General features: G+C 35.9%; 3 protein-coding genes across 3 annotated transcripts; 1 reads left to right on the top strand and 2 right to left on the bottom strand.

Moving 5' to 3' along the window:
• Window positions 1-38025: 38025 nt before the first annotated feature.
• LOC121367960 (ataxin-10-like) lies at window positions 38026-60768 on the bottom strand. The gene is made up of 9 exons (XM_041492430.1): window positions 60618-60768; window positions 47667-48023; window positions 46714-46950; window positions 45419-45496; window positions 44400-44673; window positions 42882-42990; window positions 41218-41384; window positions 39897-39960; window positions 38026-38595 (listed from the first exon to the last, which is right to left on the bottom strand). Exons 1-9 carry the CDS (start codon window positions 60731-60733, stop codon window positions 38402-38404), a joined length of 1596 nt encoding a protein of 531 aa, XP_041348364.1. The 5' UTR covers window positions 60734-60768; the 3' UTR covers window positions 38026-38401.
• Window positions 60769-60855: 87 nt separating this feature from the next.
• On the top strand, window positions 60856-77328 carry LOC121367959 (3-hydroxyacyl-CoA dehydrogenase type-2-like). The gene is made up of 5 exons (XM_041492429.1): window positions 60856-60922; window positions 65208-65372; window positions 66310-66474; window positions 73089-73326; window positions 74418-77328. The coding sequence occupies exons 1-5, from the start codon at window positions 60899-60901 to the stop codon at window positions 74606-74608; spliced, it is 783 nt and encodes a 260-aa protein (XP_041348363.1). The 5' UTR covers window positions 60856-60898; the 3' UTR covers window positions 74609-77328.
• Window positions 77329-83707: 6379 nt separating this feature from the next.
• On the bottom strand, window positions 83708-143141 carry LOC121368620 (fibulin-2-like). Its single transcript, XM_041493359.1, has 24 exons — window positions 142739-143141; window positions 135821-135922; window positions 134623-134716; window positions 133384-133451; window positions 132783-132901; window positions 131928-132003; window positions 130378-130817; window positions 129593-129720; window positions 124590-124814; window positions 123383-123754; window positions 110158-110411; window positions 109439-109580; window positions 103164-103286; window positions 102450-102644; window positions 101628-101759; window positions 97807-97947; window positions 96580-96768; window positions 95732-95869; window positions 94656-94781; window positions 92448-92573; window positions 91281-91400; window positions 90278-90421; window positions 89131-89272; window positions 83708-86647 (listed from the first exon to the last, which is right to left on the bottom strand). The coding sequence occupies exons 1-24, from the start codon at window positions 142760-142762 to the stop codon at window positions 86254-86256; spliced, it is 4014 nt and encodes a 1337-aa protein (XP_041349293.1). The 5' UTR covers window positions 142763-143141; the 3' UTR covers window positions 83708-86253.
• Window positions 143142-144179: the final 1038 nt, after the last annotated feature.

The raw sequence follows: 144179 nt of genomic DNA, 5'->3' as shown, positions 1-144179 counted from the left end.
GTTAGCCCTCTGAGGGTCTACCACTCAACCTACATCCAACAGAAACCCTACAGACAACAAATCGGTTAGCCCTCTGAGGGTCTACCACTCAACCTACATCCAATAGAAACCCTACAGACAACAAATCGGTTAGCCCTCTGAGGGTCTACCACTCAACCTACATCCAATAGAAACCCTACAGACAACAAATCGGTTAGCCCTCTGAGGGTCTACCACTCAACCTACATCCAACAGAAACCCTACAGACAACAAATCGGTTAGCCCTCTGAGGGTCTACCACTCAACCTACATCCAACAGAAACCCTACAGACAACAAATCGGTTAGCCCTCTGAGGGTCTACCACTCAACCTACATCCAATAGAAACCCTACAGACAACAAATCGGTTAGCCCTCTGAGGGTCTACCACTCAACCTACATCCAACAGAAACCCTACAGACAACAAATCGGTTAGCCCTCTGAGGGTCTACCACTCAACCTACATCCAACAGAAACCCTACAGACAACAAATCGGTTAGCCCTCTGAGGGTCTACCACTCAACCTACATCCAATAGAAACCCTACAGACAACAAATCGGTTAGCCCTCTGAGGGTCTACCACTCAACCTACATCCAACAGAAACCCTACAGACAACAAATCGGTTAGCCCTCTGAGGGTCTACCACTCAACCTACATCCAACAGAAACCCTACAGACAACAAATCGGTTAGCCCTCTGAGGGTCTACCACTCAACCTACATCCAATAGAAACCCTACAGACAACAAATCGGTTAGCCCTCTGAGGGTCTACCACTCAACCTACATCCAATAGAAACCCTACAGACAACAAATCGGTTAGCCCTCTGAGGGTCTACCACTCAACCTACATCCAATAGAAACCCTACAGACAACAAATCGGTTAGCCCTCTGAGGGTCTACCACTCAACCTACATCCAACAGAAACCCTACAGACAACAAATCGGTTAGCCCTCTGAGGGTCTACCACTCAACCTACATCCAATAGAAACCCTACAGACAACAAATCGGTTAGCCCTCTGAGGGTCTACCACTCAACCTACATCCAATAGAAACCCTACAGACAACAAATCGGTTAGCCCTCTGAGGGTCTACCACTCAACCTACATCCAACAGAAACCCTACAGACAACAAATCGGTTAGCCCTCTGAGGGTCTACCACTCAACCTACATCCAACAGAAACCCTACAGACAACAAATCGGTTAGCCCTCTGAGGGTCTACCACTCAACCTACATCCAATAGAAACCCTACAGACAACAAATCGGTTAGCCCTCTGAGGGTCTACCACTCAACCTACATCCAATAGAAACCCTACAGACAACAAATCGGTTAGCCCTCTGAGGGTCTACCACTCAACCTACATCCAATAGAAACCCTACAGACAACAAATCGGTTAGCCCTCTGAGGGTCTACCACTCAACCTACATCCAATAGATACCCTACAGACAACAAATCGGTTAGCCCTCTGAGGGTCTACCACTCAACCTACATCCAACAGAAACCCTACAGACAACAAATCGGTTAGCCCTCTGAGGGTCTACCACTCAACCTACATCCAACAGAAACCCTACAGACAACAAATCGGTTAGCCCTCTGAGGGTCTACCACTCAACCTACATCCAATAGAAACCCTACAGACAACAAATCGGTTAGCCCTCTGAGGGTCTACCACTCAACCTACATCCAATAGAAACCCTACAGACAACAAATCGGTTAGCCCTCTGAGGGTCTACCACTCAACCTACATCCAACAGAAACCCTACAGACAACAAATCGGTTAGCCCTCTGAGGGTCTACCACTCAACCTACATCCAATAGAAACCCTACAGACAACAAATCGGTTAGCCCTCTGAGGGTCTACCACTCAACCTACATCCAATAGAAACCCTACAGACAACAAATCGGTTAGCCCTCTGAGGGTCTACCACTCAACCTACATCCAACAGAAACCCTACAGACAACAAATCGGTTAGCCCTCTGAGGGTCTACCACTCAACCTACATCCAACAGAAACCCTACAGACAACAAATCGGTTAGCCCTCTGAGGGTCTACCACTCAACCTACATCCAACAGAAACCCTACAGACAACAAATCGGTTAGCCCTCTGAGGGTCTACCACTCAACCTACATCCAATAGAAACCCTACAGACAACAAATCGGTTAGCCCTCTGAGGGTCTACCACTCAACCTACATCCAATAGAAACCCTACAGACAACAAATCGGTTAGCCCTCTGAGGGTCTACCACTCAACCTACATCCAATAGAAACCCTACAGACAACAAATCGGTTAGCCCTCTGAGGGTCTACCACTCAACCTACATCCAATAGAAACCCTACAGACAACAAATCGGTTAGCCCTCTGAGGGTCTACCACTCAACCTACATCCAATAGAAACCCTACAGACAACAAATCGGTTAGCCCTCTGAGGGTCTACCACTCAACCTACATCCAATAGAAACCCTACAGACAACAAATCGGTTAGCCCTCTGAGGGTCTACCACTCAACCTACATCCAATAGAAACCCTACAGACAACAAATCGGTTAGCCCTCTGAGGGTCTATCACTCAACCTACATCCAATAGAAACCCTACAGACAACAAATCGGTTAGCCCTCTGAGGGTCTACCACTCAACCTACATCCAATAGAAACCCTACAGACAACAAATCGGTTAGCCCTCTCAGAGTCTACCACTCAACCTACATCCAATAGAAACCCTACAGACAACAAATCGGTTAGCCCTCTGAGGGTCTACCACTCAACCTACATCCAATAGAAACCCTACAGACAACAAAACGGTTAGCCCTCTGAGGGTCTACCACTCAACCTACATCCAACAGAAACCCTACAGACAACAAAACGGTTAGCCCTCTGAGGGTCTACCACTCAACCTACATCCAACAGAAACCCTACAGACAACAAAACGGTTAGCCCTCTGAGGGTCTACCACTCAACCTACATCCAATAGAAACCCTACAGACAACAAAACGGTTAGCCCTCTGAGGGTCTACCACTCAACCTACATCCAATAGAAACCCTACAGACAACAAAACGGTTAGCCCTCTGAGGGTCTACCACTCAACCTACATCCAACAGAAACCCTACAGACAACAAATCGGTTAGCCCTCTGAGGGTCTACCACTCAACCTACATCCAACAGAAACCCTACAGACAACAAACGGTTAGCCCTCTGAGGGTCTACCACTCAACCTACATCCAACAGAAACCCTACAGACAACAAATCGGTTAGCCCTCTGAGGGTCTACCACTCAACCTACATCCAATAGAAACCCTACAGACAACAAAACGGTTAGCCCTCTGAGGGTCTACCACTCAACCTACATCCAATAGAAACCCTACAGACAACAAATCGGTTAGCCCTCTGAGGGTCTACCACTCAACCTACATCCAATAGAAACCCTACAGACAACAAATCGGTTAGCCCTCTGAGGGTCTACCACTCAACCTACATCCAATAGAAACCCTACAGACAACAAATCGGTTAGCCCTCTGAGGGTCTACCACTCAACCTACAGCCAATAGAAACCCTACAGACAACAAATCGGTTAGCCCTCTGAGGGTCTACCACTCAACCTACAGCCAACAGAAACCCTACAGACAACAAATCGGTTAGCCCTCTGAGGGTCTACCACTCAACCTACATCCAATAGAAACCCTACAGACAACAAATCGGTTAGCCCTCTGAGGGTCTACCACTCAACCTACATCCAATAGAAACCCTACAGACAACAAATCGGTTAGCCCTCTATACCACTGAGGTACATTTTAAAAAACAAAAACAGTTTAAACGGCATACACCAAAACTATCAACACACAATATGTAAGTCAACTACAACCATGTTATGAGGGTGTCTATGACGCACAGACTGGAGTTATTTACAAATAAATACGATTGTAACAACTGATAAAATGGTTTTGCAGACGGCAGGCCGATTGTTTGCGACTTTTGGCTAAATAAGCCGCTGATACGTATCAAAAGTTTTAGCTTTCTTGCTATCACCAGGTAAAATCGCATGTCTTTTTTTTTCCTTCCTTATTTTTTCTTTTTTCTTTTTCTTTTTTTCATTTTTTTCTATTGATATACGCGACCTCGCCCTGCCCTGTCTCCCTGTCTAATCATCGTCAATGCCTGTCGTCTGCTACTTTCGATTTTGATTGACAGGTGTGGAAGCTGCCAGCAGACGACAACCAGATAATAAAGACTTTGTGATATATATTCAGGCCGGGGACATGCGGGTACATAAACAACGAGGTGATTGATAAGATATCTCGAATATTTCACGGATATTTTCCTGAATTTATGTCATATAAAGACGTCCAATGTAATTGATAGGAGGCGAGTACTTATTAGCGTTATCTCATTGGCACCTGTGTCCGTTCAACCAGACTTGTCGCTAAATGTGTAAATAAGAGGTTGCTTTGTATATATGCAATAGTAAAACGTTTCTGATCTTAAAGGGACATTCCTGAGTTTTATGCAATTTTTAAGATGTTATCGACTAACAGAGGCTTTTGAACGATTGTAATTGTATATCAAATATATTTTTCTGCATAAAATATTAGTGGCTGTATATTGTATATTAAACGTATTTCTGATCGTTCTACTACTTGTACTAGGCTAAATTTCATTTTATATATTATTTGAAGACAAAATCCAGTTTGGGCTTCTTACAAATATTAAGACGGCCAGAAACACATTGAATATACAGACACTGATATTCTAAACAAGAAAATATATTTAATATGTAAGTTTAATCGTAGAAATATTTTATTTTTCGGAAACATCTTACAATGCAGAAAACTCAGGAATGTCCTTTTAAAAATGTATGTATTCTCATAAAATTGAAATTATAGTAATATTGTGTTTTTTCTGGTGGTGTTTGTTGTTTTGGGGTTAGGGTTTGGGGAGTAAAAAATTAAGTTTTTGTCTTGTCTATTTTTTTTTTTTTTTTTATATTTTTTTTTTTTTATTCTTTCTTATTTTTATTTTTTTTGTAACCAGCCTCCCTGGTGCATTACAATGTTTTCAGATCAGCTAATATGATATTATAGTATCATCTGTCATGTTTGAAATGTCGAGGTTGACAGCAAAAGAAGTTGAACGACACTATGAGGCGCTGCCATATCAGAAAGAAATGAGGTGGTAGGAAATGCTTTATTTAACGACGCACTCAACACATTTTATTTACGGTTATATGACGTCAGACATATGGTTAAGGACCACAAAGCTATTGAGAGAGGAAACCCGCTGTCGCCACTTTATGGGCTACTCATTTCGATTAGCAGCAAGGGATCTTTTATATGCACCATCCCACAGACAGGATAATGCATACCACGGCCTTTGATATACCAGTCGTGGTGCACTGGCTGGAGCGAGAAATAGCCCAATGGGCCCACTGACGGGGGTCGATCCCAGACCGACTGCGCATCAGGCGAGGGTTTACCACTGGGCTACGTCACGCCCCGGAAATGAGATGAAAGTCAAAGAAAAGAAACGAAAGAGAGAATGGATTAAAAAATTACATTACATGAGTTTGCAGTTGTAAACCATTGGCATTGCCTTCTAACCTATGAGCTATTGTTCTTTACAGCCAGTGTTCCACAACTGATAACAAAAGGCCGTGGTATGTACTGTCCTGATCATGAGATGGTGCACATAAAATATCTCTTACTGCTAAAGAAAATGATAGCCCATGGAGTGACTGCAGTGGGTTTCCTCTCGCGTTATCTGTGTGGTTCTTACAGTGGCGTAGCGAGGGGTTCGCGGGGGTCATGCCATAAGCAAACTTTTTTTCTTCTTTTTTTAAATATTAAGTTTTATAAAATCATGCATACATACATACATACATACATACATACATAGTGTGGGTTAGCCCCTCAATAGTGCCCCCCCCCCAATCTAAATCCTGGCTACGCCAGTCGGTTCTTAATCATATGCCTGACGTCACATAACCGTAATTAAACATGTTGTGTGCGTCGTCAAGTAAAACATTTCTTTCTTACTTCAGTAACCTATGTTACTATTTAACGACACTTTTGTAAGAAAATGTTTTAATATTAGAGAGACTGAGACAGAGAGAGGAATAAAATACATATTTTGCAGCATTTATTTTCACATTGTACTGAGAAAACCTTCAGTTAGTATGAAAATGTGCAATTATAAAATAAATTTAGATCCTGTGATTTAAATATAGCTTATCTTGTGTTTCCAACACTTGTTATTCGTATGAAAACCACGATTATGCAACTTCAAAACTGACTGAATTTCCTTTCGTTAAAACGTGTATATATATATATATATATATATATATATATATATATATATATATATATATATATATATATATATATATATGGTACGTATATGTATATGTATATGTATGGTACATATATGTATATATATATGTATGGTACATATATGTATATGTATGGTACGTATATGTATATGTATATGTATGGTACATATATGTATATGTATGGTACGTATATGTATATGTATGTATGGTACGTATATGTATATGTATATGTATGGTACATATATGTATATGTATGGTACGTATATGTATATGTATGGTACGTATATGTTTATGTATATGTATGGTATGTATAAGTATGGTACGAATATGTATATGCATGGTACGTATATGTATATGTATGGTACGTATATGTATGGTATGTATATGTATGGTATATATGTATATGTATGGTACCTATATTTATGGTACCTATATGTATATGTATGGTACGTATATGTATATGTATGGTACGTATATGTACATTGTATATGTATGGTATATATGTATATGTCTGGTACGTATATGTATGGTACCTATATGTATATGTATGGTACCTATATGTATGGTACCTATATGTATATGTATGGTACGTATATGTACATTGTATATGTATGGTGTATATGTATATGTCTGGTACGTATATGTATGGTACCTATATGTATATGTATGGTACGTATATGTACATTGTATATGTATGGTATATATGTATATGTCTGGTACGTATATGTATGGTACCTATATGTACCTCTATATAACGGCCACCCAAAAGGGCATGACAAAATTGTCCGTTATAGACAGGTGACCCTTATATACAGGTTCAAAATTAGAACCCATATATTAAAACATATCACAACTGTCGCATTTTTAAACTATTCCCACACTAGCTTGTTTATGTCATCATTGCCTGTTGCTTTCTTCTGCCTTTTTCTTTCGGCTGAAACATTATTGTCAAAATCGGCCAGAACATCAATTTTCCTTTTTAAAATAGAATTAATCTGAGAACGTCCTACACCAAAATGATCGGCGATCTTTCGAGCACTTAAAGTGCCTTTCTCAGATTTGTTAATAACGTCGATTCTCTGTTAAAGCAGTACGAATTTTCGGTGGCATTTTGCATGCAAACGTATTCGTTAATACATTTCGCAAACATTGACATTGACTTGCAGAAGATATATTGACGGAAAATAAACCCAAAGCTACAGACATGGCTATATAAACACATTTAATTTATAATTTTGAAGATGATTGAAAAAGTAGACATAACCAGGGACAAAAAATAAACGAAAACACGTCTTAACGACGATCATCTTGTGACCGTTATAGCAGGTTCAACCTGTGATTTTGGGTGAAAAATAGTGACCGCTGGTCGTTATGGACAGGTGACCGTTATGTACAGGTCAAATAAGGAAGGAAATGCATTGGGGGGATTTATAGTGGCCGTTATAGGGAGGTGACCGTTATGTACAGGTGGCCGTTAGACCAGGTTCGACTGTATATGTATGGTACGTATATGTACATTGTATATGTATGGTATATATGTATATGTGTGGTACGTATATGTCTGGTACGTATATGTACATTGCATATGTATGGTACATATATGTATATGTCTGGTACCTATATGTATATGTATGGTATGTATATGTACATTGTATATGTATGGTATATATGTATATGTATGGTATGTATATGTCTGGTACGTATATGTATGATACATATATGTATGGTATATATGTATATGTCTGGTATGTATATGTATGGTACCTATATGTATATGTATGGTACGTATATGTACATTGTATATGTATGGTGTATATGTATATGTCTGGTACGTATATGTATGGTACCTATATGTATATGTATGGTACGTATATGTACATTGTATATGTATGGTATATATGTATATGTCTGGTACGTATATGTATGGTACCTCTATGTATATGTATGGTACGTATATGTACATTGTATATGTATGGTATATATGTATATGTATGGTACGTATATGTATGATACATATATGTATGGTATATATGTATATGTCTGGTATGTATATGTATGGTACCTATATGTATATGTATGGTACGTATATGTACATTGTATATGTATGGTATATATGTATATGTCTGGTACGTATATGTCTGGTACGTATATGCATTGTTGTCAAAGGATGAACTATAGAAATTATAGGTGATAAAATATACACTCGGATAGGAAACAATAAAGGTTTTTTGTTTTTGTTTTTTGCGTCGTTTGAACGAGGTGACCTCTGGGAAGCAAAAAAAAAAGTTAAAAAAATACTCATTTGACTATAGGTATGATGAATTCAGGGTATGGTTTCGTGATGGCAGTTTCTCGTCTTTTTAACGATAACCATGTTGTTTGCAACGTTATAACGTATAATTTTACCACCAATCTAATGGCGTCTGTCAACGCGTCAAAAATAAAAACGAGAAGCTCTAATTGTGCCTTCGGGGGGAAAATGGGGCCCCTGTTGAGGGGCAGGTGAGCTTTTCGCCATTTTGTGAAAATTATTTCGCTATGTCGTATCAGGATGTTCGAGACGGGAGCGCCTGGGGAGGCCGTCTCGCAGTTTCGGAGTATTTACCTGGCTGAAACATAATAGTAGTAGTAGTTTAATAAACAGGTAAAAAAAAGATCTCGGTTTATTATTGTTGATCGTGTTGATCATGTTGATCCAGTTTGTTGTTTTCGGCCGACAGAAAAGTGTTAAAGGAAGGAAATGTTTTATTTAACGACGCACTCAACACATTTTATTTACGGTTATATTTCGTTGGACATATGGTTAAAAGAAGGAAGGAAATGGTTTATTTAACGACGCACTCAACACATTTTATTTACGGTTATATTTCGTTGGACATATGGTTAAAAGAAGGAAGGAAATAGTTTATTTAACGACGCACTAAACACATTTTATTTACGGTTATATTTCGTTGGACATATGGTTAAAAGAAGGAAGGAAATGGTTTATTTAACGACGCACTCAACACATTTTATTTACGGTTATATGGCATTTGACATATGGTTAAGGACCACACAGATATTGGGAGAGGAAACCCGCTGTCGCCACTTCATGGTCTACGCTTTCGATTAGCAGCAAGGGATCTTTTATATGCACCATCCCATTGTCAGGATAACACATACCACGGTATTTTATATTCTAGTCGTGGTGCACTGGCTGGAGCGAGAAATAGCCCAATGGGCCCACCGACGGGGATCAGTCCCAGACCGACTGCGCATCAAGCGAGCGCTTTACACTGGGTTACGTCCCGCCCCTCAAAAATGCTTAGTTATCACCCGTATGTAAAAGCACAGTTGTTGTCATTTAGTAATAAAAATAACAAATAACTTCAAACAACTGGGTTATAAAAATTATATAGAGGTCAACCTGCTTTAATATGAAAAGGCATTTATGTGTTTTCTATTTATTTCTCACTGAAGACGAAAGAAAGAAAGAAATGTGTTATTTAACGACGCACTCAACACATTTTATTTACGGTTATATGGCGTCAGACATATCGTTAAGGACCACACATGGGCTACTCTTTCCGATTAGCAGCAAGGGGTCTTTTATTTGCGCTTCCCACAGGCAGGATAGCACAAACCATGGCCTTTGAACCATGGATCAGTGGTCGGTGCAAGTGGTTTACACCTACCCATTGAGCCTTGCGGTGCATTTCACTCCGGGTTTAGAGTCGGTATCTGGATTGAAAATCCCATGCCTCGACTGGGATCCGAACCCAGTACCTACCAGCCTGTAGACCGATGGCCTAACCACGACGCCACCGAGGTCGGTTCTTTGAAGACGAAGTCCTGTTTCCTAAACTAAGCTGCTACACAAAGTAATATTCATTTTAACTTAATTTTCGTGCCTATGTTCAATTAAGATTCAAGCATGCTGTCATGGGTACACATCTCAGCTATCTGAAATGTTTTTATTAAAGTGATTAATAAGAAAGAAGACGATGTCTTGGCCCTACTCCTCCCATTGAGCCGTTAACACACTCTGGCTGGATGCAGGTTTCGGGATGCGAACCCGGTACCTACCAGCCTCAAGTCCGACGGCTCAGCCACTACGTCACCAAGGTCGATCGCTGATTCTGTACTAATCGAAATTGCCTCTGTTCAAGGCAGACGACACAACAACCGCCACCCTATAGACGCGGCGACGAAGGCTGGGAAATGCGCGCTAGGCAGCCTTTCTTGCCCTGTCAAGACGATTGTATGGATCCGGGTCATCTTTCCCAGCCCTACATCGATATACATAGAGCAAATTGTTGCTTCCACGCCAAGACAGTCAGTTAAATGTCCCGTGAATGTTATTCAATTAATTTAGTAATTCGATACGGTCTTGCTAACTATCTCGCTCTATGAAAACATGTTAGCCTTTCAGATGAAACATTCGCCTCACCTCTTTCTCACTGGATTAATTGCCGTGGAAGACGAGTGATGAACGCAAGTGCCTCCAGCCAGAAGAACCTTTGTGTGCCCTTGGTTTGCCGGTGGAACCCACACGTTACATGCAACTTTTCAACATGGAGCGCTTTTGCGTGTTTATTATAATTATTATTAAAGAGGCATAATCAGTTGTACACCAAGTCCACCGTCACCAACACCACCACAACCACAACTAAAATCCATCGCCCTTCCCACATCCACCACAACCACAAACCATCAAACACCATATACACACAGACAGATACCATATCTTGTTTGAGTAAAAGTCTAGAAAATTCAGTCTGTGTCCACATTTGATGTGGCTGAACCTTACCTTTCGTAATGATGAATACCAGTATAAATGGCGCAGTGGTCATCGTGACACCATCATATTTAATGCTGGTAGGTACTGGGCTCGCTCCCTAATACCGGTTACAGACCAGACCGAGAAAACTTCTAGCAGTGCCGTTACTAGCATAAAACTTTTTTTTATCAGTATAGTGTGTGGGAAAGACAGAAAGAGCGGAAACAAAACATTATGCGTATTTAACAGCTACATACCGATGCATGGACGAACAGACAGATCGGTCGACATGCAGGGTATCATTGTATGTATTGTAGTTTGTGTAAAGCCCGGCATAGTTATTGTTTTCAAAATATTACCATCTTCGATATACTGAATCCTGTTTGTTTCTGAAGCGTTATCAGAAGCGCGTTCATGAGGGAGAGCGCTCGCAGACTAGAGATCACTTTAGTATACTAGTATGCAGTATGGAATATGTGTGCACATCATATAATGGAATTGATCACAGACTCTTACCCTTCTAAAGATGAAAACAAAAAGACAGAGTTGCTTGCCATTCTGAACACTGGTGCTGTGTGCGTTAAAAATACTGCTCGAGTTGCTTGCCCTTCTGAAGATACAACTGATATGTATGTTAAAAAGACTGTTAGAGTTGCTTGCCCTTCTGAATATACCACGGATAAGTATGTTAAAAAGACTGTTAGAGTTGCTTGCCCTTCTGAATACACCACTGATAAGTATGTTAAAAAGACTGTTAGAGTTGCTTGCCCTTTTGAATACACCACTTATCTGTGTGTTAAAAAGACTGCTAGAGTTGCGTGCCCTTCTGAACACACAACTGATAGGTGTATTAAAAAGACTGCTAGAGTCGATTGCCCTTCCGAATACACAATTGATCTCTATGTTAAAAAGACTTCTAGAGTTGCTTGCCCTTGTGAATACACAACTGATCTGAATGTTAAATCGGCCTTGGTGGCTCAGTGATTAAGTCATCAGACTACAGGCTGGTAGGTTCAGGATTCGCAGTGAGTTCTTAAGGGCTAGGTAGGTGTAAGGCCACTACACCCTCTTCTCTCTCAATAACCACTAACCATTAGCAACTAACCCACTGTCCTGGACAGACAGCCCAGATAGCTGAGGTGTGTGCCCAGAATAGCGTGCTTGAACTTTAATTGGATATAAGGTCTCACTACACAGATGTCATCTGCCATTGAAACCCATGTTAAATTGCCCAACTTTTGCTATATGACCGCATCTGGCTGTTGTACCGGTCCGAACAGGTGGTTCATTAACCGATTCACTCCAGCTGTCACTTGCACTATATACCCATGTCCCAAAAGGTCGATGCACAATATTACAAAATAACATGGGCAAAATACAGCCAGAAGGCTTACCATTAAACATATATATTGTTTTAATTCTTCACCATTTCCTAGAAGTGAATATGTGAACCATAACATGTGTCACAATTAGGAACTATAGTGGACCGCGATCAATGAACTCTCACCCGGAAGTGATCTGTGTAGTGAGACCTAAGCAAGAAAATAAGTTGCAATGAATGATGTATGTTAAAAAGACTGCTAGAGTTGCTTGCCCTTATGAATACACAACTGATCTGTATGTTAAAAAGACTGCTAGAGTTCCTTGCCTTTCTGAACACCTTATAGGCTCTATAGGCTAAAATGACTATGCTAGAGTTGCTTGAGGACGCGATGGGAGCTGGGAGCTGGATGTCTGCTGTTCACCGAACCATCCCCTCGCATCCAAGGATAGAAAATACTTCACCTGCAATTTTACGGCCCAAAAATTTGATTAGGAATGATCTAACAGATAGTGACAGTTTAAAACGAACTCGCTGTTGTGTGACCAGCCTATAGCACTTTCGTTCCGTACCCTTCACCACTGACGCCTTTATCCCTTCTAATGTCCCGAACGGAGTGAACATGATACAGACCAACAACAGACAAGACAAATTATTCGCGCCTTTATAAAAACTTCCACTTAACACATTCATTCCGGAGTCAAATACTCGCGCCGCGACTTGGATGTGTCACCTGGCTATTCACACTAAAGGGGTATCTTTCAATCTGTTCCCTAACCTCGAGGTAGGTTCAACAAAAATCTGTAGCCGGAATGAAGAAGAAGAAGAAAAAAAAAGGGGGGGTCTTCACTTTATTAAAGACGCTTTAGAAGACGTCTTTTATGTACACGAGCTGCTTATTGATGCTTAATCCGTCCCGCTTAATCGGCAACAAACGCCGTCACTGTGGATCTGTTTAGACTACCCCGTGTAACTATAGTATGTACCGGTATGCGAGTTTCGTTTCATGTCTATCTATATTACATGTTAACTGAAAGGTCCCCTTTGATGTCTCTCTCATGCTTCTTCATAAAATACTAGATTACATACAATACTGTGAGAACGAATCCCAAGCAGCTGGCTTTCAATTATTGAAAGACAACCGAGCATCAAGGCTGGACTTTTTCTTATTTAATTTGGACAGTATTTCACGTTGTGTGTAAGAAGTGAATTACATTGACACTAGGATCAAAAGTCGGTCTAAATGAGTTAAGGGAGCGGGAGGGATTACGTCTTTTAATGGTCTAATCCTGCTTACCGTTTAATCGTGGTTGAATACACCTCAGCATATTGTTTAAGCAGCGGTTATTGAGTTTCAACGGACTGAGAAAGGTGACACGTGACTTAGAATTTGGAAGGAAACGCAGACTAGATTATTTTATTAATTGATGAAGGGTCGTCTGTGTGCACTTTCCCACAGACACGATAGCTCGTGTACACCAGACTTCAAATCTGTCATGGACAGAATTCTCTGACGAAGTCAGAGGTTGCGCCCACGACAGGCGTGCTTGAACAGTTCTCTGATGGAAGCATGCCAAAAATTATCCACCCACACCCACAGACTTCAATGTGGCACTTTATGGACATTGGAAGGTCGGGTCACTGATAGGGGTCGATCCAACAATCTATGGTATCCCAAGAAGACACTTTAAATCGCACACACGTTTAGCACATATGAAACAAAACTGCAAGCTAGAATTTAACCCTCTAGTGCCCGGCGTAGCATATCTGCTACACGAACTAAATTACTCTATAAAGTCAACATATATATTATTTTAAATATTTTCTCCATCAAAAATGAAATTAATTATATTAAATGTATTAAATTCAATTTCATACAGTTTGCTAGCTTTACTTGTCAGTTTGCCATTACCATCCTTATATGGTAGTCCCCATGTTACCGGTGTCTTCCTAAACTGGGTAGACTTCAACAACTGAAGAAACACATATTGAGATAAAAATTAATGTGGATATTATGTTAAATAATGTCACCGAGTGTAGAAGAATATAATGTTATACTTTCTTTAACATAAATAATTCATGTTGTTTTTTGTGTAATACACATGGAACTTGTCATGTAGCATTTATGTAACACAAGGCTATCAGGGAAACAAATGGGTTCAGCTAAAAAAAAATGTACAGTGTTCTACTTAGTACTTTGGAAATGCATTGCAAATGTTTTAAATGCATTAACCTGTAAATACAGGGGCGGATCTATGATTTTATGAAGGAGTGGAGGGGGTATGTTAGTATTAAATATTAAAGGCATACTGTCACGGATTTAAGGAACTTATTTCTCTAAAAATGGATAATAAATAAAAATTACATTAATTGTTGGAAACCAAATCTAGCTATTGCATCACCTTAACTGAACCATGATGGGGTGAAATCCATGTCATCCCTCTCGGCAATTTTAGTTTTTGAATTATGGACCATTGCCTTAATTCAATTATTTTTACAAAATGTCATTAATAAATGGAGCATGGTGGTTATGAAGATGGTTGCATAAGGTACATTTAAAGACAAATCAAATTATCTTATTTCAGGTAATTATTTGTTAGACAATTAAATAGGTCAGTGGTCTGTGACAATATGCCTTTAACTAGGCAAAATATTGGTGGTGTTTAGTTAGTAAAGTGGAACAGTGTTGAGTCAACCCTAAAAATCAGCCCTTAAATCGAATTTTGTTTTTATTGTGACTTGTTATATAAAGGCTATATAAAATTGATATATATATATAGATATATATATATATATATATATATATATATATATATTGATATTGATATTGTGCTACATCAAGTGCATGGAGTGCAACATGCAATTGTGTCTCAATAAGGAGAGAAACTGTTTTGCCTATTTCTATCTCTACTGACAAATGTTAATAACAGTGTTGTTATCATTTTTTGCAGTTTCATAATTGTTTGTTTAAAATTAATTACATATGTTATTTTAATATACCTCTTTGAGTTTATAGAATATTGAACTATCAGGAACGGATCCAGAGTTTATCCAGAGTTTTCAAAATGGATGGACATTTTGCCGTTTCATGGCAATAAAAGGCATTCAGATATGTTTCATGGATGGCAAAAAGTATCAGTCACAGTATTAGAGGATAAGTTGAAGGTTGAGATAAAGGAAACTTTGTCCGTATTTTCTGGGGGTGCAACACCCCCCCCCCCCCCCCCTCCACGCTCCCGTTAGGAACGACCCTGAAATATGGAGATCTAAAGCATCCCTCTGATTCCACCTCTGACCATAACTGTTATTTTGTTGATAATAATGATATATTTACTAAAGTTATATAACATGTAGCATATCTGCTACATTTGCCTCAAATGCCCAGTGTAGCATATCTGCTACATTTTGAAAAGTACATCAAAACTGACGAAAATTCAAATATCAACATGGCATTGTTAAAGTTCCATTAAAAGTTGTACTTTGAGTGAATATAATAATTTTTTGTATTTATTTTGGGTAGTTGGGCACAAGAGGGTTAAGGAAGGAAGGAAGGAAGGAAATGTTTTATTTAACGACGCACTCAACACATTTTATTTACGATTTATGGCGTCAGACATATGGTTAAGGACCACACAAATATACAGAGAGGAAACTCGCTGTCGCCACTTCATGGGCTACTCTTTTTGATTAGCAGCAAGGGATCTTTTATATGCACCATCCCACAGACAGGATAGTACATACCACGGCCTTTGTTACACCAGTTGTGGAGTACTGGCTAGAAAGAGAAATAGCCCAATGGGTCCACCGACGGGAATCGATCCCAGACCGACCGCGCATCAAGCGAACGCTTTACCACTGGGCTACGTAGCGCCCCTAGAATTTAACTATCTCAACATCATTAGCTTTGGCTGCTTATGTCTTGGCAATGACAAATTCCATTTGGTGATTTTAGAAAATAAACATGCACGATCTGTCCTTATGAGGGAATTATAAACTACTTCCGATTCAGGAAATGAAAAAAAAAGAATAAAAAAAAAAAAAAAAAGTTTAAATTATAGCATTAAATTAAATGAGATTATAAATTTGTCAAAACGTTTTTAAACTATAATTTCGATGTATATAAAATAGGATATAATAATTATCTATGAGTAAAATTATTATGTCGGTATGAACATTTAAAGGAAAACTCACATAACAGTATTTATTATATATTTAATTTCATTTATCGATTGTCTTAACCTTGCGGCATTATCTAAAAGCAGATTAAATGGTAATTTTAAGAATAAATACTATTTAAAATGTAACATTAATCAAAAACTGTTAAGTTGAACATGCTCAGTGCGCCCGGCTTAATGCACTAGTTACGTAAGCAAATTTCCTATTGCAATTCATTACCCTGCTTGCAATCTGTGTTAAACAGTACTTATTTGGTGAAAGAATGTTTTTCAAAGAATGTTAATAGCTTTTTAAAACGAACACATAAAACTTATAAACACATATGATGTGAAGATAATCCCCAAACAAGTAGATCGTAAAATTGTCAGTACCTGCTGTGCAATATTTTAAATCCTAGACAGTAATCGAAGCTTTTTTTTATTATTATTAAAGGGACATACCTATGTTTCAACCCGTGAAAATTAACACTAAGTTTAGTTAATCTACAAACCTGTAACACATTTGGATAAAGTTACAACTGAGTGAAACATGAGTCTGTGACTTTGAAATGGTGAAACATCCTTTAAAAATAGACTAAAACTCGACTGCATAACTGTTACTTCTCAGAAGCACGTGCGTTTTTAAAAATATGAGAAATGCATTTTGTGATATTAAAAACACCAGGATGACCAAAAACACTTCGAATGTACGGAAATTTATAATCTAAACAATAAAATCTCAGTAAAGTATGATTTAAGCTATCAAAACCGGTTATAATAGTAAAATATATCCGTTAGTGTTTAAAAACTAGGGTCTGTCCCTTTAAGGCCATGCATCTTTCTACAGTATACACTGTGGTAAAATTCACTGAAGACCGAAACTATGTTTACGGAGTATTTCGTATCTATTCCAAGCACACAAAAAAATGTTTTATTTCTTATAGTCCTTCCAATCAGGGAACGTCATTTTCTGATTATGGTATTTACTACGTAAATTCACGTTTATATGCAAAACTAGGCCACTAACACCACGATTAAAAACATCCGAAATACATTTAAATAATTTTCTTTGTCTTTACCTTGAGATATATTCAATAACTACTATAGCTGCGTGAATTAGCTGCCAAACCACGATTAAAAACATTCGAAATATACATCAATATTTGTCTTTTGTATTTACCTTAGATTTATATTCCGTAATTACGTAATGTGCGTGAAATAGATGTCAAATACAAGCTAACCATAAACGTGAAGTTAAGATATTTCATGAATTTGGTTCCAGGTTTTCAAGGACGTGTAGTCTTTATATATATGTGTGGGGGGGGGGGGGGGGGGGAGACTTGGCCCAATGGTAAAGCGCTTGCTTGATGTGCGGTCGTTTTGGGATCGATCCCCGTCAGTGGGCCCATTGGGCTACTTCTCGTTCTAGCCAGTGCATCACGACTGTTATATCAAAGGCCGTGGTATGTGCTATCCTGTCTGTGGGATGGTGCATATAAAAGAGCCCTTACTACTTAATGAAAAACTGTAGCTGGTTTCCTCTCTAAGGCTATATGTAAAAATTACCAAATGTTTGACATCCATTAGCCGATGATTAATAAATCAATGTGCTCTAGTGGTGTCGTTAAACAAAACTAATTTTTAAAATGCTTATATTTCATAATAATATTATTTTTAAAGGTCATGGCTTCTTTATATATATTTTTAATGCATGCATATATTTAGGCTACATAAAGGGCATATTTGAAGTGTTCTTTACAGACAAGCATTTACCCAAGGTGACCTTTGATACAGATTTTAATGCATTTTCAGATTGAGACAAAAAAATTAAATTAAAAAAAACCAGACACTGTTATTTGCATTGTGTCTTCACAAGGCATATTCCTATTAAATAACTGTTCAGATTTGACTGCATGATAAAACGGGATCAGAGTAGTAATAAACTGTGAATTGTGACCATAGAACATTGGCTAATGGCGTAAATGTTCCCATGTCACAAAGCCAATAATCCTTATACCATTAAGAACGTCGACAATTGCTGCTATTTTCTACACGACTAATAACAGGCCAATACCCTACGGTTTTGAAAAGTGCATGATACCTGGCGCACGTGCACATGCACAGGTATAAATCAGGTGCGGATCTAGAAAGGAAGCCAAGATCCGGGTTCGGGGGATAGGTCCGATGGAGTCATTCCACTTTAGCCTCTTTGTTTTTTTAAACCTGAACGACAAAACCGTTATCCATAGTCAAACACATATCTCTGCACAAAACAGAGTCGAATGGGCATTTGGTAATTTGGTGATTGATTCCATGCATCTGTATCTAGTGCCCCTGCGTGTGCTGTAACCTCACCGTGGTGCAGGGGTGTAACATTCTCTTTGAGAATGGCCAATACAGCACAAAATTGAAGTTTTGAGTAAAATTCAGTATCCGTAAAATTCTGTGATGTTTGTGTTTTTGCACAGTTCTTTACACTGTTTTTGTTTGAGTCTTGAATTTTTATATTGATGTTGATCATCACTTTATTTATTTGCATTACCATAGTTTGACACCCAATAGCCGATGTATTTTTCGTGCTGGGGTGTCGTTAAACATTCATTCATTCACTGTATCTAGTGTCTCGTCTACATTGTATATGAGGACAGCCACTCTCGATGAGCTCCTTTATTGGACAATACATCCTTCCTGCACCGCTCCAAGACGAGTGCTACCCACAGAGCGGGCCCCGTCGGTGGCCCACTGGGCTATTTCTCGTTCCAGCCAGTGCTCCACAACTGGTGTATCAAAGGCCGTGGTATGTACTATCCTGTCTGTGGCATGGTGCATATAAAAAGATCCCTTGCTGCTAATCAAAAAGAGTAGCCCATGAAATGACGACAGCGGGTTTCCTCTCTCAATATCTGTGTGGTATTTAACCATATGTCTGACGCTAAATAACCGTAAATAAAATGTGTTGAGTGCGTCGTTAAATAGCACATTTCCTTCCTTCCTTCCCTGAGCGGGATTTAGCTCAGTCGATTGAGTGTTCGACTGAGGTGCTTGCGTCGCAGGATCGAACCACTTTGGTGAATACATTCAACTGATTGGTTTATTTTTCGTTCCAACCAGTGCACCACAACTGGTATGTTTTTTCCTGTATGTGAAAAAGTGCAAATAAAAGACTTCTTGCTGCTAATGGAAAACAATGTAGCGGGTTTCCTCTGATGACCACGAGTCAGAATTATCAAATGTTTGACATCCAGTAGTTGATGAGTAATTAATCAGTGTGCTCTAGTGGTGTCGTTAAACAAAACAAAACTTGTTTTTATTACTGCCACCATATCATTTCATCTAAAACAACAACATCATGTTTTTCTCTGACGTTACGTATTTGTTGAATGGACCCTACTCGGGATTCCACGCCTCTGTCCCCTTTGGCGCTTGACTTAAATTAATGTTCGATTATAAAATGTACTTTGAAGGTTCATTTCAAAATTCATCGATCAGCAACTGAAGAAGAAAATTATAGGGGTACGGGCCAACCTTTTAGTTCGTTAGGAATGCCACCGTGTTCTATATACCCTTCAAAAAAGTAGGGGAACCTGAAATATTAATGTTAATATCAACTATTAGACCGAACATACGTTTTGACCACAGAAATCTTAGTAAAGAACATTCAGGTCTGTTTATCAAGACACCGAAACACATTCCATAGTTTGCACGTGCATCACGCAGTTGCCCCGTACACGTGCGTGGGGTGTCATTCTCGATTTTGCCAATTTCCAGGAAGGTCAATTAATCACTTTGGAACATTATATTTGTCAGTCTTTTTCATTCTGTTGATCATACAGTTGTTTTCAGTCATTTTTATTGTTTGAATTTGCGATTTACTGATAAAAAAAATGTCAGCTTTCAAATTTTACTTCTGACCCCAGTTGTCCTTCATGATCTTTGGTGGTCATAAAACCTACTGTAATACTGAACTACCGGTTGTAATGTTTACCCAGTTAATTCACAATTCCCCACAGCTAATATACCTTACAATTTTGTCAATTGTAAATTCTTATTAGAGTTCCCCTACTTTTTTGAAGAGTATATTTTGAATTATGTGTTTGGAAAAAGTACAATATGAAATGAACTCTTTTTTTTAATTATAATATCCTGCACACACACACACACACACACACACACACACACACACGTCCCACTCACCCTGTGCAGGAGAAAATCTTCGAATTCGGGGGAAAGTTTTGGGAGACATGTTTGGCAAAATGAACTGAACTGAAACCTTCTCGCCATGTATTTCCATCATTGTATTCACAATATTAGTTGTAATGCATGGCGATTCGTTTTGCCAGTCTGTTTAATTGTAATGCTAATGAATCTTCGTTTAATTCTGGCAAAACATCAGCCTACTCCCTACAAAAAAAAAAAAAAATGGGAGCCTATGTATGCCTATTTGTAATTCTTTAAGAAGTCACACTTATACTCTTCAAAATCATTTAAGGCAGGTCAGGTCAGGTCATAGGTTTTACGTCCACGTTCAGAACAAGCTGTTGTAGCGCACGCCTGTCAGGGGCACAGGTGTCGACTTTCGCTGACTCCTCCGTCCAGGACAGGAAAAGGGTTAGGTGGAGGTGGAGGGGAGAGAATGAGGCAATTTTGGTGCACTTTAATTTTGAATATCACGTAGGATTAAGTCAAAAAGGAAACATATTGCGCAAATTTCTTGAAGTAGTTTTGGCGCGTTTTGGAACGGTACATCGAAAGAGAAACGGGGCCTAACGCTTAATTTGGATTTAGCTTGCCGAAAGTAGCTCATGTTGGAACCTAACCTATTGGTGGCCTCATTTAAGACAGTAAACATTGCCTTTCATTAAAGGGACATTCCTGAGTTTGCTGCAATTTTTAAGATGTTATTGACTAACAGAGACTTTTTAACGATTGTAATTACATATCAAATATATTTTTTTGCAATAAATATTAGTGGCTGTATATTAAACGTGTTTTTGATCGTTCTAATATTTGTACCAGGTTAAAGACAAAATCCAGTTTGAGCTTCTTACAAATATTAAAATGGCCAGAACACATTGAATATACAGACATTGATATTCTAAACAATAAAATATATTTAATATGTAAGTTTAATCGTAGAAATATTTTATTAGACGGAAACATCTTACAATGCAGCAAACTCAGGAATGTCCCTTTAAGCAGCATTCTTGAGGGCCATTGTTTGGAGTTAAAGAATTCACAGTTATTTGCCTTAAGAGGCTGCTTGCATAGGGGAGGTCATTTTTAATGTCCCTTTATGTGCTCGCTTAACACAGGGTTATCTGTACCAAAAAAAAACCTTACAACATTCTTTCCTAAATCCCAATAACCGAATATAATAACATACAACATATACAGACAATATACGCTGCTTACAACAATGTTGGATTTCTGTCCTCGAAGTATATTTATAAACCTGCTAATGAAACGGTAGTCATTTTCCCTGTCTACTGCTATTTATTGTCTGGTCAAGCAGCAACTTCACCCATTGGAGGACGTACAGTGTTCAAGGGGGTCTCCATAAACCAACTGTCACGCGACTCAAAGGGTTAAACGAAACATATCCCACCTTCAGTGACCTTCCGTTGTGCCGCTGTAAATAATATTCCGGCTATATGCACATTGGAAAGCATTGGAAATGACACTTATGCGTTAACAATAGACATGACTTGATTCATATCGATTGTCCAACACTGGATCAAAAGGATTTTTTATTATGTTAATGGGCTGTTGGATGAAGTGGGTTTTGTCTCGGTACCCCCTTCACTTCGTGCAAAAGAAGAAAAAAGTATCTGGAATAGTATAGCAATGGAGAAGGAACCCCACATAGACATTTTTGGTCGTGTTGGTAGCTAGTGGAGGAGAAAACGCGATTAGATTGTTCAGTTTATATATTAATTACCTGTGCTAGAGTAAATAAGACTCTTAAAGGGGGGTGTCAATTATTAAGTGTACAAGTGACACTAGGTCACACAGGAATGCCGATGGGAATATCGTTGGGTGTTCCTTTAACGATTGAAGTAAGCCGAACAACTCTTCCCATGACCTCAGCAGACACGTGTTTTATTCGTTCCGACTTGTGATTCAGAATTCGTATACCAAAGGCTATAACATGCATAATAAAAAATATATATTAAAAAATACTAACGAGAAGGCAGTATGGGTTTCTGTCCTTGTCCTATCGTCGATATATTGAAAGCTAATTCGACGTTTATTTATCAACAAATATATTCGACTTTTATTTAAAGACACATATATATATATATATATATATATATATATATATATATATATATATATATATATATATATATATATATATATATATATATTAATTAATTAATTTATTTATTTATTTATTTAATTTTATTTATCTATCTATTTGTTTATTTATTTATTAAACAACTACAACGAGGATTTATTAGGCAACTTAATGTTTGGCTATGTGTATGGCTGATTGGTGAATACTGAATGTGGGTATTTGAAAATTTAGTTTGAATTTTTAGCAACTGCACATGCAGAAACCGTTTCCTTTAATTTACTGTATATGTTTGGGAGGAAATTCACTGAAAATCATTATTGAAAATAACTTAAAAATTAACTTAATTATTTTCATTAATGCAACTAATTATTTTTATAAATGTTTTCATTCAGGTATAACAGATGTTGGTTTTATTAATGTCATGTTTTAAACCAACACTCCCCAATTTCTGAAGTAGACATACATAATTTTTGGGGGGTTTACATAAAATTATTTTTACCTACGAAAAACACCAGTACGACTAAAAAAAAAAGAATAATAAAAAAAAAAAAGTTGGGCTTACCAAAATTTATAATATAAACAAGAAGTTGTAAGTAATTTAAAAAAAACAAAAACATAACCATGTTAAAGGTAAAAAACAACAACAACAACAAACAAACACGTAATTTCCGAAAATACTTTTCACACAGGCGAAGAACTAAAGGTTATTGACTTTTACTTATGACTAGCAATCTATAAACGGGATACAGAAAACAAATCCATTCTTAGCTATTTGTTATAGGCTATGCAGTTTTATATGACCAATGGTTTATAAATAGCTTGTTAAAAATAAATCACTTTCATTGTCACAATCTGTTGTAGAAACAGCTAATTAGCTTTGGTATTTGTCACCGAAGGAAAAAAGGAGAGAGAGAGACATACCTAGCATGTCTTTTATCAACGTGTTGTCGACAACATGCAAACGCGTTGTAAAGGTCGGATAGCGAGAAGTAAATAAAGCCTAGGGTTTTTATATTCCTACAATACTTGAGTTATTACTGGAGTTAGCCAGACGTTTGAAGTCGAGTGGCTGAAGTGCATTTCTCACTCTCTCAGAACAAGGGGTCAATAGTTGTTAAAAAGAGTTTTTCACTGCCACAGTGTGTATTGACTATTGTATACCGCTGTATGAAATAAATAAAGTTTCTTTTGTTTAGCGACACTACTAGAGCACTTTGATTAATTAATCTTCATATTTGGTCATTCTAACAAATAGTGAGTGCTCAGTGCATTTCTCTCTCTCTGAGAACAAAAAGTCAATAGTTGTTTATTCATTCATTCATTCATTATGTTTTTAACATGCTTCTATACCACTAAGGTTTCGAGCATGACCCATACCCCCCCCCCCCCCCCCCCCCCCCCCCCCGGCTCGGTCTCTGGATGCCAGTGACCCAGTCCGGGGAGATAAATTATTTAGGACAATTTTGATTTTAAACCAATCAGGGAAGGGGACTTTATATAATTTACTTTTTGTTGCGTCTTTTCTAACATATAAATTTATATTAAAATTCAATATAATAAATAATTTTGGACGCCTTTTTGGAGCGGGTTTTTCAAAAAGTAAACAAAAATTAAGAGAGCTCATTAACCCTTCATTTTCAGTGTAGGTATCTAGGAGGTTGGGCCTAGGCCACAGGAAATTTGCCCAACAGCAGGAAAATTTCAATAGATACACCGATCATATCGGGAACTTCAGTGTGGCCGAAGCCGGGGGAGGGCGGCCCGAGGGCGGCGGGCAGGCCCCCAGACACACCTAACTCCCCCTAAGGCCGAAACCGCCTACGCCTATGGCCTAACCTATTTCCGGTAGCATGCCCCCCCCCCCCCCCCCCGCATCCCACCCCCAGCCAACCCAACCGTCGTGCCCTCCATTCTCGGTGTTCCACAGTTAGGTAGGCGGGGTCACTAGGAGAGTGACCCCCTCTATAAATGACTGTCTAGCGGTTGTGTCCGGCTAGCCTGGCAGAGCAAAACGTATTCGGATGATCTTGAAGTCCAGAGGCGCCTCTCTGTAATCATGAGAAACTAAAGGTTATATCATTCATCAGTGGTTGTGACTCTTTTCTTTGGAACACTAGTGGAGGGACACCTGGTATATAACCAGGTTCCGACCACTAGTATAGGAGCAGTTTCCCGCCCTATTAAGTTCCTAGTTGTTTAGAAGAGTTTTTCACTGTCACAGTGTGTAATGACTATTGTATACCGCTGTATGAAATAAATAAAATTTGTTTTGTTTAACAACACCGCTAGAGCACTTTGATTAATTAGTCTTCGTATTTGGTAATTCTGACACAACAGTAAGTGTTCGGCGCAATTCTCTCTCTCAGAACAAAGGGTCAATGGTTGTTAAAAGAGTTTTTCACTGCCACAGTGTGTATTGACTATTGTATACCGCTGTGTGAATAAAGTTTGTTTTGTTTACCGACACCACAAGAGCACTTTGATTAATTAATCAATCTTCGGGTTTTGGTAATTCTGACACAATAGTGAGAGCTCAGTTCATTTCTCATTCTCTCTCTCTCTCTCTCTCTCTCTCTCTCTCTCTCTCTCTCTCTCTCTCTCTCTCTCTCTCTCTCTCTCTCTCTCTCTCTCTCTCTCTCTCTCTCTCTCTCTCTCTCTCTCTCTCTGTCTGTCTGTCTCTCTGAGAACAAAGAGTCAATAGTTGTTTAGAAGAGTTGTTCACTGCCACAGTCTGTATTGACTTTTGTATACCGCTGTGTGAATAATGTGATTAAAATTAGCTCTACTGGTCTACCAGTAGATCTAACAGCACTGCGTGGACTCCCATGTCCAGGTGACATTTCATCTATAAATAACAATTTAAATATCGACCAAATACACTTTGCCTTTTATAGCGTTATTCGGGAGGATACAAATTCTAAAAATATCGGGCGAGACTATTTATGCAATAGGCGAACTTGTTGGTCTATTTCAACATTAAAAATCAGGGGGAAAAGTGCAGTAATAAACTCTGGATTGTATACTAGTTTAAACAGATTTTATGGCTATGCCATCACGGTTTTTCTTAATCGTCTTGAAACGAATTTTATATAAAATTTTATATCGAAATAAGTTTCTGGCATACTTCCGTAATTCACCCGAATGATTTCGTATATCCTAGGCATAATCCCGAATGTTTTCAAATTCTTTTTAAAGCACCGACATGATTTTGCAAGTAAGGTTTTGATTGGTCGAATGAAAGATCAACTGGACATGAGCTCCAACGGGGTGCTGTTAGATTCACAGGTAATAATAATTAACCAGTGGAGCTAATTTTAATTAGATTGCAGTGTGAATAAAGTTTGTTTTGTTTAACACCACAAGAACACTTTGATTAATTAATCTTCGGGTTTTGGTAATTCTGACCCTAGTCTTCAGAGAAAACCCGTAATAGTGAGTGTTCAGTTCATTTCACTCTCTCAAAACAAAAGGTTACATGTTAAAAAGATTTTTTTGTTTTTTTTGCTGCCAGTGTGTATTGTATATACCGATGTATGAAATAAATAAAGTTTGTTTTGTTTAGCGACACCACTAGAGCACTTTGATTTATTAATATTCGGCATCAATTGATTGGTTATTGTGAAACGTAGTCTTTAGAAGAAACACGTTAGCTTTTTCCATTAGTAGCAGGATATCTTTTATATAAATTTCGCTACATACCACAGCCTTTGATATAATAAGATTAAGGCACTCGGCTGACGTGGGATGGGGTGGGGGGGAACTAGTCGGTCGGCCGAATAGCATCGATCCATACCACTGTTTAAAGGCAGTTGGCGAAAACCATTGATAAGACAGTATACATACACCCGAGGTGGTATATTTGCAGAAAACAACAACAGCAAAACAAAATTAATATCACCAACAAAAACAAAATCACAAACAAAACAAACCCACTACAAACAATGAAAACATCCCACAACAAACTTTGAACGAGGACTTTAGGGTTGGTTTTTGTTGTCTTTTTTCCCTCATGACTTTGTTTTGTGAAAAGTAAAATCACAGACTACAAACACAACATCGTGTAAAAACATGTCAAGGACGGTGTAGCAACCTTTGGGTCGGTCTTTTATTAGTTAATAGTATGTCCAATGATTCGTAAACTCTTTGAAAAAACATAAGGAGAAGTTATGGCTTAAAGACGATATATAGACCAAATTAATAACAGTCTTCGAGATATGACATTAAAAGAAAGTGGAGTCAATACAATTTGGGCATATTGATGTTAGAAATATGATATAAGAAAGTAATGGAGTTCATGAAACAGCATACATGTATTGATGTCAGTTATGACGTAAGAAAGTAGTGAGGTCTATGAAATATGACACATTGTGTTAGAGATATGACATTAAAAGAACGTGGAGTGTATAAAATTCTGGCATATTGATATTAAAAATATGACATAAGAAAGTAATGGAGTCTATGAAACATAGCATACATGTATTGATGTCAGTTATGACGTAAGCAAGTAGTGAGGTCTATGGAACGTGACATATTGCAGACGTGGATCTAGAGTTTTTTGGAGAGGATAGCGCCGGTTATGGTAAGAGGTACTTGAACGTGATTCTTGTTTTTTCTTTAACGTCGACAAAAAAACGTGATTGCCCTCCGGCGCCCAAAACGTGGATACGCTTCTGTATTGATGTTAAAAATATGACACAAAACAGTAGTGGAATCTATCAAACATGACTAATCGATGTTAGTTATGACGTAAGAAGTGGCGGATTTAAGCGGGGAGGGGGGAGGGGGGAGGGGCTTGTGTATGTATATATATATATATATATATATATATATATATATATATTAAAGTGCCTATATCCAATTAAGGTTCAAGCACGTCTCTCTTCCGAGCACAATCTCTGACTTAGCCAGTGACTGGATCCGGGACAGAAGGTCGGGGAGGGGGTTGAATTGGAAATGGACAGAATTTTGAAATAGCAACTGGTGAAAAAGAATTTTTAAATTAAAATAGTTATATAATTTGGAACATTCGAGTTAGAAGGACAATCCAAAAATAAATGAGAGAAAGAAGAGAGGATCGGACTATTTAATAATGTCGAAAAAAAAGTAGGCTAATTTTGACATAAACTTTTGAACGAAGTTACTAATACAAACATGAGGACATACTTGTAAGTTTCATAAAGGCAGTCGACAAAAACACTTGATAGCGATAAAACTCATGTTTAGTAAAGCGGTAGGTGTATTTCTGTTTTACTATAGGTAATGCTGTATAGTGAGGCGAGTATTTAAACGTTGAGCTTTTTGTTGTTGATAATCGTTGCTTAAACAAAAAAAATAAAGACAAGCATTAATTCCTGTGAATAATTATAATAGGTTGTCATGTTAAAGGGACATACCCTAGTTTTTAAACACTAAGGCATATTTGTTTACTAATTAGAGACCTTTTTGATAACTGAAATCATACTTTACTTAGATTTTATTGTTTAGATTATCCATTTCTGTACATTCGAAGTGTTTTTGGTCATCCTGGTATTTTTAATATCACAAAATACATTTCTCATATTTTAAAAACGCACGTGCGTCTGAGAAGTAGCAGTTATGGAGTCGAGTTTTAGTCTTATTTTTAGAGGGTATTTCACCATTTCAAAGTCAGACTCATGTTTCACTGAATTGTAACTTTATCCAAATGTGTTACAAGTTTGTAGATTAACTAAACTTAGTGTGCATTTTCATGGGCTGAAAGTAGGGTGTGTCCCTTTAATGTTTAAACTGGTCTTTTGGGGATATTGTAGCTGATGATGATGATAACTAGTTTAACGTGCCCATATACCACTAGGGTTTCGAACACGCCCATCCCGAGTCCGACCTCCGATAAGATCGGTGGCCTGACTCGGGATGGAGGGGGGGGGGGGGGGTGAAAATGGGCAGAATTTTGAAAATAGCAATTAGTAAAAAAGTTAATAGATTAAAGAAAAAAAAGAAAAAGGTTACAAGCCAAAAATAAAAAAGAATTGACTGCTCGGCCGAATATTGATATAATTTGGAGCATTTTAGAAGGACAGTCCAAAATTAAATAAGAGAAAGAAGAGAGGATCGGACTATTTAAAAATATTACAAAAAAGAAGTAATTTCGACATAAAATGTTGAACGCAGATCTAAACGTTTAAAGTCCGATCGATATGTCCACGCGAGTGGACTCGTTAAGGCCGTTTGGGTGCACAGCTTAAAGGGACGAGATGGGTTGCATCCCGTCAAGAAAACCCCTAGATTGACAGTCGATAGACGTTGAAGGTGTAGTGCTGTGCTGAAATACAGATCTTGAGAAGCCGGATCCGTCTGAACGAGTAGAGTATCAGACTAGGGTATAGTCCAGTCGTCATGGGTTGGTATAGTGGTGCGGACGGGCCCGACTCCGGAGGATACGAGATGGTATCACTATAAAGCAATATAAAGTCTAGAAAAAGAGTAGTAGGGGCCGACCCCGCTTCCTATTTCTTCTTCTTAGATATTGTAGCAAACGCGACTGGTTTCTTTCGTCTCACACCTCTATTAGGGGTTACTTTTTATCCTAGTCTTTTCTCTTTTATTTAAATTTCTATCCCGGTTTGTTTATGTGGGCTTAAAGTTATATATATGTGTGTATATATATATATATATATATATATATATATATATATATATATATGTGTGTGTGTGTGTATATATATATATATATATATATATATATATATATATATATATATATATATATATATATATATATATATATATGTGTGTGTGTATGTATATATATATATATATATATATATATATATATATATATATATATATATATATATATATATATATATATATATATATGTGTGTGTATATATATATATATATATGTGTGTGTGTGTATATATGTGTGTATATATATATATATATATAACTTTAAGCCCACACAAACAAACCGGGATAGAACTAAAAGAGAAAAGACTAAAATATATCCCACCCTCGCCCGTTTTATTCCCGTCACCAAACATGTTGAACAAATAACAAGGGGACTGAATAAAAACTTATATTTGTTCAAATAATATTGTCAGAGTTAACTCCCTTCGTCTACAGCAAATACTTTTTACTTCCCCAAATAGGATATTCCATGGTCTTCAGCTGGCCTGTTAATGGGGGGGGGGGGGGGGGGGGGAGTGAAGTGAAGACAACAAAAGATATATCCTTTAATACGTTAACATCGCCCAATTCAGAAAGCTTTCTTAAAAGCAACACCGCATCGTCTGTGCAAATATTTTGGCACTGCAAAGTTGTGGAGTTTAGTGAAGTGTCCCAGCGTTATAGTAATTATAGGGTTTTTTCTTTTATTTAAACTTATTTTCGTGCTTATATCCAATTAAGGTTCAAACACACACCTTAGCTACCTGTGCTGTCTGCTCAGGACAGTGAGTTAGTTGATAGTGTGAAGAGGGTGTAGTGGTTTTACACCCCTACCCATTGCGTCGTTAAAACTCGCTCTGGGTGGTAGCCGGTACTGGGCTGCGAACCCTGTACCTACCAGCCTTATGTCCGATGGCTTAAACACGACTATTATAGACTATTTGTCACAATTACAAATATTTCTGAAATAAAACAAAATCAGCAGATGAATTTGGCATAGGCGTTATTAAACAAATCGAGAGATGACAATTTTTAAAAATTCACAATTGGACAAGAAAACAACTTTCTTTTATGTTTTTAGTTTAATATAATTTTGCATCTCTTATTTTGGGAGACATAGCCCAGTCGAAAAGCGCTAGGTCTAAAAAAAAATATTTCTATTGAGTTAAAAAGTGAACTATTTTGGCCAAAATGGACGTTACCTGTTTTGGTCGTTCCTCAAAATATTCCGTAACCTTTTAATCTATACTTTCTAGCCCACACACATCATCGACAACATCCTGGATGCGACTGTGATAAAAACAAGCCAGAGACATTCGTATTTTTTAATACTTTAATACTGACATGATACGTAAACCCGGCAGACCAGTGCCTGGCTTTGTATCACACATAAATCAATGACGTATCTCTACAATTATTCCATCCATCTAACAATGAAGTACAGTACAATACTGGTTACATACATGTATATAGAATGCTAATGAGTAATGATAAAATCATCAGCTAGAACTTTGAAAAATCTACATCAGCATAATTGGGATGATTCTTTATACAGTGAAACTGGACACCCAAGGAACCAAGTTAAAAAGTCTGGTTTTAATGGGTAGCCGGTTAAGAGGGGTTCTATTCCATACCGACATTTAAAAATGGGATATTGAAAAAAAAAACGTCCAGTTTTTAAGGGAAAATTGTGGTTTATTTGAGTCAGGTTTTCAGAGGTTATATTTAACCAAAACGTTGTAATAGATGATTCTAGACTAGTGCTGATGTGTCCTTTACCATTTATGTTGCATAATAATCCATATGATTTAAATTTTCTTTAAAAATTTATTCTAAAATTCATAAAACATTATTTCTGAGAAAAATAAAACCCAGAAGATCCAAAATGAGGACTTGAGCTTTCCTTTATGATTGAAGACATCAATATTTTACTGGTTTCTCCTACATCAAGAAAGATGTCATATAAAAACAAACAAAACTTTACTCATATTTATTTACATTTCCAATAAGTAAGTGTGCATTTCTTAAATTTCATGTCATAAAAGGACATAATATACTCACTTTACTATTAAAAAAAATTAATTAAGAGGCAGTAGAAATGTTTGACATAAATGGAGTGTCCTCCAAAACAATTAAACAAAACAAATTAATTTTTTGAGTTAGTATATAAGTTTTTGTTTCTAGAATTCCTTAAAAAAAAGACTCAAGATGTTAACCGTGTATTTAGTATTTTATGAACAAACTTGTTCAAACACTTTAAATCTAGACTTTAAATTATTATAAGCATAAGGCCAGGATTGTATGTAGGGGTTATTTTGGGAGGAGGGCGGGGGGGGGGGGGGGGGGGGGGGGGGGGGGGGGGGGGGTCTTACCTTGAAGGTTGTTCCAGCCATGATGGAAGTAATAACATTTGTGCCAATGTTTTTGTTAACTGAGGTTCTGTATTTATTTCTGCCTTTCAGAAATGATTAAAATATCAAAAAGCTGAATGATGTACAAAGAAAAAGCATGCCCTATTTATAATAAGTCATAAATGTTCGTATATGGTCAAATGTTAAATCAGATTTGTCAAGCTTCATGATACAGTATATAATATGTCTAATAGTTTATGGAAACGACATGATTAGACAGGTAAAACCCTCACCCAGCCAATACTAAAAAAAAAAGACATCCACTTTTTTAGCATAGAATGATAATAATATCTAAACTGATGTTACTTGTTAATGTGAGCCATCGTCTGTATCGAAAGATTATATTAGCCAAATTGAGAAAATAATAATTTATAATAATAATAATAATTTAGACCATACTTCATTTTAATTACTTCCATGTTTATAAGTAAGGTTCAAGCATGCTGTCCTGGGCACACACTTCAGCTTCAGGCTATATCCAGGACACTGTTATCTACTCTTTTCCAAAAAAAAGAGATCTTTGTACACACATGTTCAAATCTATGCACTGCTGAAGCAGTGATGTTTCAATAAAGTACTGCGAGAAAAACAAATTAAACTATTCAATACAAACAACAATACTATTATTTTTACATACAACATATGTATATACAAAAAATGTAAATACTTTCCAAAAATTATGGTTGACACTCATAACTTAAAATGGTCAACTACACATATTTTAAAAATGATTTTGCATGGCAATAAATTAAAAGTATTAAACCTATCAACCGTTAATAATGAAAACAAGCCCAAAAATGTGTGTAGCATTTGCCTATCATATTTCTTTACTTATTTTGCTCTATAATAGTACTGAAAAAGTAAAATATGAGATTCAAATATGTACACAAACATATACTGTGTAGTCCAATTTAAAACATTTTTGTAAATCACAGGATGGTAAATCCTATGTAGACTTCCCCGACGCCATATAACGGTAAATAAAATGTGTTGAGTGCATTGTTAAATAAATCATTTCCTTTCCTATGTAGGCTTCCAGAAACACTGTAACAAAGGATTTGGATAACTTAAAGGTGCTATATCATAGTTACAACTGCCATGTTTAAGAATTTTTACATTTGTTCATTATATTAAATAATTACCAATTAACTGATTCCATATATATAATCATTGCATAAATAACTCAGGAATATAAAAATTGTAATGTTCTTAAATGCTGTGTAAACTGTCGCATTCAGGATGACTAGATTCCTGTCTTGTTACTTCATAACAATTGTTTTGAAATCCGCTAATCCACAAAATCTGGCAAGTTGACTGGATAGGGTCATCATGGATAGATGAGTTGCACAAAGGCAACAAACTTTCTGGCAATATTCGCCTTACACTCAATTCCGTCAGTTGTCTACCAACAATTTTCCGTTTTGTTTTTTCTACTAGTACATTAAATTATTTACTTGTAATTTTTTATTGCTTTATAGTTAAAGGAATAATGCTTACATTTCTACAGAAACATTTTGGTGGGAAGCTGCCATTATGCAACCTTGAGATAGCACCTTTAAGAACTAAGAAGTATCCACTTCCATTACTTAATTAAGCTGCAGAATGGAACAAAAGTTAACATTTGTTTTGTTTAACGACACCACTAGAGCACATTGATTAATTAATTGTTGGCTATTGGGTGTCAAACATTTGGTCATTCCACACAGTCTTCGTGGAAAACCTGTTACATTTTCCCATTAACAGGAAGGGATCTTTTATACATACGATCCAACACTCAACAGCGAACTACAGCCTTTGATATATCATTGTAGTGCAATGGTTGGGATGGGGAAAAAATAATCAGACAAAAGAGTTCACTGAGGGGGGTTTGATCCTTGGGCATGTTCTCTACCAACTAAGCTAGAGTCTGCTCTTGCAGACTGGAACATAATGGGACAAAAAAAAAATTAAGTCTTGAAAAGTCGGGGAATTATTGTAAACATTTCACCAAAGAACAAGACAGTAAACTGTTTTCGGGTGGTACTAAAATGCAGACTTTTGTTAAAATCTAGAAAATGTTTATCTCTGAGGCCGACTATTTAATTTCTTACTTACAAATTGTTAATCATGTGTGATGATATTCACAAGTATTCGAATGATGGTAATACAATGAACACCCCCTCTAAACCAGACACCCATGGGACCACCCCCGAGTAAAAGAACTGGACCCAATTTCACTAAACATCGTAAGCCTAGTTTTGCATGTAAACGTAAGTCTACGACTAAACCACAATTTTTATTACTATTATAGTACAACAAATATAGTTTAAAATACAAATATTTAATTTTCTATTGCCCTTAAAATGCTCTATCTTCTGTAATGATGTAATTTTCTGCGCGAAATAGATGCCAAAAACATATAACTGTATGACCGGTATAACCGCTAGTCGCAGACATAAACTTGCGATGTTTTGTGAAGTAGGTCCCTGGTTTTAAGAGAAATTCTAGTTTACAGAGAGTCCGGTTGTGAAGGGGTTTCCTTATATGTATAAAACACTACATACAGGACGCATGGTTTACAATAGAAATGCAGAATGGATGCATTAGCCTAAAGAACTGCAGAAACTAACAAGCACATTTTACTTGGCAAGTCTTACAAATAACAACAGATACCATTTAGTTATTTGAATCAATTACACAATTCGTTTTGGTAAAACACTGACAAATATATACTGCATAAACATTTTAATTACAATTATGATTTTCATTCAACAAAAAGCACGATTTTGTCCGGTGGTAATGTATGTGCCCTATATGTGACAGTTCATAAAAGACCAAATCTCATGAATAGATGACTGTTTTATCTTTCATTCCAAGCAGTCTCTCCTATTCTGTCACTGGAAAATTATGCTTTAAAAAAAAGAAAAGAAAAAGAAAAAAAAAGAACAGGGATCGAAATACTGCCATCCCGAGCCTTTTTTGCCAGTCAACATCATCAAGGACCAAAATATATTTTTGCCTGCTGCCCCATCAGACCAGGAATTATTTTGTGTTTATACTTTATGATCAAATTTTAACCAGCAGGTTTTGATTTGGTTCAGTAAAATTTGTAGTTAACTGGACCGAATGTCCGGAAGGAATTTCAGCCAATTTCGACTCCTGAAGAAAAATAAAAAATAAAAAGCAGCATATGTGACTGCTTCCTTTGCCAATTTAGACCATGTTTCTTTTCAAACTTGAAAAGAATACAAGTGGCAGCAAAGAAATCTTTTCAGTCAAGAATCTTACTATAATTTCTTTGCAGCAAAGAGCTAAATTAAAGTAAATACTTTGGCTTTTACTGGCAACATAATAAAATCCATCAGTCGATTAGGACAGGGCCTCATTAAATTGAAATAATTTGTGCCCAATCCTTGTTATGCTATTGTACAATATATTATATATTTTCTAAACAAAATCAGGTGACTGGCGAAAAGCAAGAAAACTACTACCAAGACTTTCACCCTTTCTATCCATAGTGGTGCATTCAAATCTGGAAGACCCTTATCATGTGAATACAATCCATACTCAAACATCAGTCACTGAAACAACATGTTAGTGTGAAGTGTCATGGGTTCAATATTAGTTGATGAAATGTTGTTAACCGACAAGCAATGAATCAATAATTAAGCATATGGGAATATAGATGTAGAAACTAGCTGTGACCGTTTAGATTTATAAGGTAATATGGTTGTACGTGTAGATGCATTTGACAGCCTATTATACAATTTATTTTATACATGTGTTATGATACTACCTATTATCATACATAACAAAGAAAACAATGGAGTGAAACAAGGAAACAATTGCATGAAACAAAACCACTATAAACAACACCGTCTATATTCACAATGATACTACTTGATAAAAGACCAACCTTCAATACCATTTGTTGTAACTTGACCGTGAAAAAAACAAACATAATTAAGCCAAAATTGCTTTATTTAGTATAAAATAAATATAAAAATGCAAAATGGAAATGTAATGCATTACCCAATGATCCATACGTATGAGAGGGGATGGCGAAGTTACAGCAAACCATATCTTCATTTTAAGGATGGTCTTTCTACACAAAATTGTAACATTAATAATAAAATTAAAATAATCATGATAATAAAATAAAATAAAGTAAAAGTTCAGCAAAATGTCATTATTTCCAACTTTAATAAGTGAAAGCATCTTGAATTATTCACTGTTGAAACCCCGACATAATAAAACTACTGTCTCTGGTCAGCATGCATCAATATTCCGAAGTATGATGTCGATTTTTACCGGGCTTTTCTTACCATGACCTAAAACCGTATTTGGAGCCAAACTGCCATCACACATGAACTAGGATGTGCATTCTGATTTCAATTTAAATATGCCCCTTATTTCGGTATCAAATATGCTCACCTTTTCTGTGCAATTCACGATTGAAAAAAACCAAGTTTTGTTTAAATTGAAGAAAAAATAAAATAAAGCATCAATTCTGGCACTTCAGTCTGACCAGAAACCAACCTCTTTTTTTTGGCCTTAATTACATACAAATAAGATCAGATATTGTTGAGACACAAATGCAAAACTATGATAAACTTACTTCCTTTAAGTTAAAGATAACAAGGTTTGTGACATTCAGCCCTGTCCTGCCTTTAAAAAAACAATAAAAAAACACAAAATAAATAAAACAACATATCCTTCCCCGAGTGCGTATCAACATAAGTAATATCTACTCAACAGACCTCATATAACTATCTGAAATCCAACACAGTATACATTAACCTATATTAAGCCACCACCTGAATCAAGGCCATTTTTTGTTTTGTTATTCTCTTCCACCTGGGTAGTTGCTTAATACTGACCGATGTGTGCAAGTACCTCATTTTACGTTCAAGCAAATACTACAAGCACGAACTATTACTGGCCTTAATATATAGTGAAAACTAGATCAATGAACTATTAGCGACATTAAAATTTAGCACAGTCCCCTAAGTTATAGTCCTATTTCCATACTGAACCACAAAACAAATGTGAATATTAATTTAGTGTTTTTCAATTTCGACTACTCAACTTTCGCTAGAGACATACCAAACATATGTCACGGTAAACAATTAGCATACATCTTAAATCTGTGTGTAACATGTGATCAATGAGACAATGCAGTCTGGATGCTCCATACGTCACCATAGCGATGCAGGTCTACAGTTAGGCATGTCATTCATCGAACACAATAAATGCATTTGCTTTACTTGAGATATGTTTTGTCAAATATCCCTGGAGAAAGTTGAGTAATATACAATATTATTTCAAATTATTACCCTATGGGCTCAAATATACGGGGTAATATTTTTTCGATCTCTGCACAGTGTGCAGATTGCTTCTACAGCCACTGATTGGCTGGCTTAAAAATCACGACGTTTGGTTGGTTGCTTGGCATGGCCGGAACTTCACTTTCATTCATATAATGTTTCAATTCATGAGTCAGATTACACATACGTTATACGATCTACAAAGATTTACAAAAACAAATAGACTTATTTGTTGCGTAAACATGAAATGGTATAGTTTAATAAGCAGCAGCTTTAGTAATATATAAAAATAATTATTTTCAAACTAGGGACAGATAATTCATAATTCCTCGTAGCTAGTTAGTTATTCTCGAAGTATTCAGCTTGAATCCCACTAGGTTTTGTGTCGGTTCAAATTATTCAAATTATTAATGTCTTTGAACTTTTTAGGCCCATTTTGACAGTTTATTTACTGAATTAATTGTATTACCAAAAAAAAAAAAAAAAGACATTGAAATATTCTTGTTTCTTTTGCTGTCCAGTATATTTAAATACATATTTTAATACAGAGGTGTTTTACACATTAATCACATGGAAGAGATGGGAGGTACTTCTTTTGCCTGGTGGGTTTACTGCGGTATTTTCTATATGTATCCTTGGTTTAAATAAATTCTATTTTGGGGGTTGTGAGTATTTAATAAAATTACCCCTTCACAATGTGATTAATCTAGAACAGCCCTATTATTTTTATGCTCGCTAATAGTTCACAAACATAAATTACACAAAGAATATGATAGACATTTTGCAGTTTTTGCAGTTTTTTGCAGTTTTTTTTAATTTGTACTGTGTAATTAGCCATAAAATGTAATATCTTGTATATCCGAGGCATGTTTTCTTTCCACTGCTGACCTTCCACACATTTCTGTTTCCATAATTCAACCGTAAAGCACCACATTCGTTCCACCAACCGGCGGTTAATGACGTACAACAAGATACTAAACTCTAACCCGAATAGTTCCTCTTTCTATAAAACATTTGATCTTGTCCACAACCCACTACAAGTCAGGGATACACTTGTGTTAAACAGGTACGATGTGAGTATCTCTGCTTATGATAAACATATAGATTAAAAATAAAACAGGATTTTTATTTTATTTTTTGTGTGCGTGTGTGGGGTGGGGTTTTCTTCATCATGTTCCATGTCCCGGTTTGGGTGGCTTCACGATGATCTTGTTTCCCTGGAGTTCCGCGGAAATGCCGTACTCCTTCAACAGACTGACGTTGTTGGCCATTCCTTCCATCTGCATTTCGTTCACAATCGCTTTGTTTTCGTCATTGCCCTCCAGGAGATTGCGGATTGCCAAGACAACCCACTGCGTTATAACTGAGTTTAGTTAAGGATAATAGTCTTATATGGTAAATAGAACATATTTTCAACATTCATTAAAGATGGTGAATGCTATATATGTAAAAAAAAAAAAATATTATATGGTAAATAAACATAATATAAATGATGATTAAAGAAAATGTTATGAAAAATGTATATTGATTATTAATCATCAGCCATTGGATATTAAACAATTTGTAACAGTGACATGTAGTCTTCCGAAGAAATCCGCTACTTTTTCCATTAGCAGCGATGGATCTTTTATATGAAATTTCTCAGACAGGATAGCACATACCACAGCCTTTGATATACCAGTCACTGGGCACTGGTTAAAACAGACAGATGGAGATGAAATCCTCCAGATAGACCGGTAGGGAACTAAAAATACCTGAAATGAAGTGTATTCTACAAAAAGTATATTAATTTACTGGTAATAAACAACCTGAACTACATATTACATATTATTTATTAATAGTAATCACAAAATGTGTTTTAGTCAAATCCAGGATTTATTTTTACTTTCTAATGTTATTAATACAAATGTATATACATAGATAGGGCTAAAGTACTAATCAAAATTATACCCAGGTGATTTTTCAATCTTATATATTAGTTATGAAAATCCCTGGAATAAAAACCATAAAAATGTGTCAGTATTATCATGACCTGTTATGGTATTCAAACAACTGGTAGAAAAAATGACAATAAATGACCTGTTATAGATAGAAATATGAGATGTATTTACAATTTTACTGCAAAACATATGTAATTTGGAACAGACTATAACACTCAGGTTTATGTTGATTACACTTGACAGGTGAATCACAAGTACTAAGCTAAGCAGAGAGGTGGTCTCAGGTGTGTTCAATATCAAACTTGGTGATAGAGTCGGTTTCATATTACATATGTTTTGCAGTAAAATTGTAAATATCTCTCATATTTCTATCTATAACAGGTCATTTATTGTCATTTTAGGTACCGGTTGTTTGAATACCATAACAGGTCATGATAATACTGACACATTTTTATGGTTTTTATTCCAGGGATTTTCATAACCAATATATAAGACTGAAAAATCACCTGGGTATAATTTTGATTAGTACTTTAGTTGATTGTTAACAATGGCTAATGAATTTTAAAAATCACTGATCACATACATTGTAGCTAGTAGATTTTAGAAAATTCTTGGAGCCCTGAGAATACAATTAATGTGTTGAAAATAAATGTAATTTACTGTTGCATTAAAAAATAATTTGTGTGTGGTGTTTTCCATTCATCAGTGAGATCAGTAAGGATACATGGATTTCTGTCATCAACACCAGACAGGTCAAGAAGTAAGGGAATTCCGTCCATTTCTCGAACCTGGAAAAATAAATGTATGTCAAAACATTTCATAAAATGCAGCAACCAAAATCGGACTTGCCCATCCATTGCCAAATTAGCCAATGGCTAATTTTTATACAAAGTGGCTGTAACATTTAGACTTTAATAATATATTCTTTACCATATTTTAATAATGTTTAAAACATACTTCACATAGCTGAAAACTGGCTTAACCAAAATGTGTTCCAATGTGAGCCATGCAAACAGGTTGGAGGATTTAGATCTACAGCTAAAACAGAGAATACTTTAGGTACAAATAAAATAAAACTAAATTACCACGGCCATTTTAAATTTGTTAAACTATACGAACAGGAATGAATGTCATACATGCCAGTTAATAACAACAAAACAATCAAATGTATGTTTTCATTGGAATGTGCATCTAAAGCTCAATATATCTGACTGTAATTATCATAAAGAATCAACTTTTAAAATGGTGCTTCTATGCCAGAAAGCTGCTTAGTCAAATGCTATTTTCGTGATTCTAAAATGAAATGCAAAAGGTAATAAACAACTTATTAAAACAATTAGTGATAACATGCATTTGTGTCATCAAGTGAATATTAAACACTATTAAATCAATCAAAATTTATTCTGAAAGAATTGAACAAAAAAAGTCTGTAAATAAACCAGAATTTTTATGAGTTTTCAAATGTTAATAGAATAAAACAGTATTATCATGGAGTTTTATTGTCAACAGCCTACTTTAACTTTCAGCTAGTAATTCTAAAAATTTGCAATGGCAATTAGCAATGCTGCTGCAAAACACTGTCGCAAACTTCATCTGCAAACATTTTATGACTATCAGATATTTACTTTTGTTATTGCCTATATTAAATTGCTGTCGCACAACAATGTCAATTTTGATGGCTGAGCCAATGACATGTTCACCTTGTATCATACATATGTGTGATTTGGATCGGAATTTTGATATGAAGAATTCCCCTTTATTTTTACTTGAGTTAGTGCCTTTTTGCTATTTACATCATATATGATTTATACATTATGTCACATTGTATTTGAAACATTACACAAGACTGGCAGAGAGTATGATTTTTAATGATAAATAAATCCACGAAAGGAGTATTGATCATAGACTTACAAAAAGGTAGTAATCTTCTTGCACAAAATAAAGTTGTGCAATAAGTAGGCAGTGAGAACAATGTAAGTGAAGTTCAGTATATGTATAACATGAAACCTGCAAATAGTGTGGTTAAACATTTCGACAAAACCTACCCGATCCTGATTAACTGGATGATGGTACACCATGTTGGCGATCAGTCGCACCAGATCTCGCTTCAAGCAAAATGACGGATGACTCGGGTCAATTTCTTTTGGTTTTTCTGCTCCAACAAAATGGTTTTCTCCTCCCTTGTTGATGTCATGGATTCCATTTAATAAATCTGTGTTAGAACATTTTTTAATAATTAAATCATTCGAGTAAATGTATTATTAAGTGAATTTTAACAAGCAGTTTTATAATATTAATCAAAACAACAAGACAGCAAGTGAAGTAAGAAAAGACACTAAACCACCACCATGCATTGAGTAGTTACTATTCAAAGCAGTTTATATAGCAGGGAACAATATTTTCATTCGAACCATCCTTCTGCTTCAATTCCATGTAAACATTTCATTCGGTCTATGAAAACTGCAAAAATGATAGGGTTTTTTCAGTGTTCGAAATAAGCACTTGTCCATTTGTCCTGACAAGAGAAGATCTGCTTAGACAAGCAAAATGGTACCTTAATGGTTGTCCAGTGGACAAGTAAAAATGTTCAATGCAGTTTAATTTGGAGCAATCAAAACTATGTTCCTTGTACTTGAATAAAACATAACATTTATTTGGACAAGTGAAAATATTGCTGGACAAGTAGATTTCTCGATGTACTTATCCAGTGGACTAATGAAAAATTCTGCTTATTTCTATCGCTGGTTTGCCCATTGATCATGTAAGTCTAATTTTGTGCAACATATTTTTTGTTCACTCATTCAATTTATGGCACCGTTTACAAGATTATGACTGCTTATGCAAAAATTAATTTTCTTTTGTGTAAACGATAAATGACTAATGTCAATTTCCAAATTTCGAATTTCAGAAGTCTGCTTCAACAGCTTTAACATCATGTCAACACCATACAAGTTATATGTGTGTGACGTCATTAATTAGAGAGCGAGTCTAGACTCTTAACCTTTAGATTACTGGATTAATTTTTTTTACAAAAACCACGCTTAGTGGGTACATGTTTATAATTTTTACTCACATATATTCACTTAAATGTTTATAAATACATAAAATAAAGTTCACATGTGAATTGGTAAGTATTATTTTTGTGGGTTTTCTAATTTTTATGATATTTTAGTTAAGTTAATGTTGATTAAAATGACGTAAAAAATCGAAAGTCGCATTTATATATGGGCATTTGTGGCCAACTGTCCAGTATTTGTTCATTATTTCCAATAACAGTGGTTTTCTGACAAGAATGTTTTTTTGTAAATGCACTACGATTCATATCCCACTATTTGTTGATTTTAGTTCTTGGTAAAACTGTCAAATTTATTATCATATTAGCTGTCACAATCAGCTATCGATTCCTGAAAATGACCGCGGCGTGTCGCCATTATTGTCAAGCAAAAATACTTGTCTAAAAAACTGATATTATTATTTCCAGTGAGTGTCGTGTGCAAAATGGTAGGAAATATGAATTGGGGAATGCACTGTATACAGTGTACACTATGATGACTGGCATGACGTTGGGCGAGATATCTCGCCCTGCAGTACTCAGAAAGTTAAAAGCACAGGCTATAAATCAAAGAATAACTAATCTTTTAAGTAACACCTATATTTTGCCTTTCATAGGTTTTCTTGTGCTGTGTCAAGAAACACAAGAGGTTCTTACCGAGGGACGTCATCAAGAGGTCTGTGTCCTCCTGCAATGCTCCATAGATGGTGTGAAGTGACGTGGCGATACCCAGCGCCTCAATGTTCTTCACGATCAGCCAGGGAGTCTGAAAAATATAAATATACAGATCTGACATTACATCGGAACACTGACGACTTGGCATGGTCTCATAAATCAAGCAATGAAAGTCATGAAAATAATCTTCTTGCACCACTTTTTTAAAAATCAATGACTGCAAAAGCATTCATTCCTTTCTAATTACACCAACGCGTTAGAAATATTCGTTTAAATAGTGACACATTGGTACAGTTTAAACTACAGCTATTTGGTATCCAATATATGATTATTTTTAAACTCCTGGTTGAGACAAAAATGTAGGAAACAAAAAAAGAAGGGATCTTTATATATGCAATTTCCCCCAGACAGGACAGCACATACCACAGCATTTGATATACTAGTTAAGGGACACTAGTTGGGGCAGGGGGAAAAACAATCAGAGAATGGGTCCACCGAGGAGGTTCGATCCTGCAATCAAAGCTGCTCAGGTGAGTGCTCTACTTACTGAGCTAGACCCTGCTCTCAATTCTAATGAAGTCATTCTGTCTCTTAACCTAAAAGTTTCTTTTGTTCGACGTCACCACTAGAGCACATGGATATATTATTTGATGTCAAATATTTTGTAATTTTTTACATGCAGTCTTAGAGAAAACCTGCTACATTTTTCCATTAGCAGCAAGGGGTCTTTTATATGCACTTTCCCACAGATAGAACAGTACATACTATGGCCGTTGATATATACCAGACATAAGGCACTGGTTTAGCCAGGGAAAAAAGCCCAATGAGAGAATGTGTCCACCAAGTTGGTTTGATCCTATGATCAAAGCACCTACGGCAAGAGCACTACTGAGCTAATGCCTGCCCTGTCATTAATCTGTGCAAGGGGCGGTGGTAAAGTGCTCGCTTGATGTGCAGTCGGTTTGGGATCAATCCCTGCCGGTGGGCCCATTGCTACTAATGGAAAAATGTAGCGGGTTTCCTCTCTATGACCATATATCTGACATTCAATAGCCAACGATTAATAAATCAATGTGCTCTAGTGGTGACATACATTACTGAAATCCCTGTTTATTTTTATCCACATAATTAGATTTATCTTACAACCACCATGTTTATTAACAGACTATGATGACGGATAAAGCAAAGTTATATTCGTATAATAGCAGGATCTGACTATTAACGTCACACGCATAGCTACATTACAAATCACTCATTTGATCTAAGTCATCATACAATGTAGCTGAAGTAACAGAAATAATAGCTTTTCACCTGAATTTTTATGGTCTGCAGGATAAAGATAACAACTAGTTAATGATGTCAGATATCGGCTTTATTCTGTTCAGGCCAAATGAGAAATTCCGTTCAGCAAAGCCTCACGGAATTTCCCATTCTTACCGTAATAAGATAAAGCCAATATCCGACGTCATTAACTAGTTATTCTCTATATAAACAACTTACCAAGGAATACTCGCAGTTCATGACCACCACCCTTATAACCTGCAGACATTTGGATTGGATTTCTTCAGAGAGAAAGCGCAGGTTGTCGATACCGACGTAGCGGTTGGGCATGGAGGAGGCGATTTCCTCGGGGGTGTCATCTACCGTCATCTTCGACTCGGCCACAGCTGCACAATTATCCGAATTTGTCACACCAGCTCCGATCTTTCTGTCGTGGGTCAGACAGTCACTCATTTGCTTGAGAAGGTTGATAAGAACTTCAACAACAAATATCCTGAGGGGAAATATAAAACATGGCTCCAGTATCATGATAATGAAACACTGTGCTGAATTTATGCAATTATGTCTTAGTCACTAAACATCTTTGTATATCTAATAATTTATGAAAATGTTTTGAGTTTACATTATGTTGAATATGTCTGCATTCTTCTATTTATGTACAAAGTCCAATCTAATTAAACTTAGCTCCACTGGTTAATTACTATTACCCATGGATCTAACAGCACCCCATTGGAGCTCATGTCCAGCTGACCTTTCATTCAATCAATCAAAACCGTACTTGCAAAATCATGCCAGTCATTTGAAAAGAATTAGAAAACATTCTCCCGAATAACATTATAAAATGCGAAGTGTGATTGGTCGACAAATTATTATTTATAGACGAAATGTCACCTGGACATGGGAGTCCATGCAATGCTGTTAGATCTACTGGTAGGACCAGTAGAGCTAACTTTAATCAGATTGATACAAAATCGATTCTTGCTGAAGTGCAATAAAGATCAATACAAGCCTTTGTGCTTTAAATTATAATGAAATTTCAGTGAACGTGAACTGAATGTCAAAGATCTAAAGCAAAACATTACACATCTGTAGTTCTATCGTTATAGTTATATTATGGATTAAAAAACAATTCTCTGCTTAAATGTAAAGAACATACTAAAATCCTGCAAAAACAAATCATAAATAAAATGCTTTAAGCCAGATAATTTCAATAAAGTACTGTCAATATCTGATCTTACCTTTCCTTATCAGTGAGCTTGTCGTATAAAACAGACAAAAAGGTTTCAAACTGACATAGATCCTCAATCAAGTAGACACTGTTAAAAAATCAAAATCAAATGTTCATTAGCAAGCACAAGCTACATATAGATCTTTTTGGTCAGATATATATGTGGCAAATATACTATACAATCGTAGTAGTAGTAGTACCTCCATGCTTAATCTAAATAACTATTTGCCAAACCTGATGAAATAGCAAATTAACATAATGCATATGCAAAAGCGATTAATAAATATAAATAACATATGGTTGGAATTATATTTTTAAAATACATACAATTTGTTATCATATAAAATAGGTTACACAACTCATAACATATTTCTTTTTAACTCTTTCCCTCCCATTCCCCACTGCAGTCGAGAAGTGCAAAACTAACATAAAATCTTTCTTGACTGCAGTTAAGATGCGACTGGTCTTCGTAAACACAGCTGTCAATATTCACAGGAGTTATTTATCATGATTCTGTGAACGCTAAAACAGTAGAATGACAATCGAACACATCCAGTATATTTTGTTGACTGGTATTCATAAGTAAGTTGTTATCGCAATATTGAAAAAAAATCTGAAAAAACTGTCTAAATTTGTGTAAACACTACCAATGACATAACATGTACATTGGTTGCTATTTGTACCAAAAAAAATTGTTTATACATGTTGGAAATTTCCTATTTGTAAAGGATATATTCCCGGAAAATAACTGATAACACAGGCTTTGAAATAGATGATGGATTGGATTACTTTCTGTCAACTGAAAGTGAAAATACACTTCGTAAAAGTGTCATAAAAAATGACATCATGGATCATGATTGTAGGGTTTCCAAAAAAAAATATTTGTAAAATATTAATTAAGTTCTTCTGTAAATTTTATTTGTGTAATTAGACTGACTAAGATGGCTCTTAAATATTACACATGTCAAGAGTGTTACATTAGTTGCTTTTTTACAATTTGAGGTTGAAAAACGTAGGTTCAAAATTACATATTTCATGTTGGAAATTTGGGTCAGTGATGACGTTTTTTGGTTAAAAAACTGGATGGATAAGCATGAAAGCCTGTAGACAATAAAAAAAATATATATTTGTTCTAAAATTAATGAGAGTATGCAGGTAGCAAACCAAAAATCCAAACAGAACATATTTTAACCCAACCATAAATTTAAAGTATTTCATTTTATTCTGTATACCATGTAGAAAATAATTTTGCCTTGTGCAACTCCATGAATTTCAATATAAATTTAGTTGTCTTAATCCACCCACCCCCACTCAAACTCGTTAGCCGCTGACTGTCTGATGGCCTCTGTGAGATACTCCTGCACCCCAGGGTCCTGCAGGATGTCGTGTGGGTAGTCCTCCGTGTCACGCTGACTCAGGTGCTGCTGCTTCTGCTGGTAGGTGGGGTGAGCACTGCCCTGGACGAGCAGACCCCGTATACAGGTGTGGAGCAACATACAGGTGTAATCAGCCAGCGGCACATCGCCCGACATCAAGAGATTCCTGAAACGTTGATGACATAATTAAAAACTGTCATATGTAGCTGTAAATGTACAAGTAAGCTACATACGTTTACACCTACAGTGTAAAATATAAAAAAGAAATTATGATAGATATATATACATGTACCTGTGTGTAGAAAAACAATTAAATGAACGCATTGCCCTTTCTGTCATGGATAAACACCCATACCACACAAGTACCACGTAACGACTCTTTCTGCACTTAAATATGCACGATCGTTCCATTGACAAATAGATTTTCAAATAACTTAATATTCTTTCACACAATATATTTACGACATAAATCACATGGTTGTACGAAAAATGAAACTGAGTTACCTGAAATATTTTTGCATTTAACTCATAAGTCTGATATACATACGTACTTATATGCATGTAAATGTCTAAAGCATTCATTAGATGCAGTATTTAAAATGGAATATATCCAGCGTTTTCCATTAATTTAAAGAACAGAATTACTAGTTAACTTGTAGGTATAACACAAACATGATATATTTCAAGTACACATACACTATTTGTTCGAAGACTGTTATGTGAAGAAATAACTGTATTTATTCTGAAGAATAAAACTTCTCTTGTACATGATGCTTCACTATACAAATAACCTACATCCAAGATGGAACAACCAACCAAAATGCTCTTTCAAGACTAACTATCACAAAGATTTATGTAAGGTCAGTGTAATGCCGAGCCTACCTGTAATCATCTGAAAGAAACATGTCCCACACCGTCGACTGGTTGAAGCTGTTTCTGACACACGTGTTGCCAAGGAACTGGACAGCACACTGCAGCACGCACACAATAGTCTCATCTCGGTTCTCCGTGTTTAGTTTTTGCACAATGTCTCTCGTGTTCATGAGAATAAGGGTGCTGCGAGCCAGCTCCTGGTTGTCGTGGCAACTCGCACAAGCGTTTCGCAGACAGCGGTAATACTCGGCCAAACAGTCTGTGAACTCCACCTCGATGGGAATGTCTTCCTCAGACATCAGTTTGTTTTTCAGGGAGGAAAGAGTGTTGGCCAAGTGTCCGAAGAGGCGAGGGCCAGCATTATTCCTATAAAAAAAAAAAAATTATATAATCAAAATTAACAAGCCTTAAAATTAACAGGACGCAAGAGGCAACTGTCACCTAAAATGTACACAATATGCTTTTTCATAACCAATTTCACAAGCAGCTTTAAAGCACATGTACAACTATTCAGATTAAAACATTAATGCCATTATCTATATATCGACAGTGTTCTCGCTGGGTGAAAATTAAAGGAGGGGGGCTGCTCGGCACCACACCCTTCAAAAAAAATTAATAATAAAAAGAAAAAACCAATCATAAAAAAGAAAGAAAAAAAGGGGGGGGGGGGGGGGGAGTAGATTGGTTATCATATTGTTGTGTGTTGGTAGACTTTGTGAAAGACATGCACCTTATTTTGCCTAGGAAAAAGTGCAATGGGTTTATAAAAAGACTCGTCTTTTAATTGAACCGAAGATGATATCGGTCTGACATTCACGGGCAGTTCCGGTTTTGCTGGACCGATTAAAGTTTTAGTATTATTATTTTTAATAAAAATTTCCAGATATACGAAAAACAATAAAGATGTTTGTAAAGTGATCTCCTAATGTCAGATACATTTTTTCTATTTCCATCTTCATCAAATGAATCGATCACTGTGATAAAATATTATCGCCAGCTGATAAAAAGTAGTTTCGTTTTTGTAAAGGCGGTGTATATATTATTTGGCACTCAAGATAAATGATTTTAATGATAAACACTACCACTTCCGTTGTTTTTATAAGCGTTCATATCCCCTCAAAATGAAAAGTTTACAATATTTTATAAAGAACTGCTGAATAAACAGAATAACAGAAAGTAAAAATCATCAGTTTCAACCAATTATATCTGCAACTGAGAACAAAATATCAAACGATATGACCGTTCTGATCACGTGACAAATTTTGCGCCAAATAAGCGGGTTTTTTCAATCGGAGATTGCCGAATCCGTAAAAAATAAAATGTTTTCATTGCTTACATAAAATTTAACTTTTATTGTGTCTATCAAACATACAAATGGATACAGATATTGGACAAAATAGAGGCTGTTAAAAATACTGTTAAATTACGTTACGGTAACTGTCGGCTTGTTTCCTTTGATGTCCAGTGTGCAGACTGATCGTTGTTTTTTGTGTGGAAAAAAGTGCATTTGGAAATAGCGGAGATAGGTGCTGGAAAATAAAGAGGGGCGCTCAAAAATAAAGGAGGGTGGGGAACATGAAAGGAGGGCAGCAAAATGGAATAGCGGGGCACCCCACTTAAATAGAGCAGCGAGAACACTGATCGACATTAGGATGACCAATATTAAATTTAGGGCTCACCCTGTGCATTGCCAAATTACCCAATTGCTATGGGGGGTTTTATACAAAGTACTACAATATTTAGTCTTTGGCTAATAAAATATTTCTTAAATATTTTAATAATTTTCAAGAAAATATTCTATATATACCTAAAGCATGAACAATATGATATCCTGTACAAGAATTCTAGCAGACGATATGGCAAAGTGCACAAGTTCTTATTTCAGGAGGCCTACCACAGCATTGATAATCGGGAACTTAATTTAGAAATGGAAAACCCCAAATCTACTAAATGTGAGGTAAAATTGATAGTATTTTTTGGAAAGTTGCTCAAATGATTTTGAATGGTTACGATATGACAGATATGACAATATTATGTTTTGTGAATTTTGTCGAAAATGTGGTTCATCAATGGCTGGATCAATGGAGTTTATACAAGGCTCAAATAAATTCACATGTGTTAATATTAGAGCACATTCTGACAGTCAGAAACACATTAAATGTAGAGATATAATTGCAGGACAAAATGTGTCAGTTAACCAGTCTGTAACTGCAAAACAATTCAGCGTGATATAATCATCAACGGATAATAAAACAAATCAAGAACTAAAAATAAAATTTAATAGTAATAATGCAGCTTATTGCATTGGAAAGGAAGAATTATATTTGCCTAAATTCAGACCTCTTAATTCTGCAGAAAAAGAATGGACTTGACATTACACTATCTATAGAAATGACAAAGTGTGCAGAAATGTTGAGTACAGTAGCTTCAACGTTTCATGACCGTACTGCCGACATAATGAACAATCCTCATTCCTTCTCTGTACTAATAGATGGAGCTACTGATAGTTCTATTTCTGAAAATTAAGTTATTTATGCTAGTCTCGTTCAAAATGCGTCACCAGTAAACAAAATGCTTGATTCAAATGATCTTGAACATACACCTGGTGTGATCACAGCTATGAAATTGTCTTTTTTCAGAAGTAGGTTTTCAACAGGACAAATGGGAGGAAATGTTAGTAGGCTTTTGAACTGATGGTACGAGCGTGAACTTAGATCAAAGAAATGATGTTGTTGCTAAACTTAGAGAGGATGTTCCCCACCTGATACTTTCATTACTAGTATGGCACAGAGACTGCCACTAGCTCTGCTACGACATCAGTGAAACTGTCCCAAACTCCCATGCAAGCAGTGAACACCTGTTTGCATCTCATTTGGAACGAGAACTTGATATGATTGGAAAAGAATTAGAAGCCAGAACATACAGCCCAACTGTCGTCAAGGGGACCATATATCATTTGTGCCATGAGACTTTTCCTCTAACAAAAAATAAAAATGATGACCTCTCAATTGATGCTGGACAGTATGCAGCAATGTTTACTCAGTCATATGGAAAGCTTGGCAACAACCAGCAAAAATGCAGATATCAAAGGTAGTGGGTATAAAATTCATAAGCAAACGAAAACACTTTCTTTTCCAGGATCCTCATTCTGCCTTCTGCTATCTCAGCTATTTAGCACTGTGCAGAAACATAATGATTAGGCCAAATAAAAAAAATGGTTTGTTTCCGGTCACCCGACCGACCCTAAATTTTGCCACCGACCCTGAACTTTTTTTTTCTGCTGGGGTGTGGGGAAGCACACAGAGAAGTTGTGGTCACGGATCGACAAAGCAGACAACAGAAGTACTCAAGTAGGATAACTCTTACACGTCAGGGTGTGTGTGTTAAATGGAGGTTGAGGGGTGTGTGTGCGTGGGGGGGGGGGGGGGCAGCAGCGATGGTTTTTATACACCCCCACTGAAATTGGAATCATTAACCAGTGTTCTAAGTTGCGACCAAAATGGTCGCCAATGCGACCAAAATGTTGGCGTGGCGACCGATTGAATTTATTATCGTCGCCATCTGGCGACTGACTCCAAAAACGTCTAAGTATTAAATTATTTGCCATGTGCATTCAGAATCCTAGCAGCGAAAACAAATAAAATTTGTGGTCATCATTGTGCAGTCGGAACATTTCACTATTTACGAAGTTGTCCGATTGATCACTGTGAATTCTGTATTAATTGTCGGTACAATTCGGAACTCATCGTTGATTTTAGTAATTTGGCGAAAACAATCCAGATACTTACAACACATTCATAAATGATACAAAATGAGTAGTGTCGCACTGTGGCGAGTAACATTTTAAGCTTGGCTAGTAAATTTTGTTTGTCCACTAGCCAAAGAAGAGTAAGTTATAAAACCGAGTGTAGAACACTGTTAATAATACGTGCTCTTATTAGGTACCACGGTAATTGGTGACACATGAGATCGCATGACAGTATGGTAACGTGTGTGGCGATTAAACGGCTTTTATTACAATCTGCTAAATACTGTAGGCCTATAGAGGAAAATATATCGTATTATATCGTATTATCGTAACTCCAGTCATCTCATACAATGTAGGTTTATTTTCCAAAAACAACAACGTGCGATCTCAACAAAACAATAAAGGATTTGTCGATACCACATGCACAGACTACAAATCATCACGTTTTTTCCACATGCAAAGGTGAAGGTCATTTGAAGAAGACTTTGTACAATTTTCGTTGTTGGCTACTGCTTAGGCCTAGTACCCAGAATTTGTTAATATACACGGGTGTAGCCTGTAGGAAGATATCAAAAAGTGGGGTGGGTGGGTACACACATGTATAAAATTAATATATAAACCATCGATGCCGCTTCCTACGCCAGTGATGTAGATAGGCCTATCAACTGCTGAGCATGGGTAATAATTAAATAAACGGAATATTCAAGAATAAACACTAACATTAAACAGTTCACATTTATTTCACATTTATAATTGGGAATAAATTAATTTGAGTGATTTTAGCATGGGTCCGTTCAATAGGCTAATAAACATTAAAACTATAAGTATGTCCCACAGGGAACGCCTTAGCCCGAGTACTCTGACTGTAAGAGAACTAGACGGACATTTGAACATAAACACGCTCTCATTATTTATGTCCAAATGTCCGTCTAGCTCTCTTACAATCAGAGTACTCAGGTTAGAAATGCCTTTTTTATTACTATGAAATTTACTACAAGTTATTCAGTTCTAAGCCGATTGATTTGTAAATTGCACACAAAATTAGTATTGTTTTGTTATTTCCAATACAAGTTGGATAAATCTGTTAACTTTTTGTGCAAATATCTATTGACCAACTTGGACAAATTTGTGCAGTCATCCTATGACAAAACTGGACAAAGCTGTGAAGTTCTGTGCAGTCATCTACTGACTTTTATTGGTGAAATAGTTTGAACTTTTTTTGTTTTTCTGTCTTTTGAAAATGGCATGTAAAACTTAAAACTGACATTGACAGTGAGATTGCTTTTATTTCTCTCTGGCTGCAAAGAGTAAACTAAGATTTTTCAGACAGCTTGCCTTCATGTCTTTCATCTTGAGATTGAGTTTTTCTCTGGCAAACACATTTAAGGTAGGGTAACCTTTCTTTGAACTAAAAAAATAATAATAATAAAAAAATAAAAATAAACAAAAAAAATCCTACCTACCTACCCTAATTTTTTGGCCATGTTACCTGAAACAAACTTCTTCTTTTTTTTGGCCTTAAGGACTTGCCCAATGGGATACCTGGTGGGCTGCAGAAGGTTTTTTTAGAATGCTGAGGAACAGGTTGAGGTCATGTTTTAGGGAATTGAAATGCAGTCTGATCAACACACATTCAGGCATAACCCTATCTGTGGCCATTTGCAAAACAGGGAATCTAACTGTGAAAGAACTTGAATCCTGATTTCAAAATGTGTTAGGAAGTAACAAGTATGAAGGTGTTCAGAAGGCAGTGAACACATGTATGTAGTTTCAGAATATTTCATCATGACACATGGCAACCGTAAAGAACTACTATGGAAATGTTCAATTGGATGTCCTATGATCTATATAAATAGTTTGATGTTCGTCTCAATGGTGCTGGGTGCAATTTTGATGCTGTACAAATGGAATGGCGACAACTTAAAATGTTGATCAGTAACTCTTTCAAAGACAAATCCTATACTCATATCTCTGGCACTTATTCCTGGGAAAATCTCCATACAACAAGGACTGTGCCAATGTCTTGCTGATTGAACATTGAGTTGATGTTGGTTTTACCAATCAGTTCTGAGTGCAAGCAACCTTTTTCTGATCAGAAAAGGGTGAATAAAATTTGGCTGATCCAAAGTTTTCAACTCTTTTTTTTTTTTAATGTAACAATTTGGTGGTTTACGTAGAAGTGTATTGTGCCCTGAATCCGAAAACATTAAGGGAAACTGCTGAACTAATATAAAGTTCTGTATGGCCAAAGCATTTTGTTTTCTACAACAACAAAAAGTTTGTTTTGTTAATTAACACCACTAGAGCACATTGATTTATTAATCATCGGCTATTGGATGTCACCCATTTGGTGATTTTGAAATATAGTCTCAGAGAGGAAACCTGCTACATTTTTCCATTAGTCGCAAAGGATCTATTATATACACTATCCCAGACATGATAGCACATACCACGACCTTTGATATATCAGTAGTGGTGCACTGGCTGGAATGAGAAATAGCCCAATGGGCCCACTGACAGGGATCAATCCCAAACCGACTGCACATCAAGCGAGTGCTTTACAACTCAGCTACGTCCCACCCATTTTCTACAAAATGCAGACAGAAAAACTTCAGGACTTTTTTAACAAATAACCCATGTAATTAATGTAAAAGTGTACTTAAAGTCCAAACCAAATTGTTAACAACTACGATAAATTACTCTCCTACCTTTAATTACAATTACTTTTCCCCAAAAAAAATTCCAGACATAAGTTGTGAAAAAAACATTACAGTGACACAGATTCCACATGTATATGAGACTGTAACAATATCACCAGTATCGACTTCACTGAGATCACATAGACCAAAATACATGCAGTTTTCTGCAGTCTGCCATTTTGTTTTTTTATGGAATACTCTTCAAGAGGGATGAAAGCCTCCAAAGTATGTGACATAATTAATATAAAGTCAATGTTCCAGGGCTAGCTCTGCCACTCGCCAAATTCACCAATTGAGAATTTTAGAAACAACTGGCGAATTTTTTTTTTTAATTTGGCAAAATAATTTCAAGTATTAATTGATATTTTGTTACAAAAAACTGTTTCTGTAAGTTTAATAGATAATTTGGTGAAATTTTCTGCTGACCCCGAGCTAGCCTTGATGTTCTCTAGTGGTATCTTTAAACAAAACAAATTGAAAAAAATATCTAATATGACGTCATCACGTTTGCTTTTATATCATAACATGTTATGACATTGTTAGATTAAGTCATATCCTTTCACCCCTCTTAGAGAGTATTCCATAAAATGTCAAAATGACAGCCGGCACAAAATTGTATGCTTTTTGCCCTATGTGATCTCAGCAAAGTCGATATAGGTTACATAGTTATCATCTAATATGTTGATTCTGTATTATTGTAATGGTTTTTTCAAGATTTCTGTATGGACAAAATGTGGGTAAAATCTGGGATGCAGACGATCCGTCCTCTGGACATTTCGTCCACAGACGATTCGTCCACCGTACATTTCGTCCACGTACATTTCGTCCACAGGCAAAAATTACCTTTGGACAATTCGTCCACTAGGTTTATTTTAATATATATTCCTTGCACGGCACCAATACAACAACAACAAAAAATTATATATATATATATATATAACTTATTTGATATGGTAGATATTTTTTTTTTTTTTTTTTTTTAAATCGTTGTGTTTGATATCCCGAGGGTGGTATGTATGTCTTTATGTATGTTCACAAAATATTGTGCAAGCATGCTTGTTGTGGACACAAACGTTCGACTTTGGCAAGGCAATGTATCCAAATAAAAACAATATACTCAGGAAAATAAATTAATACCAATCCAAAAGATAAATAAAAATGTTGACGCAATTATGTTGTTAGGATTCTTAAATGTGAATAAATTTGAATCAAGAGTCCTAGATATAATTGTTCAAACATCCGTTTGACCGATGTTGGTGTGGGTAGGGAATACGAGGCTTAACGGCTGCCATATATAATTACATTGTTACTTTTACAAACACATACTAAGGAAGATAATACAATATTTAATTGCTGTTCATGTTGGGGTGTAAAGCCCCTAAATTAGTAAGACCGATCCTTTGATGTCTCCGCCTGCCCCGTATTTAGATAGTCTATTAAGTTGTTTTGGGTTAATTGATCAAACTAATCCATTGATGTTTGATGTTTCTACCTGTTCCTGCTCACAAACTTAAACCAAATTCACTGTAAAAGATGGCACCGTTAATTATGAGTTGTTATCGTCATGACTCAAGTAGACAAGCAAGGGCATAAATAGGCCTATACCATAAGGTAAAAATGTTCGGAATTTGTTCACAATGAGTAATATTTGTCTGTCATGCAAAAGGAGCGTAAAGCCACGCCAAGAAGGATTGCAATGTGAAGGTTGTTTTAAATGGCAACATCGACGCTGTGGTACAGGTACGTTAACTTTGTCATTTTATTTGTTTGTCTTTCCACTTTCCATTAAAACGTTCCATTTCTTTAGTACATTTCTGTTTAGCTATATAATTAGGTACAAGCTATAAATTTGTTATTTCTATATAAATAAAATAAGATTTTTCATATGAACAAAGAACTAGTGTTGAATTAGAATGTAACTGTAACAATAGTAAAATGCTATATTGACCGCAAACGTCTTACTATATTTACGTACTCCCTCAAATCAATTATGATGTAATATATTGCGTTATACGGTCGCCATTTCGTCGTCCATGACTATATGTGCCTTTTAGTAATTATTTATCTAAATTTCTCATTATAATCTGAGCCCTCAAAATATATATTTACGCACCATCTTTTTTATGTACAGGAATATCACGAGATATATATAGAGCAGCAGTAAAGAATGGGACGGAAATCGACTGGAAATGTGAGATTTGTGTTTGCACAACATCTGATACTCTGTCACCACCACCACCTAGCTTTTCTCTTCCTCAAGCGACGCCAGTACTTCGTCTTCCACCTCCACCAGGTTTTTCACTTCTACCACCACCGCCGGGATTTTCTCTGCCTCTCCTCCTCCACCGCCAACCACCAGTTCTGCTCCTCAACCACCACGACCACTGGTACAATCACATAGCGAGGTATGTCTTATTGTTATACCTTGTTTTTGTTTTAACACCGATATTAAAATATTATATACTTTATGCAGCTTGACATTATGTATATCGATGCTATTATATGTTTTCATGTTTTTACATTAGACAGAACACTTAATGACTTACAGAGGTTTTTCCTGTTGTGCAATTCTATTCATTTAAAGTGTATTTTACATTTTAGAACACGTCGTCAAGGTCACAAATTGATGTTGGAACGTTTGCTGTTCAACTTGATCAGTCGAGCATAACGGGTGAACCAAGAGCAGAGAGCACACGCCTTTCATTTGAATGCAATGCATCGCAGACCATCGACATTTCTGCTGTGTTGCCTGAGGTGCCAGTTTTGCCAACTCGACCAAATATCTCCTCATATGCATTACAAGAAGAGTAAGTATGTCATTGTTTTGTTTAGGTTTTTTTGTGGGGGTTTTTTTGGTGGGGGTGGTGGTGTATGCGGTTGTTTTTTGGGGGGGGTTTTGTTGAAGATTTTATCGTATTATACATGAAATATAGACTTACAAAAGTAGTGCACTAAGTATTCTTATATTATAGGTCACTGGTTGAAACGAGGCCGATGGAGATTAGTGAAACGGAGAATTACACTCCGGAGTTTGTAGTGGTAGACCAAGGAACAGATAGAGGGAAACCGAAGCTGATTGAAACAATCGGTTATGCCTATACCAGAAAGGTAAATACATGTGCATGTATTAATATAAAACAATAGATAAATTATACTAGTATGTGATCTTTATTTATTAATACACAATTTTTATATTATGTATGTGTTGAAATAAATTAACCACGGTGTCTACCATGTATTATAGAAAGTGAATGGCGACCGAATTAACTGGACTTGCAGTGTTAGAGGAACCCACAACTGGTGCAAAGCTACAGTTAACCAAAATGGGAATATCTTTTCTCGAGGCAAAGTGGAGCACAACCATCAAGCAAAACCTGGACTGCTACATCGAACCGAAGAAAACAACAGGTACATTTATTCCCATTATGCAATTCGTTAATGAGTTTTTATTTAAAATATTGCACTTGCTAACGTTATTTGTTTAATGTCTTTATTGTGCGTAACTACATAAAACATGTTTTCTTCCATTTAGGTCAAAACTCTAGCTGCGGAGCACATTTTTCGGTCGGCAAAGGAGATTGTTGAAAGTGTGAAGCTTGCTGCCGACCAGGTTGAAAATATTCAGTCTGACTCGTGTACGTTTTGATAGCTGGGCAAGGAAGGCCAATCGACATCGAAAGAAATTCCGACCCGATGATCCCAAAGACCTGCAGTTTGATGTATGTATAACTTACACGTGTTCTATTTAGACTTGAGGAAACTCCTGAAAAAGTTACACAATTGGTTCATAAACCATGGTTATAATGTGTTTAGTGCTACTCCTTTCTTCTTTCCTACCTTATGAACAATGTATTTAATATTTACAGGTTGATGTAGAGTACTTGTGCTCGGTAGACTCGGATGCAGAAACGTTTTTCCAAGCGTCAGTCCGTGTCAACGAACAGCGGCATCTGATTTTTGCAACGCCAGCTCAAGTTCATCAGCTGGCCCAGGCGAAAACATGGTACGTCGATGGAACATTTAAAATCATGGCGCCTCCTTTTGTGCAACTGTTTGGACTCCATGCATTCGTCAGATCGGGAGAGACAATGACCCAAGTACCACTGGCGTTTGTTTTGATGTCGCGAAGACAAACAATCGATTATTTAGGGGTAAGTGTTATATTGGTATTGGTATTTATACTTTTGTACATTTATTTTAATGTATTCATGGTAAAATACAACACGTATACAATGTGGGCAAGTTTTAAAAAAAATTAACATTTTCGCTGGGAGAGTCACATTCATAAGCCTTTATATACCAACAAAGATTTAAAGATATTTATTTACCGTATCTGTTGCAAAGTTATGTTAGTGTTTTAAGTATTCACTCACGATATTGACTAGTTTTTTTTTTTTGTTTTTTTTGTTTTTGTGTTGATTAATATTTTTCATTCATAGGTATTCAACAGTCTTCTAGAAAAAATGCAACAACAGCCACAAGTGAGACGTGTCGTGTCTGATTTTGAAGCGGCTACCTGGGCTGCGATACGCGCCGTACTACCACATGTTGAATTGAAAGTATGTTAACTATTTAGTATTATAATTATAATTTTACTGTCATCATTTTACGATTTGTTTACATTTTAAATTTTTTTTAAATTTTATAATGTTTGTTTCGGGTTTTTATTTATATATATTTCACATTTTTGTTTGACGTTTTTCTTTTTAGGGGTGCTTATTTCACTGGACCCAGGCGGTTTTCAAAAGGATCAGACAAGAAGGACTGGAAAAATCGTACCATGACAAGGGACGCACATACGTATTCCTGAAACAAGTTCTGTCTCTGCCTTATTTGCCAGCTGAGGATATTGAGGAGCAGTTCGAGCGACTTTGCGCTGTTCCGGAAATCCCGCCAAAGGTGGAGAACGTTCTTGCATACATGAAAAGAACATGGTTCAGAAGTAGCGTATGGAAGGTGGAGAATTGGTCCATTTTTGGATTGCCAGTAAGTACATGTTTAGTATTGTTGTTGTGTTGTCCATGACTAATTTGTTATATATTTAGTTATTTTTATTAGTAGTGGTGGTAGTAGTAGCAGTAGTAGTAGTTTTTATTATTATATCTACATGGTGTGCTTTTTCACATTCAGATTCGAACTAACAACAACACAGAAGGCTGGCATCGGAGAATCAACGCAAGGGCTACCAGAGATGGAATCCAGTTTTACTTGTTGGTTCCTCTCCTTCTACGCGAAGCGAAGTTAGTCAAAATGACGATGGAGCGAGTTAGCGACGGACGGCTTGGACGTCTACAGAGATCCAAGCAGAGGACGAGGCAGGGGGAAGTTTTCCAAAATGGACACAATACCATGATGGTGAAATTTCTGCCAAACACCTTCTTCGAGCTATTGGACATTTGTTTGTAGCATAGGCTGAAACGCAATGTCATATGTTATGACTGATAATTTAAATTAAATTGAAATGAAAAGACATGGTTTTTTGCTTTGTTTGTTTGTTTATTCAAAATGTTATTATTAATATTGTTACCTTGCTATTATATGAAGTTTACCTATTGAAGTGGGTCGGTGATCTCAGAAAAGTTATTACTTTTCTTAATGCCAAATTACAACGAAAAACAAATTGATCTGATCTGGTCTGATCTGCCTACGAAAAGAAGATGCAAGTTGTGTGTGTGTGTGTGAGAGAGAGAGAGAGAGGGGGGATGGGAAGAATGGAAATCGGGTACAAACGAATCGTCGGTGGACGAAATGGACACGGCCAGTTAATAAATATTTTGAAAGTGTCATTGATTTGTGGTCGTAATTTATATTTCTTTGATAAAGCAAACCACTTAATAATGATAATAATCAACTACACTGTCAAAGAAATAATTATTTATAGTTATATAGTAAATTCTGTAATTGAGTGGACGAAATGTCCGATGTGGGTGGACGAAATGTACGTGGACGAAATGTACGGTGGACGAATCGTCTGTGGACGAAATGTCCAGAGGACGAATCGTCTAGAAAGCTAAAATCTAATGAAAAATAAAGGTAGGAGAGCAGTTTATCATTAGTTGTTAACATTTTGGTTCGGACTTTAGGCTTAGCTGATATATGTGGGTTTAAATCCTGGTTTACACACTAGCATCATCATGATCATGTAACCAGTATTTAAATTAATTTGTAATGCAAACTCATTGAAAACATGCTGGTATGGTTGAGAGTCTTGCTGCACCTACAATACACATTCTAAACTCAATAAATTCAAGTTAAAAACAAATGGGATGGGCTAACAGTTTGGGTGGGGAAATTTTAGTGGAGGGGAGTGGTATCATTTTTTTCCCAACTGTTTTATTACACTAAGAAAAATATAGCTAACCAGAAAACTAAATTATCATAAAACTGTAATTCATAAGCATGTAACATCAAATCCCATTCAAAATTTGAATCGATTACAGCCAAATTCACATCCCCGATTCCGGAAATTGGAGAATGACGAGTGACCGCAGAAGACGAATACGCGAGTATTACCTGAAATCATCCGACTTAAACTCGTTTGTAAAATGCGAGAGTGAATCCTTGACTTCCTTCCAGCTCTGGTTGCGAGCTTCTACTACCATAGCGTCGGCAAATTCTTCAAAATTCATGACGACTTTTTTTCACTTTTTCCAGCACATGCCAATTTCATTTCCGGTAACAACAAAGGGACCGCACAAAAATGCTACGATATGTTTGATTGGATTAAATTATTAGTAACTGGACTGGGTTTTCACCTTTGGCGCAAAGGAAGACTACCAGTTTGTAAAGTCAGCATGACTTCGATAGCTTCTTTGAAGGTTTTAATCAAGTTAAACTTTATAGAACTAAATTTGTTATAACATTATATGTGCACATTCTCCAAGTTATATTTTAATGAGTAACGATGTTGTCAAACTCAATGTTGCGACTAAAATATGATGAAATGACTTTAGCAAAGTCTACACACTTTAGGACACTGAGTGGCCGACTAACTTCTAAGACTTGACAGCCAAGTTTAATCAATTTGGCTGTCCGTGTCGGTGTACAGTAGTTAATGAAAAGGCGAAATTAAGTGACTCTACATAGGGTACCCTACACAATTAGCAGCAATCTTTTTGCATGTATTGATTAGTCATTGAATAATTACCACACACAGACCACAGCTAGGGCTCCATGACCTTTAAAGGAATATTATTAATATATTATGAAATATAAGCATTTGTTGGAAAGTTTAATAAGTTTTTGTTAAAAGACACCACTAGAGCACATTTATTTATGAATCATAGGCAAATGGATGTCAAACGTTTGGTAATTTTGACATAGTTTTGGAGGGGAACCCACTACATTTTTGCATTAGTAGCAAGGGATCTTTTATATGCACCATCCCACAGACAGGATAGCACATACCATGGTATTTGATAACACCAGTTGTGTATACTGGCTGGAACGAGAAATAGCTCAATGGGCCCACTGACAGCACTTGAGACGAGTGCTTTACCACTGGGTAACATCCCGCCCCATGTTGGAAAGAGGCCTATCCAAAGTTCCTACATCAGTATACACATTTAAAAATAGAAAAATGCCATTACCAAAATCCTAATTATTTCTACTTTATTAACTTTATGAGAGGAATTATCTCCCCATAAGTGGATCTGACATAACTGCCAGAATACGATTACTTGACCTTCAGGAGTTTACATAGAATGACAATGATGCCACTAACAAAAGAAAGATTCTGAGACCAATTTCCCAAGCAACAGTGATCATGGTGAATTTGTCATTTAAAACCACTGTTTATGGGTAATGTATACTGCAGTCATTTCAGTTTGAGTCTGTATTTACTGCTACTGAGATAGAAGCGGAGGATGTTAAGTGTTTTGACAAGAACAGTGACATAGGCCTACTAGTTGCTATGTCATCAGGGAACCTAATTTGCAAACAGCTATGACCTTATAACCTATATTGAAACTAACAGCATTCGAATTGCCTCGGCAAATAACATTCTATTTTTAGGTTGACCTATGTCAATAGGCTTTGCACGTAAATGTGTGCACATGATCGAGTCATGACAAGTGAACATGGGGAAAGGTTTAAATTGCTCATTTAACTGTTGCGGGGTGAAAAAAAATCTAGATCCTGGGTCAGAATGACTGCAATACGAATGCTCCTAAGATCAAAAACATGTAGTCAAAATCACGTTTTCCGTGTGTACCGAGTACGTCGGAAAGATCAAACCAATGAGGAATTTTTCACGGGCTTCCATGGAAGATATGATTGGAACGGCAACGAAAAAGGACAATATGTCGTAAAAAATTCCCAATCGGAACCCCACAAGAAGGCATGCCCACTGAAATTACCCCAACATCTCACTTTGGATCAGATATACAAATCAGCTCTCATTGGCCGATCAATTAGTATAGTAGTTCAAAAACTTTAGAAGAAAACAAGATTGTGTTTTATTAATTTTTACTCATTTTATAAAAGTGCTAATCAAATTCCAGTAGTTGCTATTCAATTCTCCATCCAGTAGGAAAACCTGCTAATCAAAATTTTCAAAACAAATTGCACACAGACTAAATAGCGAAGTATTAGTATTTTGATCGTTATTTAATTAATATGCAATTTGTTTAATTGTTGTAGAATAATGTTAAATATATACTGAACAAAAAAAAGAAACTTCCGATTTGTACATATAGTATTTGTTGTGTTAAAGAATTCATTGTGTAATGAAACTATATAGGTAGTATTAGCCTTGAGCTGTATTATCAGGATTCATGAATTTTATCGATTATTTTTGCACTGTTAATCGTCGACAACGTGAAATTCAATTTGCACGTGCATGCATGGTTCGACATGTCCCATGTAGTATTCGGTCAATTTGTTTTACTTGTCTTACTGACATTGTTGTCAAGTGAATGAAAACGCTTCAAAATTTGTAAAAAAAATAATGTTTTTTTACATTGTAGCATTTTTAGTATGCCAAGAATACCCAATAATTTACGCGAATGGGCGATTGGCATGTTGGGAGTTCTAGTCGAGCGATACGAAATCTTCGCGTAAGATTTCGAACGACAGGAAGCACCAACGACTTGCCACGTCGTGGACGTCCGTGAGTTACAACGCGTGGTCAAGACCGCTATATCATGAACACGCATTTGCGCGATTGATTCCAAACTGCCACTGCTACTGCTGCTAACACACCTGGGCTTCATAATAACCGAATCAGTGGGCAAACTGTTCGTAATCATCTGTGGGAGAACGGTTTACATGCACGACGTCCTTTTACGTCAGATGCGTTTTAACGCAACGTCATCGTCTTAATTGGGCATGTGTACACACTCGTTGGATACGGCGATGCTAGAATACCGTTCTTTTTTCGGATGAATCCAGATTTTCTTTACAACGTGGTGATGGCAGGGTGCACGTCTACCGTAGGAGAAATGAACGCTATGCTGACTGTTGTGTTCTTGAATGAGATCGTTTCGGGGGTGGGGGTTGTGTCATGGTCTGGGCAGCCATTGCCCATGGTTATCGTTCACCACTAGTCGTCATTGATGGTAATTTAAATGCTCAACGTTACCGCGATAACATTCTCGCTCATCACGTCATTGCTCTGTTTCATAACAACGCCAACATCTCGATTTTTCAGCATGATAATGCCACCTCTCATACAGCTAGAGACACTGTAAATTTTCTTAGGACAAATAACATTGATTTCATTGATGACTGGCCCGCTAAAAGTCCTGATCTCAACCCCATCGAGCATATCTGGGATAGTCTGGACAGACGATTGAGGCGTCGTCCCAACCCACCCGCTAACGTCAACGAACTTCGTCAAGCGCTCAGTCAGGAATGGAACAATATTCCACAGGCAGAAATCAACACTTAGTCAATTCTATGCGCCTGCAATGCACTGCAGTGGTCAATTCAAGAGGTGGTCATACCCGTTATTAAGTGGGTGGGGTTTTTTTTAACCCCTACCACACTTGGTCAAAATTTCTCCCAGTTTCTGTTAACCTATGGCCATGATTTTTGCACCAAACGATATCATGGAACACTCTTTAAACACATATATAACAATTATTTCCCCGGTTTGTTTTCATCAAGTTATGTTCAAGCAAAGTTAGCGGAAGTTTCTTATTTTGTTAAGTATATAGTGTAATATTTAATACATTGGTACCAGTACTAGTTTTAGCCCTGGTTTGAATGGGAAATAACTTCAATCTGCCATCTGTCTATAACCTGATCCTTAAATTGATTAAAGCTGCAGTCTCAAATAATTTTAACATTTAAATATTTTTTTGAATACATGTACATCATACTGCATGATTAACCTATCATTTTAATACATTGTTATTTAAATTAGATGGACTTTGTAGGGGAGCAGGTAGTGGTCATACCCCATCTTGTAAGCACTCCATGATTAGTATATCAAAGTCTATGGTATATATACAGTGTCATGTCTATCAATGAATGAATGCATGTTTAACAATGCCCCAGCACAAAAAATACATCGGCTATTTGGTGTCAAACTATGGTAATGCAAACAAATAAAGTGATGATCAACATCAATAGAAAAATTCAAGATTTAACTAAAAACAGTGTAAAGAATTGTGCAGAAATACAAATATCACAGATAGATACTGACTTTTACTCAAAATTTTAATTGTATCCCGAAGAAAACAAGGGGATTTGTGCTGCATTGGCCATTCTCAAAGAGAATGTTACACCCCTGCACCACGGTGAGGTTACAGCATGCGCAGGGATCATGTCTATTAGCCAGTGTATCTAAAAATTCCTTGCTGTTTATTCAGTAGGAGTGGCCTATGTGACAGCAGGGTTTCTTTCTACTCCCTTCCCTTCCCCTCCCCCCTCCCCTCCCCTTTCCGCTCCCTCCCTCCCTCCCTCTCTCTCTCTCTCTCTCTCTCTCTCTCTCTCTCTCTCTCTCTCTCTGTCTCTGTGTGTGTGTGTGTGTGTGTGTGTGTGTGTGTGTGTGTGTGTGTGTGTGAACTCAAGTGTCGACATAAACCATATGTTAGACACCAAATAGCCATAGGTTACAATGTGTTGACACATCATTATATAACTATTCCTTTCTCTTAGGGAATGGTTGGCCTGGTGACCGGTGGTGCATCCGGTTTGGGCCGAGCGACGGTTGAGCGTTTCATCAAGCAGGGTTCACGAGTTGTACTCTGCGATCTGCCGACGTCTGGTGGAAAGGATGTTGCCAAGAGTTTAGGAGACAACTGTGTGTTTGCTCCGACAGACGTAAGTGAGGACATTGTTAATTTTAATTAATTTGATTGACTGTAACCAAAGTCAGCATTATAACATTTTTTTTTTAATTATCCTGCGATCACTGTTTGTACTGTCCGATTTTAGAGACTGTTTAAAACAGTGTTATAAATTTTAGTACTAGCAGTTTATTTCTTGTCATGTGATTTGTTTGACTTGAGTCGCTTTCACTAGATATTCAATTGCATGTCTGTTATGTGATTAATTTGAATCAAAATAAAGTTTTGTGTTGAGGTAAATATGCAAAAATGTGTTTATTAAGGAATTATTTTGGATAGCTAACAGTGTTTACAATGTGCTGGGTTTTTTTTAAACATTCCTTACCTTTCTCCTTTTATCACTTTCTTTCACAATTTAATTATTCTACAGAGTATTGACTGGTAACGTCTGGCATCTGCTATCTGATCAGCATGTTTATTTTTGTTTAACGACACAATTAGAGCACATTGATTTATTAGTCATCAGCTATTGAATATGAAACATTTTGGTAACTATCACACACAGTCTTCAGACGAAACCCACTATATTTTCTATTAGCAGCAAGGGATCTTTTATTTGCACTTTCCCACAGCCAGGACAGCATATACCACAGCCTTTGATATAGCAATTGTGGAGCACTGGATGGGAGAGGAAAAAACACAAAGAATGGCAGAGGTGGATTTAGTAAATATTTGGAGTGAGACTAATGAGAAAGGGGCATGTGGATCAACTCATCGAAAGAGTGTCTCAATGGAAGAAAAATTAAAAGAAAAAAAGGGGGCACTTGAATATTTTTAGTGGGGAAGGGGTCCCCTTGTCCCTTCTCGGATTCACCTCTGAAGGAATCCACCAAGGAGATTGATCCTTTGACCCAAGCACCTCAGACTGAGCTAGATTCTTCCCCCTGACTGTCATGTATTATTTGTTTCAGATTACATCAGAAGATGATGTGAATAAAGCTCTGGAAATCACCAAAGATAAGTTTGGACGTCTGGACATGGCGGTCAACTGTGCAGGAATCGCAGTCGCTTTCAAGACATACAACTTCAACAAGAATCTTCCACACAAGTTGGAAGACTTCAGGAATGTATTAATGGTAAAGTTTCAACCTTTTTTTATATAATTTTAAACCCTCTTTTTGCTTAACTCTGTTATCTCTTATGAATTTTAACTTTGGCATAGTAGAAAACATGCAGAGTTTGTGTAAAATTTAAATATACATTCTTCTCTTCAGTGTTTTAATTTATTTGTTTTAATACAGACATTTATAAATGTAAACACTGACTTGCATCATAGTCTGGAACCCAGAATTGGAAAAAGGCCTTAAAATAGGTTCAAGGTGAACCCATCTGCTATATTTTTTTAATTAACATTGTTAAATAGCTTAAATATTCAGAATCAATGTTCAACTGGTCTGTAAGTCAATTTCTAATGCGAAAAATAAATATCCTATGTGGAGTGGAGGCTGGTAAGCCTCAAAAAGGATAAAATTGTGCATTTGAATTTAAAAATGTTTTTCCACCAAATTGTTAATTCTTAAAATAATAGCATGAAACTTTCTACACCCATAGAAAACATCATAGAGAACATTTTAAAAATGAAAAGAACTCGGAAGTATTTCCTGCATCAGCAATGGTGGCCATTTTCCAAGATGGCGGCTATGGAGTTTTTCTTAATATTCTGCCGTTTCTTTTAGAAAAATACTATGAATGTCATATAAAATGTCATGACCAATGTCCATGCTGTTAGTGCATTATATACCAAATAAAATATTATATAGCACCACCTTATATAACCCGTACGGGTCATGTAATTCCATTATGGCCACCATTAGTAAAATGTAACTATTCAATTTTACGTCTAAAATCTTAAAACATCACGCTTTAGTTCTTTCTATAATTGAAACAAACATTATTTTCATATTACAATAATGTATGGTAAATTGTTTATGATTTTTAGTCAATTGTGGTTTTTTAGGCTACATTTGTATGAGTATTTAATGGTAATATAAATTCAAATGGCAACCCACCCAACCCCAACTACAAATACTACATGCATGTGTTTATTATATTAACAACTAGACTTTTAGATAAATACTAATAATAATAGGATTGATTGAAAAGCATTTACATTTTTAACTCATTACTTATTTTCCATTTAAGATATTATTTTTACTTTTGAATGTGGGAACAGTTGTCTTAACATTTTGACATTTTGATTAAAGAAGAAAAGTCAAAAGCAACTCAAATAGCATATAGGCCAGTATTCCCTCAATCTCCTACAGATCCTGCCATTGTTAATGCATTACTGGATTATTGCCTAAAGGTTTCTCAGAAAGTTGGGTAAGACAAAGCTATTGTCACCTATGACCAAGCTATTTATGAAATAGCATTAGCACGATAGAAATTTCCTGAAAAGTTTGATAGACTCATTCTTCGAATGGGTGGTTTTCATATTGCCTCCAATTTTCTACATGTAGGTGCTATAGGATTCTTCATAGAATCAAGTGGTATAGAAGATATACCTGCTCAAGCTGGGGTTTTTCTTCCAGGAACAGGTAGAAAAATACTGTCTGAAAAAGATTATTACTTAATGCTCAGGGCACACAGCTTGGTGTACACTATGCAATTTCAGCTATTTTGGAAGTCTCTTGAAAGCTGGTTATTGCAACAATCATCTGATCTGGACATCAAATCTTGATGAAACTGTCAATAATGTTATTGACATTCTCCTGAGCAAACACAAAGAAAGGATTGCTGATGTATTGCAAACTGAACAGGCTATGTCTTCTCTAACAAGTGTAGGGTGTATACTACCAAATCAAATCCCATAGATGACAATAGTAACATGTGGCTAAAACTCCTACCTGCAGCGTATCAATCGACATAAACACCAATACTACTACCCCTCACACTTAAAGTGAATCAGAAAAAATTGGGGGTCAAGCTGCTTGTTTCTGAGATAACGAGTAGCGTCTATGACTACCCTAGTTCCTCACAAAATTTGAGTACTTTTTTTTACAGGTACCCCATACATGTTTCAAGCACAAGGCTACTTGACACATTGGTACTAGATGAAATAAAATTGCATATTTATTTTACCCAGATGAAACTATTATTTTTTACAACCAACACACATTTATAACCAATCACAGGACTTGCGGTGTTCACTTCTCTATCAAAAGTTAGGTGCACCTCAAACTTTGACCCAGCCAGAAATTATTTGGTTTAGTAACAACCCCACAGCAAGGTTTTGGCTTATGTAAATAGAAATGGTTACCATTCTAAAGATGTTCATCCACTCTGAGAGCTGGTATGTGGCAGCAACATCTGACAGAAACGGAAAACATGTTACCATACCTGGTTGCAGCTGGACATGGTAAATATGTCTCTTGCCTTCCTCGGTATCTTCAAAAGATGCGGACGTTGCAGATTTCAGCACCCGAAGTGAACAGAGAATTTGAGAAAGGGAACTTTGTGGTTAGAAGAACAACTGGTAGATTCAGTGGTGTCTGGATGAATATGTGTCTTGAGCAGACTTATAACTGTTATGCTAAAACAGTCCTCTTTCATGGTATTACTAAAAAACCTGCGACAATGGAGAAGTACCTAAGAGTAGTCCCAGAGTTAACATCAATATCGGAAGACACAAAGAGAATGGTTCACATGAATGAACCATGCAAATGTCATGAGGATTCCCCTACACTCTGCAAGAATAAAAGTGATGCAGTCAATCGAATCAAAACACTAGTGAAAGAAACAATGATCAAGCCATTTATGTGTGACAACACAACAGATTTGCTAAACATCAGCACTGGGGAAAGGCTTCTTCTTTAGAACTGATACATGCAAAAGAAACAGGTCTCCAGATCTTGGTAGAGGCAGAACATAGCGGATCCAACAGGGTAAAACATTGTACATCTAAAGACATTTGAGTGTAAAAAGAAGTATCAAACTGCATTTGAGAATTCAAATGGTTTATGAAGAACAATAGCCAAAAGTTTGTTCTTTATCCATGAATTAACTGATGACAAAAAGAACGAAGCTCTCAGTCATGAATGGACAAAGTACCCTTCACCTCTGTTTGAACCAGAGTGCAATACATTTACAGAACTTCAGAAGATGTACTTAGATAAGATTTTACACTGTATCCCAGTGAAATGTGAAATAGTGAATTTTGTTGGGGACCGCTATGACTTTGGACAAGAAAAAAAGCTTGAAACAGGAAGAAAGAGATAAGAGAGAAAAAACAAGTGCAAGCCTTAAAAAGAGTATCACCCTCATGAGACACTACAAATTCCAGATTGGAAGCTTATGACACAAAGTATGTAGAACAATGCAAACCTCTTAAACTACTTGGGGGAATCTTGGATAGGATGCTGTGAACACCTCTCGGATAATCTGAAACTCATAATCAGTGGGTTAATGAAGGATCCAAGTCACACAGTCAAAATTTCCTATGTGATATGCACTGATTTACCTGAACTGGCATGTGATGTTCATGAAGAACACGCGTTTTTTTGCTGACATCAGTTACTGCGTCAAGGAACTTGGATGTACTAGTGTGATAGTCCAGGCTACTGACACAGATGTCCTAGTTCTCAGTATGTATTATAGTGTACGAATTCCAGGACTCGAAGAACCACGAATCAAAAAAATTGATAAATACATTCCTGTACACCGATTGTTGCATGCATGTCAAGAAAGTGTGGTGTGGATGCTAAAACTTTGACTGGTATTTTGCTTAGTACCTACATTATCACCAGTTGTGATACAGTCAGCTATTCATTCCAAAAAAAAAGGAAAGAAAAGAGTATTGAAAGTGACACTAAGCAACCTTGAACAGCTAACTGCCCTAGGAGAATTTGGCGAAGTAGGAATGAGTATAGTTCTCACTGATGAGGTGTATGAATCACGCAGACTGCTCTTTGCAGCTCTCTATGGTAGGCCCAATTTCAACGGCACTGCTGAAGAACTTCATGCACATTTATTTGCAACTACCAAGGGGGATCTTCGGCACCTACCTCCAACTAACAATGCATTTCGGCTGCATATTCACTGCGCTAAACCAAATAGTGGTGAGCAAGTGTGCCCACTCATCTGCACCAGTACTACCTGACCCAACAAATTTAAGTTGACACTTGGTTGAAGGAAAGCTGGTACCAACAAAGCTGCAAGACCAGACATCTTAATAAAGCCTACATTTTGTAAGTGCAGGAAAGGGAAATGTCTTCATCTGTGTACCTGTGCAAAACAAAATCTAAGATGTGCCATTTCATGTCTTTGTGGTGTAGAACCAGAGAAATGTGAACGAACTGCAGCTTTGACTATCAGTGAGGACTCTAGTGATGATGAGTAACATGAACACATAATCTGTAAAAACAAATATTAGTTTCACAAGTAACAGTGTATTTATAGGTTTGAGAAAGAAAACTATTCTACTGGATGTTAAGCCTACAAAATGACAATGTTCCTGGTATGATCCTTCCATTTTCAAACCTATATGCAGATCCAAAATATATTGATCGTAAGTCATTTACAAGCAAAGTTATGGTAATTTCTTTGTTTCATGATCATTATGGCAGCCTTCGATTTTTACATTTGATCAGTGTTCTAAATATGAATACATTATTTCATACCCATAAAAACATGATATAGATCTAAAAATAATTGTCCTGCAAAAATGACATATAAGTGATTTGGAAACAAAGTTATGGTCAGTGATTTGTTCCATGATAATTGTGGTGGCCATCTTGGATTTATGCATCTGACATTGTTCTATATATTATTATAATATTCCCTACCTCTTAAAATATAGGTCTAGATTGTAAAATATTCATCCTAGGTGATTTAGAACCAAAATTATGGCCACTTCTTTAACAAATGGCTATTATGGTGGCCATCTTGGATTTTTACAGGAAGTGGTGAACAAAAAAATTGAAAACATTATTTTTGCTTAATTATTTATATTCCTAGAAGTGAAAAATCTCTGTTTTTTATTTGTGCATTCAATTCAGATGGAATTCTATAATCTAATGGTCGAAAATGCTAAAACAGCTTTTCCTAACACCTAAAATGATAAAATTGCAATGAAAAATGCTTTAAAAAGTATAGCAGATGGGTTCACCTTGACCAAAATTTTCAGTCTTGGGTTCCAGACTTTCAGCTATAGTTGATTATCATGAATCAGTGTTTGTCTGAAAAAGATAATAATCCCTTGTACTCTGCACCACACCTGCCTGGAAAGTGTTAACGGAGTGGCAAATTGATTGTATTGTAATAATTTTTTTAATAAAATTTATTTGAAACTTCATATGTTTGCTCACCTAGCACCATTTTAGGAGAGTGATCTTAGCTTGTCTTGATTTCGTTGATGACAAAGAAAATATTAAAGATGTTCACAGATTTGTTTTTATATTTTTGGTATTAAAACAGACATTTAGGGTGGAGGAGGAATTATTAGCAAATGCTTGCCTTTTTCAGCTACATATGCTAATAATGTAAAAGTGACAAATCACAAATCTATTATATTGGATACCTAATGTTTCAGAGCTAGATAAATTAAGAGATAAACAAAACTTCTTACTGATTTTCAAAAAATGTAGTGTTTTGATTACTGAATTAAAAATATAGATCTTTGGTTATTGCTTTTAAAAATATAATGCATGGAAGGAAATATGATGCTGAGCCCTTGTTGGCAGAATAACATAATTTAGTGCTCTTTAATTTTATTTCCTGTGTGATAAATATACAGAACTTCACATACATTGTTTTCGCTTCCTATTTATTGCACAAGTTTATTTTTCACAAAAGGTATGTTCTTGCGCAAAATAAACAAGTGTAATAAATAGGAAGCGAAAATAACATATGTGAGGTTCTGTATTTATTGCATACCTTGTTTTACTTTTTACAAATTGATTTTTAATAAATAACTTTCTTAAATCTATGATCAATCTTCCTTTCAGTGATTTATTTAACGTTAAGAATTATACTCCGCGGCAATCTTATGTAATGTTTCAAATACGACGTGACATAATTTATAAATCATACATGACGTCAGTGACAAATCGGGGCTAACTCTAGTAAAAAGGGAATTCCCCATTTACAAGTTCCGGTGCAGATCGCACATACGTGTATGTGTGATACAAGATAAATTTATCACACAGTTTGAAAATGTCTTTATCAGTATAGTAAGATTTAATAGGTATGTAATAAAGTTCATTAAAGATCTCAAATAATTTTATTTCTTCAAATTTTTTGTTTACACACACTCAGTGTTAAAAAATATACTGCATGGAACAAAATATGATGTTGAACCCTTGTTGTTTAGAAAACATGTTTTAGTGCTCTTTAACTTTATTTTCTGTCTAATAGAACCCATTAAAGATCTGGTCATTTCTTAGTGTCTAGAAATGTTTTGTTTCCAAACTAGGTGAACACCCTGCATATTAAAAAATATAATGCATGGAACAAAATATGATGTGGAGCCCTTGTTGGCGAAGAAACATTTTAGTCCTCTTAAAATTTATTTGTTGTGTGATAAATTCCATTAAAGATCTGGGCCCCGTTTCACGAAGCGATCTTAGTACTAAGATCATCTTAAATGCATTAGGTAGTTATGCATTTAAGGTGAACTTAGCACTAAGATCGCTTCGTGGAACGGGACCCAGATCATTTCTATATGTATTAACATGTCTCGTTTCCAAACTAGGTGAACACCCTAGGTACGTTCAACGTGATCCGCCTCGCCGTTGCATTGATAGGTCAGAATGAGCCGAACAAAGACAAGCAGCGGGGTGTGATCATCAATACGGCGAGCGTGGCCGCGTACGAGGGACAGATGGGACAGGTAGCGTATTCTGCCAGCAAGGGCGCCATTGTCGGCATGACTCTCCCGATGGCACGGGACCTGTCCACGCATGGAATCCGAGTTGTCACGATAGCCCCAGGTACTTGGAACAGCGTCACTTGTGGTGATAGATGAGATTCAGGGAACATTTTGTTCAGTATTGCGTCACAAGTCGCTACGCAAGTTTCAGACATTACTATGTAATTTTAAACCATTAAACAGTAGTTGCTAACAGGCACGGATGCAGGATTTCTGAAAGGGGAGGGGGTCCAAATGTGATGACTGATCTCTCCTTTTACACAGAATAGTTAATATAATCAGGTTTCCCCATATGGTTATTTTTCAAAAAGGGATGTTTCGGACCCCTGGACCTCCCCCCCTCCCCCTTCTCCACCCCACCCACCCCACACACACACACACACACACACCCCTGGATCTGCTACTGGCTAATCAATCTTCAATTTACTAGAAATATCGCTAATCACAATTTTGAAAACAAAACATTCCCTGAGGTTATATATTTTCAATTTAATTCTTATTGGTGACATGGCATTTTTTGGGTATGGGATAAAACTGATATATGTAGTGTTCTTCTATTTAGGCTCATTACGCTATTTCTCGTTCTAGTCTGTGCACCATGGCTGGTATATGTATCTCAAAGGCCATATGTTAAATTTAGCAAATGTTTGTCATCCAATAGCCGATGATTAATAAATCAGTGTGCTTTTATGTTGTTAAGTAAAACAAACTTTTAACATCTATTTACTTACTTCAGCAGTATGCATATAAAAATAATGGCTTCTTGTATTTAATATTCATTATCCGAAATGGTATGTCTTGTGACGTTTTACAGATTTCAAGAATGTTTGTATTAACAACTTTATTTTTAAATTAAATTGCAGTGGAATTTTTGTTTCTTTTTCATTGCATCCTGTTCTGGTTTTAATCTATATTGTACCATATTGTACCTTTGATCACTGAATGTCATTTATATGACATATATTTGAACATTTATATGACATATATTTGAACATTTATATGACATATAAATGAACACTTGTACAAGAAAGTATGTCGAAGTTCATCATGTTAATAAAATTAATATTCCAGTTGTTTACTGAGTACTAGCAAGGTTAACAAGCTGAGGTGAGGGATTGCAACTTTAAAAAATATTTTAGTTTTCTCTTGCAGGTTTGTTTAACACAGCATTACTCGATGGTCTGCCTGAGAAAGTGAAAACTTTTCTCGCCTCGACAGTTCCGTTCCCACAGCGTCTAGGTGACCCCAGTGAGTTTGCACATCTCGTCCAGGCTGTGGTGGAGAACCCCATGATAAATGGGGAGGTCATCCGGTTAGACGGCGCGCTCAGGATGACGCTCTGATGAAGGGCATCACTTAGCGAGCGGCACACAAACAATTGTTGCTGTATACAGTATACTATAATAGCGAGGGCAAGCAAGATTTTATATATACTTTAATTTCTGAGGGCACAAGTCCTCATTGACATGACATGCAATAATATGCTGGCCAGGACTAGCTCTGGGTCAGCAGACAATTTCGCCAGATTATCTATTAAACTTTAAAAGTTTCAGAAACCCAGGAATATTGTATAAAAAAATTAAAATCTATTACATGAAATTATTTCACAAAATTAAAATAAAATTTGCCAATTCATTTTGAAATTGGCATTTGGTGAATTTGTAGAGTGTCAGAGCTAGATTTGTATGCCGATAAAGTACTAAATGTGAATAGAAACACATATGAAAGGTGGGGGTTTTTTGTGGGTTTTTTGTTTGTCTGCAAAATATTTACTAATATTTTAAATTGTTTTGTTTTTAATTTGCAATTTTGTTATATTTTGTAACTTTTCTCTGCTGCTGTATCTAGAATGGATGTTGTAGCTATATTTTTTCATTAACTGATTTTCGTGCTTATATCCAATTAAGGTTCAAGGACGCTGTCCTGGGCTGTCTATCCAGGACAGTGGGTTAGTTGTTAGTGAGAGAAAAGAGGGTGTAGTGGTCATACACTTACCCATTGAGTCGTTAAAACTCGCTCTAGATGGGAGCCGGTACCAGGCTGTGAATCCTGTACCTACTAGCCTTATGTCCTGTGACTTAACCACGATACAACCGAGGCCGGGAGTAACTATAAACTGTCATGCCGTGAAGTATGAGAGCTAACACTAAATGAGTGATGTAGTTCATGCCTGCTTAGACTACTTCTGTCCTATTCATTCTTGTTTTATCAGCTAATTCCTTTTGTGATGATTTTCACAAACATTATTCACAAGCAAATCACACGCAAAATTAATCTTCATGTATTAGCAACACAGCTGGACATGAACCATGTGCCACGTTATGTGTTTGTGTGACAGCGCCATTAGTGGGGGTTTTTAATTTTATATGTAATGTCTCCACAAATGCAAACACTACCTGCGAGCAGCATTGAACTACAACATTTGGTATTCTCCCAAGAGTTCCTGTGGTATTGTTTATATCAGAACAGTTTAACTTTAGTGATGGTTTGATAGAAATATATATGTTTTAGAATATACAAGTTTAATTGATCAATAAGACATTGTATGCTGGGAATAAATGATTATATGAGCATTTGGTAGATTATAAAATTTAGTTTTATTATGTTTATATTATAAAGTGTGTATTAACTGGAAATACTTGATTGTAACTTTTGTTGGATATATTGAGAATATGTGTGAGTGTTTTGTTCATTCTATATAAGGTTTACAGTGTGGGTGCAAATATTTATAGTGAGAGTATTGAGTTGTAGTCAAACTGTTTTAACAGTACATACAGTACGTAATAGATATAAATATGATAATTGTTTTTGTTATTTCACTATAAAGATATGGGTAGAAATGCTTTACTACACCTTTTGTAATTCACCTTTTATTGAATTGCATCGATATATATATGGATATACTACGCAATTTCCTGGAAGATTTAAGCTTTTTAAAGATTTTTTTTTTGATGTCTTGTGAACGTACTGATATCTGACAAATCTTTCATTTGATACGATGCTATAAATGTTAAATATCATAACCTCATGCATATTCTACATGACTTCTGATTGGTTAGTGTTACGCCACTTGTGATTCTGTTTGAGATCATATTGCACTACTCTGTGCTTTTGCAAACCCATAAATCATGATATTGCAGTACTTCCGGTGTAAAACGGGGAATCCCCTTAGCATTGGCCAACAAGCACTATCAGTTTGATCAACAGAAGTCAGAAGTTGTAACTTCTTACAGATAATGATGTTGTGTTTTGTGTATGATGTTGTGTTTTGTGTATGATGTCGTGTTTGTTTTGTGTATGATGTCGTGTTTTGTGTATGATGTCATAGTGGAAAAAAATATGTGCTTGCTAGATTGCATAGTATATAGTTTGTGTAATTATTTTTTTATTATATTGATTCAAGTAATAAAACAATTATGAACCTTTGATGAGATCAATATTGTTTTGTGGTGCGGAAAAAATAAATATCTACCTCTTGTCTCCAGCCTCAGTTAATATTATTTTATTTTTGCTCCAATGAAACATCATATCGGTTTCATCACAGTGCCATAATAGTTTAATGCACTGTTTGTAGACAAAACAGAATAAAAGCATTTATGGGTACTGCAGTCCTGTCCACTCTATAACAGACAGAGGCAACAAATCTGGCCTGTGAATACTACGATGGATGCCAAGCTGTGGGGCTCTGCAAAAGATCTACGCCTGACAGCCCTTTTTTGCGACTCACGGGACAAAGGATAAAATACAACCAATCGAACACTGAAAAAGAATGGGTACAAACATTGTTTGACTGAATAAAACATCAAGTTATTTTTAGTAATGTGTTGTGAAAAATATTATAATTCCATCCTACTAAATCATAATTATTTCATTCTTGAACATCAGCGTGGATGTTACTCAACTGTGTACTACCATATTAAATCACTGAAAAAACTCAGTGAAAATTATAATATTTAGTTCAGTGTGAGTTATATTATTTAAGAGTACAGAACAATTCATGAAACAAATGTATCAGTTTGCTGTGCAAATAATGTGGGAATAAAAAAAAAGTATGAAAACAAAATGGCTTTTCGTATTTGTATTTGTACATTTATTGTCTTGCCCTAACAAAGTAAAAAGGCAAGATGTAGTTATTATTATTAGTCCCTTACCGGTCCAACTGGTTTTATCTCTGTCAGTTCTTTTTTACAATGCTTCAAGATTTGGGGAGGACAGGATGTAGCCCAGTGGTAAAGCACTCGTTTGAGACACGGTTGGTCTAGGATCAATCCCCGTCGGTGGGCCCACTGGGCTATTTCTTGTTCCAGCCAGTGCTCCACAACTGGTGTAACAAAGGCTGTGGTATGTCCTATCCTGTCTGTGGGATGGTGCATATAAAAGATCAAAAAGAGTAGCCCATGAAGTGGCGACAGCAGGTTTCCTCTCTCAATATCTGTGTGGTTCTTAACCATATGTATGACGCCATTTAACCATAAATAAAATGTGTTGCGTGCGTCGTTAAATGAAACATTTCTTTTTTTCTTTCTTTTCTTATATCTGTTCTAATGAATGCCTCCTGGCTGCATGTGCAGGGTGGTGTCGGGATCAAAAAAGCGCATTAAGTAAATCCGTTTTTATTTAAATTTATTTTCCGGGGCAACATGTCTCAACCCTCTTGAAACTTAACTTGCCACAGTCTAGACCCTCCTCTGCATAAATTCCTGTACATGTGCCTGTATATCAAAGGTCATAATATATATTGTCTTGTCTTTGGGGTAAAAGCCACTATGACTGGTATATCAAAGGCCACAATATGTGCTGTCCTGTCCTTTGGGGAAAGTGCATATAAAAGATCCCTTATATGTCTGGAAAATGGAAAAATGTAGCGGGTTTCCTGTCTAAGACTTAATGTCAGAATTACCAAATGTTTTACATCCAATAGCTGAAGATTAATAAATCAGTGTGTTCTAGTGGTGTTGTTAAACAAAAACAAACTTAACTGTTAGGGAAAGGGCATATAAAAGTTTAAAGATACCTTGCAGCTATTCAGTTGGGCCAGGGTGGGACATAGTCCTTGGTAAAGCACTTGCATGATTGGTCTAGGATCGATTCCCATTAGTGAACTTATTGAGGATATTTCTCATTCCAGCCAATATAGCAGGCTGTGGTATGTACTGTCCTGCCTGTGGGATTAGATGGTGCATATAAAGGATTACTATCGTCTTTGTGGTCCTTGGCCATGTGTCCGACATAACTAAATAAAAATGTGTATATCATTTCATATCAACTTATTTTTGTGCTTATATCCAATTAAGGTTCAAGCATGCTGTCCTGGGCACACACCGTAGCTATCTGGGCTGTCTGTCCAGGACAGTGGGTTAGTTGTTAGTCTGTGGTTAGTGAGAGAGAAGAAGGTGTAGTTGTCTTACACCTACCCATTGAACCATTAAGAACTCGCTCTGGGTTAGAGCCGGTACCGGGCTGCGAACCCAGTACCTATCAGCTTGTAGTCCGATGGCTTAAACACTGCGCCACCGAGGCCGGTTGTGTATATCTTGCCTTTTTACTTTGTAAAGGGAAGACAAAAATGTATTGAGTTATCTTTAAACAAATACCCCTCTATTTTGTCAACTATTAAAATGCAGTATATTGTAGATTTTTATTTACACAGATTCTACATAATACATATATCTGAAGAATATACACATAATATATATCTGAAGACAACAAAACAACATAACAAAGTCTGTAGTCAATAATAGCACTAATAATCTGTCAATTATAACAGCAGTGTTTTGTCCCATGTCGCATTAAAATGTAATTCCCTTCTTTGTTTTTTTAAACCAAAATTATTTTCTCCAGAAATCATGAAGCATTAGCAAAAGTAAATATAAAGTACTTAATTTAGTAAGACTATACAAAAAGCTGAAAGGTTATACTGTTGTGAAGACATAAGCATGCATAAGCTGGATCAAACCCTCAAATTCGGGCAAAAACGATGAGAGAGATTCGGGCAAAATGTTGAGGCCCGAAACCTTTTCATCGTATATTTTCATAATTCTACCCACAATATTAGTTGTAATCCATGTACAAAAGCATAGTTATTCGTTTTCAGCCCTATATAGCTGTTTGGCAGTAATGCTAATATGAATAAATGTTGTAATTCAGATTTGGTAATTTTGTTAATTCTGGCAAAAATCAACCTGCCCCCTACACAAATAGGAGCCCGTACTCGTACAAATAGTAACCGCAAATGATGTCTGCAACTAAAACCCTCAGTCCATAAAATTTGAAGTTGACCTTGTTACTGGCAGTCAGTTTGACACTATTGACATTCAAAATGAACAAAATGGTTAGTTTGTATTCAGTGTCATTGTTTTGAGGACTTGGAAAAATATTTAGTATTTAGAAGAAAAAAAAAAGGTATTAGCATGATTTCTGATACTGAAGACAATTTATACTGACATGTCTTCAAACCCATGTATTTGTTTATATAATTTATAGACACAACTTCAATCTTGATTTTAAAAAAGCCCACCACAAGACATTTTACATATTCTAGTATGATTACAGCACTCAAATACACATCATCTGTGAAGAAATCGTCTCTCTTGGTTACATGGGGAACTCTGACACGAACACAATGGCATGCGTGATGTGTCGCGTGATCACAGTGGTCCCAGAAAAGTCACGATTTTCCAACCTCATTTTGATGTCGTATTCGTTTGGTCCATACAGAGGTCGAAGTAACTTCAAATATGCTGCAATGAAGGAAAGAAATGTTTTATTTAACGACGCACTCGACACATTTTATTTACGGTTATATGGCGTCAGACATATGGTTATGGACCACACAGATATAGAGAGAGGAAACCCGCTGTCGCCACTTCATGGGCTACTCTTTTCGATTAGAAGCAAGGGATCTTTTATATGTACCATCCCACAAACAGGATAGCACATACCACAGCCTTTGATATACCAGTTGTGGTGCATTGGCTGGAATGAAAAATGGCCCAATGGGTCCACCGATGGGGATCGATCCCAGACCGACCGTGCATCGAGTGAGTGCTTTACCACTGGGCTACGTCCCGCCCCCATGCAGCAATGAATAAAAGAAATCCTGTTATTAAACATGAAATATGAGATATTTTGTTTTTAGACATGAAACGAGCATTCTGAGAGTACTGCTAAACCAATACATGACCTCTACTGGGCCTAACAAATTTTCTTATCTCCTATGTTCAAAGGCCATATCTCTGTTAAAATATGTAAATCCCCATGAAATTCAAACCTGATATGTAACTCTACATGATCCAGCTACACATAAAATTTCATCTCAATATTGCAGAAACAAAATCTCAAAAACTATATGTGGGACAGACAGATGGAGACAAAATATAGACCCCTCTGGTTGGAGCTTCATGGAGATCTGTCAGATTATTTCCTATTCCAACAAGTACCCCATGACTGGTGCATGACCAATTGGCCCTGAACAGATAATTTCTCAAACTAATATTTATTACCAAAGAAAATAAAAATGCCAACAGAAAATCCAATAATATTAGTCAAATTAAATCTCAAAGGCAGTGAAAGGAGGGGGGGGGGGGTGTGGATGTCGGCATTATATAATTTTTAAGAGGTGAGTAGTCTCAGCATTATATTATGTTATATGAAGGAGAAGAAAAAAGTTAAACAACACCACTAGAGCACTGATTTATTAATCATCAGCTATTGGATGTCAAACATTTGGTAATTCTGACAGTCTTAGAGAGGAAACCTAATTTTTTCCATTAGTAGCAAGGAATTTTTTATATGAACCATCCCACAGACAGGATAACATATACCATGACCTTTGATATACCAGTCGTTGTGCACTGGCTGGAACGAGAAATAGCCTGATGACCCCACCGATGGGGATTGATCCTAGACCGACCGTGCATCAAACGAGCGCTTTACTACTAAGCTACGCCCCGCCCCCGATAAGTGTTAATGTTACCTGGGTGCTGGGAGTAGGAGAAAAAAAAAATATCTTCATGACTATTTGCCACCATATGTATCATGTTTTGATTCTTCGGTCTTGGATGGGAATCAATCCTAGACCAACCATGCATCAGGAGTATGCTTTACCACTGGGCCACAGACAGGATAACACATACCATGACCTTTGATATATTAGTCATGGGTTACTGGTTGAAATGTGAGAGAGAAAAAAATGGATAATGGGTCACCTGATGATTCAGTACTACGACTCCAGTACTCTACTTATTAAACTAGACCCACCCTTCACCATAGCAATGCATGACTACAATTAGATACATTATCCATCAAGCACATACATGTATAAAAGCAATTGCTTTACACATACTTGATATATGTTTTCCAAATATCCCTAGCAAATAGTATGTTAAGTAAAAATTTAATAAGTAGGTGGTTACAAGTGCTTCTTTACTTTACAATGCCTGAAGTAACTACTGAACACTCTGAAGTGGTCAGACTAAGCTCACAGCAAAAGCTGATCGGAAATGGCAGGTGTGTGGCACAGATAGCCACAAGAGACAAGCACCCATCACAGTTCGAGAGATAAGGACTGGGATGCAGAGGTGAACAGCAAAAGAAGTTGAAAGATAGGTGTTGCCAGATCAGTGGCATATCTACGGAAAGTAGCGCTTATGGCAAGCACTGAAATTGCACCCCTGTCCAAACATCTGACACCTATCTTTTAGATAACGTCTGACTTTAATAGAAACTGCTCAGTGGTATCCCCCTTCAAGTCGTGCCCAGAGTACATGCCATACCTGCCATACCCTAGGTACGCCATTGTGCCAGATCAGGAAGAAATGAGATGGAATTAAAAAGGAGAGAAATGAAAGGGCGCAGTAGAATAAAAACTTCTTTTTTTTAAGTACTTTTGATAGGCTATCGATATGGAAGTTGACAAACCTCTGTCTCCGTCAACGACGGTCCTGAAATAACCCTCACTGTTCCCACTAATGATCTCCAAGTGGAGGTTCGGGTAGATGGAGTAACCGATCGTCTTGATGTTGAGGATTGTCAGCGGCTGCTTGACGAACGCGATCGTCGGGAGCGATAGGAACTGCCACGACACGGTCTTCGTCTTGTTGTAGTAGCAGTCGACGTCCAGCTTCTTACAGGTCCGGCCACACACTACACCTCCGTCATCGGCTATCAGTTCACTGCGGAAAGAGACTTGGAAATGTCACTTGTGTTGCTGAATATGTGCAAAACTTTAACTTAAAATATACAAATATACTAAAAGGCAAAAGTTATTGTGACACACAAAAGACAAAGATAATTGATGATACATTTTTACTGCCATGTATGCTACATTATAACATCGAAAGAAAATGTCCGAAGGTATGGAAACAAGCACTAGTCCACAAAAAGGGCGCACCTGCCATATGCAAATGAGCCACATCACTTAGAGGGGGTCCAGAGCGAAGTTCACACAGTCAGTAGTGAGTGTGTCCACCTTGAGCATTGATACAGGCCTGGCACTGTCGTCTCATTGAGGCCATTAAACGCTGGAGAAAGGGATGGTACAGGCTGTGAGGGTTGATGGCTGGAACCTGTTTTACAGATGCATGGTTCGGATCCATGTGTTTTAGCGAGGGGTCGTCACGGGTGGTCGGCCGCTACGGGGACAGTCCCTGACCTGGTTGTTTTGTTGATATCGTTGCCATAAGTGCCATATGGTGTTTCTGTGGACATTGAATTGACATGCGACGTCATGCTGCGAGGTCCCAGATTCAAGCATCCCTATAACTCGCCATCTGTCATGTTCACTGAGGCGTGGCATGACGAAATTGCATCAAACAGTTTACTAATGGTGTTTTTCTGACTTCTGGACTTCTGAAGGCTGCACAGAGTGGCAATGATTTGCGACTGAATGTCTGGCCTTTCATGGTGAACACTGGACAGCATTTCTCCCGAATATTCCATGTTTCTTGCACAAAGCATGCAATCGCTGCAACAACTGCTTGGTTGCATTTCTTTTAGCTATTTCATGCACATTTTCACAAATTGATTACTCCAAACAATCCATGTCACAATAACTTTTGCCTTTGAGTATATTACCTATGTATAAAAATGAATATGTGCAAATTTTAACTTAAAATATCACCACCACCCTGTCATCGGCTATCAATTCACTGTGGAAAGAGACTTGGAAATGTCACTAGTGTTGATGAATATGTGCAAATCTTAAACTTAAAATATTACCTATGTATAATAGTGAATATGTGCAAATCTTAACTTAAAATGTCACCACACACCTGTCGACTATCAGTTCAGTGGAAAGACTTGGAAATATCACCCCTGTTGGTCAATCTGTGCAAATCTTAACTGGGTCACGGGAATGATCCCCTACAGTGGCCTCGCACATTGTACTGTCAAAACTATACTACATATAGAAATTGTTAATTACAAAATGTAACAACACACAATTGTTTATTTAAAACTTTATTGAAGTAAAGGATATCTGATAGCTTGTATAGTTCCTTCTAGCACAAAAAGATACACCAATCCATTCTAAACCTGACAACTTGTGTATTGGAATATATCCAGGACTAGCTCTGGATTAGCAAAACATTTCGCCAAATTATCTTTTAAAAAATGCAAAACCCAGAGTTATTTTCCAACAAAACGGCAATTATTACTTTAAATTTGTTCACCAAATTAAAATAAAATTCTCCAATTATTCCTAAAATTTGCAATTGGAGAATTTGTCGAGTGACAGAGCTAGTTCAGACATCATACATATACATTTACATTACAATAAAATGACCTAGTCCTGACATCATACATATACATTTACATTACAATAAAATGACCTATTCACAATGTTACGTGTACTTTGGGTCAAGTGAAAACATGTATGCATGCACATATACAACGAAATATTTGAAAGTAACAGATTCGAATATAAAATAATAAAAGTGAACAAAATGGGTGAGGAAATACATATTTACTTTTAATATCGATGGTAACAAAGACTAGCTGCCTTATAACCAAATAAAAAATACACGTTACAACCAAAACATGTTGTACACCGAGTTACAAGTACTGTCAAATCGTTTACATGTGTTATCCTAATCAATTTGGGTTTTTCAATGAATAACAAGACCCATCTCAAAATGTTTCAAAACAACTAGAAGGAGACAGCGAAATAACGTCATCTTTCACATGCACAGTCTGAGCTAGAATTGAGGAAGTTATTTTGTCGCTTCCCAAAATTACGTCATTACACTTGTTATTACATGTGTTCTTCGTATGATTTTTATTAACTCGTTTATGTTGAACCATGTGGACAATATAAGTATTTAAGCTGTTGTTCATTATATTACCAAATGCGAACTGATGTGGAAGTTGACAAAAATGTCATTATTAAAACACCAAAAAGCTAATTCAGTAATCAAATGAATTTTTAAAAGAGCATTACTATTGCTTAATTTTGTTCGGTTATTTGAAACTTGAATTTGGCTACAGATTCTTCCAATTGTCAAATTGCTAATAATTTTTGAAGTACAGCTTAAACACTTATATATACTTACATTACTTGAACTAAATAATGAGCATGAACTTTCTAAGCATTTCTGAGTAAAATGTAATAAATTTGATGATTTACTTATTTGGTTTTAGTTGGTTACTATTTATAACAGATATATACAAAACAGACAGGCTACAAGTGAAGTCAACTCAAATTTCATCAATATATTTATACAGAACTTATAACAATAAAGTCATTTTTATCAAATATCATTTAAATTAACAAGCGACAGACGGGCTGATTTTCATCATTTGGTTAAGTCATAGTTAACTCTTTCTTCTTTTCTTTTTCAGTTAATCTAATATTGTGTTGTGGGTGCGCATTTTTTTACATTTTATGTGGTCTTAATGGTTTTGGGGGGACATAATCTGAATAAAATGTTCAATTACTCCTTCCCCATCACCTCCAAATTGTAATAAAAGTATAAAATGTTTTTCTCTGTCGACAGCCTGCTAGTAATTTCATAAATACAGCACATTTTGAAGGATTAAACAATATTATGCAGACTGTTGTGTAATCTGCCAGGCTCATACAGACTATTGGCATGTTGTTTTAGATTTACATTTTTATAATTTGCCCTCTCTCTTCTTTTTCACTTTATGCAAGCTTCAACCCTGAGTTGATTTAATGTTTACAAAGCTAACTTTCCAAGAATGGCAAGAATACATAACCTTACAAGAAGAATAAATCCGATTAAAAACATCATGCATATGAATAAGATTCAGAAAGATTTTCTACACATCCAGTTTTATAAAATGTGTTTACTAATTTGAGTAAATGAATTACTGAAAAGTTAACTAGAAATGTATTTAATGTTTTATAATATAGCAGAACTAAAATATTGATACACAATATATATATAATGACAATGAATTATAACACTCTGCATACAAAAGATACCCAAGCCACATATGCAGAGGGGGAAGGTTTGGGGATCGAAATACCCTGCTCCAAGCAAATGTTCTTGTTTTTTAATGTCTTTTCCAGGGAGCATGACCTGACCCTCTTCCCCCATAAAAGCTTCACTCGCCAGTCAACACCTCCCTCCCTACACCCTCCTGCCCGGAGTCGGCCACTGGAGAAGTCAGAGACTGAATCCGGGGCAGGCGTGCTTGAACCGTAAGGATGTGGGCACGTTAATACAGTTCCCATTCCCATTCTCCCTACACAATTTGCTGCACAAGCACCTAGTACCAAATATGGAAATTTAATATAAACATTGCATTATAGAGAACAAACTTGTAAGTTTTATTTCTGCCAAACAGTAATCATGGTAACAGATTGGAATGATAAAACAGAGTGTCAATCTTGAATGCATTGAAAAACACTCAACTAAAATCCACGGAATTCCAATATCCATATAAAACAAGAAAACAAAATCCATATGATTCTCAAAGAAATAAAACCACAGTCCAGACATGTCTAAAATTAACATATGATGAACTAGACGAGTGCATCATCAGTTATGTAAAGATAGAGGCGCGACTCCGCGTAGCCTTCAATACCAGTGGCGACGTTGTTAATCGTCATCTTTAACTTGATGACGACGTCTTGCGGACCCTCGATACGTTTAATCATGCTGACCACGGCCTGGTTGGCCTGTTCCTTCAGAAAGAAGTATCCCAAATCGGCTGGTTTCACTCCGGCCCTCATGGGACGTGCCGTCATGATATCCAACTTCCAGGTGTACTGTTTTTGTGGATCGTTAGCACCGGTCATGGAGAACAGGTCGGCCGGTATAATGACGTTGGTCGGGAATGTGAGAAAGTTAAAGGACAGAGAGAGCAGGCCTTTCAAACATTCTGGGCAGTTGTTGACAAATTTCTTGCACCGAACGCTGCAACGAGATGAAAATCAGAAATCTGCATCAGCAACAAGCAAGCAAGATTTGTTTTGTGTTAAGACAGAAAAACTAAATAATTTTACTATTGAAATGTATTTTTTTTTTATTAAATATTGTAGTCACTAAACTTTGTTGAAATTATAAATGTTTATTTTGGTTTGCAATCTACTTGTAGAGAATTTAGGTCTATTACTATAAATATAGTCTGAATTAAAATACTGTACTTACAAAAAATAAAAAATTAAGCTGATGGGAAGTTATAGCTTTGTCATGGTTGGAGAGACAAGGACCGAGATGTGGAGGTGAACAGCAAAAGAATTTGAAAGAAAAGGCTGTCAGATTTTGAGAAGAAAGGAGATGGAAATCAAAGGAAAATGAAAACAAAGGAAGCAATTGAATTAAAAAAAAAAAAAAAAATTACTATAATTATTGTTATTTAAATTAGTTGAAATCTTAAAATGTGCAGAATATGAATGGCTATCACTATAAACTACACTTGTATATTCTAAAAATCAGTTGATTCAAGAGGAACCTCTTACATTCTATTCTATTTAAAAGTGCCATAAATCTTAAAGCCACTGACCCTAGTTTCAGCCAGAAATGTGTTGCATTTGCAAAAATTGATAAGTGAAGCAGACATTTTGCAAGTAACGTGTAATTTATTGGTAAAAAAAAAAAGCTGTAAAAATCACAAATATTTCACATTGCCTAATAACTAGGGTCAGCGTTTTTTGAAGAGTTATGGTTCAAGTTGTATGTTAACTGCAACAAAAGTGTTTCCCTTGGATAAAACGCAGAGGAAAAAACTATAGTGGGAAGTCATGGATGTATTTATCTTACATTATTACCATTACAATCATGATGCATTACATGTATATGTCTGGACAGTTAAAGATATATATGTACGTATCAAATAATCAATGCCTTCTGAGTACACTGACTGGCAGAATACATAAACACTATCTCAAAGAATGTGGACTTTTATAAATTAAAAGTAAAAGAAATTTGAATAATATAATCAAGAATCGATATCACAAGCAAAAAGGCATGCAAATATGAAAGAAAAAAATGCACAGACACTTAAGTGCAGATTTCTGATTTTCAAGTTGCATAAATCTAAGTACATATTTGCAATTTTTTTCAAAGATCTGAAGAAAATGCCATTGATAGCAATATGCTATAAATGTATGTCCATGAAAAAAGATACTTGTTGTACTATAATAATGTTCAGTAGCCAATCATAAAATATATGGTACATGTATATGTTGTTAGCATACATATTTGTTTACTGTTCAGCTTTGTCAACAATCCACCTGAAATAATATTTGGTCCCAAAGAGCAGAGTTTAGCCAGTGGTAGATCAATCATTAAAGAAGCAATAGGTCAGAGGATCTATTCTCCAAAAGAAGACCCATGGAGTGTTTTCCCATTCCAGCCAGGGCTCTGTGACTTGTCAAAAACCATAACAAACTTGTTGCTAGTAGCTGCACCCATAGATGTTCATCTCAATGAATGTTAAAAAAACCACCCTAAAAATCACTTTAAAAATATATATTAAAATTTTAATGCATTGAGATGAACATGCATGGATATAACTATAAACCAAGTTTCAATGAAGGAAGGAAATGTTTAATTTAATGATGCACTCAACACATTTTATTTATGGTTATGTGGTGTCAAACATATGGTTAAAAACCACACAGATATTGAGAGAGGAAACCCACTGTCGCCACTTGATGGACTACTCTTTTCGATTAGCAGCACGGGATCTTTTATATGCACCATCCCATAGACAGGATAGTACATACCACAGCCTTTAATGTACCAGTCGTGGTGCACTGGCTGGAGCAAGAAATAGCACAGTAGACTCACTGATGGGGATCGATCCCAAACCGACCGCACATCAAGCGAGCGCTTTACCACTGGGCTACACCTTGCCCAAGTTTCAATGATGTAGCACTTAAAGTTTGGGAGAAATGGAGCTTAATGTAAAACTTTAAGGTTGAGCTCAACCCAAAAATGTACACGACTGTTAATGTTGACAACCGGCCTCGGTGGCGCAGTGGTTAAGCCATTGGACTACAGGCTGGTAGGTACAGGGTTCGCAGTCCGGTACTGGCTCCAATCCAGAGTGAGTTCTTAAGGGCTCAATGGCTAGGTGTAACACCACTAAACCCTCTTCTCTCTCACTAACCACTAACCAACTAACAACCAACCCAGATAGCTGAGGTGTGTGTGCCCAGGACAGCATGGTTGAACCGTAATTGATATAAGCACGGAAATAAGTTGAAATGAAATGAAAAATGTTGACACTGGAAAAGTAATACCTATATTTCATCTTTTTACCTTATATAGGTGAGACGAAAATGGGTTTAATGTGTGAATAAAACAGCAAACTGAAACTTGAATACGGTGTAATGTTGCTCTACTAATTATGAAAATGTTTATCAGTATGATAGTAAATCTGTGACACCAACCTGTTCTGTCTGCCACCAGATGGCACTTTAATGAATCCCTCGGGACACCGGACGATAGGACACTTGTAGCTACCTCTGATGTTCACACAGAATCCGTCGGGTTGCTGGCAGTACGCACCTCCAGTCTTACACTCATCCACATCTGAAATGATCATGTCACCCACAGAATTTTAGTTGTATCTCAACATTATTGAATAATCTGAAGACTGGTCTCAATGGTGTAGTGGTTAACACAATTAGCCGTAAGACTAGAAAATACTGGTTCCTGTCCCGGTATGGGCTATCATCCAGAGCGAGTTTTAACGAATTAATGGGGAGGTGTAAATCCACTTTCTCTAATCCTCAGGTACATGTATATGGAACAGAGCTATCCCATGAAAGAAAGCCATGTAAGAAATTTCCATCTTACATGGGATATCACGCACTTGCATTTAACATGATGTCGTTGGTAATATATGATGTCATATTAATGTGAGGTGGTGACGTGTGGTCATTAGACACAGTTTTAAATTCATATTTTGTTATTAAAACCTTCATTTTAAAAGCTATCTTGTTAATCTGTTGCATTAAATTTTATTTAACACATGAAACAAACACGGCAAATATGATAGTGTAGTTTATTTATGACAAAATAGTCAAATAAAAAGGTTACTTGTTCAGCCATGTTTGTTTGTGTAAAATAATGGTTTATTTACCAGATGAATGAGAGAAAAAGACTCCATCATATGCGGTCATATGGGATAGAAAAAGTACACCCTTGGTGATGAAAATTTCGACCACCTCAGGTGTACTTTTTCTATCCCACATGACCGCATATGATGGAGTCTTATAATATTGACCTCTCTCTCTTTCATCACTACCTTATGCATTTAAGGTGATCACTTCATGAAACGTGGTCCACTTCTGTACTAATATTTAAAAAGGAACTGTGGAAAATGTCTGGTTTTGAAGGGAATTCTGCTTTACAGAGTGTCCGGTTTTGAGAGGCTTCAATGTATATAAATAAGACGACTCAATCACAAGCTACAAGTTAGTGAGAACAACTCATAAGTTAGAGAAAGACTTTGGCATGCTTTATATCTAAAATTCAAAGAACATTGTGTACATAACTGAAACTGACAGTTTATGTTATTATGATGACATATACCTTCACAGGATCGTCCATCACTCTTGAGCTTCCAGCCCTCAGGACATTCACACCTGTAGGATCCCTGCAGGTTGACACATCGCCCCCCACACACGCCAGCGCGGATCCCGCCCTGAGAACCAAACTGGGTGCACTCGTTGATATCTGTAACACAAGCAGTACTAGTATTAACGATAGGAACTTTTTGTTTAAGGAGAGGTGGGAAGTAGCTCAGTGGTAAAGCATTCGTCTGAAGTGCGATTGGTCTAAGATCGATCCCCATCAGTCAGCTTACTCAGATATTTCTTGTTCCAGCCAATGCATCATGACTGGTATATTAAAGGTCATGGTATGTGCTATCTTGTCTGCAGAATGGTGCATATAAAAGATCCCTTGCTATTAATGGAAAAATGTAGCGTGTTACCTTTCTAAGACTATATGTCAAAAGTACCAAATGTTTGATATTCAACAGCTGATGATTAATGAATCAAGGTGCTCTAGTGGTGTCATTAAACAAAACAAACTTTAACTTTTAACGTTTAACGACATCTCGTCTTATTTTAAACTATGACTATATAATGTCTAACATAGTTATTTCAACACTTCGTCGACTGAGGTAAAAGAAACTCTCTGCTACCACATAGGCTACTCCTACTAAACAAAAACACTAAGGGATCTTTTATATGCACTTTTTCATAAATAGCACACTACATACCATGGTCTTTGATGTACCAGTCACAAGGCAATGATTAGGATGGAGAAAGAATCTAGTTCATCCAGACTCCATCATGCATCTGAAATTTCAAAATTCTTGGTGGACATTTTAACAACCATAATTTGGTATTTGTTATTTTTACTTTTTTTAATTATTTGGTGTTTTTTTATTGTAAGAGGTCTAGTCGAATTTTGTGTGTGGTCATCATTAAAGACACAATTTTGTTAACATTGGCAAAATACAAATTAATAAAATTGTTTTTAAGTACAAATTAGTACTATAATAGTGATAGAAATGGTATAGATCTACCTTCACAAAGCCGCCTGTCATCGGCCAGTTGGTAACCACGGTTACAGGAACAAAAGTATGATCCAACCACATTGACACAGGTATGGTGACAAATGTTCGGTGTCAGGCATTCATCCACATCTAAAAACAAAATAAATAAATACATAAAATAAGGTACTTAACCGTGTTAAATAGTTTTCATTCATTTAAACGCCTTGCAAATATTGGTCTTCAGTATACAAATACTGCTATGGTGGGCAACCAAACCAAGGGAATGAATGAATGAACGAACAAATGAACGAACGAACAAATGAAATGAACAAACAAATGAAATGAACAAACAAACAAATGAACAAATGAATGAAAGAACAACCAAACAAATGTTTAATGACATCCCAGGACAAAAATTCACATCTGCTATTGGGTGTCAAACAAAGGTAGGTACACATGTATATGAATATGATCCAGACCAAGGAAGACTGACAATATCTATTTTAATATGGGATGGTTTACTGAACCTTAATTTATTAATTAAATCACCATATGCCATAATTATGTTTATTATTTCCCAAAACATCAGTATCAAAAAATTAAAATTTAAAAAAAACTACTTTTTTAAAGAGAATTGGCAAAGGAGGGGTGAACCTCTACATAGAAAACTAAGACATGGATAAAAAAAAAGTTAGCCTTTAAAACATAAAACAGAAACATTGTGTTGGTAGTGCTAAAAGTTGGAGTTGCAGAAAAATACAGAGAATTTTCAATTCTGAAAAGAGAACATGATTTATGTACAGACATATGGTTAAGGACCACACAGATATTGAGACAAGAAACCCGCTGTCGCCACTTTATGGACTACTCTTTTCGATTAGCAGCAAGGGATCTTTTATATGCACCATCCCACAGACAGGATATACATGTAGTACATACCACGGCCTTTGTTACACTAGTTGTGGAGCACTGGCTGGAACGACATCAGCTATTGGATTCAAACATTTGATAATACTGACAATACTGACAACTGTTTTCCAAAAATTGATAAATGCATTATTTTAACACTGGGTAAACATGTATTAATTTATTTCATATTTCATAAATATATAAAAAAAGCAACAAGTTTTAGGATGACACTACCAATCAAAGACAGTTTGAAAATATAATGCATTATTTAGTGTACATTACCGATACCTTTGCACTGTCCCTGTCCATCATCGACGAGTCCTTCCTTACAAGCACATCTGTAACTGCCAGGGGAGTTAACACACTTTGAGTTGAACGGACAGATGGCAGCACCATACGCACATTCATCAATGTCTGTAACAGAAATTTACGAAATATTACATAGTTTCAAAACAGTCTGGTACATGGTTTTTATACATGGCTATTAACAAGAAAAACAGCTGAAGTTTGTTTTGTTTAAAGACACAACTATTATTTATTAATCATTAGCTATTGGAAGAAGGAAATGTTTTATTTAACGACACACTCAACACGTTTTATTTACGATTATATTGCATCAGACATATGGTTAAGGACCACAGATATTGAGAGAGAAACCCGCTGCCGCCACTTCATGGGCTACTCTTTTCAATTAGCAGTAAGGGATCTTTTATATGCACCATCCCACAGACAGGATAGTACATACCACGGCCTTTGTTACACCAGTTGCAGAGCACTGGCTGGAACGACATCAGCTATTGGATTCAAGCATTTGGTAACACTGACACATAGCTTTCAGAGGAAACCGGCTACATTTTTTCATTAACAGCAAGGGATCTTTTTAATTCCACTTTTTCACAGATAGGACAGCACAGCCTGTGATATACCAGTTGTGGGTTAAGATGGGAAAAAAAAGCAAGTCAGACACATATTTTTTAGCAGCCTGCTAGTTGATCTCATGAGCCACAATTAGCATTTACATATGACCTAGATAAGTGTTCGTAGTGAAACGAATGCAGTGTGTAGGACCTCATATATACCAAACAGAACTGGATGATCTATTCTAAATGTTTAAAAAACATATTCATCTCACACTTGCCTCATGTTGTTAGTTATATGATATCCAGTGACCACTCACTCACTAAATATACCACTCAACTTCACATACATTGTTTTATACTTCCTCATTTATTGCACGAGTTATATTTCCAGTGACTCAAGAATATCATGTTGTTATACCACGAGACTGCTACGCGGCCTCATGTTGGTTATGTTCAGTGACCACTTTCGCAAACATAACTTCCTATTTATTGCACGAGTTTATTTTGCACAAGAATATATACCACGAGACTGCTACGCGGTCGAGTGGTATGTTCTTTCGCATAATAAACGAATGCAATAAATAGGAAGTGAAAACAACGTATGTGAAGTTCTGTACTTATTACATACTTTCTTTTATGTTTTACAAAAAACGGTTTTTAATTTAACGTCATAACAACACTGTTAAATCTATGATCAAAACTCCTTTCATGAATTTGCTTAACGTTAAGAATCATACTCTACGGCAGCCTTGTGTAATGTTTCCAATATGATGTGACGTCATTTGTAAATCATATATGAAGTCAGTAAATAAAAGGCACTGACTGCAGTAAAAATAAAAAGGGAATTCCCCATTTAAAAGTTCCGATCCAGATTACACATATGTGTAATACAAAATAAATTTATTACACGGTTTGAAAATGTCTTTATCACTATAGTAAGATTGAATAAGTATGTAATAATATATAGTATTACCCATATGGGCTCAAATATACGGGGTAATATATTTTCGATCTCTGCACAATGTGCAGATCGCTTCTACAGCCACTGATTGGCTGGCTTTAAAATCACGACGTTTGGTTGGTTGCTTGCCATGGCCGGAACTTCACTTTCATTCATATAATTTTTTCATTCATGAGTCAAATTACACATACGTTATACGATCTACAAAGACAAATGGACTCATTTGTTTCGTGAACATGAAATGGTATATTTTCATAAGCAGCGGCTTTAATAATATATAAAAATAATTATTTTCAAATACAAATACAGTTGTATTATTTTGTACTGTAAACATTTGGCTGTAAACAGAACGCCGTTATGCTATGACGTCACTTACATTACGTCATGTAATGTGCGTAAGATTATATCACGTAATGGCTGATGTTGTAGACTCCAGAGGAATTTTTACATTAAAAATCAGTTAAAATTGACAATGGGTAATAAAGAGAATAATCAACTCGCTACGAGGAATTATGAATTATCTGTCCCTCGTGAATGAATGTTGTAAAACCCTCGCCAAAGGCTCGGGTTTATAACATTCATTCACTCGGGACAGATAATTCATAATTCCTCATAGCTCGTTAGTTATTCTCTAAGTATTCTCCATTTCTCTAAGCTGTGAATTTCCATACAGACCTGTGCACCTCCCACTGGAGTCGTGCCTGAAGCCCCGCGGACACTGACAGAAGTAGCTGCCCTGTCTGTTAACACACTGCTGGTCGGGTCCACATCTGTGAGTCTGTGTCTCACACTCGTCAATATCTAGGTTTAGAAATAAAGTAGAAATAAACTCTTGTCAATATCTAGATAGAGAATAAAGCAGAAATAAGCACTCATTAATATCTAGATAAACAGTAAAACAGAGACAAATACTTGTTAATATCTAGATAATCAAGAAACAAACACTTGTCAATACATGTATATAGATAAACAAAAAAGTAGAAACAAACACTCGTCAATATCTAGATAAACAAAAGGGTAGAAACAAACACTCGTCAATATCTAGATAAACAAAAGGGTAGAAACAAACACTCGTCAATATCTAGATAAACAAAAGGGTAGAAACAAACACTCGTCAATATCTAGATAAACAAAAGGGTAGAAACAAACACTCATCAATATCTAGATAAACAAAAGGGTAGAAACAAACACTCGTCAATATCTTTGTCAAAATGCATAATTTAATTAAAATGTTTTAAGTGATGTGTACATGTATGTTAACAATCAAAAAGCAGTTAGCTATTTAGCCAAATATATTTCACAGTGGATAATAACTGGGGTCAGTGACTTTAATGTATAAAATAACTGAATGAAACATCAAATTCATGGAAGAAAGAAAGAAAGAAATGTTTTATTTAACAAAGCACTCAACCCATTTTATTTACGATTATAATGTTATTGGACATAAGAACCACACAGATACTGAGGAAGGAAACTCGCTGTTGCCATTTCATAGGCTACTCTTTTCAAATGGCAGCAAGGGATCTTTTATACGCACCATCCCATAGACAGGATAGCACATACCACGGCCTTTGATGTACCAGTCGTGGTGCACTGGCTGGAATGAGAAATAACCCAATGGGAATCGATCCCAAAACGACCGCACATCAAGTGAGTGCTTTACCACTGGGCTACGTCTCACCCCGCATCAAATTCATGGAAGAAGACCGTTATTCACCTGTATGTATGGTTGTGATGAACTGTATACTTACCTACACAGTTTCCTGATTCACTCGGCTGAAAGCCTGGTCGACAGGATACCGTGTTACGACAGGTGTACGAGCCATGTGTGTTGATACACTGCTGGAACTGGCGACATATACTGGAATATTCTGTACATTCATTAATATCTGGAAAAAATTAAATAAAAACAAGATAAGCATGTAGTTAGTTAAAACTAAGCAAATAAAGAATCAAAGAAAAACAAGAATTCAGCAAAATTAAATGTTTTGCCAACCATAAACTTACATTGTATTTAATGTCACTGAATGTATGTAAAAAAAAAAAATTCAGATTTTAATATAATTATTTTTGCACATGGTTTGCGAACCTCCATAGGTGCAACATTAAACCAAGTTTTATTGATGTGGAACTTAAAGTTTGTTAAAAATGGAGCTAAACGTGAAACTTTAATGTTGAGCTTAAGTCAAAAGTATTTTATCCTGCAACCACCGTTTCTATTGACAAAATATGATGACAGATAAAGCAAAGGCATATCCTGCTACATGTACTAGCACTATATGACTTTTGACGTCACTCATGTGATGTCACACGCATAGCCTACATTACAAAATCGCTCATTTGACCGTTAGGTCATCATTCAATGTCGCTGAAATAACAGAAATAATAGCTTTTCCCCTTAATTTTTATTGCCTGCAGAATAAAAACAATAACTAGTTATTCTCTATTTACTTATTTTTCACTTAAAAATGTGAGAAATGAAGCTATATATGAAACTTTAACATTAAGGTAAACGTAAAAGTTGACACTGTTGCCTTTTTACTTCAGTAAATGAATGACGGCAAAACTAGATTTATTTTCTTGGTTATTACCCACTTACCGACACATCTTCCATTTGCATCTGGTCTGAGTCCCCTCCTGCATACAACAGCCTGGCAGTCCCCACGTGTAGGGTTGAACCGGGTACCTTCGGGACATTCGGCTGGGATACAACGGAACGAGCCATTGTTGTTCTGACACTGGTAGCCATTACCACAGTTGTGGATACCAAGACGGCACTCGTCGGTGTCTGGTGACAGAAATAAAACATGGGTGATGATGTCATTAGAATGATAGAATTGTCAATCATAATATCATATGTAACTGAAAAACAAATTATAGTTTGCCATTACAATAAATTATTATCTATGAGCTACACAGTTTAAATGTATTTTACTCTATTCTTTGTATTCCCAATTAATGAGTAAAACGTTTTATCATCCATTAAAGGCTTTTGTTGGAGATATCGCTGGCACTATGATTTGCTGTATCTCCTGTGATATTGTCCTAGAAGATATCGCTTCTTATAATCTTGATTGGTCAAATTTTAATCACAAGACATTATTTTGTTACGTCACTGTGTATGTTTCAGCGCTAAACCTATCATTAGTGACGTCACACCATTGTCGTTCTGCTAGTTAATGAGTCTACCACTTTTAAATATAGTGACATTCAATCCACATTACTGACATTGTTTACAATTGTCGCAAATGAAAAGAACGATAATGGATGATAAAAAGAATACTCCCCGAGTGTCTTGTGATGTCATAATTTGTCAGCACTTGTTGATAAAAGTATAAAAATCCTCGGCAAGCCTCGGAAATCATACTTTTATTAACTCGTGCTGATAAATTACGGTATCACAAGACACTCTTATCCTCTGTTTATTCTTATTTTTGCAAATAGTCTTACAAAATACCGAAACTTTACTTTACGACTTTATTTAAAAACAAGGATAACATCATTACATGTATTCATTACATGACGTCATTCAATAATTGTTTTCTGTATGTCATTGCACAGCTGTATAAAAATAAACCAGACAGATGATATGGATGGGACCGGTGTTGGTAGTGTAGTGGTTAAGCCATCAGAAATCCCCCTGATTTAGTCTAACTACAGGAGTGCATGAAGTACATCAATGTGAAATAAGGTAGAATTCTATGATTTGAACATACATATACTTCAGCAGCAGCAAATAATAGTACAGTCAAATGCAATAAAAGGAGGTGTGTTTAGAAAAGACCCCAAAACCCACAAAACAATACCGAGCATGCAGTGTACCTACCAACACAGCGCTGAGTGTGTGTGTCCAAGGTGTAGCCAGTCCCACACGAGTATATTCTCCGACAGAGGAAGGAGCCGATGGTGTTTTCACACCTCTCCCCCGTCCTGCAGTTGTGCGTGCCAACAGCACACTCATTGAGATCTGTAACAAACAAAACAGTCTTATCACAGGAAGGAAGGAAGGAAATGTTTTATTTCATGACGCACTCAACACATTTTATTTATGGCATTAGACATATGGTTAAGGACCACACAAATATTGAGAGAGAAAACCCGCTGTTGCCACTTCATGGGCTACTCTTTTCGATTAGCAGCAAGGGATCTTTATATGCACCATCCCACAGACAGGATGGTACATACCATGACCTTTGTTACACCAGTTGTGGAGCACTGACTGGAACGAAAAATAGCCCAGTGGGTCCACCAACGGGGATCGATCCTAGACCGACTGCCCATCAAGCAAATACTTTACCACTGGGTACGTCTTGCCCCCTCTTATCACAGACTATTCTGAGTCTGCTACCATTGTCAAATGTTTGACTCAATCAAATGTCTTATTTTATGGATGATGGGTAAATCTGAAAATGCCTTCCCATGTGACCAATTTTTTAACAGCTCTTGTTATTGCGTAATACATATCATTCACGTGATCACATGGATTCAAGAATTTGGCAATATCAAATAAAACATGTGTTTAAAGTAATTACAGTGAAACCCCCCTAAACTAGACACGCTCGGGACCAAGTAAAAAGTCTGGTTTTAAGGGGTATCCGGTTTAGAGAGGTTCTCTTTTGTACTGATATTTAAAACGGGATGGTGAGAAACGTCCGGTTTGAGAGAATTCTGGTTTACAGAGGGTCTGGTTTTGAGAGGTTTCTCTGTACTTAAACCATTTGGACGGGCTTCTGTCCTTAATTATACCAATATCATAATGACATTAATTAGCTAGCAATATTATATTTATTTTTAGTTTAAATCTGTTAAATAAATACATGTAGTTAATGTATGTTGATAAGCATATAATTTTATACTGTTGAAGTAAATTTTAAATTTAGATGTGACATAAACATAAGTGCAATTAGTATGATTTCATAGGACTGGAAACTAAATTTTTAAATATTAAATGTATAATAAAGTTATTAATGGTATAACCTAAAATATTTCATGTGTATGTCAGTATATAACTATAAGATAATCAACTGTATATGTTCTGTTATATATAAACTACTGTAAAATACTTTATTTTTGCGTGGAATTTATTTTCGCGTTTGAATAAAATTCGTGAAAATAAATTCCACGCTAAATTAAAGGCTGGCGAAAATTGGACATTAATTTTTTTTTTTTTTAAATGTAGTCTCATTCAATCAGATCTGAGACATCATTAGTTTCCGCTGCACAATAGTAACAATGCGACACATAACTTTACATCATGAAGCGAGACGTGATAATAAACAATACGAAGGGCTTTCACATTGAAGGTTTTATTTACCTGTTGGTCAATCATAAACCGTACTGAATGAGTATTTTGACAGTAATAAATAATGTTTGAATCAAACTTGCGCTAGCATTGCGCCTTCAAATTCTGTTCTGTTTTCAGGTTTGTTTTTTATAACAAGTTTGAGGATTACGAAAAAGAGCACGGGGTAGCATATAAGCACCTTGCATAAGTTTACGGTATTTTGTAAACAATAAACATCAAAATTATTAACATCAGAACTGGTACTTAATTTGGTTTATTATGGGAGGGATGGGAATTCGTGAAATTAAATACTCACGAACTGAGTCATTTTCATTAAATTGCAAACATTTGATCTCGTGAAAATAAAGTATTTTACAGTATATCATGCAAATTATATAAACAATATAAACATTTTAATACACAAACAAGCACAATTACTATGTCATTTTATATACAGTCATACATGCAATGATGCATTTTCCATGTTAATCTAAAGCTGGTTTGTTACTAAATAAGAATTGTTTGTGAATTTATCGATGTATAACAGTGACAAATTTGTGACTGTTATACATCGATAAATTCACACCAAAATGACAAACAATTCTTATAATTACAAACAGCACAACTTATTTAGTTAAAACTACAACCAATTCATAAATCCTTTTCTAACTTTCTTCCCATGATCAGTTTTATGTAATGACAAACAGTTCTTATATAAAATGACAAACAGTTCTTATATAATTACAAAGACAGAACCGTGTGCAGAGGATGGGTTTCTGGACAAACTCTCCCCTCGATTAAGGAAATTTTCTATTTTTTCAATACTTTTTCCAGGGAAGCATGTCTTAACCCTTCATGAACTTCATCACCAAGAGTTTAGTCCTCAACCCTCTTCAGAAATGTATGCACAAGTGCCTGAACACACCCTATTGAGTTAAAATACATATAAATCAGCTTCAAATGTCTTTTCCGTGATCTGTTTTACATAATGACATCCCAGCTGGCGTAATGACATAATGTTTTTAGGTTTATTGGAGGATAACCGTCAGGAAGTTTGTTATTACAATGTATATATGTATAATTATGTTGTCTGGTGAATTATACAAATAAGTTAATATGCCTGTTTTGAAAACAGTTGTTTTACAGGGACACCAGCCCTATTTTCTTACATGCTAAGATCAACACTCTCGTTGAACAAAACATTTACTGGTACCTTTTCATCACCACTGGTGTAGCCATGGTAACCATCGCCCCCATCCAGTCACACTTTGTGTTTAAAATTACCACCACCTTTTACATTTTCCTATCACCTCATAACGTGTAAAAGCAAAAATTAACAGACATACTGTGTGGGTGTGTTCCATGCAATGTGGGTGCAATATTTAGTTTAAAAAAGTTTGTTTTGTTTAACGACATCACAGTGATTAATTAATCACCAGCTATTGGATGTCGAACTATTTGGTAATTCTGACTCGTAGTCATCAGAGGAAACCCGCTACATTTTTCCTAATGTAGCAAGAGATCTTTTATATGCACTTTCCAACAGACAGGAAAGCACATACCACAACCTTTGTCCAGTTGTGGTGCACTGGTTGGAACGAGAAAAAAAACAATCAGCTGAATGGATCTGCTGAGGTGGTTCGATCCTGCGACGCAAGCACCTCAAGCGAGCCCTCAACTGACTGAGCTAAATCCCACCCCATGCAATATATAAAAGCATATCTATGCCAATGTTTAAAACATTACCTACAAATGTTGATATATAGACTGATTATATACCTTGATATATAGACTTGTGAAAATAAAAACACCACTATTATACAGCAGAATTAGAACACAGGGATTCTATAAACTAAGTTTGGTAAACTCTATCCAAATATAAACATGATATGTGTACTTTTATTTTATGTCTATTAAATATCTGCAGTGGGAGATCCTGGGCTGGTGGTGGTGGTGGTGGTGGTGGTGAGGGAGGGGGGTGGATGGTTCGGCAGGATATAGCCTGTATGGCAGCATCTCTTGGCAATATTCTCTTCCAGTATATTCCCACTCCACAAATTCAAAGTTTATGATCACAAAGCTGCCATTCTCAATCATACAAATATAAGCAGTTAAGCAGTCAATATATTATTATTATTCAGATACATTCTGATCTCATTCGCTTATATCACATTATCACTAGGCATAAAAGCAATTATTATTTGTTGTGCAGTATTTTTGCAAGGCAAAGCTGGCATTTTACAACATAAATCTGCAATATAGCAAGTTACCATCATGATTCATGACAACTTTTATGTACGGCATATTCAGCAATGCAAAGCTAATATATTACAAAAACGCAAAGCTGCATTACAGTCAGTTACCATGACAGCGCTGTGTTCTATTATTGTAATGGTATCCCTCATCACAATCACAAGTGAAAGTCCCGTTCAGGTTTCTGCAGAGTTGGTGATCACCGAAACAATTGTGTTCAAAAACTGTGCATTCATCAATATCTTCACAGTGAAAGAAAACAAATCATATAGTAAAGATCCACCAACTATTTAATAATGTCAGGTATTCATTTTATTCTTGAGAAGTTAAATTTACAAAAAAAAACCTACCTTATCTTGCCATGTATTAGCCGACTTTTGAAGTCTAGAAATACTTTCCAAAACAAGAGAGTCAGCTTATATACGGAGGCAACAAATTGGTTCATAAAATTCCGATTGAAAACACTCCCAACCGCGACTTACAAATTTGATCAGACCCTTATAGCCTTTCACAGCTTATGTAACAATAATTTGTGCACATTATAAATAAACACCCCATCGGCTTATACAAGGAGTCAGCTAATACACGGCAATATATGGCAATAAAAATTATCACCTAATGTTGCGATCTCAGACAAAGAATCAAACCCAGATGTTAAAGAGAATACTATAAACAGAAAACAACTTTTAACAACTAACAGCATACCATTCCCAAAACCAGCTACACACTAATTCTTTGTAATATAGTCTAAACAATTTGAACTAACCACAAATAAGATGCAGTGCAGACTGAAGACAGCCACCATGTGAAAGCAAGTTCCTATCAGGTCGAAAACGTATGTGTAACTACTAGCTAATATTTAATTAGTGACCGTGACCCATTGATGGTTATCTTGAGCTCTGTTCTGTTAGAGTGATATGAAATCTACTGACCTTCACATCGGTTTGTGACACTGTTGAAACCATAGCCAGGGTGGCAGTCTACTTTCTGCTCGCACCGGCCAGTGACGGGGTTCTGGACATAGCCTCTCGGACATTCTATTGGCTGACAGCTGTATCGACCAATCACATTGACGCACTGCTCTCGCGGTCCACACGTGGCCAGCCTCTCGGCACATTCATCAATATCTGGAAGATGTGAAAATTATAATTACTTTTTTATGATCAGCCTTACAAGATTTAGGATCGAACCACCTTGGTGGATCCATTCAGATGATCGAGTTTTTTCTTGTTCCAACCAGTGCACCACAACTGGACAAAGGCTGTTGTATGTGCGTTCCTGTCTGTGGGAAAGTGCATATAAAAGATACCCCTTGTTGACTGTGGTTGCATTCACTTCCATAGTGCCATACCCAAATGTTTCTTTCTGGCAGAAACACTGATAGCTCAGTTTGGACGTTGGGTGTAATGTTTATAATCCGTTCCATCCTCCTACAAAAATATTTTTTGTAAATAATTTCAATTTGTTTTGATGTAAGAATAAAAGTAAAAGTGTTTTGGAAATAACAAAAAAAACACAACTATTTTTGTGTGCAATTTAGAAAACAATTGCCTTTGAAATAAATAACTTGTAGTAAATTCCATAGTATGAAAAAGGCATTCTCCTGTGAGAAGGACTATAGTAAATATTGTACATAAGTAACATACCACTGCATGTGGCCTCATCGGGATTGAGTCTGAATCCATCAAAACAGCCGCATCTAACCCTTCCTCCCGACAGATCAGTACAACCCTGTTCACAGGGGTTGTTGTCAACACAGTTGTAGGAGGCTGAAATATAATGAAAATTCAAGGTAGATATCAGACAAAAGATCTATATAGATTAAATATGAAATATAATGAAAATTCAAGGTAGATTTTAGACAAAAGATCCATAAAGATTAATAATAATGAAAATTCAACGTAGATATCAGACAAAAGATCTATATAGACTATCATGATATATAATGAAAATTCAACGTAGATTTTAGACAAAGTTCTAGGAAGACTTTTATGAAATACATGGAAAATGGAACGTAGATATCACACAAAAGTTCTATCATGAAATACAATGTACAAAGAATATTCAAGGTAAATATTAGAAAAAGGATTATGGATGTACCATACATATTTTTAAAGAAAACTAATCGCATGATGAATTATGAAATTAAAATAGATGGTGTATTTTTATGCATAATCTCGCTTTTTTATGAATATATTATACAGGGTATTGATAATCAACCATATCTATGTACAATTTATTTTATATCAGACACATGTGCCAGTCATTTCAGATACCGTACTTAAACTGTATATATGTTCATGTAGGCCTACATAGTTACCTTGGTTTAATTTCAAAGTATAATAATTAATACACATTAAAGGCATACTGTCACAGATTTAAGGACTTATTTCTCTAAAAATGGATAATTAAAAATTACATTATATTATTGTTGGAAACCAAATCTAGCTATTGCATCACCTTAACTGAACCATGATGGAGTGAAATCCATGTTAACCCTCTCGGCAATTTTAGTTTTTAAATTATGGACCATTGCCATAATTCAATTATTTTTACAAAATGTCATTAATAAATGGAGTATGGTGGTTATGAAGATGGTTGAATAAAGTACATTTAGGGACAAATCAAATTATTTTTGTTCAGTTAATACTTTGTTAGACCATTAAATAGGTCAGTGGTCTGTGACAATATGCCTTTAAGTGATATTCTGTTTCTCTATATTGATCTCAAAAGTCTAATGATTCTCTGAAAGTATGTTTAATTTCTTCTTTGTCTGGGCAGTTTATCTGGTTTCCCATGGTTTTTAAAACTGAATGTATTCTGATAATGAATTGAGTTCATTTCATTTATATCTTTGTTAGAACTGACCACCCAATAATAATTCACATTGTCATGAATGTATACACACATACACTGTATAATACCAGACAAATACAATAAAGCATTCATATACTTGCACATATCTGCATTCCTATACAAAACCAATGGATTATTACAAAATATATCTCCAACTCTTAATCCTCACAAATCTATGTACTTAAATTCCAGTATAAGGTATTATTTTTTGATTAAATTGAAAATGATATCAAAAATGTAAATTATTAATAATAGCTAAAAAGCAAGAGTGCTATGCGAGAAACATAAAGCCAGCCAGCCAAAGCAAATAAGCATATTAAAGTCTAAATCTTACTTTATACTAGAAATTATGTCTGCATTTCTATTTTTAAAAAACCCCTAAAACAACCATATATTAAAAACAAAAATTAAATATAAAAGAAATAAAGTGCAGCTGGGATATTCATCCTCCTTCTTTTCACCTTCAGTACGACAGGTTCGGCCATCTTGGTCCAGCACAAATCCCTTGTGACATTCACAGCGAAAACTTCCTGGGGTATTAATACAGCGGTGAGAACAAATCTTATTCGGGAACTGTGCACACTCATCCACATCATCCTGCCCCGCCCAGCCACTGTCACCTTGACCTTCAGTGTGCGCTGGAGGAAAACACGTACAACACAGTTACTTCCCCTACCTAACTCTTTCGTGCTGGTGGATTTCCAGTAATAAACTTTTAGTGATCTGATGGATTTTCCTTAATAAAGTCTTTATGAGTGGGTGATGGATTTCCAGTAATAAACTTTTTAGTTTTAGTGGTGATGGATTTCCCATAATATCTCTTTTAGTGGTGATGGATTTCTCATAATATCTCTTTTAGTGGTGATGGATTTCTCATAATAAACTCTTTTAGTGGTGATGGATTTCTCATAATATCTCTTTTAGTGGTGATGGATTTCTCATAATAACTCTTTTAGTGGTGATGGATTTCCAGTAATAAAGCTTCTTAGTGGTGATGGATTTTCAGTAATAAACTCTTTTAGTGGTGATGGATTTCCCATAATGAACTCTTTTAGTGGTGATGGAATTCCCATAATGAACTTGTTTAGTGGGGATGGATTTCCCATAATAAACTCTTTTAGTGGTGATGGATTTCCCCTAATAAACTCTTTTAGTGGTGATGGATTTCCCCTAATAAACTCTTTTAGTGGTGATGGATTTTCAGTAATAAACTCTTTTAGTGGTGATGAATTTCCCATAATAAACTCTTTTAGTGGTGATGGATTTCCCCTAATAAACTCTTTTAATGTTGATGGATTTCCCATAATAAACTCTTTTAGTGGTGATGAATTTCACATAAACTCTTTTAGTGGTGATGGATTTCACATAATAAACTCTTTCAGTGGTGATGGATTTCCTATAATAAACTCTTTTAGTGATGATGGATTTCTCATATTTAACTCTTTTAGTGGTGATGGATTTCCCATAATGAACTCTTTTAGTGATGATGGATTTCCCATAATACACATGTAAACTCTTTTAGTGTTGATGGATTTCCCATAATAAACTCTTTTAGTGGAGATGAATTTTACATAAACTCTTTTAGTGGTGATGGATTTCCCCTAATAAACTCTTTTAGTGGTGATAGACTTCCTATAATAAACTCTTTTAGTGGTGATGGATTTCCCATAATAAACTCTCTTAATGGTGATGGATTTCCCATAATGAACTCTTTTAGTGGTGATGGATTTCCTATAATAAACTCTTTTAGTGGTGATAGATAATGAACTCTTTTAGTGGTGATGGATTTCCTATAATAAACTCTTTTAGTGGTGATAGATTTCCCATAATAAACTCTTTTAGTGGTGATAGATTTCCCATAATAAACTCTTTTAGTGGTGATGGATTTCCTATAATAAACTCTTTTAGTGGTGATGGATTTCCTATAATAAACTATCTTAATGGTGATGGATTTCCCATAATGAACTCTTTTAGTGGTGATGGATTTCCTATAATAAACTCTTTTAGTGGTGATAGATTTCCCATAATAAACTCTTTTAGTGGTGATAGATTTCCCATAATAAACTCTTTTAGTGGTGATAGACTTCCCATAATAAACTCTTTTAGTGATGATGGATTTCCTATAATAAACTCTTTCAGTGGTGATGGATTTCCCATAATAAACTCTTTCAGTGGTGATGGATTTCCTATAATAAACTCTTTTAGTGGTGATGGATTTCCTATAATAAACTCTCTTAATGGTGATGGATTTCCCATAATGAACTCTTTTAGTGGTGATGGATTTCCTATAATAAACTCTTTTAGTGGTGATAGATTTCCCATAATAAACTCTTTTAGTGGTGATAGATTTCCCATAATAAACTCTTTTAGTGGTGATAGATTTCCCATAATAAACTCTTTTAGTGGTGATAGACTTCCCATAATAAACTCTTTTAGTGGTGATGGATTTCCTATAATAAACTCTTTCAGTGGTGATGGATTTCCCCTAATAAACTCTTTTAGTGGTGATAGACTTCCTATAATAAACTCTTTTAGTGGTGATGGATTTCCCATAATACACATGTAAACTCTTTTAGTGTTGATGGATTTCCCATAATAAACTCTTTTAGTGGAGATGAATTTTACATAAACTCTTTTAGTGGTGATGGATTTCCCCTAATAAACTCTTTTAGTGGTGATAGACTTCCTATAATAAACTCTTTTAGTGGTGATGGATTTCCCATAATAAACTCTCTTAATGGTGATGGATTTCCCATAATGAACTCTTTTAGTGGTGATGGATTTCCTATAATAAACTCTTTTAGTGGTGATAGATAATGAACTCTTTTAGTGGTGATGGATTTCCTATAATAAACTCTTTTAGTGGTGATAGATTTCCCATAATAAACTCTTTTAGTGGTGATAGATTTCCTATAATAAACTCTTTTAGTGGTGATGGATTTCCTATAATAAACTATCTTAATGGTGATGGATTTCCCATAATGAACTCTTTTAGTGGTGATGGATTTCCTATAATAAACTCTTTTAGTGGTGATAGATTTCCCATAATAAACTCTTTTAGTGGTGATAGATTTCCCATAATAAACTCTTTTAGTGGTGATAGACTTCCCATAATAAACTCTTTTAGTGATGATGGATTTCCTATAATAAACTCTTTCAGTGGTGATGGATTTCCCATAATAAACTCTTTCAGTGGTGATGGATTTCCTATAATAAACTCTTTTAGTGGTGATGGATTTCCTATAATAAACTCTCTTAATGGTGATGGATTTCCCATAATGAACTCTTTTAGTGGTGATGGATTTCCTATAATAAACTCTTTTAGTGGTGATAGATTTCCCATAATAAACTCTTTTAGTGGTGATAGATTTCCCATAATAAACTCTTTTAGTGGTGATAGATTTCCCATAATAAACTCTTTTAGTGGTGATAGACTTCCCATAATAAACTCTTTTAGTGGTGATGGATTTCCTATAATAAACTCTTTCAGTGGTGATGGATTTCCCATAATAAACTCTTTCAGTGGTGATGGATTTCCCATAATAAACTCTTTTAGTGGTGATAGACTTCCTATAATAAACATTTTTAATGGAGATAAATTTTTCTAATAAAACTCCCTTAGTGGTGATGGACATCACACACTGCTAACTGTCTATCATATTGAGACTTATTTGAAAAATCTAGTAATTTGTCATCTTGGCCATACAGGGTTAGTGGGAGGTAACAGAATTATTTCCCTTAGTAAATACTTTATGATTTAGGCAAGTACGGTACTGCTACTTTAAACAAAAAATATAGAGAAGTAGTTTTAAACAATACGGTTGTACAGATTTCCCTTAAAGAATTCTTTACTTGAATATTCATAATAATTTTCAGCTTTTGGACTTACAAATTGACTGACTGAGCAGTAATGCCATAAACAAAATTTACATAGAATTTTGAATGTTACTGCTACCCTACAAGCTGCCCCAAGCAAAAGGTTAGACTTCTATCAGCCATCAAATATGCATGTAAGCATGAACTGTTATTTTTGCAGAAAGCAGCATAATAAATGCAGGATTTTGTGTTATATATGCATATTATTATTTTATTATATATAAGAACAAGTAATTTAACATGAAGTTTAAACTAGAGATGTTCCAATAATCGATAATAATAAAAACAATTGTTCATCTGGGCTCCATCAATGTGATGATCAATTATGAATGTTCATAAAAGATTGCAGTAGAATATGTTGATGACAATAAAAAAAATAGAATTCACGTTAATATGCTGGGATTAGAGTTTGTTTTTATGTGTACATAAAGAAGTCAAATATTGATTAGGCATTAAAGGTAAAATTAACACATTTGTGTGGTTTATTCCAATGAACAGGTCATGATTTTAACATAAGTACAATTCTAACCAACTGTATAATTGAAAGTGGATCAGTTGGTGCAAACTGATTAGAACCAATGGTCGATGATGAAAATTCAACTAGGACTGACAGCCTAGATAGATGAGTTGTGTGCCCAAGACAGCATACTTGCACCTTAATTAGACATAAGGTAAAATGAGTGAAGGAATATGATGCATAAGGTGTATCTATAAAAAGCATTATAATGAAGCATATCAATAGTGATTAGGCTATGTGAAGGAAAAGCAACAGCATTTTTGTTTTTCTATTTTTGCTTCTAAAAACCACAAACAAACACCACAAAAAAAACCAAAACTACAACAAAGAAGTTAAGTAATAGCAGCATTCTAATAATTAACAATCATTTGAATGAAAAAAACATTTGTATATATCCCATCACAGGGTTTCTGCCAGAGGGTAAAACGGGTATGGCGCCATATTCAAATATTTTGCTGATTTTTTTTTTTTTAAGTTAACCGTTTGATAAAATTAATTACTCTTATCATTACTGTATTATTTTCTTAACCCTAACCCTACATTTAACCCATTTTCTTTCTGGGGAAGCCCCCTTCCTGTGGTTGCATTCAATTCCATAGCGCCATACCCAAAAATATATTTTTGGCAGAAACACTGCATCATCCGCCATTCCAGCACCAGTGCATTCATTACCTCTTGTCTGGTTTTTGCTCATCGTCTGCCCAGTACAACACTCCCAGAAGTTAGTGTCACATGGATCACCGTATGCGGGACTTTCACAAGGGAGATTACTCTGGCGGGCAGTCAAGCCAAGACGACAACAGTGGCAGCACTCCTGTAAATGAAGTGAAATATTGTTAGATGTTAAGCAGTGACATTCAGGTCATTTCAATCTAAAGCTGTTTGCTATCTAATGCATGGTTATTTCGACACTGGGTCAAGAATGAAAGGAAATGTGATACCACCACATACAATGTAGGCTACTTCTACCAAAAAAAGCAGGACAGTACATACCAAAGTCTTTGATTTACCAATTGTGAGGTATCAGTTAGGAAGGATATGATGAATGGATGGATGGATGGATGGATGGATGGATGGATGGATGGATGGATGGATGGAAGGGTGGATGGATGGATGGATGGATGGATGGATGGATGGATGGATGGATGGCTGGCTGGCTGGATGGATGGATGGATGGATGGATGGATGGAAGGATGGATGGATGGATGGATGGATGGAAGGATGGAAGGATGCATGCATGCATGGATGGATGGATGCAGGGGCATAGCATGGTCTGGAATGGGGGGTGGCGATGAATATGAATATAGCAGACCCTTTTGTCTTCATTTTCCCTGGACACTTACGGTATACGAATAGTCTGACATTGCATTATTGTTTTAGCCTTGTTTTACCATGTACTGTTCAGCGCCAGGGTCTGAGTCCCTGACTGAACAAATCTGCTGGCTGAGCGCGGTCTCCTTGCCAGTCTGGCACTGCTGGACGTGGATCTCCTTCATGCAGCAGACGCTCATGATGGACATGCAACTCTGATGGTCCTCGGCCGACACGTTAGCTATCCTCACGTGGATACCCGTACACCTCCCGTTGGTCATCGACCACCGGATACCCTCTATACAGCATGGCGTCAGAATGTCGGTCAGGAGGCCTGCGGAAAACAGTCCATTACTAGTTTACAACAAGTCTGGTGAAAATAATAATTGACTATTTTTGTTAAAGGTATTTGGGTCTTTTATAAACACTGTATGGAATTTGTAATTAAAACTTAGTTTTTTGGCTTGAAATAATACATTTTCACATCTATTCATGCAAAATATACAGCAAAACCCCTCAAAATTGGATCGTTATAAACCAGAATTTCCTCAAAAACAGATGTTTTTCATGGTCCCTTTTTGAATATCAGTACAAAACAGAACCTCTTTAAACTGGATTACCCTTAAAACCCAAATTTTACTTGGGTCCAATGGGTGTCCCTTTTAGAGGGGTTTTACCATGGCATATTCCTGAATGTATAATCACCAATAAATTCATCTTACATTCCAGACCCAATACTTATAAAACTTTTGAAGTCTAGACTCTAGATTTTAATATTCACGTCTTGAGACTTTAACGTCCTGGCAATGTCATACAAATTGCATGTGTGTAACATCATTAAGAAGTTGAGTCTAGAGTCTAAAGTTTTATAAATATAGTCTCTGGCTCCATGCTAATAAAACTTTGAAAGTCTACACTCAAGTTTTATCAATGTCTTGAGACTTTAGCATCATGGCAATGCCATACTAATAGCATGCATGTTTCGTCATTAAAGATTTTGAGTTTTAGTCTAAAGTTATAACAGACATTCCCAGACCATTTTCAAATCATATCTGGAGAGTTGTAAGGAAGGAAGGAAGGAAATATTTTATTTAACGATGCACTCAACACATTTTATTATGGTTATATGGCATCAAACATGTTGTTAATGACCACACAAATATTGAGAGAGGAAACCCGCTGTCACCACTTCATGGGCTACTTTTTTTGATTAGCAGTAAGGGATCTTTTATATGCACCATCCCACAGACAGGATAGTACATACCACTGCCTTTGATATGTACCAGTCGTAGTGCACTGGCTGGAATGAGAAAAAGCCCAATGGCCCACCGACAGGGATCGATCCCGGACCGACCGTGCATCGAGCGGACACTTTACCATTGGGCTACGTCCCGCCCTGGAGAGTTGTAAATGCTTATATTTGTGGTTAAGGAAGTGTTCTTAACTGTCAAGCACCCTGTTATTTCAATACTAATTAGGACATATTGTTTTACCACTGGGCTACGTCCCGCCCTGGAGAGTTGTAAATGCTTATATTTGTGGTGAGGGAAGTGTTCTTAACTGTCAAGTACCCTGTTATTTCAATACTAATTAGGACATATTAAAAAAAGAAGAAGGTAATTATAAAAATCCAGTATCATCAAAATTCTATGTGAGTGGCAAAAACTATCACATCACAACACTGTCTTCAGCTTATGTAGAGATATAAGTTTAAAGTTTGATTTTTTTTTAAACAACATTACTAGAGTACCCAATAGATTATTTTATTCATTTGGACAAGTAATCTTCAGAAGTAAATAACAACAACATTTTTCCATTTGTAGCAAGGGATTTTTCCCAAAGAGGAGAGCACATACCACAGCCTTTGATATACCAGTTGTACAGCATTGGTTGGAATGGGAATCAAATGTACAAATGAACATTCTAAGCAAGAATACTAACTGAAATTAAATTAAAATGACTTTATGACGACACTGTGTATAGAGAATAACCAGTTAATGACATAGGATATCGGCTTTATCCTGTGAAGGTAAGAATGGGAAATTCTGCGAGGCTTGCTAAGTGAAATTTCCCCATTTGGCCTGAACAGGATGACGCCGATATCCTACACCATTAACTAGTTATTATTTTTATCATGCAGTCCATAAAAATTAAGTGGAAAAGCTATTATTTCTGTTATTTTAGCTACGCTGTACGATGACCCAGAGGTCAAATGAGCGATTTTGTAATGTAGCTATGCATGTGACGTCACATGAGTGACGTCAAAAGTCATAATCTGCCAGTATACGTTTATGACTTTGCTTTAACTGGTCATCACAATCGGCCTACAGAAACAGTGTTTGCAGGATAAATACTGTTATACTCAGTCTGGTATATTTTGAACGTACATCAGTGCATATGTTCTGTTATTGTCAAGTTAGAGGCCATGTGACAGGAAATATGTTGTTCAACTGACCATAAGTTGTACCAGTACCTACAGTAACAGGCAGGAAACAACAGCTCTGCCTGAGCTATCATCACTTTCTCTAAAGTTAGCTTGCTGTATTATATTAAATATAACTGGTTATATTGCTTGGCATATTTTCAGTACACACAATTAACTTGGGTAGAAACTGGTAAGGTGGAGGAGATGCCTGTTTAAAAATAATTTTAAAAACCATATATAATTGGGGGTTTTTTCCCAGCCCCTGGTTTACAATTAAAACAACACATGCCAAAGAAAGCCCATATAATTTAAGGATCATTGACAATTATCAATATTTTTAAGAGCATATATGTTGTATGTTGGAAGTATATGTTAGAATGATGGGGGAAAAAATCCATACAATGATAGACAGATAGATTAATGGATGGATAGATGGATGGATGGATGGATAGATCAATGAATAGACTGATATAGATAAATGGATGGGCAAACTAAACTGATGAATGGATGCATAAAAGAGCAAATAAATGAATGGTTTTAGAATAGATGGATGTATAAAAGATTGAGATGTGACAGATTCAAGATGAATGCATGGATGGATGGACGGACAGATGGATGGTTGGACGGAAGAATGGACAGATGAGACATGGATTGAATAAAAGAATGGTTGATTAAATGAATTAATGTATTCATCCCCATTTCTTAAAGCAGACCATTAAACTAAGTGTATATAAGTAATATAAATAGAGTAAATGTCAAGAAGTGCCATATGTTCACTAGCACTGTGGTTTAACAGATTCAAGATGGTATAAAATAAACTGCACTGGGAAACTGGTAAACATATACCATACGTAATCAGGTCAAAATTTTCAAAGTAACTTTTTTCATGGCATATATAATATGCTTTACACATTAAGAATAAAACTTGATCCTTTGTTTTCTTAAACATAAATAAATAAATAAAAACATATTAAACAAATAAATAAATAAATAAATAAATAAATAAATAAATAAATAAATAAATAAATAAATAAATAAAATAAAATAAAATAAAAAAATGAAATGAAATAAAAATAAAATAAAATAAAATAAAATAAATAATTATTAAAATGATGGTATAATTCATACTATATGAAACGGCTTTGTAAAGAAACCTTTTAGACTTGACCTTTATAACAATTAACAGCATCAGAGAAATATAATCCACTCCATATCAAGATGTGCGAAAATAGAACCTCACTGTATAGAGTTTTACATATCAAATTCCAGTTTACACCACACACCTTCAAATACTTTTTTTTAAATCCCAACTACATACAAATAAAAATCTATATACATTTTAGAAACAACAAATTTATTAAAGAAAGACTTACTGTGACTTTTCTGGCTTACTATAACCAGCAAGAGACTGAAAATTGCATATTTAGAGCACATGGTACAAGCTTGGTATGCAGTCCAGAAAACAAGAGGGATGGAATATGTAATGTGTCAATTAGTAAAATATGACACCACTTGCTCCACTTAGGCCTGAATGTGAGCCGGGGCCGTTTGTGATATTACTAATCCGTGTGACCACCAATCAGTGGGTGATTGGTTAGAGATGACTGTCAGCTTCTAGAAACAAAAAAACAACAACAACATTTAGTCTTATGAATAAATCGTACTTAATGTTAATTTGGAAGAAGTGTTATTAAAAAAAAAATTATGGTATATATTATATATGTTATTAGTGACCAGTTTGTAATGTATTAACAACTTGTATTTAATAGTACTTAAAAAATTAAAAATTACTTAAACTGAAAATTATAAATCTGTTTATGAAAGAGTGAGATTTGTAATATATTTTTTAAATACATATTTATTAAATTTAACAAATATATTCACTAAATATTTAATTTAAATAGCAATTAAATTCCAGGTAAAAACAAGTACATACCTGTAGTTATATTTTTGGAGGTCTACAATATGACACCAAAAAATGTCTTTATTATACCGGTAAAATCTTTTCAATATTCAATAACTATTCTAATAAATTTAGCATCTACACAGAGCAAAAAATAAGTCTTTTAACATATTTAACTTACATATCATGTACTTAGTGACTAAATTAATGCAATTTCTACTTCTGTACACTGAACGTTAATGCCAATAATATTTTAATGTCATTTCAAAAATACCTCGCTTTGCTATATGTACGTCACAATGTCAGTTGCGTGATGTTCACATCAAAATATTTCAGTCAAACTAGAAGCTGGACACTATGTACACAGTAGTATGACCACATTGCCAGAGTGGTCACACAGAATCAGCCAAGGCAGGCTAAGAAAACATTCCCCTGGGGAGAGAACAATGGCAGCCAGAACTGAGGTAAAAGTCAACCCAATACAAATATACATGTACCATTAACATCTTTACATATCATCCAATTGACACCCAGGTGGTAATTTGTGGACACATGGTGTCAATCTGTTAAATAAACTTCAGCACAAGTAACAAAACTGAAGACTTGCTTTCATCATGGGGCCTCGGTACACCTTCGGCTTGATCGTTATAAAGATCTTATTTAACAAATTATTAAGAGTTTACTATAATATACAAATTAGATTTTTTATTTTTTAACTAAACCCAGTCTTGTATTATTGCCCGAAACATTCTGTAAATTGTAGTTTCTTAACATTGTTAGTTATTTCAAAAACTACATTTAAAAAAATAATAGAACTTGTTGATCCCCAAAAGAGCCTTGTTTTGTGATTGCAACAGGTAAATGTCAAGTTGTTCATAATTAGAAAATCAAAGTGAACTACATGCTAATAAATTTATATTCCCAAAGGAACTAAAGTTATTATCTTGTAAAATATAATCCAACATTTACACTTTTAATAAAGAAATAAAAACACTAACAGTGAAAAAAATTGCAAACACATTGAAAGGACTGCAATAATTTTCCACTTTTCATTTTTTTTCCGGGGCAGACATTTAATGAAAATGAGGATAAAGGACCACTGAATATACTTTAAATTATATTACTAATTTATGATAAAATTAATTCAGTATATACTGTCAAATGAGCCTAAAATATTCACAAAAACTATACATAATAGGATTCAAACTGAATTAACCTTCAGATATATACATGTATATATATATATATTTAATTGCAATGCTTGGTCTCAAATACTACCAGTATCACTGGAACACCATTAAATCTTAATCAGATTGGATTGGATAACATATTAACATGCCTATATCCAATTAAGGTTCAAGCACATCTCTCCCAGGGACAGTCTCCGACTTCGCCAGTGACTGGGTCCAGGATAGAAGGGGGGGGGGGGGGTAGTGGGGGGAATAGAGTTTAAAATGGGCAGAATTTAGAAAATAGTAATTAGTAAAAAAGTTAAAAGATTTAAAAAAAAAAGAAAAAAAAAGTTATTACAAGCCAAAAATGTTTTTAAAATTGACTGCTCGGCCAAATATTTATATAAATACATAAGAGAAAGAAGAGAGGATCGGACTATTTAATAATATTTTAAAAAAAGAAGTAATTTTGACATCAAATTTTGAATGGTCTAAACGTTTAAAGTCCAATCTATATGTCCTCGTTAAAGCCATTAGGGTGCACAACTTGTAGGGACAAGATGGGTTGCATCCCATCAATAAAAAACCCTAGATTGACAGTCAATAGACATTGAAGGTGTAGTGCTGTGCTGAAATACAGATCTTGAGAAGCCAGATCTGTCTGTACGAGAGAATCAGACTAGGGTATAGTCCAGTCATCATGGGTTGGTTTTTGTGGTGCAGATGGGCCCCAACTCCGAAGGATACGAGATAGTATCACTATAAAACAAAGTAAAGTCTAGAAAAGAGTAGTAGGGGCCGACCCCACTTCCTATTTCTTCTTAGAGTGGGGCGTCAATCTTCCAGTGCTGCTAGGACAGGCTCAGACATGTAGAGACAAACACAAACAACCGTGGCGTTCTGCAGAATAGCCGTCATACGAGTCATGGAAAAACAAGTTGACATAAGTCACCAGAGAAATGATGTGGAGGCAAGGAATCTCGCTAAAAAAGAATCCAACCTGGTGGTGCAGGCTGTCGAAACGAGAAGCGTTCCAGATTTCAATCAGTTCCAATGGCCGCACACATCCCAGTAGAAAACTCCATTTTGCTGACGAAAACAAAACAAAATGGAGGATTCCCAAGTCGAGCACAGGAAAGCATATGCAGTTTGCACAAGTGAAATAAACACGTCTTACTGTGTTGAGCTCCAAACTGGAAATTAAAAATCCGAATCAAACATTACATCCTGATATATACCATGTATCAATCTCCACTTAAAGAGTGTTGTTTTTTTCCAGCAATAATTTTAGTTTGGCTCGACATAAAAAAGATGAAAACTATTTTTGAAATATCAAAAATATTCTATTGTTTTTGATGGACTTAAGGATACAACAATAACAGGTTACTGCTAGGGCCTCCACAAGTCCAAAATATTGAACTTGAGTACTCGAGGGTCAAACTCAACCCAGACCCTAGTACCTGACACTTACACTATATAATAAAGAGACTAAGGAAAGAAAGAAAGAAATGTTTTATTTAACGACGCACTCAACACATTTTATTTATGTTTATATGGCATCAGACATATGGTTAAGGACCACACAGATTTTGAGAGGAAACACACTGTCGCCACTACATGGGCTACTCTTTCCGATTAGCAGCAAGGGATCTTTTATTTGCGCTTCCCACAGGCAGGATAGCACAAATCATGGCCTTTGTTGAACCAGTTATGGATCACTGGTCGGTGCAAGTGGTTTACACCTACCCATTGAGCCTTGCGGAGCACTCACTCAGGGTTTGGAGTCGGTATCTGGATTAAAAATCCCATGCCTCGACTGGGATCCGAACCCAGTACCTACCAGCCTATAGACCGATGGCCTAACCACGATGCCACTGAGGCCAGTCAAAGAGACTAAGGAATAAAGTAAAATAGCATTATGAATTTTAAATCCAGCACTGAATATGGATGCCAAATCATGCCATTGTATTGCATTCCACACATTCGACTTTTGTTTTCCCTCCATGTCTCATAACCCTATAATATAACCGGCGGCAAGCATATGGCAAATTGACATAAACAAAAATATAATTAAATGAGTGCTCTTCCTTGCACGGGTACTCGAGTCCTGTGAACGGACTCAAGTCTTGCTAGACTCGACCCGTGCTCGAGTACTCGTGAAGACTATAGTTAGTGCTACATTATATTGGTTTTATCCTGTCAAGGACAAATGAGAAATTTGGCTTGATAAACCTTGCCAAGTTCCCAATTCTCAACTTTAACATAGGATAAAGCCAGAAACATAAACTGTGTATTACATTGCAGTACGAGAGCTGTTTCGTTAGATATGTTTCATCTCTCACATTGTGGCAAACATCTTTTGAGAGTTTATGACCTCACCAACTGATCAACTGTACAGAGGCAATTTAGTTTTTGTCAGTTGTTTCATGCAAAGGAAAGTCCAAAGCATTGCACATACATACACTATGAAGCTCATTATAATAAACAGAACACTAAGATAAGATAATATTTATTCTAATTCAACACATTTTTAAGAATGACTAAATTTTAGGTTGTTTTTACCACCCACAGAATTTTGAAGTCACTACTTCATAGCTTAAGGCAAAGAACAGGGGTGTTTTGTAGTGTTTTGTAATGTCAAAAAGATAATTTTGTTAACATACATATTGAATACAGAATTTGTTAAATATTTGCATCATCTTTAAATCAGAAATGAACATATTATTTATTAAGCTTTATTCATAAATGAAATCTGATGAAACTTGTCAAATTACACAATCTATGCTAGAACCATTAACAAGGAAATGTTTTATTTAATGACACACTCAACACATTTTATTTACGATTATATGGCATCAGACATCTGGTTAAGGACCACACAGATACTGAGAGGAATGTGCTATATGAATGGATAAGGAACATGAAGCCGGGACAAGGATTTTCTTTAATTTGCAGTAATGCAAGAAAAGTAGGTCACATTGACCTATTCTCGTACATGACAAATCGCCATCCCAAGCTGTACTTGCATGTAAGGTTTATGAGCCTATATGAATTGACAACGAAGATGTAGCCTGGTCAAAGGATTTTCATTAATGTGCACTAAATCTAATGTGTGAAAAGTAGGTCAGGGTGACCTAGATATGGTATGCAAGACACTGCCAAACTAAGTTGTACTTGCATACATAGTTTGATGATCCTATATGAATTGATAAGGAAGATATCACACAGATAAGGAATTACTTTAATTTGCAGTAATGCTGGAAAAGTAGGTCACAGTAACCTAGTTCTGGTACATGACAATTTCAAATCGCCATCCCATGTTGTACTTGCTAGTTTTGATGAAAGTAAGGACAAATGGACAATGCCATACCATAACACAACCCATCAAAGACTGGCACATAACAACAAACAGTTGAAATCAGAATAGGAATAACCGTACTGTGTTGTCAAATTAGAAACATAATTTGGTGGTTTTACCATCACAAATTTCCTGTTTTATTGGCTCTGCTAACATGTCACCAATAAAGTTAAATTTACAACAGTAAAATCAGATCTACAACAGCAAACTGGAAAACACAGTACGGCTCTTGTCTAATTCTACAACGCATGTTCTGAATAGTATGGTAATATAAACATAGTGACAGAAACTCAGTACAGTGAAACACTTCAAAACCTTTTCTCACTGTTCCTTTTTAAATATCAGTACAGAACAGAATCTCTCAAAAGCGGACATTTTACTTGGTCTCATTGGTGTTTGGTTTAGAGGGATTTCACTGTGTTCCATAAAAATTCTGGCCCATGCCAAAATGGTCACATTAAGACATTTATCTTGAGCTCCTGTGGACAGTAGGCCAAACAAGAAGAAACAGGATCTACCAAAATAAATATTCTAAGTAACAAACTGTAACTATCAATCAGAGGTATCGCAATGTTTTTAAAAAATATTATATATAATTCAATACCTTTGTAACAACACTTCTGATTGGATCTACTAAAATCTGACAGTTTTACCAGCCAATGATGTGCAATGCAGTGATGAAGACAATTTTGCTAGCAAACATATTGCGTACAGAATTTACCATTCAACAGACATTCCTTTCTACCAGTTATTCCTAAGTATTTCATATTGTATTAAAAAAAAAATTGTATTAAAAAAAATATGACTGTAATATGTAAAATAACTTTTAACAAACAAATAAGATTAATAGTGAAAAAAATTAAAATATAAGGAATTTTTTTTTTTTTTTAAATTTACCAGAATATAAATACAGTGGACTCTGTCTAAACCGGATTCTGTGTAATCCGGATCTCTGCATAAACCGGTCCATTTCTAAAGTCCCGTCCAGCTACCGTTTATCTCTTAGGTATAAATCTCTGCCTAATCCGTACTCTGTCTACTCCGGACTCCGGATCAAAAATCAAGAACAAAAGAACCGTTCATGCATTAATTATCTCTGTCTACACCGGATTGGGATTTGACTGAACGACGGGCTGCTTAATTAGTTGAACAATGATCGTCAATTGCCAAATAATCAGGACGCCGTCGCAAGATCAAATACAAAATGTAATCACACTCGTGTGAAGTTTACTCTTATTGCAGTAGGCCGTTAGATCTGGATTTTGTATTCAAATAATTTCGTACGTACGAATAAATTTAATAATGTTTTAGGACATAAAATTAAATTTAACCTAGTACAAATATTGGAATGACCAGAAACATGTTTAATATGCAGCCACTAATATTTTATGCAGAAAAATATATTTGATATGTAATTACAATCGTTAAAAAGTCTGTTAGTCAATAACATCTTAAAAATTGCAGCATACTCAGAAATGTCCCTTGAAGTATATTTTTATGTCTGCGAAATAATCGATTGCAAGTCTGGCTTGTATGACTGTTTTCCAACCATCCTTGGGTTCAAATGTCATTGCTGATCGCAAGTTGTCGATCATTCAAGAACCATAATTCTGGATGAACTCTGTCTAAACCGGTCCTCTATGTAAACCGGACTATTTCGACGGTACGAAGTGAGTCCGGTTTAGACAGAGTCCACTGTATAGTGAGAAAATTTAAAAACAAATATTATATAAATAAAAACAAGAGCCACATTATGTTTGATTCTTTATATGAATAAATAATAATAAAATCATCTCTAATAAAATATGCATGTTTAAACTCTGTACAATAGTAAAAAATGTAAATATACATAGAGATATATTTCTCTATATGACAAACGTCACAAATGACAGGCAACAATACAATTCAAAGTGACCAACTTTAAAGAATAAAAATTGGTTAATAAGTGCTTTTTGTTTTATTTAAAAAAAGTTAGTTTGTTTTGTTTAATGAAAGCACTAGATGAATTAATCGTCGGCTATTGGATTAGCAGCAAAGGATATTTTACAGATACAAGACAAAACCCCAACGGACAAAAATAATGAAGGTTGGGGTTTGGTCCATTAGGGTTTTGTCCATTGGGGTTTGGTCTATTATGGTTTTGTCCATTGGGGTTTTGTCTGTTAGGGTTTTGTCCATTGGGGTTTTGGCTGTTAGGGTTTTGTCTATTAGGGTTTTGTCCATTGGGTTTTTGGCTGTTAGGGTTTTGTCCACTGGGGTTTTGTCTGTTAGGGTTTTGTCTGTTAGGGTTTTGTCTATTAGGGTTTTGTCCACTGGGGTTTTGTCTATTAGGGTTTTGTCCATCGGGATTTTGTCTATTGAGGTTTTGTCTATTAGGGTTTTGTCCATTGGGGTTTTGTCCACTGGGGTTTGGTCTATTTGGGTTTTGTCCTTTGGGGTTTGGTCCATTATGGTTTTGTCCATTGGGGTTTTGGCTGTTAGGGTCTTGTCTATTAGGCTTTTGTCCACTGGGGTTTGGTCTATTAGGGTTTTGTCCTTTGGGGTTTGGTCTATTATGGTTTTGGCTGTTAGGGTTTTGTCCATTGGGGTTTTGGCTGTTAGGGTTTTGTCTATTAGGATTTTGTCCATTGGGGTTTTGACTGTTAGGATTTTGTCTGTTAAGGTTTTGTCCATTAGGGTTTTGTCCACTGAGGTTTTGTCTATTAGGGTTTTGTCCATTGGGGTTTTGTCTATTAGGGTTTTGTCCACTGGGGTTTTGTCCATTAGGGTTTTGTGCATTGGGATTTTGGCTGTTAGGGTTTTGTCTGTTGGGGTTTTGTCTATTAGGGTTTTGTCCACTGGGGTTTGGTCCATTGGGGTTTTTTCTATTAGAGTTTTGTCCATTGGGATTTTGTCTATTAGGGTTTTGTCCACTGGGGTTTAGTCCACTGGGGTTTTGTCCATTAGAGTTTTGTCCATTGGGGTTTTGTCTATTAGGGTTTTGTCCATTGAGGTTTTGTCTATTACGGTTTTGTCTGTTAGGGTTTTATCCACTGGGGTTTTGTCTATTAGGGTTTGGTCTATATTAGGTTTTGTCCATTGAGGTTTTGTCTGTTGGGGTTTTGTTCATTGGGGTTTTGTCCACTGGGGTTTTGGCTGTTAGGGTTTTGTCCATTGGGGTTTTGGCTGTTGAGGTTTTGTCTGTTAGGGTTTTGTCTGTTGGGGTTTTATTCTCGCACCATTTTACATGTACTTTTCCACAGACAATAAAGGACATACCACAATAAACAAACCAAATTAATTTCCACAGTAATATAGTGCAATTAAAAATATTCTCATGCTTAAAAATATGTACACATAGAGATAATGGGTGGGGGGAGAATTTTTGTCAGGATCCCTCTCCCCCAGAGACTCGTCTTCTCTTCGAGGCCAGTTCATTCAGTTCTGAAACAAATACAGCAAACTTTGTTAATATTCTACTGTCAAGATTCTCATTCAATGTGTAGTCACCAAAACTGAACCTCTGTCTTAAATAAATGTTTATCCTATTTTCACTCTAATTATTCTTGAATAAATGTATTTTTCCGAGTAATATTTAATGCAAGGGTGGATACAGGAATTGAAAAATAGATATTACAAACAATGTTGGTGTATTAAGGACTGAATGTCAAGTGCATGAAGCCCACAATGCTGAGGCTAAAGATTCTATGGTGTTGTTAAAACATGGAAAATACATTCATTCTCTATCCTGGGATCAATTCCAGTCGGTGGGTCCATTGGGCTATATCTCGTTCCAGCCAGTGCACCACGACTGGCATATCAAAGGCCATGGTATGTACTACCCTGTCTGTGGGATGGTGCATATAAAAGATCCCTTTCTGCTAATCAAAAAGAGTAGCCCATGAAGTGGCGACAGCGGGTTTCCTCTAACAATATCTGTGTGGTCCTTAACCATATGTCTGACCGTAAATACAATGTGTTAAGTGCGTCGTTAAATAAAACATTTCTTTCTTCTTTTTTTTTCATCCTGTATCTGCCCATGTAATGTAACTAATATATGATGTACTGTAAACCAGATTAATATTGGGACACGTTTTTTTTTTTTCTTCATAAATATGCATCTTAGTGCATGTTTGCAATGTGTAAATTTTACGACTAACTGTTGCTACCCGCAATGCATATTTGCAATTAACATTATGTGTGAGCATAAATTTTGCATCTTAAAGTTTGCCACAAATAACAGGAAATGTATATGGTTTATATGGTTGTATTTTCCCCTAAGTTTACAGTACACTTTAATAAAAAGAGGTTCACACATGCATACTACACATATACTCTTCATCCAGCAGATTAAAAATTAACAGATATCTTTGAAAACAAAGCTATCGGCCAACCTGAACCCTTGCTTATGAAACTTTAAAACACATGCACAGATTCTAGACTTTAAACACATGCTATCTGTATGGACAGGATTTTATTAAAGCCTCAAGTCTTAACTTTAAAAGTATTAAAAGTAAGAGTATATGTATGTGTATGTGTGCATACATGTATATATATATGAAATATGTTATAATTTTATTATTATTGTAAGACAATGATTCAAGGCACCCCAACCTTGACATTGCCAGTGATCTGGGGTAATAAAGTTTAAAAAAAAAGAAAAAAAAAGAAAGAAAAAAAAAAGAGTCAGAGTATTTACAAGTATGGAATTGCCTACCTTCTATGGATGGTCCTTTGCGATTTTTACTTCTTGTGTTGGGTAACAGGTCGGAGAGGTTCTGGTTTATCAGCGTGTCCAGGTTCTCAGGGTACACCGCCTGACTCCAAATCTCTATTTCCTCTGTGAAATAATAACAATAATAATAAACAAGTATAGAGAATATATATCATTACTAAAAGGATGGATGTATAGATGGATGGATGGATGGATGGACGGACGGACAGACGGACGGACAGATGGATGCAAGGATGAACAGATGCAAGGATGGATGGATGGATGGATGGATGGATGGATGGATGGATGGATGGATGGATGGATGGATGGATGGAAGGAAGGACTGATGGACAGACGGACGGATGGATAGACGGACAGATGGATGGACAGACAGACAATTGGACATATGAATGCACAGATGAATGGATGAAGGGAGGGATGGATAATGGATGGATGGGGAAGATGGATGGGGAAGATGGATAGTAGAATGGAACGATGAATAAATGACTGATTGGATAAATGATTGATATAAATATTACTTGGTTGGTTGGATGATGAATGGCTGAATGGATGGGCTGGGTGGTAGGATAAATGAATGGATTGAAAATTAATGCTCATTTTCAGTGGAATGCAACAGAGAGAGGACAACAGGCTCTTAGATTTCACGGAAACAATCATTTCTGGTACCATGTCGGTAGTGTGTCGGTATTCACAGAACCAAAATTTTGTACGACTATTCAACGAAAACGATATATATATATAATTTTTTTTTTTTAAAACAGTTTCCGATGAGTTCCTATGATCACAAGACACGGAACCAAAAATGTTTTTCCCATGAAATTCGGAATCCTATGGCCTGCACGAAAAAAAAAGAAAACAGATATTTGGCAGTAAGGGATGTTTGACAAACTCCACTTTGTAAAGTAACTCAGGTTTATAACACACTGACCTAGCAACTCACCAAAATCATCTTCTGCTAACAACGGTTTGGTTGTTGTGCTGTTGCTTGTCAACAACTGCTTTTCAGACACCCCGTTTTTCACATCATCTGATTTTATCAATGGAGTGGATGTGGCCACAGGTAGTCCCAAACCTGCAGATGCATTATTTTCATTGTTCACGTTATTCCTGCTCGTTAAATACTTTGTTCGAGGACTGGTACCTCTAGACTGTGGTGGTGAAAAGACTGGAATAAAAAAACATAAACTCAAAGAAGGGAGACTACTCTGGTGGGTACCAGCAATGTGGTTTACATCACAAAGATGGTGTCTAATTTCTCGGTGGTGCACCACATAACACATTTTAAACAACAAGAATTCCATGGAATTAAAATGTCTCACCTACTCTAAATTTATTCAATATTACTTACGGCTGCATGTTGAAAAACTAAATAAAATACAAATAAACAACTTTAAAAATTTCAGTTAATATATTAATTTAATTTGTTTTCAACCCCATGTATTATGCTGAATATCCAAGGACCATAGGTGCACCTATAAATAACATTTCATTGATTAACGTTAGTGAGGAAATGAAGTTGACACTGCTACTGTTGGAAAATGAGTAACTACAGCTCGCATTGTACTTTGTAAAGACATGACCAAAAACAAATTAATTAAGTCTGTGTTTAAATAACCATAAAATATCCAGAACTCTATTTTGATCTCTGATCCGTGTTTCTGTATCTTAAAAACACAGATGATACAAAGAAATGTTTGTTTTGTTAAATAACCACACCGCTAGAGCACATTGATTAACTAATCATCAACTATACAATGTAGGTCAAAATACAATACTTCTGACGGTCTTCTGAGGAAACCCACTACATATTTCCATTAACAGCATGGAATCTTTCCTATATGCACTTTCCTCATAAACCGGACAACATATACCACAGCCTTTGATATACCAGTAATGACGAATGGGTTGGGATGGAAAAAAAACCATGGTCTCACCAAGCAGGTTCAATCCTATGACTGAAGCAGTACAGGCAGGCACGCTACCGACTGAACTAGATCCTGTGCCACGGTAGATATTACAATGTGTAGATGCTGTTCTCAATAAACTCATTTTGACTATATAATTAAATTTTTGTTACATTCATTACAATATAACGTCATCCCATTGTAGCAACAACAGTTTGTTAATTTCTCAATAAATATAAAAATTACATTGTCAGGGAACATCATACCTGATGAAGACATTTTATATTGGTAAGTTGTCTTATTGAACATTATTGTTTATGGACCAAAAAATAATTCAAAATAAAGTATGAATTGTTATTATTAGCAAGTATGATTCTAATTTAATTACAAGTATTGTCTGTTATTTCTTTTATATTCATCTGGGTATGAAGAAAATAAATCATCTGCAAACTTATGTTCGTCAATTCACAGTTTGCGGATGATTTTTTTGGTTCATACCCCGATGAACGTAAAAGAAATAACAGACAATACTTAAATAAATGTTACAGCCATTTCAAACTTTTAAAATAATTATTCTGTGTATTCAATTCAAATACAGTCAAATCCACTTTATTGCATATCGGTTTATAGCATAAATCAGTTATTTGCATATTATTCAGCTGCACAGAATCGTTTAGCATTAAATTATGTTGCATATTTGAATAGCTTTACAAACACAAACATTGGTTAACTGCATACGAAAAAAAAAAAAAATCTAGAAAATTTCATCATAAAATGTTCCACAAACCTCTGTAATTGTACAGAGAACAAAGCAGAATGTTCTGTGTTGGTTAAAAACTAATATTAAATGAAGAAAAAAGTAAAAGTGGTTACTAAAACAGGCAATGTACATTGATGACAAACTATGAAGAAGGAAATGTTTTATTTGACGACGCACTCAACACATTTCATTTACGGTTATATGGCATCGGACATATGGTTAAGGACCACATAGATATTGAGGGAGGAAACCCACTGTCGCCATTTCATGGGGTACTCTTTTCGATTAGCAGCAAGGGATCTTTTATATGCACCATCCCATAGACAGGATATCACATACCACGACCTTTGATGTACCAGTCGTGGTGCACTGGCTGGAGCAATAAATAGCCCAATGGGCCCACTTGATCACAAACCAACCACGCATAAAGTGAGCGCTTTACCATTGGGCTAGGTCTCGCCCCTGACAAACTATGAATGCTCACGCAAGAAGACTCATAGCAATGTGTTCAAGTGTTTATTGCAGTAATCCTGGGACCATTAGTGCGTCATTTAAGTCTTGATGTCAGGATTTCAGATGTGATTTGTCCTTACAATACTGACAATGGAACTCCGTTGACAGAACATATACAAAAAATTTCATGCAGCAGTGCAACAGTCCATTGTTATTTTTATGTGTGCATGCGTTAGCTTATAGCCTTTGATAACACTGAAAGATAGACTTGGACAAGGCAATTGTGTCCCATAATAAATTTAATAAAGATAATTAAATATGATTAGGTTTTACTGTATTTTGTATGTTACAACTGAACCACCATATTTTAACATTAATGACTGCTATTTATTTATGTTTTAAAAAATAATTTAAAAACTTATAAAAACTGCAAATAACTGCATCACTGGCATTGTTTTTAACAGAGACACGGTTACCATGTCTGAGGTAAAACGTTCACAACTACATGTATGAACTAATCCAATGGTCTATGTCTTCTCAGTGTATTACTAGTTGTCAATTAATTCACTGTTACAGCCACTCAACAGTTAAAGCTGTCAGTCTATGTCATAGCATGTGGCTTGCCCCATGAAAGAAATTAGTGCTGCAACGATAAACCGGTATACCGGTATACCGCGATAATTGATCAGCTCGATACGAATCGCGGTACAGTTTTGTGTATGACGATTTTTAAACGCTATTTGTTTTCCTTGTATCTTATTTGACTTGAAATAGGCAAACAAACTAACAAACAAAAAACAATCATTTTATTCATTGGTGATGACAGGAAATGTAACAATCACGTCAAGCGTAGTCGGCTAACTTGTTGGCATACGAAGTAATAGGTCGGTTATACTTGGTTCTAACATCTAAACAAAATGTGTTAAAAATCCAATGAAAATAACCAGTTAACAATAATTACAAATAAATGTTTTGTTACTTACACATTATCATCCATTGTTAATTTACGTTGGAATACGGCTACGGCTATCATCTTCAAAGAAATAAATCAACAAAGGAGAATCGCACTTCGCTGTTTTTCACTGAACTCGGAATACTTCGGCCGATCGTTCAAAATACCTCGGCCAATAACCTCGGCTCTGGTTCGGTCGATCTGCCGAAATAGTGCGACTCACTACTAACATTTCCGTGTCAAGCGAGCAGCAATGGAAAAGCCTGATAGTAAGGATTTTCGAATGTAACAATTTATAAATAGTTTGACACGTATAGACTAGTATTGCGTTTAAAACAAATATGGCCTAAAACATTTAGCCTGACAGATGAAACTAATAAAGATCATTAAAAAGTTATGCCTTTTGTTCTCATTAAAAGAAACCAACTCATAAATATAGAATTTAAATCATATCAACTATATTGCAATACATATTGCAATACAGTTTCTTATATCGCAATATATCGCAATACGGTTTTAACCGTATCGTTGCACCCCTAAAAGAAATAAACATAATTTTTTTTTTTTACTTGGGTAGGCTACATCAAAGCAACTGCCAGCCAGCCAGAGTGAAATTGACAGTGTTAAAATCTTTTAATCTGTTAGACTGCATTGAGGGGTGTACTTTGATATCATGTTATTACATTTGAGTTGAATATTTGTATTTTTCTTTCAAGAGGTTTGACCCATCGTGAATTTACAGCAGTCTTGCAGAACATAATATTTTAAACTCAAAGCTAAATAAATTATTTTTACAACATTCATATTTGGTCTTTGTTTCTAGAATAACATGCTTACAGGCCCATAGGTATGACATCTGGAGTGGGGAAGGCACAGTCTCGTTGGGGGAGGATAAGCCAGATTTTAATCTGTATTTACATGAATATGTACATGTACATTTGTCCGGGGGTGAGGGCGGGCACAGACCTCTCCCCCAGTTCCTACAGAACTGGGTCACATCGTGTTAATAATTTTATTTATTATTCATGATTAAATATTTACAATTTTCTAATCAATTGAATGAAATAAGCAAAATAAACACTACACTTCTTATATTTTGTTCAACGCACAATAGCATCTCTAATAAAATATACTGTAACATTAGTACACTGTAGCTGAAATCGGTTGACAATTAAGAGTTGCTAATTTAAGTGGTTTATTTCGCATGCACGCGGAAATTGCGTTTTGCCAAGTAACACGGTGTCACTACTCAACACCCTTCAGAATAATAGGTGTGAACTGTGGAAAAGTTGTGTGCAACAAACTGCAATGCGAATATTAGTAGCTAGAAATGGCATCAATAAACACAACCGCAGATTTGTAACAATGCAAAATTAAAAATATTTAATCTTACAAGATTTATACTGTTATTTTATTTATTATTATTTTAAAATAAATGTATAACTAAATGAAATGCATACATGTATTGGCATTCAGACAGTGTTCTGCCGTTAAGAGTAAGATAGATTGTCCACAAGACATTTGTAAATTTTACCATTGGTTATAATCTGGAAATTGGGTATGTCGGATAATCAGTTATACCGGTTATTAGCATAAATTTGACACACATTGGGGCTATGCAATTAAGCAGATTTGACTGTATTTTAAAATAAATGTATAAATAAACGAAATGCATACATGTATTGGCATTCAGACAGTGTTCTGCCGTTAAGAGTAAGATAGACTGTCCACAAGGCGTTTGTAAAGTTTACCATTAGTTATAATCTGGAAACTGGGCTGTATCGGATAATCGGTTATACCAGTTAATAAATTTGACATGCACCAGGGCTATGCAATTAAGCGGATTTGACTGTAATTTCTTTTAGGATCCTTACCATTCTGATTGTTGGTTTTGTCGGGAGGAATAGAATTCCGTTTCAGTTTTGCCTTAAACTCCTCCTGTTTGATTCGCTGTCGGAGTATTCTCTCTTGTCTAGCTCTCTCTTCGTCAGATTTGTAATTCCTTTAAAAAGAAACCAATCTGTGTTACTGGCCTGGGTGGTGTAGTGGTTAAGCCATCAGATTGTTTGCTTTGTTTAACAACACCACTAGAGCACATCGATTTATTAATCAGCTGTTGGATGTCAAACATTTGGTAATTTTGAGATATAGTCTTAGAGAGGAAACAGAATACATTTTTCTATTGGTAGCAAGGGATCTTTTATATGCACCATTCCACAGACATGATAACACATACCACAGTCTTTGATATGCCAGTCGTGGTGCACTGGCTGGAATGAGAAATAGCCCAATATGGGCCCACCAACGGGGATTGATCCCAAACTGACCGTGCATCAAGCAAGTGCTTTACCAATAAGAAATAATGGAATAAGAAAAAGCCTAACGGGCCCACTGATGGGGATCGATCCTAGACCAACAGCACATCAGGCGAGTGCTTTATCACTAGACTATGTCATACCCCTTTATCGGAGTTAAAGCTGGTAACTGAGTTTGATATGCAAGGACCATCTCCCATGTTGATGTTTAAGGGGAGCTATCACTCTCGCCTCCCAAATCTTAAATGACTCCCAGTAATTATCTAAGTTAGGGTAGCAAGTAATCACTACCTTCAAATTAACAGGGTCTACAATATGCTGTTTAAAATTATATATTTACTAACCCTTTAGCCAGTATTTGTTCAACCGTCTCTCCGTGAAGCATCCCATCACCAGTCGCACCATGAGTTATCTGCTCTTGATTTAATCCATCGCCATTCTCATTTCTAAAAGCACTCTGAACCTCCTCTCTATCCTCAGAGCCTGTGGCAGCAGTTTCTGCCTTACATTTATTTGACACAGGTTCTTGATTTCTGCTTGACACAGTCCCAACTTCTGAAGCAGTGGTGCTATTTTCTCTTTCCAGGTTATTCGTAGAACTTTGCTGTTGTTCTAGTGGTTGGTTGGTGTTGGATGGTGTTTGAAGTGGCTGGTTGGACGTAGGTGGTACAGTTTTCTGCTGATATGCTCTCGCTGTGACGTTTCTCCTGGAATACCTGGCTCTGCTGATGTTTTTGTTTATCACTTCATGTTTCATATCGGCCACACTGCAAGGTTCTGCTGGCTGAAATAATAATAATAATAGCAAGAAAGAAATGTTTTATTTAACAAGACATTTTAATTATGTTTATATGGCACCAGACATATGGTTAAGGACCACATAGATAATTAATTAAAGAGGAAACCTGCTGCCGTCTCTCCATGGGTCACTCTTTGTGATTAGCAGTGAGGGATTGTTTATATGCATCAACCCACACACAGGAGAGTACATGTTGTGGCCTTTATTACACCAGTTGTGGAACATTGACTGGAATGAAAAATAGCCCAATGGACCCACCAATGGGATTCGATCCTAGACCAACAATGCATCAGGCTAGTGCTTTAACACTAAGCATAAATTTTATCTTTAAAAGCTAAGTCTAAAATAGAAATATATTTATGTACCCAATAAGTTCACTCGCACAAAAATAAGACGAGAAAATATTTATAGCCTGTCAAATTTCCTTTTTCATTCAATTCTGTTCTTTTTACAATTTTAAAAAAGGAAACACAAGCCCAAAACTTTGAAGCATGCTATGTGTATCTCACATATCAGGGTGCTCTTAATCTTTAAAAGTAGGTGGTAATAGTTACGGTGACCCAGGGCTTCTAGAAATTTTATCATATCTACTAGTCATGGGATCAGTGATTTTTAAAATTTACTAGCCACAATTAAAAATTCACTAGCCCTACTTTACTTTAAGTTAATACAATTTTACTAAATAATAGTAAAAATCAGATGTCACCTAAAGAGAGAGATATAGCTTAAAATACACTAACTTTGGGGGGTGGGGATTGGCGGGCAGGATATTCATAAATTTACAAAATAGACAACTGCAACATTTGAAACAAAACATTTGACTAGCGGTCAGGCATGGCAATAGTAGTTATTTACTAGCCTAAAATAGAATATCACTAGCTATGGGAGTGGGGCTACCATTATCTAGAAGCCCTGCAGTTACCTAGCACGGACAAGTATAAAAAGTTAAGTACACTAGTCATTGAAAATCGCCACCTACTGCTTTCATTGCATATACCTTTGGATATTCTAAATGCTTCTTTTACTTAATTACAGAGAGAGGAGCAAGACTAACATTATTAAGCATTTCACTGTTTTCACACAATGTATACTTACTGGCTTTGGAGCTTTGTTAATAAACTTCAAGTAGTCCTTGTTTCCAAGACAATTTCCTAAACAGTTTCCAAAACTTCTGAAAGAGAAATTAGAATAGTTTGAAGAAATGCACAATTCAATATGCAGTCTGTCACAATCAAGACTGTCAATTCCCCATAAATATGATATCAAACAAAAGAATGTTTAGCAAACTGTGGTGTAGCTACTTTCCCATAAATAACATATATCCCCATCTATTAAATAGAAGTTAATAGACAACACATTCAATTAGGTTGATAAAACAAAAAGGATGTCTAAAAACACCTCAACATTTTAATCAGTGGCTAACAGGGAGTTAACATGGTAAATGAAACACTTTGTCAGCAGAATAAGAGAAGAGACCCACCATCACAACACAGACGACACATGATTAGCAGATGATTCTCTGATAAAACCAGTACTGTACTAGAGCACTGGCTGCAATAAGAAACAATCAAAATATCGTACCTAACAGGAGGAAAGGCAAGAGACGTATCTGTCACCCCATCCTAAGAAAACCTAAAAAGGTGCCATTTTGTCTAGCTGGAGAGTGCCCTAATTATTTTATATTGCCACCCTATCCCCTTATTTTAGGCAAGGTATGGCCATGCAAATTGGTCAACTATTCTAACCATTGGACTACATCTTGCTTCAGGCTAGTAAAGTCCAATTTTCCCATACTGTGGTTGAAACAATTACAAAAGAATTAAATATAAAACACAAGTGAAAAATGTTAACTTAATCAATGCAGGTTTTTTTTATATATGTGGTGGTGGAATGAGGGGAGGGACATAGAGTGGACAAAAAGAGATGCATTAAAAAAAGACATTAACAAACTTGAGAGCTCTTTTCAGGCCATCTGTGACAGCTTCTTTCCTAGCTTTTTCAATCGATAATGCCTTCGATCGGAGTCCTTCACTAACACCATAGCCGATATCCTCATGATAAACTCCATCCTATAAGAAAATAAAACTAAACTTTAAACTTTTTGTTGTATTAGACATATAGTACAATAACTCATCTTCCAAACATAGCTAAATAAAATTGCTGTATCTAAATGACTTGTATATTCACGAAGAGAGTATTAAGCTAATAAAGACCACATTTAGAACCAAAAAATATATTGTTTTTAAGTATTTTTTCTTCTGTTAGAAATTCTACTAAAAAAATTCCTTAAATACTAACTTAGAAGCTGACGTAAAGTTAGCATCTGTCAAGCAGGGGTGGGAAATAGTGAACTGTATAAAAGAGGAAATCTAGAGGGGTCCCAGAAATTCTTGAAATCCTAGGTTAAAATCAGTGCGAACTGACACATTTTGGAGGAAAGGAAGATTAAAATGCGAGGAAATGCAATGTTCCATGAGAGGAAAACAGCTGATCTGAGGAGAATTTCCACCCCTGAATAGGATATTAAACAATAATTTATTTGTTTACATACCTTAAGTTGTACCTTCACCAGGGCACTGATTCCCACATAAAATCTTCCATTGTTGTGATCAACAAAATCTGAAACAAAAACAAATACCTTAGATGATTTAATGTAATTTTAAATAGATAGCAAGTCATCTAAAATATTTCTGAGGACTCTGCTTGTCACCTCTGCCTACAAAATACAATAAAAGATCAAATTAAAAAAGCTTATAAATGGATCAGTCACCAAATAAGGTATAATCATTTGTAGCTAAAGGAAATGATCTGTTGTGTTCAATGGCGGGAGTGGTAGCAGACCTCGTTGAAAAAATAACTGATTAATTGTTCCGCTAACTTAGATTATGGGGAGCCATTTAACATATTATACTAATACCATATAAATCCACATGCTAAGGAGAGCTAAAAATTACTCTCCTTTAACTAGTCTAAAACAAAGGAGATGGGTTACACCAGGCCTGGTGCTTATAAAACTTTTAGAGTCTAGACTCGAGACTAATAGAGTCTGAGACACTCATGTCATGACAATGCCATACAAATTGTATGCGTGTGACGTCATTAGAGATTGAGTCTGGACTCTTAGATGTTTTATAAGCGCGGGCCCACGAGAGAGATGGAGAAGATGGCCACAAACAGACAACAGTGGCATTCCTTAGTCGATGGCCTACGTTCCCAAGTAGGCATAAGTAAGTAAGCAAGTTTAAAGGGACATACCCTAGTTTTTAAACACTAAGGCATATTTTTGACTATTAGAGCCATTTTTGATAAATGAAATCATACTTTACTTAGATTTGATGGTTTAGATTATCAATTTCCATTTATTCAAAGTGTTTTTGGTTATCCTGGAGTTTTTAATATCATGCATTTCTCATATTTTTAAAAACATGTGTGTCTGAGAAGTAACAGTTATGGAGTAGAGTTTTAGTCTAATTTTAGAGGGTATTTCACCATTTCAAAGTCACAGACTCATGTTTCACTCAAATGTAACTTTATCCAAATGTGTTAAAGGTTTGTAGATTAACTAAACTTAATGCTAATTTCCACAGGTTGAAACTAGGGTCTGTCCCTTTAGCTAGTATCAGGGGAGTGATGCTAAGTCAAAGTAATAACTCCCCATTAAATGTACACAACATCCTCTATGAAAATGAAAACCTAGTTCTAAAAATAAAAGAAATTTTAACAAAAGATAAAAATGGCAAAGGGATATTGAAGCAAACGTGGTCATAAATTATTTAAACGATATTTTTACCAACAGTTTGCTGTGACACAGAATGTGACCATCCATTAAAGCCAAACGTCTCATTTGCAATGTTAATAAGTCGCCATCCCTCAATATAAGCAAGCTGTAAAAAAAAAAGAGAGAGAGACAAATTATATAAATAATTTTGACTGGATCCAGGGTTATCAATTAAAATTTGTTTAAGAAGATGGTTTGTATTATTTACATATAAATTGGATTAAAGTTACAAATTAAATTGGACCAATTTTTATCAAAACATAAGCAACAAAACAGTAAAAGGCAGCTTGGAAATTTGTGTTTTTCTGTAACTTAATATAAAATGCAGTTTCATCTAGATGTACATAAAATACCTTTTGAAATACATGTTTGATAATCAATATATAAAGTTGTAAATACATTAATGCAATCCTAAAACAATTGCGGGAAGTAATTAACTGCTCCCCTAACTTAGAAAAATTATGGGGAGCCATTTAAGATATTACCATACTAATAACATCTAAATTCACATGCTATGGCGAGCTAAAAATTACTCTCTTTGAACTTATCTTAGACAAGCGAGAGTAATACTAGTTTGATTTATACATCATGGTCTGTAAAGCAATACATGTCCCCTACCGGGCCCAAATTTTTTTCTTATCTCCTAAATTCAAGGGCATTAACTCTGAAAAGTGGGTAAATCACCACGAAACTTTAACTTGATCTGTAAAGCTATATGCAAAAGATAAAGCTATATACAACTTTTCATCTTCATATCTACAGGCATTGGAAAAATCCAGAAAAGAAATTTTCACATCTCCTAAGTTCAAGGGCCATAACTGCGTCAAAATGGGTAAATCGCCATGAAAGTCAAACTTGATCTGTACAAGTATGTAATAAACCTATACACCAAATTTCAGCTCAATATCTAAAGGTCTTCTGAAATAAAAGTCTGCAAAACAAATTTTCACATCTCTTAAGTTCAAGGGCCATAACTCTGTCAAAAATGAGTCAATTGTCATGCAAGTCAAACTTGATCTGTAACAGTACATGATGAAACTATATATAAACGTTCAGCTCAATATGACAAAGCCTTCTGCAAAAAACATCGGGAAAACATGTGGGACAGACTGACAAACAGAAGGACAGAGATGAAACCTATAGTCGCTTCCGGATGGACCGGTAGGGTACTTGTAATTTCCCTGATACTTTGAATTATTATGCATCAGACCTTTAAGCCTCCCGCTCCTTGTCTCTGACTGATGAATTCCGGTCCAAGTTTCTGTCGAAGAGCAGACTGAATTGCAGCATGCTCTTCATCTGTAAATTCTTCCTGAAATTCGCATTGGAAACATTTCAGATCTATATAAACTGCATGTGTCAAACTTATTGTCAAAGTTGAATCTGGCTAATATATTTCATAATCCATTCGCCCCCAAAATAATTTGAGAATTACATGTAGCACTTTTAAGCCTGCTGCAGAACTTTATGACAATGTGCAAGTTTACCTGCATGTAACAAACATTGTACGCAACTTCACCCAGTGTACTAACCCGTGAGATTTTTGTTGCATCCGAGTGAAATGACTCCAACCAAACACTGGAGCAATTTTTCATTACATGCAACTAAAACTGCACATTGTAAATGTCTCAAAGCTATGTGGCAGGCTATAGTGCCACATTATTTTGTTCAGTTAAACTTAACATAGAGGAACAACAAAGACAAAACTGAATCAGGCTAGATACATTCTCAAATAAAATTTGTAACATTGCTAAAAACCTTTTTACTCAGCTTAATTGTAGAAATCTTCATACATGCATACATGTACATATGCAGTGAAACTCCTCAAAACTGGACAGCCATGGGACCAAGGAAAAAGTAAGGTTTTGAGGGGTATCCGGTTTACAGAGGTTTCAGTATTGAGGTAAACCATTTGTTGGTTGGTGTTCTCTACTGATATAGTAACTAATAAAACTGAAAAAAAAACAGGTACACTTTCCAACTTTTGAATTATTTTAAGTTTATCACAAAGCGATAATTCAACTTGGCAGCGTTTCGCTGAACGTTCTGACTTGTCCAAAGTAAATATTAAATACAAATTTTCCACCAAACTAAGCCAAACAATTTTACTCTTGGTTACTCTTTATTTTGTTAAATAAACTTTGTAAAGATAAAAAACAAAACAACAACAAAGAAAGGGTTCAAACTTCCTAGTTGCTTTGCCGTTCATTGCGGTAATCGTGAGACGTACATGCAGGCTATGAAAAGGAGCTCAATTAAATTTGTAAGTTAATCTAACTTTGTAACAATCGAGCTCAGAATAAAGGAATACATGTGTTTCCTCCAGTTATTTAAACATCAGAGCTGTTAATTAATTCCTTTTATTGGTATTTGTCAACTGCACAACAGTGACACTTGAGCATGCACACATGTAATTAGCTCTGCATATGCAATCACTGAGTGGGTATTCAAAGTAGAAGTAATGCAGTAATGATTTGGGGCTATATGCGTAGGCAGTTCAGCCTTAGGTTTTGTGTAGGGCCGGCCTCCCCTCCCTCCCGACCCTCACGTGGTCACACCAATGTTTAAAATATGACTGGCAGCCCCTTTCCTCTTAACCTCCCATGGGCTTAATGAATATTGTTTAATAATTATTATTAATTTTAGACCAGCCCATCTAAATTTGCACCGAAAATATATTATCTTAATAATTTATATAGGTTAGGAATGTTGTTATTTTTCTTTATGGGCGCAGCCAAAACGTTTTAACCCCAATTTTCCCCTTTTTATACTTTTGGCGTTAATATTCAAAATTTCCCCTATCTGTTAGGTTATCCCTGTCCCGAGTCAGACCCCCGATCCTATCGGAGGCTGGACTCGAGATAGGCGTGTTCGAAACCTTAGTGGTATATGGACACGTTAAACCAGTTACTAAGCTAAGCAGTAATGATTGACATCGGTGTGACCGTCTGGTTTTCTGAGTGCGAGTGCGAATAATTTTTACATGCTCATATACCACTAGAGTTTCGAGCATGTCCATCCCGGGGCCTGTCCCTGGATAGCCAGGGGCTTGTCCCGGGACAGAAAAAAAATAAAGCGGACAATTTTGAAATTTACATCCAAAAATTAAATAGTTGGCCTTTAAAATTTTGATGCGCATCTCTAATATAATTAATGAAGAAAATTCTACTCATTAAATTTGGTCGCTAGATTAGATCGAGTGGTCAAAAAGAAATTAGATAAGATCAGTGGCCCGACTCGGGATGGGGGTGGGGGGGGAGGTAGAGTTGAAAATGGGAAGAATTTTGAAAATAGCAATTAGTAAAAAAGTTAATAGAATTTTAAAAAAAGAAGAAAAAAAAGAGAAGTTACAAGCCAAAAATAAAAAGAATTGACTGCTCGGTCGTGGTGCGGATGGGTCCGACTCCGGAGGATACCAAATGGTATCACAATAAAACAAAGTAAAGTCTAGAAAAGAGTAGTAGGGGCCGACCCCGCTTCCTATTTCTTCTTAGAGTGGGGCGGTCAATCTTCCAGTGCTGCTAGGACAGGCTCGGACATGTAGAGACTAAACGCGAACAACCGTGGCATTCTGCAGAATGGCCATCATACGAATCAAGAAAAAAAAAGAGTCAACATAGTCAGACGGAGAAATGACGTGGAGGCAAGGAATCTCGCTAAAAAAGAATCCAACCTGGTGGTGCAGACTGCCGAAATGAGAAGCGTTCCAGCGTTCAATCAGTTCCAATGGCTGCATACATCCCAGTAGAAAACTTCACTTCGCTGACAAAAACAACATGAGTGAAGGATCCCCAAGCCGAGCCACGAAAGCACGTGCAGTGTGCACAAACACGTCTTACCACGACGAGATCCAGACTGGGAATGTGGTTTTCTGAGGTAAAATTTCCATTAAAGGAAAACGATGAGACTGGATAATTTCGTCCAGTGCAGTTTAGAGGGGTTTCTGGTTTAGAGAGGTAAATTTTAGTGTTAAAAGATATGCAAATCACGGGACCATGTAAAACATCCTGTTTTGAGGGAATTCCGGTTTACTGAGTTTTGAGGGGTTTCACTGTACACATGTACAAAAATAACATGCATGTACAAATAAATTTACATACATATTTTAATCTAGTGTACATACATGTTTCTTCCAACAATTTTTTTTTAATGAACATTTTTATATTCATTTATAGTTTAGATCATAACAACCAATCCAATAACATTTTATTCAGTAAAGCATTGTGATTTGGTACAGGATGCAAGTTTCAGAGATCACTAAACAATTCTAAAATATTTAGTTGCTAACAAAATTTCTCAACTGTTGCCAATCAAACTGTTTTAAACATCAAAAAGATTGATATTGGATAATATATATATATATATATATATATATATACACATATATATCATAGGAGTACGGGCTCTAAATTTAGTAGAGGACAGGCCCAAATCTGGATATTGTTTGTAAAAAATTTGCATTACTATCCAACAGTTATATAGGGTTTCAAATGAATTATTTAGCATTTTTACATTGATTACATCTAATATTGTGAGTAGGATGATAAAAATAGGCTTATAGGAGAAGCCACGGTGACGTCACATGTTTTGATCACGTGGTACCGCGTGAGCGCTGGTAGGCAAGAAACCAGTTGACAATACTGGCATTAGTAGTAATGAACAATCGAATGTTTTTCCGTCAATTAAATCAGTGTAGACTAGTTTTGATGAATGGTATTTTGTCATGGTAATTTCATACGTTGTTGTTAGATGCACAAGTCACTGTAGTAAGGATTATGAAATTAGTTTCATCAAATACAGTGGAAGCGAAACGTTGAACAGTTAAAGCTGACAACAATCAACTTTGCCCATCCCACAACGGAGATCGTCATTTTATACAAGGTTTGTTGTATGTTATTCATTCGTAATACTAATACACGTCAGTATTTATTGAAATGAAAATTGAAAAGATAATAAAATAATATTTTTTTTTAATAAAAGCCCCCACCAAACTGACATGGAAACAAAGTTACCCTGTGAACAGTAGGCCTACCCAGTCAATCGACAAACAACGTTTTATGTAACTTTTTGTTTGTATTGACAGATCCATTATAGTGGGTAAAACAAAAATCTGAATATATTTTATATTGTATTATGCCATAAAATATGTAGGTGGCTGGAGTATTTATATTTTTAATTAAATAACAGGGAGCTGTGTGTGTGTGCGTGTGTGTGTGTGTGTGCAATCAAGCATATATATATATCGTTTCATATGAAAATGGTTCTGAAATATTTCCATTTATTAATTATATTATATGTTAATTATAATGTTTTACTTTTTTTTATTGAAGAAGTGATCCACAGGTGTATTTGTAATGTGTAAGTTTATTTTTTAATAATAAAATAAAAGGTATAAACATTTCAGGGTGGGATATCAGTTGTATGAAATCATTTGTTTGGGATTAAAAATAAATAAATACTAATAATAAAACTGGATATTGATCCACAAGTTGGTGATAGCCACTATATTTTATTAAAAACATAAATTATGTTACATGCATTTATTATATAAGTTATCTGAATTTGTTTGCAGCAAATAAAGAAAGAAAAGGGGAGCTGATTGTATTTATAAGTATTATTGTCATCAGCGACAGATGTCAATATGTCTTCACAAATACATTTATGTGTATTCAAATATTTCAATAATATTCAATATACACAATATAAAACTTTCATACTTATATATCATAGAAATTTACCAATTTTCTTATTTTTTTCTAGGTATCAGTGATCCCTGTTTATGGACAAAAAGAGAACCGGCAACTCTTGGATGAAAAATGGGCCTTTCACGATGAATTAAGGGCATTTAAGTTTTAGGGTGAATTAAGGGATGCTAAGGAGAACACTGGTATCAGATTCAGCGATTCTTTTCTACAGTATCTCATGTTTCTGTGCATAAGAGGGATACCAGAACTTTTTTCACTGACTTTCCAAACTACCATGTGCAATATTAGTGGGGCTATTCGGTATGTGATGATGACATTGATAACACACTGACTTTCCAAACTACCATATGCAATATTATTGGGGCTATTCAGTATGTGATGATGACATTGATAACACACTGACTTTCCAAACTACCATATGCAATATTATTGGGGCTATTCAGTATGTGATGATGACATTGATAACACACTGACTTTCCAAACTACCATATGCAATATTATTGGGGCTATTCAGTATGTGATGATGACATTGATAACACTTGGATTTAATCTTTTTTTACCAGGATCTCTATTTTCTAATAAAAACAGACTTTACAAAATCAATAAAATTATATCGAGAAACAATAGACAACACATATTTATTATTTTCTTTTTCTATTATCATTATAAACCAATGATCAAATGATATTTGCATTGTGTTAATGTGTGTCTTACATTAAAACATTGTATTGTTATCATTTACAGTAATTTGTTGTTTTAACTGGTTTATTAATCAGGTTGAAAGTGATAGCCTTTGAAACTGTGCCTCTTGTCAAAGGTAACTGACACTGTTTTAGATTTGAAAGGAAGGAATCTTTTATTTAACAATGCACTCAAGTCATTTTAATTACGGATATATAGAGTCGGACATGTTTAGGGATCACACAGATAATATTAGGGAGGAAACCTGCTGCTGTCACACAATGGATTACTCTTTCCGATTAACAATAAGGGATCTTTTATATGCATCAGCCCACAGACAGGATAATAAATAGTGTAGCCTTTGTTACACCAGTTGTAGAGCACTGGCTGGAATGAGAAATAGCCCTATAGGACCACCAACAGGAATCAATCCTAGATCGACTGCGTATTAAACTATGTCCTGGCCTGCATGGGATTAGGCGATTAAAATATTAATGGCAATTTTTATGTATATATATATCTAAAAAAATAATGCTACAAAATGTTCTGAAGATGGAACCACAAAGGTGAGGGACCAAGTAAATTTGAGATGTATCCGGTTTAAAAGGCTAAGTTCTGTACTAATATTTAAAAAGGGACGCTGTAGCTAGAGGGAGCAATGTATGTGTGGTCATGGAACATGTATGGAAACTAAATTTAGGTTCCTCCATTTTAATACAATGTGTTAATATGTATCCGATATCAGCAAGTTTAAGGAATAAAAAAGGACTTGATAAAATTAATAGTTTTAAAGTTTTTGTAAAGTTTTCTAATAAGATACTTGCTTAAATTTATTGTTGATGAAAAGCCTTACAAATGAACCAGTAGACAAGTCTGATGTGTTATATATATATAAAACTACTGTCTATATATTGTCTACTGGTTGTTCATTTGTAACAAATGTTCATATATATATATATATATATATATATATATATGTGTGTGTGTGTGTGTATGTGTATCTATATGTACATATATATATATGTATATATACATATATGTATATATATATATATGTATATATATATATATATATATATATATATATATGGGTTATTTAAAATTGTTTAAAGAAATAATTTCCTTTAACAAAGTGTAGGCCAATTATTTCTTTTAAACAGTTTTAAATAAAAAATATAGGCCTACTCGTTTTATTTTATTATTTTTATTTGTGTGTGCGCGCGCTCGTTTGTAATGCTTTACTTGAAATATGGACCAGACGCTTTAAAAATACATGGACTAATAATATTTATTCAGGTGAAAAGAAAAAAGAAAAAAAAAGGAAGTTTGCTATAGTTTTGAACTCGGTCAATCGTCAAATTTTATGGGTGGAAAGAGTACATGTATCTCCTCCATACAGGAGCTATGTAGAATAGCGTTCCCGTGCTACAAGCGGTAATTTAAGCACGTGTTGGCCATTCTTTGCTATTCACGCTACGCTAGTTCGCTTTGTTACTAATGGCCATTATGATAGACTTCTGCCTACCAGATGCGCGCGCATGCTGATACGTGACGTCACTTCCCTAAACACATGGCTTCTCCTATATGGTAATGTTTCAGGGAAACTCATTATTCTGAACGTTGCCGTCGTTTTTGCAAAAAATACAGTGTTTCAACAATGGAAGAGAGGGTAGTTCCCCCCCCCCCCCCCACCCCGACTCCCCATTTTGTATGCTTAAATAATTACAATATACTGGCATTACCTGTCCAAATGTTTTGTGTTCCATTAAATTTCAATAATCAACATGTTTTTTGCAAATTTAAAATATTTTGCATCATAATCATATATTCTAATGTGGGCATATAAAAAATTATATTGTAAGTCAAAAGTATTGTGTCAGCAACGATGAGTATTCATAAAAGTGAGTTTAATCGATCGATTTCAAATTGAATTTGGCGCTTCAAAAATAGTCTTGACTCTTCAGTCTCTTGCAGCCTTCTGTAGTTTTGTTTTCTTATCATTTGGGTCTCACAAAGACCTGATCGTGAATGCAATGAAGTAGATAAAATCTTTTAAATTAAACTATTAGTTTAATTTATTTGATTTGTACTCTCTGGAAATATTTGTTTTAATTTATTTTATTTATGAAAACAGTCCTTAAAACCGGAAATACATTTCAGGAACCGGAAAGTAAGTGCTCGATTTTTGTGTGTAATATTTACGATACGAACGATTATAAGACTACATGGACGTCAACTGAAATTGATAAAATTATATGTATCAACTGTGGTGGCAGAGATGGATGTATGTGAGAGTGAATAACATAATTGTTTTTATAAATTATGTGGACAGTGGCCTAACATGAAAGAACGAAGGAACCAATGAAAGAACGAACGAACTAACGAAAGAACGAACGAATATAAATGTGAGGAATATCAGACAACCTATGCATAAACAATTGTATAAATTAATTAGTAGATTAATTTACGATTGAGAATACAACTTAGATAACACAAACTCAGCAAAACATTTGACATCAGAAATCGATTCATGTCACATGAAAGCCACTCGAGGGTGGCGCGCAAAACGTTTTTAACGTGCAGAATGTGCCCCGCGCATCTGTAGATGCATGGCTAGTGTCGTTCTTAGTAAAGACTAACATCCAACCGATTATAATGCTAATGTGCTATCCCAGATATGTATTGAGTTTTATTAATAACGATATTTTTTAATATGAGTATATATGTTATATATCTTTTAGAAATATGTAGAGGTATATATATATATATATATATATATATATATATATATATATACTGACACAATGAAAACGCAAAAACAACATTTCATTGCAAATAACGACAAACTATTAATGAATTGATGGATAATGTAATATGACATTAATGACTGGTATTCATGAGATACATTCACATGGTGACAGCGCAAAAGTGGCTGGAGAACTGGTCTTAGAATAACGTCAACAGAACACTGGGCTGTAAAGGCATCGTGGACAATGATGAGATCACTTCTGAAATCACAGTTGATTGCCCCTCCATACCATTAGATAACCGCCACAAAACCGATCACGTTCCCTTACACATCCGTCAGCGTAACACGATGTCGCGGTGTCATGATGTTACCGTTGTACGGGCGTCTGCATCTGAGTCCAGCCTAGCCCGAGTACTCTGACTGTAAGAGAGCTA

This window comes from Gigantopelta aegis, chromosome 3 (assembly GCF_016097555.1).
Source record: "Gigantopelta aegis isolate Gae_Host chromosome 3, Gae_host_genome, whole genome shotgun sequence".
In the NCBI taxonomy this organism is placed as follows: Eukaryota; Metazoa; Mollusca; class Gastropoda; order Neomphalida; family Peltospiridae; genus Gigantopelta; species Gigantopelta aegis.
This window is presented reverse-complemented; position numbering and strand designations above follow the sequence as displayed.

Coding starts and splice junctions, on each gene's coding strand:
- LOC121367960 (XM_041492430.1), bottom strand. CDS start 60,733: ATGAATTTTGAAGAATTTGCCGACGCTATGGTAGTAGAAGCTCGCAAC. Junction 44,674..45,418: donor AAGCTCACTGATAAGGAAAG/GTAAGATCAGAT, acceptor ATTTCCCCTCAG/GATATTTGTTGTTGAAGTTC. Junction 41,385..42,881: donor CCTCTTGATGACGTCCCTCG/GTAAGAACCTCT, acceptor GTTCTAACACAG/ATTTATTAAATGGAATCCAT.
- LOC121367959 (XM_041492429.1), top strand. CDS start 60,899: ATGACTTCGATAGCTTCTTTGAAG. Junction 60,923..65,207: donor CTTCGATAGCTTCTTTGAAG/GTTTTAATCAAG, acceptor CCTTTCTCTTAG/GGAATGGTTGGCCTGGTGAC. Junction 73,327..74,417: donor AGTTGTCACGATAGCCCCAG/GTACTTGGAACA, acceptor TTTCTCTTGCAG/GTTTGTTTAACACAGCATTA.
- LOC121368620 (XM_041493359.1), bottom strand. CDS start 142,762: ATGGAACACAAAACATTTGGACAG. Junction 132,004..132,782: donor GGCCTGAAAAGAGCTCTCAA/GTTTGTTAATGT, acceptor TTTCTCTTTCAG/AAGTTTTGGAAACTGTTTAG. Junction 92,574..94,655: donor CTCCAGTGGGAGGTGCACAG/GTCTGTATGGAA, acceptor TTTCTGTTACAG/ACATTGATGAATGTGCGTAT.